The following is a 144,179-nucleotide window of genomic DNA, read 5'->3' on the forward strand; positions in this document are numbered from 1 at the left end:
ATAATTTAAATAACGTCACAACTAAATCCCTAACAACAGAACCAAATCGGAAACGTTACGGTATTTCCGTTTCTTTTTTTTTAAACAAATATTTAAGTTACAAAAAAAGTAATTCACACAGACTTCGTCCCCATTTACAGGTAATGCCTGCCTCATATTATTATTGTTGTTGTTGTTGTTGTTGTTGTTGTTGTTGTTGTTGTTGTTGTTGTTGTTGTTGTGTTTTTATGTTTTATACTCTTTTATTGTTTCTTTGTAGAATGTATCATCAAATTCATCTTGTAGTTTCAGATGAGAAGATTCTTGAAATAGTTTACGACGACGGATGACGACGGACGCCAAGAGCTCAGATGTGAGGCCCTTGAGGCTCCGGTTAGCTAAAAAAAAAACCAACCAATATGAACTACAAATAAAATGATTTATGACATTTACGGTAATTAGATATGAATCTCATCTTTTCCGAGAATCGACGAGATTTTGACGTCATAAATTTGAAATTCATCATGGCGGACGAGAAGTCCATTATTCGGTAGGTATACAAAATAAATGTCCCAAACATTGATATGCGCTTGCTTTCAAAGCGATGGATTACCAGTTTAATTTATACAGTAGTTGTCATTCTATAAAAAACAGTAAATGTCTATTCAGGATAATGCAGCAGGTCAAAATTTTGCAAAAACACCGGTAAAATAAAAAAAATACAAACAACAACAGCCACCTGCTGTCAATAAAAGGAATGACTCATTACAGTTCAGACATGTCAGCCTCCATGATGTGAATATAAATGTCAAAAGTATACTCACTATAGTGCACCTATCATAAACACATAGACAAGGTACTTGGTCTGTTGATTAAGTAAAAGTACCACCCCAATTTAGTGACAGCGATTCTGAAACTTGGGATTTTGGGTTTCCCTGTTTTACTAATTGCAACTTCAAATTTGACTTAAAAAACCAACAGTTAATGCTTTATAAAGTGCTCAAATACACCTTATAACTAATCCCGGCTGACCAGGCCTGAACTTTTGACGCATACAACAATCACTTTTCCTGTGGCTTCAGATATTTTGTTATATGACGTCAAAATTTTATGGGAACCTGTGGGATCTCCAGTAAACTGTAATGGCCAAAAAAAAGCGATAAGGTGTATGAGGTCAGTCATAGTAAAATCCTGGAACTTGGAATTGGAATTTCTTTAATGACTATGTTTTCTTTGCAACACACCTTTAAAAGTCCTTATCATCTGTACCACTTGAACTTTTGATTTCGTAAAAAAAAATGTACAGTAATCGCTTTTCCATTGTGGTGACAGATATTTTGATGTCAAGGCGGACAAATAGCGATAAGGTGTATACAACTTCAAATTCACATTTCTTCATGTAAACACCATAAATAAGAAATTTTGAAATGATTCAAACCTGTGGAGCATAATGACACAAGTACTAGGCATGCTATCATCAGTTATTGAGTGCTGAACAACGTGTTTCATTGGTCATATGTTGATGTGTTTATGCAGTGATTTTGCTAGCGCTCGTCATTTTCGTAATTAACGAAACAATTTTCGCATTGATTGACGAAAGTATTTCAAACCAATTTTGTCACTAAAATTTTTTAAAGTGTAAAATATTTTCGCATTAAAATACTATAACATGTATAAATTTACCAGTCCTTATGTTTTTGACAAGTTTATGACCCCCAGGTAGTTAACACTTACAACAGGTGTTACAAGTTGTGATTATAACTAATCCGCTTATCTCCTTCTGATGAGTCACTAATTCGTTAATTATTAATTAACCATCATAATTATTTTCCCCAGGAAATTCAGTCAGTCTGCATTTCAACACCAAGGAGTATAGTTTCATCAAATTTGTTTCTCCCAAACAGTTCGCATTTTGAGTTTCAATATTTTTTAAAAGATCACTTGTTGAAGTTTGTTTGTCGTAGATTCGTCATTCGAAAGAATTTTCGTCATCTTTTATATATATTTTTCATCAAAAACTTTATTCAAAACATTCAATTTTTTCATGAGTCAAACAGGTGCTTCCTGTACTGTGTTCTATGCAAGGAATGTGAAAGTTCCCCCTGATTATTTATAGACACCAAAAACATAAAATATGAAATCATTTAGTATCTTTTCAACTCGAGAGACAAATATTCATTTCTTACTAAAAGAATTTAAATAAGAAAAAAAAAAATATTTTCCTGATCGAAACCAGACTCAGTTGGAATTTATTATCCACGTGCCACTTCCCTTTTTAATTTCATTTTAAAACTGAAAGTAGAAAACGTCATTTATTGACTATTCTTGATTTGTATACAACCTCCATACAGGCATTAAAATCGTTCCTAAAAGGATTATAAACAGTTCAAACTTCATAGAAATGTAATCCAAATATCGACTTAAAACGTTTTATTAGGATAATGATTATGCAGTGAGATAATCAGTGCAGTTAATTTCTGCTGTGGTTCCTTGTTTTAAAAAAAATGGAATCTAACTTATGTTGATCAGGAATTTCCCTTGAAACAAACTGAAGAGAAATTGTGAACTAAATTTCCGGATCCCATGTCAGAATCTTTCATAATAAGGTCCATGTTCATATGATGAAATCATAATCTTTCAGTCAGTTTAGTTGAAGTCTGGAGCTGGCATGTCAGTTAACTGCTAGTAGTCTGTTGTTATTTATGTATTATTGTCATTTTGTTTATTTTCTTTGGTTACATCTTCTGATATCAGACTCGGATTTCTCTTGAACTGAATTTTAATGTGCGTATTGTTATGCGTTTACTTTACTACATTGGTTAGAGGTATAGGGGGAGGGTTGAGATCTCACAAACATGTTTAACCCCGCTGCATTTTTGCGCCTGTCCCAAGTCAGGAGCCTCTGGCCTTTGTTAGTCTTGTATTATTTTAATTTTAGTTTCTTGTGTACAATTTGGAAATTAGTATGGCGTTCATTATCACTGGACTAGTATATATTTGTTATGGGGCCAGCTGAAGGACGCCTCCGGGTGTGGGAATTTCTCGCTACATTGAAGACCTGTTGGTGACCCTCTGCTGTTGTTTTTTATTGGGGCGGGTTGTTATCTCTTTGACACATTCCCCATTTCCATTCTCAATTTTATCAATACAGTTAAATCATACAATAACATCAAATCATGTCTGAGTAGTATTGAAAGAAGAAGAGTAACAAACTTTTTTTGCTACCAAAAGTTAGATTGATATACATGTACCCTCTTGAGTAACAAGTTTCAGAAGTTGTCTTTTTATTAAATAACCTGCTATACATTGTAAAGACAATGCTAAAACCTCCTTTCTTAAGAAAATGAAATGTTTCTGTTTGAATTTCTTTAATTAGGCTTAAATTAAAATATTGTTTGTTTGCCCTTTACAGACTGACTCTATGAATTCGTTGCGACTGAAAATCTTTTATTTGTATTTACCAGCAATATAATATTTTAATTTTTTTTCGTTCCTACTGAAAATCTTATATTTGTATTTCCCGCTCAAAACTTTTTTACTGGAATCCTCGGGTTTTATCTTCTGTGTATAAGGTTAAGTCGGTTTTGTATCACATGAGCGTTTGGCATGAACACTTGCATTTAGAAATTCAAAGCATTTGATTGAAGTCGATGTTGCAAGTATGAACGTTGCCATTTATACTTGAAGGGCAGGGTTCATTCAAAAAAGTTTGTCCAATACAAAATTATCAACGTGTAAACAAAATATTTTACTAATGGGCGTTGTATCCTATACATGTAGGGATGGCCTTTGGTGATCCATAGATCAGGATGATTATGTTATTGCTGCCTTTGACCAGCTTTGGAATTTTATTTATATCTGACATCAGGGACTATACTAACAGGACTGGTCACTTATAACGATGTCTATACAAATTATTGTTAGTATAGAAAGTCCCTGCTGACATGAAGTCCTGTAAAATGTGATGTAAAATACGTGACAATTGAGTTTCAAGTCTTTTAGATTTTACAACGGGACGCACAAAATCTTAACTGGTTGCATGACAATGATGGTGGGAAATGGCTTTATATTGATTCTAGTCAAATATTCTTTTTATTTCACAGATATTACATGTATCTCTGAAAATTTAAGTTCAAATTTTGATAAAATTGGTAGAATGTCGGAATAAAACATGCCATAGATTGCTCATTGTACAGCTGTTTCACAAACTATGCCAGGGAGATATATGATATTAAAAAACCTTTCGGTCGAGTATTAAAGCGTACAAGGTACATGTACCTAGTACAGAATATCAGTGCAAATTAAAACTCTTTGAAGTTCCAGGCATATACACGTTGAAAATACGCTGCACAGCCCTATATTTTGATATTTGAAAACAAAATAATAGTGCATATGAATTAACTTCACATTCTACATGATAATTTTTTTTCATAACTTCCTGCGACTATAAGTGTAATAGTCCCAGAAACTTTTAGTAAAATCATACTTAAAACAAAAGCAAATACATGTACAGACAAAAATGATATCATGCAGATTTTATATCTATAAAATAAAATAGTATATATACCTACCTGCCTACCCATGACAAAAAATGTACCGAGCAAAGTTATTTTTGGGGAAAGAAAAATAAAATAGTTTACCTACCTACCTACCCTGTTTCAAAAAATAGGGTCAGAAAAGGGCAAACAGACAATATTTTAATTTAGGCCTTATCAATAAAAAATTAATGTTTTATCGACTTTGTAAAAATTAAAAATGTCCTATGATGAAAGCGACTAAACAACAGGGCGTCTAGCTTTCAGTTTTGAAGGGTGGGCAAAGAGAAGAGACAAAGGGGAAAGCGACTTTATCACCCAGTCGCCTGCTAGCGTGAGCCCTAATCACATGACTTGTGTAAAGTAAAATTGTAAAACAAAAACATTTTTAAATTTTACATGTACATACATGTATGCTACAAGTCCTGACAATTTCAAAACAATTCATTGCAATGCATGACATCTTGACTGGTTGAATTAAATAAGGCTTAGACTATCAACATGATCAAGATTCGAATTCCTAGAGCTGAGTGTAGAAGTAATAATTAAAAAAAAAATGTTATTTTGTATCTTCAATATTTTTTTTAACATTAAATATGAAACAGTTACATGTATGATATGTTTTAACAGTTCCCTCATCATTTTATATCTCACATATATAAGTATTCAAGCCACTTTTATAAAAGTGATTTTTTTTTATGTTCTGTGTGTCCTTAAAGTATTAGCATTTACAACTGACATTAATTACATTACCAATGATTATACATAATATGTAGTGGGTCTCAACTATTTCTGTTTAGTATGTATGGTAGGGAAGTACATTTGTTTGTTTAATTTCCATTGCAGGATCTTAAGATGATTTTGATAATGATACAAGACAATACATGTAAATTGCACTAGATAATCAGTGGATTTAATTTGTTTCTGTGAAAAATTGGTTTAAATTTTAAATTCTTGCAAAATGGCTACACTGGATGATTTTACCCTTGGAATAACAACATCTGATACAAGAAAGCGAGTGCAGACTCATTCAGACTTAGTGTCACATTTAAGAGATCCTTACAGTTCAATACATTGTATAGACATAGATGAATTAATCGGTGGCCTTGTAGCATGGGTTAACTGCAGTAACTATAAGGTAAGTTAGATAAAAAAAATATGTCTTGTTTTGTTCAGTTTCTAGCTAGCTACATTGTACATGTACATGTGCATACATGTATGTATGACCTTTTGATGCATTTTTGAAAGTCTGTACACATGTACATTTTAAAAAGACTATCCTCTATATTTGTACATATATATACACATGGACTACGTAGAACGATATTATAGTTTCTTGGAATGTCAATCTGACATATAAGTACATTTGAAATTTACAAATGAAAATAAGGAGATATCGTATGATTGCCAAATGAGACTACTATCCTCCAAAGTTAAAATGAAGTACATGTAGATGTATATATAGTTATTTCCAGTTATAGCTCATTGTTGAAGGCTGTACGGTGAACTATATTTGGTCTCTTGTGGAGAGTTGTCTCATTGGCAATCATTCTACATCTTCTTTTTTTATATATAACTATTAGTACATTTGTACATGTACCTGTTAATTTTGTCCGTAAAAAACATGAAAATTTCAGTTTGCAAATAATACATGTAGGTACATGTACATTTGTAGCTCTACATGTGCTTACAATATATGAGGTAAAATTTAAAGTGGACAATGAAGGCTACCCACAATGTGCAGGTTATAACATGTATAATGCAATAAGAACACATGAGCTGTAGTGGTTATTTACATGTATGCTTCTCTACATGTCCAGTGACCAAGTACAATATGTAGCTAAACATGTATGTATGTATTGTAAAAACATGTAAAGGTCTGCAGTATTTAATGGTTACAAATACTTAAATGAAGATTACAATTTGACTTTGTTCGTTAGTTCTATAAATTTAGCCAAGTATAACAGGGCAATGACAAGGGCTAATCATATTTTTTATCATGATTGCTCATGCAAAAAATTAAAACTGAAAAAGGACAAAACTTTTTGTCTTCATGGATATTTCTCAAATGATGTAGATTGCAATTTAAATACACTGCTTGTGATATATCAATAACATTGAATGAAAAAGGACAAAATATTTAAAGATCAAGACCTTGATGTAAAACATTCTTACACCCTTGGTTAATTCTGTAGATAATTTTTTATTCATTCAAAGATAAAAATACCTGAATAAGAAAGCAAACGAATTTTGGATTGGTCTACAAGGTACAAATTGTACATTAAACATACCTATATGTTCATTTTATGTATGTACATTAAACTGATTTCTTTTTGTTAATAAAACAAATATACATATATATACATTAAATCATTCTGAAAAGCAGAATACATCACTGAAAACAATTAAATATAAGAGGCTATATAGCTACATGTTGGTTCTAGCAAGATATTTACAAGATTTATTTTCAGTGTTTTCTCTTCTTTGGGTTTATGTGTAGTGGTCGTGGGACCCAGGCCTCCCTTCTATAAAATATAAAATTACCTTCAAACTTCACTTAAATATGGTGTGGTTTATTGTGAAGACTACATTTTGTACTTACATGTACATGACTTAATTGCTTTATATATATATTCAGTCAACATGTACATGTATCCACTATCAATATTTTGTGATGAAACACAGATTATGGAGAAAAATAAATGTATATATGCTATGTATTTTACAATAATGTATGCACACATACATTATAGAAAAGAAGATATGGTATTAACATGATTAGTGCCAATTAGACAAATGTCAATCCAAGTTACAATGTATAAAAAGTTAACAACTATTGGTCAAAGTACTAAAGCCTTCAACACAGAGCCTTGTATTGACTTACATAAGTTATGAAGGGCCCAAAATGACTTGTGTTAGTGTAAAACAATTCAAATATGAATGTATATATCATGTATATATAGATGTACTACTGTACAGTATATGCTGTACATATTTTTAATAACATGTAAATAATTCTGACTTCATTTTCATTGTGACTTGTTGGTTTTTTAATTACATGTAATGAACTTGTTAATTAATTAAAAAGTGTGATTTTCAACAATATTTATCATGATTTATGCATTCTCATGTACATGCACCTGTGTTTCTGCTAACAAAAACAGATCCCTCTTATATCAATCTTTTCAAGCATGTTCAGGGAAACTATTCAATTTTAACAGAAAAAAGCTGTATTGTATACATGTATGGTAAAATAAATTGATGGATATGAGTAAATTTATATATACAATTTCATAAATTCTTCTGCAATTGTAATTTATTACTCGGTCAGCTGTGCTATATCATTTTCTATAAATCAATACATGGAATTTTTCCAAAATACCTGGTACTGGTAATCCCATTTAGATTTTTTCTCTGATTCTGACATATATCATGTATATATTGGTAATACCAAAGAATTATAGTCTTCAAAGTGTTTGAAGCAAGCTGGTCAGATTAAAACCTACATTACTATGGATATAAGATGAAGTTATCAAATTTTCTTTGAGAAAAACAACACAGATAATAATCGATCAAAAATCATATTTCAAACGTTTTGGATAATACACTCATTTAGTACTTACTACATGTACAAAAATGACACCTTCAGGACAAATATAGAATTTAATTTTAGTTCTCATGCCAAAACTAAAATATGAATATGTGTTCATACCCTGATAATAAAATGCATCTTTCACAAATAATATTTTTTCACATTCTTGCAAGTACATGTAGTTTTCAATTTGTGACACATGTACATTGGTGAATAATAAATCAAATCTTTTCTGGTTATAGATTTGGCAAACAGAAATATACTTTAGCTCAACATGCAGACTTCTTATACGTTCAGATATTTCACATCCGATATTTTATGGAAATATTCTTTATAAAGCACAAAAAAGTCAGTATTCCCCTTAGAAGCTAACAAAACCTTTAAATAGACTTATAAGAAGGGATATAGTTACGATACTGTTGTCAGGTCATTAAAGATAGCATATTTTGGCGTTAATATTGATTCACTTATAGGGTCTTTGCATCGGAACTAAACACATTTATTTAAAAACCAGTTGTTGGCATGACACAGGTTATGATGTTCTTCTCATATATGTTATGATGATATGATACTAAACCCCTCACGGGAAGGATTGTGTCTGATATTCATATGATGAAGACATAATCTTTCAATTAGTTTAATTGAGGTCTGGAGCTGGCATGTCACTTACTGCTAGTAGTCTGATGTTATTTATGTGTTATATTATGTATTATTGTCATTTTGTTTATTTTCTTTGGTTACACCTTGTGACATCAGACTTGGACTTCTCTTGAACTGAATTTTAATGTGCGTATTGTTATGCGTTTACTTTTCTGCATTGGCTAGAGGTATAAGGGAGGGTTGAGATCTCATAAACATGTTTAACCCCGCAGCATTTTTGCACCTGTCCCAAGTCGGGAGCCTCTGGCCTGTGTTAAGTCTTGTATTATTTTTAATTTTAGTTTCTTGTGTATAATTTGGAGTTTAGTATGGGGTTCATTATCACTGAACTAGTATATATATTTGATTAGGGGCCAGCTGAAGGACGCCTCCGGGTGCGGGAATTTCTCGCTGCATTGAAGACCTGTTGGTGACCTTCAGCTGTTGTCTTCTCTATGGTCGGCTTGTTGTCTCTTTGACACATTCCCCATTTCCATTCTCAATTTTATTTAGTCTGTCTATTGGGACATTGTATTCATAAACATATATAGTAGAAAATTCTTTGTAACAAAATATTCATAATTTCAAAATCACTACTTTGGTTTCATTAAGAAAAAAATACCTTTTATTTTATAAGATCAGCAACAAAGTTTACATGGCTTTTTTCAATATAAATTATATACAATGTATACAGTTTTGTATACCAGACATGTACATGCATTTTTTAATGAATTTTCATTGAAAGTAAACACAAAAAGTAGCAACAGGTGGTTATGTATGAAATGGTCGAATATACAAGTATATATATCAATAAGCATTTCATTGACACACAAATGGATTGTCAAAATATTTAGTCTGATAAGATATGTCACAGGTACACAATTGTCAAATACCTGTATCTGTATGAAAGACCACCCGGGATTAAGTTAATCAGGTTAATCCTTTACTATCTTGATATACTTTTGTACAGTATTCTCATATATACTTTATGACTTTATTTTTGAAGTCAAAAGATAACTCTTGGTCATGTATATGTATTTAGCTTATTATATATCATCAAAAACAAACAATTAAATGCATATTGCAGAAGAATGGAATCAATTAAGAGGGTCACACTTAGTACAGTAGAAAAAATAACTAAGACTGTTAAGTTCTAATATATAATCACGTTTACCCATGGTAAATTATAATACTTCATGCTAGCCTGTAATTGAGAGCTTGTTGTTATTTGCTGTACATGTATCATATTTGTATTTTGTTCATTGTTTGTTACATATCATGCTGTTGGTTTTCTGGTTTGAATTGTTTTACTTTTGTCATTTGGGCCACACTAATTAATGTTTTTAACTGAAAGTAAAAAAAAATGAATAAAAGTACAGTATTGCTTTCCTTTTACAATGTTTAATTTGCATACAAAAATGTTCAAAAAAAAAGAAGATAAAAATCATACTTTTTGGGGATTTAAATATTTTTGGGACATCACTGATAAAGAAATGAGAACATGTGAAATAATGTTCCTTCAAGTTTACTTTTAATAACAATATATTGTGTCCTCTTTATGTTTGATTAGACATAAAGGGTACATGATTAACCTGTCAAGTATGTTTATTTTAGAACAATTTTACAATCAATAACTTGTGGAAAGGTGAAGAATAACAAATATATCTGCTAATTGAATATTCTTGTTCATCACATTTTGAGTAACGAAATTACAAGGAATCCAAGACCTTTGAAACTGAATGTGTACATTTACATGCATGCACAAAAATGACATCTATCTATCTATTCATTTTACTGAATTAGGCTTTATAAAGGAAATGAATATTTTCTTATCTTTATGTTGTACATATTTTATTTTGCAGAATATGTGCAGCAGCCTTGTAATAAATTTGCACATTTAATTTTACATGTTGCAGTAATAAGATTGATTTCAAAATCCTACGAAATTACCTAAATTGTAAACTAAACCTACAAATTTTTATTCTTCAAGTAAAAGGTGTTTTGTGTTAACCATTCTTCAAAAAACTTTGAATAAAAAACCTTGCAACATTTAACCTCACAGTGGCTGTTCCAGGAGGGGGGATTCTATGGGTTTGGAACATCCCCTATTTTTGGACAATCAATGCATTTGTCTTTTTGACTGGGGACATATAATTTGAACCCCCTTTTGAAAAAGGCTGGATCCGCTCTGCCTCCTTTTTACTTGCTACATTGTATATAACTAAAATGTACCAATGGTAGGTTCAATAGAAACTTCCTGGGACACCAACAATCTTAATAAGCTCAGGTCCTTGATGCTCAATCTGTATTTTTTTGTGTAAAATATATAATGGCTAACCTTTATAAACTGTGACTTGGATGGAGATTTGTCTCATTGACACTCATACCACATCTTCATATATATATATATATAGAGAGAGAGAGAGAGAGAGAGTATGTATTCATCTATACCTCATGTTTTCACTCTTTAATACACAATGTATGTTATGACTTTTTAAATGTCTTTTTGAAAAGAAGTATATATTTAACATTCACTATCTTATATAATTATATAAGTATTTTATAATTGTGTAGTTCATTACAGGGTTAGTTTATTGACCAAATTCTATTAATAGTGGCCCTTTGTAGTACATGTAGATATGATCATTATCTGTAGAATTATCATTTTAATAATTGTGGAAATGTCAATACAAATACGATTTGTTTACCCACAGACCATTTATATAGACAGATTGGAGGGATACATTTCAAGCTTATTAGATTAACTTGTGATAAGATGTAATTGAGCATTTGATTACTGTGTATTTAGATATAACTTCTGTCTGTTTTAAACTAAACATGCCAAAGTATAGAGTTCTCATAGTTCTCATGCTATAGGGTACAGGTTTTCTGTGTGTACTGGCACTCAATAATTTTGGCTGTTGTAAAAAAATTCAAATTTTTCTTAAAAAAGAGGGATTTTTGTTTTCCAATAAATTTACATCGAAAAAAAGTAATGTACACAGTGTTTTCTCTAAATTTGTTTATAAAGGAAACTAATTTTAGGACACATTGTTAGAAAAATATTGAATTCATGTAATTTCATTTGTCATTGACAGAAAAGTAGATGACCAAAATCATGAAGGAGAAGGCTATTTAGTCAACTACTGTTTCCTGGAGAATACTTTTAAAGCATTTAACCATTTCCCTGAGTTTTTCCAAGAACTACTTTTGAAGTTTATGCGTAACTTGAATAATCTTTTGACATTTATTAGGACTAGCACCTGTAGTATAATTGCTTTGAATATTAATCAGATAAATGTACACTTGTAGTTCATGCACTTGTCACTTATTTCATTGCTTACAAGTAGATCCATTTAATTTAGGTAATCATTACAAATTATTTCTGGGGTTTAAAAAATTACTATGAAATACCTCTGTTATGCAGTTGAAAATATTGAATAGACCTTAAATTGATAAAAAATGAGATGTGATATGATTGCCAATGAGACAACCATCCATAACCAATGAACAAAGATGTGAACAGTCACATGTTATGCATGTCTGGGTATAGGTAATATGTAATCAGGAAAACCTGCAGGACAGAGAGGGTAGATTGTCTGATGGAATGCAGATCAAGGTGTTAGATCCCTGTAATAATTACACTAGGTGTTATAACAAGCTATCTATCATAATACCTGTCAATACCTGTTACACTTCCTCATGATAGATAAACAAGTTGTTTGTATGGGCAATTATTATGTTTATTGATAATGTAATTTGTAGGTAATATTAATTTGATTATATAAAAGTCAACACTATATATGTATTTGGGACACCACTCATTTTTTGCAAAGATATTAAGGTTAATGCAAAAGGATATATGTATATAGATTTCTATAATTTGGGAGGAGTTCTAAAAGCATGACACATGCAGGATATCAAATTATATAAGTTAATTAAGATCACCTTGGTGTAAATAATGCATCTGCATGACAAAAGATGTATGTTATATGTAAAATGTGGTGACATGTGGTCCACTCATTCATTCAAAATTCAATATTATATATTAAAAAATTAGTATCTTTATAAAGATATTTTCAAATGTGTTGTGCCAAGGTTTTCAGACTTAAATAAGGGAATGGATAAATAAGGGGACAGACATCCATGAGATACATGTATTGGGGAACTGCTACAATAGTGTTGTACTGTCCATCCACCCCTTAATAACTCACCTGGTCCACAGGGCCAAGTGAGCTTTTCTCATCACTTGGCGTCAATCGTCATCCGTCATCAGTCGTCCGTCTTTGTTAACTTTTACAAAAATCTTCTCCTCTGAAACAACAGGGCCAAATTAAACCAAACTTGACCACAATCATCATTGGGCTATCAAAGATGGCCGTCATGGCTAAAGATAGAACATAGGGGTAAAATGTAGATTTTGGCTTATATCTCTGAAACCAAAGCATTTTGAGCAAATCTGATATGGGTAATTTGTTTATCAGGTCAAGATCTATCTGCCCTGAAATTTTGAGATGGATCAGAGAACCCGTTGTTGGGTTGCTGCCCCAAAATTGGTAATTTTAAGGAAATTTTGCCGTTTTTGGTTTATATCTGGAATATTATTATAGATTGAGATAAACTGTAAACAGCAATAATGTTCAGCAAAGTAAGATTTACAAATAAGTCAACATGACCAAAATGGTCAGTTGACCCCTTAAGGAGTAATTGCCCTTTATAGTAAATTTATTACAATTTTTTGCAAATTTTAGTTATCATTTACAAAAGATCTTCTCCTCTGAAACTACTAGGACAAATTTAACCAAACTTGACCACCATCATCATTAGGGTACATGTATCTAATTTTAAAAAATGTGTCTGATGACCCGTCTGGGGAAGGAGTTATTGCCCTTTATAGTAAATTTTTAACAATTTTTAACAATTTTCTAAATTTTAGGTTCAAATTTTTGGTCAAGGTAGTTTTTGGTGAAGTTGAAGTCCAATCAACTTGAAATTTAGTAACAATGTTTCCTATCATATAATCTTTCTAATTTGAATGCCAAATTAGATTTTTGACCCCAATTTAAAGATCCACTGAACATAGCAAATGAAAGTGCAGTGGGGCATCTGTGTACTATGGACACATTCTTGTTCTTTACATTTTTTTCTGGAATAGCCCTGAACAACAATACAATATTTATGAACATGTTGTTATTTTTAAGGTGTTTTATCAGTCAAGTATTTATTCTGTATTATTAACATGCACATGTCTTATTAGTTACATGTGCATGTTTTCCATGTCTTATTTACAGTTTGAGAAACTTGTCAGTGTTAATTGGGTATGCTAATAAATGAGAAATCAAACAGTCATACTTTCTCACAGGTGTTGACCATTTACTTAGCCATAGAGATACAAAGCCAGTAAATGAGAAATCAAACAGTCAAACTTTCACACAGGTGTTGACCATTTACCTAGCCATAGAGATACAAAGCCAGTAAATGAGAAATCAAACAGTCAAACTTTCTCACAGGTGTTGACCATTAACCTAGCCATAGAAATACAAAGCCAGTAAATGAGAAATCAAACAGTCAAACTTTCTCACAGGTGTTGACCATTAACCTAGCCATAGAAATACAAAGCCAGTAAATGAGAAATCAAACAGTCAAACTTTCTCACAGGTGTTGACCATTAACCTAGCCATAGAAATACAAAGCCAGTAAATGAGAAATCAAACAGTCAAACTTTCTCACAGGTGTTGACCATTAACCTAGCCATAGAAATACAAAGCCAGTAAATGAGAAATCAAACAGTCAAACTTTCTCACAGGTGTTGACCATTAACCTAGCCATAGAAATACAAAGCCAGTAAATGAGAAATCAAACAGTCAAACTTTCTCACAGGTGTTGACCATTAACCTAGCCATAGAAATACAAAGCCAGTAAATGAGAAATCAAACAGTCAAACTTTCTCACAGGTGTTGACCATTAACCTAGCCATAGAAATACAAAGCCAGTAAATGAGAAATCAAACAGTCAAACTTTCTCACAGGTGTTGACCATTAACCTAGCCATAGAAATACAAAGCCAGTAAATGAGAAATCAAACAGTCAAACTTTCTCACAGGTGTTGACCATTAACCTAGCCATAGAAATACAAAGCCAGTAAATGAGAAATCAAACAGTCAAACTTTCTCACAGGTGTTGACCATTTACCTAGCCATAGAAATACAAAGCCAGTAAATGAGAAATCAAACAGTCAAACTTTCACACAGGTGCACAGGGTGACCATTTTCCTAGCCATAGAAATACGAAACCTGTAAAAGAGAAATATATAAGTCAATTTCTCTCACAGGTGGTGACCACCATATAATAGGCAGGACACTACATGTGATACAGCTGTTATTCATGCCCCATTGACAATAAGGCTAAACATAGTGGTCAAGTCTTATGAAGAAAGTCAATTTCTCTCACAGGTGGTGACCACCATATATTAGGCAGTCCTACACTACATTGGATACTGTTGTTGTTCATGCCCCAGTGACAATAAGGCTAAACATAGTGGTCAAGTCTTATGAAGAAAGTCCTTTTTGTTGACAAACATTAGATAAGATATAATAATATGTTTAGTCTAAGTAAAAGTTCTCTGATAATAAAACTTTGGTATGTGGTCATTGATCTTACTTTAACCTATATATACAAAAACAGATAGTTTAATAATGTTGTGAAAACTTTGTATGTGGACAGATGAAACAATTTATTATTTTGTTTGTTGACTTATAAAGGAATGACTTTTTATGTACATATGTATGTTGTTAGTTTGTTCATTTAATTGTCTCCTAAAAAGTAGTCCCCTGATTTTCAGATGTGGTATATTACATTCATATACATACACAAAATGTAGAATACACTTTTTTATTATCATAGAAATGACTGCTGTTCAACTTTTTTTAAATGTTAAACAAAATGAAAGCAAGTTCCTTCACGTTTTACATGAATCGCCTTTTGCTGAAAATGTGATTGTCACTTGCATTCATTTTGTATCAGTTAAAAAAAGCACATCATTTAATTGATATACATGTATTTACAGATCTTTAAAATAAGAAATATCCTTATTTGTAATTATAATAGTATTTGAGTTTAAAGTCAAACTTTTAACACAAATCATTGACAGAAATTGTCTTGTGAGATGAAAGCAGTATCTTTCCACTCGAAATCAAATATACATGTACTGAAAACTACATAACTATGATGCCAATTTTCTAAGTAGATTTTCAAAACTATGCAAGTAATGCATGTCTTGTAAATAACCTTGCTTAATTTTAAACTGCTGTTAAAGTTGTCAGATGTCTAAGACTCTAAATGAGGATAAAATCTTACTGTGTTTTCATGCATGATTCTTTCTTTATACTTCTAAGTATTATAGTTAAGTTCTTTAGAATAGAGTTGATGAAATCATTTCAAAACTTGAAAAACAAGTAATTAATATAAGAAATAGGTATTCCTTCACCCAAAACACATAATTCTAAATTGCACCTGGTGACAAATAGTATACACCTAAAGCTATAGATGATTTTGACCCACCTGAGTCAGCTATATATTTGGTGTAAGAAGTAAATGATTCATGTTATTTTTGAAAAAAAAACCCAAATAAATATATAAGTTTAGCCTTTTGTTTTTCCATAATGTTTGTACCAGGGAACTAGTTGTTCAGGGTCCACCAAGTGATAAAAATAGTGAAATAATATACAATAAAATAACTTAACATGTATTTATTTTGTCGTAAGGTATTTTGTTACATAAATGTGAATTATATAGAAAAACAGTAAAGTTCAGTAGCCAAAGCCCAGGGCAGTTTTGATTATACAATTTTAAATACAGGGTAGAAAGTGGATGTGTACTATTAAGAATTTGTAGAATTGTATTTTAAAAAGAAAACAAGACTTACAATGTTTTCCCTACAAATTTATTATAACGTCTTGGTAAACATGAAAATTTGAAATACATGTTGAAAGTTCAATCTTGTGTTAAGAAATTATAGCAAAACAACCATAACACAATTTTAATTTCATGTATATAAGCATCACATCCAAGCAACATAGCATTGCATTTTGGATTACCATGATCCTAATAGGACACAGGTCTCAGATCAGAAGCAGATTTATCTTGGACTAACTTATTGTACTTATAGTTTTCTATTGTAAAACTTGACACTTAAACATCAAGTTTACATTGTGTTTACATGGTGGACATAATTTTTTTATGATATTAAACTGTCATTTTATTTGATTTACTTGTAGTACATGGCAGGAAAAACAATCCAACTGCTTTTACATGTTTTATTTTAAAACTCTTAACAATGTTTTTTTTATTATTATTATGTCAAATTAACCCAACAAGCATTAACAAATATTTATTAGGTTATAGGATGTTATTATTAAAGTGTAAATATTTTATATGTATTATATATTTCAATTTAATATTTGAATACAGTATCGAAAGTGTATACATTGTCATACCATAAATGTTCTAATAAATTAATATAACCCATGTCAAATTATCAATATTGTGATTGAATTTTAGATAGGTAAAAAATGAACTTGATTTAGTGGCGATTTAGCTGCCTAATTCATCTTATTTTCGTTGGAAGTGGACTTTAGGCTTGCACTGTTTCCATCTGTCTGTCTTTCTGTCCATCTTTCAGTTCATCAAATCAGTTTTCCACACTTTTTTGCTTTGTGCTTGAAGATGTTGATTTGATATTTGGTGTATTGTCTTATGACAAGTTATAGACCACGTTAGAATTTATATATAATGTAGCAGCCGGTATGGTTCTGTAAGTCCAAACATCTTGAAAGACAATAATTTCACCTCATTTGAGTGGGTAAAGTTTACCCTTTCAATTATTATAAGTCTGTTCAGCATAACTATAAAATGGTATATTTTTATATTTTCAGATATCCATCAATGGGTTAGAAGTATTATGTTTAATGGTAGACAGGATGGGAGAAGACTTCAAACCACATATCTCTTCAGGTTTTTATTTAAATTATTTTCAATGAGAAAAAAAAGGAAAAACAACACTTTGAAAATATCATGCTACCAAAGTGCTTTTCTGGAGGAACGTACTAAGCAGAATGTTAATAAGGGCCAAGGGTGTATAAGAATGTATCATGAGAAATGAAACAGATGACAAGGCTACATAACATAAAAAGACCTGGAACATGAAAATATCATATTTGAAACTAGGCTTCAACAATAATGTCAACTAAGAAAACAACTTTGAATAAAAACACTGAAAATATCGCCCCAATCGGAAATTAGAGTGTTATGTTAGCATTAGATATAAAAATAACCATGCTCAACAGCAACAAACACCTCAAGTTATACAAACACAGAAGATTCATATAAAATAAGATGAAAGTTTGAGTAGTCGGTCTCCACAAACACTTGACAACATACATGTAATAAACAAGATTACATGTTTTCTACTCCATGCGGAAACTGAATTATTGTTTGTATTCCAACTTACATGTTTTTAGTCATGAATATTTGGTAATTACTTAACTCCTAAGTTAACCAGGAATTTTATTACATAAATTTCCAAGGATTTGGTAATGTTAGTGATGTATATAGATATAAAACATTGATTAAACTGTAAATGAGATGTTTAATTACAGTAATGGTGGCAGTGGTGGACAGACTGGGAGATTCTAAAGATCAGGTAAGGATGTACACAAAATGTTTAATCACTTTGTACCAGGCTTGAAGCTTGATAACCATGGTTTTACAGTAATAATAAATTTTCATTGATTAAAAGAAGTTTGATGTCCATAACAAAATTCTTAATCCATATCATGCAGGTTCCCTCAGTTGACAGGTTCAACTTGTACAAGTTTTACTTTTAGTCTCCCAAAGTTTTTTACATTATCATGTTCTTTTTCATTTAAAAATGGTCTATATCTGATGGATTTCTGTTGAAGATTTGCCTAAAGTTTGAAAAAGTATAATGCAGGTTTTGCAAAATTGAATTAATTGATTACACAAATTGCTGCTAAATGTTCAGTGGCAAATAGTACATGATTATGACGACGAAGTTGATGTTGAGGGATGCATATATATATGGCTGTTTAAATTTTGATGTCAAATTAGGATGAATATTCAGGAAGAGAACATGTTGGTACAATATGACAGTGTATTGTATTAGATAAACCTGATGAGCTGGATTATAAGTGTGCTGGTTTACTTAAAAACCGAAAGATGTGTCATATTACCCGGACACATAATTTTGACTCTGGACTAAACAGTCTTTGTCCTGCAAGCTTAGTAGAGAAGCAACACATACCAATTCAGTCTTTTGTTTGATCCTGGGCTAGAAAAAAAATGTCAAAATTTAATGTTAAATGATTGATTGAAGAGGAAACTTGATGTAAGATGAGTAGGAAAATATATTTTTAAGTTGTTTTTAGATTATTTAAAAAGATATATCAGACAACTGGCTGATAAGGCAAATTGATTTTCTGTTTATCACAAAGATAAAGTTCTCTGAAAACTAGTTACAGTGTTTGAGGGCTCTGATTTAATTTGCAAATTTATATTACATAACATCAAGTGTTATCATTTAGATAACTAAAGGATAAACATATTTCATCAGGTGAAACATAATCACCTGTAAACAATGTTCTATATATAGATTTGTAGAGTCAGTTTGAAGCTATTTGTTTTCAGGGTACAGACATTGTACTTTTGACTCAGAACCTATATATCCAATAAAAATTCAGGATTTGAAAGGAAAAAAATTGCAGGGACTTTGTTCTTGTCAAGTTTTAACCAAACCCAGAAAACCTTCAGAGTAAAAATAGAAATAAGGAGATGTGGTATGTTAGCCTGTGAGACAATTTTCCAAGTGATATGGATATAAGAAAGCAACTATGTGTCACTGTACAGCCTTCAATAAAACCCTTATAGTATAGTCAACTATTGGTCACTGTACAGCCTTCAGTAAAACCCTTATAGTATAGTCAACTATGTGTCACTGTACAGCCTTCAGTTAAACCCATATAGTAAAGTCAACTATTGGTCACTGTACAGCCTTCAGCAAAACAAATATAATATAGTCCAATGTAAAAGGCCCTGACCTGACAGAATGTCCTCTTTTAACCCAACAAATATGTGTGAATACTAATTTCATTTCAGAAGGCAAATATTTATGGGTTCATCTCATTCCAACTTGTTTCAAAATTAACAAGTTTCATGTAGATTTTTTTCCTCCTTTTGTAACTTGTCAGGAATCTGAATTATGGTTTTTATGGTGTTTTTTTTTATATGTGACAATTGGTTAGTAAATGCCAATAGTATTGCAGTCAGGTCCTCTTTTTGTATTGGAGAATTGTTATTTTCCATATTTTAAGCAAGCAGGATTTCTGAATATGTAGTATCGATATTACACATGTGTTAAGTAGATTCTGTTATACAGCTTATAGTCTTAAAATAAAAGCATGTAATCACCTGAATAAGCAAAAATATAATTATTGACAGTCAATAAAAATATTTTTACAATTTGTAATAAATTGTAAATGAATTACATAAACTATAATATCTATGTAAACTCACATTGTTTTCTTAAAAGTCAAGATCACAATTTGCAGTCACAAGAAGCATTCTTTATTTTTTAATGTATTAAAGAGTAGTGCTTTGTATTTGTTTAGAAAATGGGAGATAACTATGTCTGTGCAAGTATAAGCAAAAAGGAGTTACCTCCCATGCTTTTAATACTTTGTGTTTTATTCATTTGGTTAAACTAGTTCAAGTAGGAAAAAAATATTGAAAGGAATCATCTATTTATATGTAACATTTTTTTTGAAAAAAAATAAAATAAAAAAAATTGTAAACAAAGAAATTGATTTTAAACATTTATGTTTTATAGGTCAGAGATCAAGCACAGCAATTATTGTTGAAATTGATGATGCCTGGATCATCACCTCAGGTACTGTTTCTTATTATGTTGAACTATTGCAAAGAAGATTTTACATATATATATTCTCCAAACTGATTAATATTATTGAATCGAATATTAAAAGCTAAGTTTTGCTTTTATTTGATTGAACCTATATTTTCCTTTCTATGCTGTGAAATGACCAATTGATTTGGATTGTCTTTTAAGGAACATTCTTCTCAGCTTTGGTTTACAATGATTTATGTTAGTGCTGATGTGCGTTCGATCATCTGTTCGTTTGTTCGTCTGTTCTGCTTCAGGTTAAAGTTTTTGATCAAGGTAGTTTTTGATGAAGTTAAGTCCAATCAACTTGAAACTTAGTATACATGTTCCTTATGATATGATCTTTTTAGTTTTAATACCAAATTAGAGTTTTTTACCCCATTTTCACAGGCCCACTGAACATAGAAAATGATTATGCGTATGGGGCATCTGTGTACTAGGGACACATTCTTGTTAAGTTTATATCAATGTTTTAATCCTATGTATTGTAAGATGCAAGATACTTGAATATTCCACATTAGGAAGTTTGTCTGCATCAGTGGAAAAGTAGACTTCTCACTTGCCACTGACATTGGTTTTAGTTTACATAAACAACTCAACCACCAGTCTATTTCCATTATTCAGGGATGTTTATTCAAGTTTAAATCCGAGTAAATACCGCTTGTTCTTTGAGTTTGAATTTATCCAAAGGGAGAGGCATGATTTCTAGTACATGTATTTCCATTCTTATCCCATTAACAAGCTAAGTATAAAAGTATTTATTATAATATGTTATCATACATTACCTACATGTAAGATTCATAGTTTGAAAAAAATCAAAATGAATTCATATGAAATATACATATTTTGTATTTCTTCTTGCAGTTTGTGTTTGAAAGATTGATGGGAGCCTTCAACCATAAGTTATGGCATGTGAGAGAAGGGGTACTCATATGTTTACAGAATACATTAAACTTGTAAGTCATCATTATTCCTCTCTTAATTTGAATGTAGCAAAAGGCTCACAGGACTTTTTAGTGAATACTGATAGCTACTTTTAACATTTTTGTCTCTTGAATGATATTGTAAACCCATATTGTTAAACTGAATAACTCTTAGTTTTAGAGGTGAATTTTTCACTTATATATGTTTAATAGTTTGAAATCCAGGTTTAACATGTACAATAAATGCTATGTTAATGTACCAGTTACATTTTATTTTTTAATTATTTTTAAATTTAAAGAATTAAATTTTATGTAATTTCATCCTCTAAGTGATTCAATAAACTGAAATTCTTGAGGTAAAGTAATGGTTAAATTTCACAGGTATTAATAGTAATAATTATTATATGAGCCCTTGTAGTAATGGAATCACAGAGTAATACTGGACATTAAGTTCACATAAGCAAAAAGTAAATAAACACATTTTGATTATTATCATGAACATAAAGTGTCAGTGACACGGTTTGTATATAATTGTTGAGGTACATAATGATGTTTATTGCAATTTTATTCAGCTTGTATTTTTTTCCTTATTTATCACCTTAATGAGATATTGTTATTCACACAGATATGGAGCTAGATGTTTATCTCTCAACAAAATTGTTCCTTCAATATGCAAATTGATAGAAGACCAGAATTCACAGGTAGTTGTTTACATTGGAATCTGTAATGTACTCAGGCCTAAAAATATATGCTTCTTTCTTGTCTTTTTGCATTAAAAAAATTAAGAAGTCAAGTAGTGTAAATAATTATAATTTTTTTTTTTTATAGAAATTTTATGGATATCGAAATACATGTTTCACCCAAAATGTCTTTTATGATGCTAAACAAAAAAAGTGTGAAAAAGTATGAAAATTTAGGGTTAGTTTGGAAACATGACAACGAACTATAATTTTTTAGGCCTAACTGTGTGTGGCCATACAACAATGCACTGGGAATCTAACGCCCAAAAATGCGCATTTTATGTTATTTTATGAAATAGTAAAGATATATGCGTTAAGATTAGATTTTATCATCAATTATATATATGACACCTACATGCAATTGAGATTTATACATTTTTGAGTTGCAATAACTTGAAGAATCTACATCCAGCTTTATTTCATCTGATTGAGTTGCTTATTGTATATTTACCTCATGTTACACATATACCACGGGCACTCCAGCTTCCTCCACCATTAAAAACCTGCCGCCATGAAAGAGCCCTATAGCAGTGCTTATAATTGGTGTTTAAACACCTAAATTCCCCAAAAATATGTGTCTGAGTGTTGCTTTACAATAAAATCTTTAATTTTAAAATCTTGAGTTTTATACAGATAAATTGAATGAAGAATTTTTTGTGTAGCTATATCTAATCCAGTATTTTCTATTTCAGATCATACATGTAAAGCATTGTATGTTAAAGCCTTTCTATAAATATTTGTGTATTATAGGTTAGAGATGAAGCTGTAAATACTCTCTGTGAGATTTATAGACATGTTGGTGAAAAAGTACGACAGGATATGGCTAAGAAAGGAATACCAGCACCAAAGTAGGCATCTCATCAAAATTTAATTACTTAATGTTACTGTGAATTCATTTATTTTTGTTTGTTTTGATTTTTTCGTAAATAGCAGAAAACTTGCCTTTTTTGTAGATACATGATTTCATGGTATTGCCAAAGTCCACATACAATCATTAGAAATTTGTATTTTGTTGAACATAAAAATTTGTGGTTCATCTGTATCAGCAAAACCACTAATATTTGTACCCAATGATTAATAATTAATCCACAATACTTTTTATGCCCCACCTACGATAGTAGCGGGGCATTATGTTTTCTGGTCTGTGCGTCTGTTCGTCTGTCCGTGCGTCCGTCCGTGCGTCCGTCCGTGCGTCCGTCTGTCCGTCCGTTCGTCCGTTCGTTCTTCCGTCTGTCCCGCTTCAGGTTAAAGTTTTTGGTCAAGGTAGTTTTTGATGAAGTTGAAGTCCAATCAACTTGAAACTTAGTATACATGTGCCCTATGATATGATCTTTCTAATTTAAATGCCAAATTAGAGTTTTGACCCCAATTTTACGGTTCACTGAACATAGAAAATGATAGTGCAAATTTCAGGTTAAAGTTTTTGGTCAAGGTAGTTTTTGATAAAGTAGAAGTCCAATCAACTTGAAACTAAGTATACATGTTCCCTTTGATAAGATCATTCTAATTTTAATGCCAAATTAGAGAATTTATTCCAATTTCACGGTCCACTAAACATAGAAAATGATAGTGTGAGTGGGGCATCCGTGTACTGTGGACACATTCTTGTTGGTTCCTGATCTATATCAACAGCATCTCAATTGAGTTGGATAACAAAAAAAGTGCTGATAAAAAAAAAATAGGGGGAGACATGCTCTTTGTAATATAATATATGTGATAAATACACTTAACCCTTTCCTCCATTGGAATTATTTTTTACATAATTGATTTGCATAGGATTTTTTTCAGTAAAAAAAAATCTTAAGGTTTAAAGTGTTAATGCATTGTGAAAATGAATATTTCATCAATGAAATTGAAGTCAGATATTCTCATGAATCTCCTTTTCATATTGGATAAAAAAAAAATTAAAGTCTGATGCAGACACTTTGGAGTCAAAGCGTTCCAACTGATGTACGACACAGGCGTCAAAAGGCTTCATTATGGAGTAAAGGGGGTGGCATCAAAAGGCGTCATTATGGAGGAAAGGGTTTAAAGGACTTCATAAATTTCTTGGTAAATTTTATGATGGAACTCAAATGAAAAATGAAGGTTCCAACAATATCTTGATCCAGTTAAAAAACTAATGCTGATCTTAAAAAAAACAAAACATTTTGTAACTTGAAAATACATAACGGGTATCAAAAAACTTATTTACTTTATCACCAATAATGAACAATGTATCAGTATAGTATAATTTTTGAAATGAATAAAATTTCTTGGAAGCATTTCATCCATTTTATGTTTGACTTTTTTGGGGAAAACACCTTATATGAAAGGTTTTCAAGTACCATATATTGACCATATATATACCATATAAGTCGAGCGCTTGTAATGATTAAAAATATTAATGACATTAAAATCTGTAGAAAAATATTTTGTGTGTGTTAAACATATATTTGTTTCTTTAAAAAATTGTAAAAAAATGTCATTTTATGAAGTTGATTTCATCATACATTAATAGTGTTTTACAAAAATAAATTTGTTATTTGCAGTTTTATTTTGAGAAAGAATGTTTATTTTCTTGTTGATGCATACTCTGCATGTCCTTTTATTCCTGTATTTTTTTTATCATCAGTAGCATGTTCATTCTTTTAACAAAACTTTGTTGTATTTTAGATTAACCCAGATATACCAAAGATTTGATGAAGTAAAAGCATCAGGAAACATGTTGGCTACAGCAGATTTTGGTTAGTTGATTTTGTATAGGAAAGAATATTTGTTATGGTTTTGTTTGAGACTAGTATTTCCCTTCTAACTATGACAATAATTAGTTTAAAGATCTATTTACAGGCAGTTTGCAACAGCACACTTCTTCATTTAAATTCTTAATTGGTAGTTAAAAAAAGGAAATGGTTTTGAATCCCTCACCCCCAAAAAGAGTGATCAATCATGTTTAAAGAAAAATTTCTTATCGAGTGTCAACATTTTAAATATATTTAAGAACTTTTTAGATATTTGTATATTTTATCAGATAAAAAATCCTCTTATATTGTATAATCTATATACACATGATTTTCAATGTAAATGGGGGGCTACTCTGTCATTTCTCAAAGTTATAATAAGGGAGATAATTCATTTGCTCTTAGAAATATTCTGTTGTATTTTTTGCTCACAGAGGGTTCATTGTATCCAGATGAAATGATGTCAGGTAGAAACAAGCTTCTTTATAAACCTGCTTTTATACCAATATCTTGTTTATATGTTTAGGGATTTGAAATTTTAAAATTATTTTGATTCACTCCATAAATATTTCTGTTTCTGGTCTGGTTTCAAATTTTACTGAGCTTTTTGTACCACAAAATTTCCCTGATTGGGTTTGGTTTTCTTTATGTGTATATTTTGGTTTAGAAATTTATTACCTCTTTACTTGCATGTTTATTATATTGAAGTGAAGATAGAAAATATACTTGGAAAGTGTACTTAAAGATTAATGTTCAGCTAGACTTTGGTCAGAACAGACAAACCACTGACTGAAGGAAATTAAAATGTGCAAAAGCACTTACTCTGCTGAAAAAGGAGTTTATTTCTAACCTTTTTCAATAACTGAAGACACCTTGTAAATGTTAACAGTTATTGATTACACCAGTTTTGAGTTCTATAAACATAACATTTGCCTCTCAAGTTCAAGGTCTCAAATAAAAAATCTTGTGACTAAAATTGATCATTAGATATACGGTAAATGTTAGACTTATTTTTTCATACAATATTTTTGTGAAATGAGTCACAGATGTGTTACAGCTGTAAAAAAGAAACTGAGAAAAAAGAAAAATCTTTGTTAGTAATGAATTAGTAGGTGCATGTAAGATTGTACTTTTGGCTTTGAGTTCCATGTAAAGTGATTGAAGCAATGGCAGCTGAAACAATGGAACTAGGAAAACAGTTGCTGGTATTTTTTTTTTTATACTTACATGTTTATTTGTATCTTATATTTACTACACTGTTAGTATTTATAATCAGCATTACAAACTCACATGCCTATCAACAGTTTTCATAAGTTGTATTGACAGTTGATTAGACGGCAATACCTGAGAAATACACCTGAAATGTTGATACTTTATAACCATTCCCAAAAAGGTGTATTGTTTTCTAATTTCTATGTAAATTTTGCAGTTTCAGTATATGTTAAATCGAATTTGATAGTTTGAATAAATTTGAAGGGCTCGATTTTGCACCTATTGTCTGTTTGAGTGTCTGATTATTTATTTATGCTAAATTTGAAATATTATCATGGATTGGTTATTGTTTCTCACATGAATATAGAAGAGTAAAAATAATTTGGCATTGTAATGTTTACTAACTTTAGGACTGTGATGTCAATACTATGTCAGAATCAATACTGTAATCAATAATTATCATTATCTACTAGTATACAAATACACATGTACAATGTAAATAGATTTACTGAGGAAAAGTTTAAACCTATGGATGATATTGGCAGCATTTTATGCACTATCAGCATATTTTCTAATCAACAGTTCACAATATTTCTTCCAATACAAATATTAATTTTTTGAAGTTAATAAACTTGAAAAATGATGCTTGTGAATTATCATTTTAACTAGAATATTTTTCAAAATTAAATTAGAATTGTTAATATTATTTTGAGGTTTGCTTTAATCAATTTTCGTTAATCTTCATTTGAAATGATTAATTATGAAGAGCATCAAAAATTTAAAGCAGTGTGAAAAAGTTTTACACACAGTGCTAAAGGATTAAGAACTATTCAATACTTCAAGTTCTAGCTTGCTTTTATTTAGACTTTTTGGTTTATTCCAGATTTGTGAACAGACAATAACATCAAAAGTTCATCCAACTTATCTTGGTATAATAAAAAGTAATATTTCAATTCAAAGATTGAAATAAATCTGTTCACCTGATTTCCCGTAAATCATTTTATTCCAAATGTTTATTGATTTGGGTGGAATTTATTTGTCAATATGTTTACTTATTAAAGTAAAGAGATCTATCGATAGCAGGTACAAATATTAATAGATATTTGGTACATTTTATTAGATAACATAAATAAACATTTTTATCATTCGTTTACCTAATATAACATCACCATTATTTGATAGGTATCATTTTCTTTCTAATAGAAGATCTAAAATTGAAAAATTATTGGAATGTTGGTTTTGTGGGTGAATATAAAAACGTGTAAACACAGAAAAGGAAAAATGATTTGAACTCATAGAAGTGTTTACATTTATTTATGTAATTCAGATGAAATTTGTTATAACTTCTTATGGTCTTTTTATGTAAATAAACTCTATTTAGAAATCCTTTACATTTTTTGTAAAGAATTAGGCTGTAGTCCTGCTTGAATACATATTATTTTATTATCAAAACTCATATCGGTGAATCTTAACCTTATTAATGAAACTTCTATCAAATTGTGAGAAGAGGTGGCACAAGTTAATTTAAGTTCAAAATCTTTTGATAAATATATGCAAGGACATGATTTTTTTTCTCTGTAGATTTGAATACTTAACTGACTATTTTTACTTTATATTCATAACATTTAATTACTCTTTAATCTTTTATATATGTACAATTTAGCTTCATTTTTCTGAAATGCTCAAAGGCGTTATTTAAAGGTTTGACTTTTGTGCCAATTTGTTTGATCTGATGCCAATGTTATGGAAATGGAATATTGGCAAGTTAAAAAAAATTTATATAAAAAAAATTCTCTGAAAATTATGTAAATTTCGTAATAAAAAAATTTGAACCAAATAGACCCAACAGTTTTGTTTTAATGTCAGGCTTACATTAGGGAGTTGTAACCCAAATATTTGCAGTCAAAATATATCATTTGCTGCAAATCACTTCCCTTCAAAACCATAGGGCTTGTTACTTGTCAGATGGGACCCTTAAGACTGACAGCAATAATGATATTTGGTGGGACAGTTTAAGTCAATATTTCAACAGTAGTATCAAGTTCTTAATTATTTGTACCAAAAATCCCAGTCCAGTATAAATTTTTGTCAGCCAGTAAAAGAACAACACGTATAAATTTAAAGAAAATTTTATGAAAGACTGATACTCTGACTTTTAAATCCAAAATTTTTCATGAAGACTATGAAATGTCATGCTGATGAGAGATATTCATTTGATGTTAAGATGAAGATAATTTTGGCCATATGTTAATCAGATATTCATCTGTATACCTGGGAGGTTTGATGTTGACATATAGTCTGTGTGCTGGGGTGTATGATCAGCTTATACCAATTATAACCTGGTTTTAAGCAGATGAAACAAAAACGATTGTCACAAATCTTTGTTGTCCTCTTTTACTTTTGTGGTTATTTAAAATTTAATTGAGAAATTATTTGATGGACCCATTAAGAGGTTAAAGTGGTTTTGTGGTTGGTACATCTAAAGAAGACCTTGTTTTTAAATTTCCTGAAGCTGAATTAGTTATGAGACCTGTTCCCTTTATATATCTTTCTCAGAATAATTATCGATCATAGATTGGAAATGTAGCTCTAGTACCATGCAGAACATATAATTAATATAATATTGTAACTTAGATTATTGTCAATTGTACAATTGTCTTACATGTCTTATTGTAACAATATATTTGTCTCTGAAGGGGAACAGGTCAGATAGGTTTTCCCCAAATTAGGTTCAGATTGATGCGTTATTTTTACAAATTAAGTGGACTGTTTATAACATATCACTGTTTTATGATAAGTAGTTCACAGGAGCAGGATTTGTTCTTTTTCTGGTGTTAGGTGTTTCATTTCCATCAAATTAAATGGACTATTGAAGGTCAGTGGTTCTCTCTGGGCACTTCAGCTTTCTCCAACAATAAAAATGCAGAAAGTGGCTTTAAACACCAATCAATCAAATCAAATGGATGATGTCTTATTTAATCCTACATTGATATTGTATATGAAAAAAAGCCATAAAAGATTATCTATGGTCTCTCAATCTCAAAGATGTTTCTTGGCTAAATATCATTTAAGGCCTTAGAAACTCATTCAGGTATTAACAAAAATTGTTCAAACAGCACCAATGTCACCAAGTTGAGTAAATATAAAGCTAGCTAGTGAGATAATAATACAGAGTTGAATAGTCAGCTAGCTATTTTGTAAATAAATTCATATAAAATTAAAAAATTAGTTAAATGATAATTGGTTGAAATATATAGGATAAAGGATGTAAGAAATAGATGATGGGTTGCTGTCTCATTGACGTATGTCCCACATCTCCTTTTGTGAGATCGGTGGAGTAGACAAGGATGAAAACATTACAAATGTAATACTGTTTGACAGAACTATTTTTCCTTGATGGATGATTTTATAAGGGGATAGGTGCTTTCATTTGTACAACATAAAACACTACATGAATTTATAAGAGGGTTGGATGTGTTGACACCCATGTTAAAACTACTGGTATGGCCTTTAAATTAATGACATAGTGAAATATTTGCACATCATTTTTAAAGAGGACACAATTTTATTTGCATAGTTCTTATATAGCAACTTCAAATAAAATTTAAAAGACATTAAATGCACATTTTATGTCTGAGAAGCCTGAAATACTGCACTGAGATTTATATCTTGTATCAGTGTCCTATTTCACTAAATCAGTGAATGGGTATGAAATATACCATAAATAGGTGATTTAAAGTAATTAAAATTTCAAATTTGTATTTTGATAAAATCTCTGTCAGTCATCATGTACCATTTAGACTTAAAATTTACATAGACTATTGCTATTTAAATCTTTGACAATGAGAAACTACTTTCCTTTACCCACTGTGCTAAAAAAACATATGGTAACAATTGATGCAAAATATGTCATTCATGAAGTTATTGGGTTGAACACATATGAAAATACATGAAATTTATATCATGGATAGAATTAGGTTTCAATTTGAGGACAGGATCTCAAATTTTTAAGCCTACAAAAGCTTTTTGGATGTCAGGTGTAAGCAATATTTTGTATATCCTAATTTCTGGAAAATTTATGACATGATGTACCCCATAATAAGGTTAAAGATTGTCCTTATATGAAAAGCTTGAATTTATTAACAAGCAGTTTGCAGGTCATTTCTTCATAAATCTTAGAAAAATACAAATAGGCCTGTGCTGACATGATCATAAATCATTAATCTTAAATTTCAGAAGAAAAAAACATGAATAAAACATTTTCTTTGTTAATTTACATAATTAAAAATAACTGTTCAAAGTTTAATAGCTATCTGATGGGATTTATCCAGGATGACATAGATAAGTTATAAAAATTTCTAACTGTTAAAAAATAGTCAATTTTACACCTATAATTAGGCCGATCCATATAATAATAGGCCTAAGGGGAAACAGGTTATGTTCAATGACTACCTGTTGGTGAGATAATACTGACAAGATTATTGGTCCTATGTCATTTATTTAAAAGGATCAAGCTCATCCAGGTACTAATTGTTTTGATTAATTAATGACATGGTTTAACGAGTCATTTCATGTGTTTCCAAAAATCTTCGATATTATCTTGCAATTCTGTTCAGAATGGGGAAAAAAATTGCCATAAGGACAATGCCGTGACACGACAGACATTTTTAGTCAGTACATGTATTTGTGGAGAATGGTGATTTTTTAATTCACATATGATGTTATGTTTACATTAAATGAACGGATTAATTGGAAAGGACAGAGTTGGAAATTAGCCTGAGATTTGAGATAAACTCTGCATGTATTATATAAACTTGTAGATTTTTGAAAGCAACAGACTCTTAGAAGTTGAAGGATTACATAAAACTTCACAGAAATTCAAAGTTATATAGAGAACATCTTTATTTTGACATTAAGGTGGCTTTATTTAGACATTAAGCTGACTTTATTTAGACATTAAGGTGACTATTTAATTGTTGTAAATGAATAGTGGACCGAATAAAAAAGCCATTAATCAGCAATGGACAATTAAATCTTAACTGACCAGTGTGGTTTTACAATGACTAAGGAGGTAGCTGCATGATCCTGGAAACTCAAGTGATATTTTAAATGAATGACGTGGATACTGGGTTACATTTTAAACTTATTGTTGTTTAACCAAAAGAGAAATAATAGTTGATTAAAAAAAGGATCGGTGAAATAGTGCCTTGAGACATATGTTCTAAAACAATTTTTTTATTTGTTAACTTTGATCATTGAATCTACATTGCATTTTACATCATCAATGGAGCAAGAATATTTGAGTGTACATTGTTGTATATAAGGAAGAGAACTCACTCACCTGAATAATTGTCAATAATTGGACAACATTCTGTTACAGTGCACTTTTACATAAGCTTAACAATACTTATGCATAACTTGACAAATGACATATATACATGTGCCTGGAGGAATTTAAAATTCAAGGACTGAAAGTCTGGAGTTATTTATGTTCAGTTGTGATGAATTAGGATCTTAATATAATATTTGTAAAAGCATCATTTTCAATTGAGCAGATGTTAGGTTTTTTATGGAATACTGAAAGTAGGAATGGAATTATCAATTAAATTAGCAAATTTAAAAAAAAAGGGATTAATTTAAAATACAGATGTTTTGACAAATAGAACCTAGTAGTTTTGTGTGTCTTCGAACTGTTGGATCGTAATATAAATAAGTGAAATACTATCCATAGTTTAAACAACTTGTAATATACAAATAGACGGTTTTGTGTATCATATATAAAGTTTACAATAGATTCATTCCAAGCTGGCCTATCTGAGCACTTGTTTAACAGGAGACTTTAATGCTTTAAGGACGAGATCACAAAGTGTTAAATACTTTGGGCACATCTCCAACAAATTGTCATTGAATGTGATCAGTTTTTGAGGTTGAATGAATGATGATCAAAATATCAACTTATTGATTTGATTTCTGCAATTTTTTTGTGTACATTAAGCAAATACTGGAATTGACCCAGTATGGAAATTGGCCTGAAGCTCCGGTGATAAAGTAAATGTTGAAACTAGCCGATACTTTAAGTTTAAATTACCAACGAGGCTAATAAATAATACAAGGTGAAAGTCATTTTGATATTGAAATTAAGAATTAAAACTGGACGTTAGGTGACTTTAATTCTTTAAAAGAAAGGTGAATACAATGCATACAAATGTGTGAATGGGAAAAATTCTATAAAGAAAATTATCAGCAAGATGTCATGTAGAGAAAAATGTGTCAACATAAAATTCATGTATTTGGGAAGGATTATGAAAATATTGAATTAACTGTAATTAGCATGTGACTTTCTGAAATCAGAACTGCTTTGTTTGTAAGCCAGTTAATCAGATTTAAATTAGAAAGTTTGTTTTATTTTGGAGCCTTAAGGATTAGTATGTGGCTAAAGTATTAAAGGAAAATCAGCTGGAAATTTTACTACCTCAGAAAATTTGTATTTGGTGCTAAAAATGTTAACATGTTCTGTCGATTTTGGGATCTTCGGTTCAGAATTTCATAACTTAAGTGGTATGGATATGTGAAACATGTAAATTAGTTGTTGTTTACCTCAGTGGATTACGTGATGAGCTCTAACTTTGATCAGGGATTACATCACTTAGACGTGCCAAATAAGGATGTAGAGGAGGAATTATGGTCCTCTCCGTTAATGCATTATACCTCACCGTTTGATGATTATAAGGAATTATTTGATGATATTGAAAATGACCAAGTTTTCAAATTCCCAGACGTCTCTAATGGGCCAATGGAGGACTTGAGTAAGTTTCTAGGTTTTAATGCTTTAATTTTGATTACAGTTAATGGTCTGATCAGTTTGGCAGTGAAATGAATATTTTCTTTAATCAGTGAATTGTAAAATGCATGAGGAATAATTTTGAAGCTGAGATCATTGTATAAGATATTTAATTATTTTGGGTTCCTTGATATACCAACTTTCACAATTAACATTATAAAAATTATTTTTCTATGAATATTGACAATTGATACTGGAATTAATTCTTCACGTTTTTAAATTTCACTGCTCTTTGCTCATGAAAATATGCAGAACGAGGAAATGTAATCTAATTTACATGTAAATATTTTGCATGATTTATTGATATCAGGTACATGTATTTATCTCAACCTTTCATACATGTAACATATGCATAACTTGTTGTTTGGTTTGGCTTCTGTATGCCATAATCATGATAATATTTTTATAACTAAGGTAATTAATTACTAGGTACATCAAGTATATGATAGGAGATAATTTTGACAGTCGGTCAGATTAACTTGCTGTTTGTGTGTAAAATTACAAAATCTAAGGCCACACAATTAGCTTATGTAAGATAGGAAATATTTAAGTATTTAGAATACTTCAACAATATGTTTACCAATAAGGGTGCATACTAAAAATATTTATCAATTTTAATTGCAATTATCAAGTCTCTTCAAATATTGCATTTATTTCATTGAAGAAAAAAACCATAGGAAGGATCTATGATAATTCTCATGGTTATTTGTTAATTGTCATCAAAATTGCTAGGAATTTTATAAGACTATTTAAAACATGTAAAGTTTTGTGTGATATTGGAAAAGATATTGAGGTAGGAAGAGATATAAAAGCCAAAAGTATATTTCTGAATGCTTAAATTTTATCAACCTTAGTCATTTAGTGATAGAAATAAGGAAAATTTCTGTAACAAATATTTTATGGATTTCAGTTAAAATGAATGATATTTGAAGTAGCAAAGTATCCACCCTAATATACAAAAGAGTTATTTTCTTTACTAGATAAGGTTACTGTGATCATCAGATAATTCTATTCTCTTCCTTCCTGGTCTTTGTTCAAAATTTTCAATTAGAAAAAAGTTTAGAAGAATTCATTTAGTTTTTAAATAGGGAAATGATGACTTGTAACCTTGCTATGTCCTTTCTTATTGTGGATCTAACATACTGTAAAGCAAAACTGCTGTAATAACTCTGTTAAAGAAAGGGATCGGGATTTGACACAACTAGACAACTTCAATTTTTATGCCACACTTAGGGACATTATGTTTTTAAGTCTGTGCATCCATTAATTCGTCTGTCCTTCTGTCTGTCTGTCACACTTTAGGTTAAAGTTTTGGGTCAAGGTAGTTTTTGATGAAGTTAAAGTCCAATAAATTTGAAACATAGTACACATGTTCCCTATATGTTTAATGCCAAATTAGAGTTTTGACACCAATTTCATCGACTACTGAACACAGAAAATGAAAATGTGAGTGGGGCTTCCATGCATATATGTACTATGGACACATTCTTGTTTTATAGGGAACTCATCTGCCCAATAGAGATGGGGAGACAAACCCACACACATTTTTCCAGATTATATTCATATACCGGTACTAAATGTTAAATCTAAAACAATTTTTCGGTGGATGGTATACATATATATTGATTCAAATTTATGACACCAGGGTTGAATGAGGTTAAACATTAAAAGACTGTAAACTTGTAAGTATTTTCAGTCATTTGTTCAGTATCTGTGAAATGACAGTAGGCAAGTTACGACAGTAAAACAGGTTTTAAATTTATGATAGGTTTAGGTCCTTCAGGGTGTGAAGCACATCTTAAGTATATATTTTTTGTTTTATTTGTATAACTCAAGGCCAAGTGATCTTCGTGTAGAACGTCAGGTTTCAGGACTTTGGTTACATAATTACACGTTTGTACAAAAACCGAGGTCCAATTATGAGATGACTGGCTTTGCTAGAATTACAGTGATTATTAGTGAAAAAGTATTGTATATCTAGGATACAATTTTCAGATTTTCTTGGTTTTGTTATCTCATTTTCTACCAATTTTCATACTGTTCAATTTGGTTTTATATGTCAATGTTTTTTCACATGATGTTTTAAATTTAAAGCCTAGTTTATAAGTGACAACTGATTGGGAGGAACTAATATTTCGATTCTTTAAAATCACTATTTTAGATGTAGTGGGCCTTGAAACTAGGAACAGCAGTGCACCAAGTTGAACCTTGTAAATGTTAATTTTGATCAACAAATATTGTTTTTTACACAAGTTCGTTTATTTCCAAAAATGATCATATAATGTCTGCATAAACACAAACTTGAACAACAATTCTGTCATGAAGTACTGGTATATGTACATGAGGTAGGACTGGAAATTATAAAATTTTACACAGGTTTAAGGGTCTTGAAAATGAATACAAGAACCTCCCCAAGAAGATAGTCGCTTTGCAGAAGGGTGGATAGATCCATGTAACAATTTAAGTTTGAATATTTCTATAAATGAGCATTTGTGTCATTTCAGTAAAAAAATAGATGTGTACTAAGTTGTAAAGCCTTTTAATTTCTAATGCTTGTACTCTGCCCCCAGTTCACAATGAAACTGTGCTGTACTCTGGCCAAGGAAAGTAACAAACCAATATGAAGACCTACAATGGACTGGCCTTTTATCATGTAGACTGCATCAGATTTCTTTTTCTTTTCCTGAATATACATGAAATATTTGCCACTTGAAGTTAAGAAAGCAACAACTTTGTATTAACAAATAGCATAAAATGTCGACAGTTTAAAAACTTAATAGGAAACCTTTTTTAAGATAAACACTTCAAAGATATAATGGTAATAAATGCATATTAGATTATGTAATAGTTGCCTTAAATTGCATTTACAAATGTTTATTTTACAATGGAAGTTTGTTATATTTTATTAAGGGGAGGAGTTACCTACCTTTTGGAGCCATAAGGGCTGTGGAACATAAGCATTTATTCAGTTTCAAGTTTAAATATGGCTTAGAGTAATAATAGATGGTTTGTTCACCTTAAAAGTTCAGTCTTGTTAACATACAAGCAAGCTAATTAAGCATGAGAAAATTGTTATGATAATGACAACATATTATTAATATGGTACATGTATAGTACTTGTTAAAACCATTACATAACTGGTTTGATAAATTGTAAAAAGATGTCTTCAAAAAGAGAAGTAGGAAATGTAGAGCAGGCTTATTAAATCTGTTGTGGTATTTAGGTTAATTCTTATAGGATATCTGTTAAAAATAAGAGGTTTTAGTAAGAAACACAAGAAAGAAAAGATGTGAGAAAAAAGTTGTATAATACCACTAGGTAAATAGAACACTTCAAGCTACATTCAAAATTTAAGTTACTTTTCTTTAACATTTACCAATGTTCTTATTGAGGTCACGATTTAAATTGGTCGTACCTTGTGCTGGATTTGATAAATTTCATTGTGTAAACCAATGTCTTGGAAAGTGATACTGGTAGTTAGATCTCAAAATTATTATTTTCTCTATCTGCTATACAATCTCTCTGGGAATAGGTGACACATACATACACTTTCAGATTAGGTTATATTGTAGGTCTTTGGATATTTTTTACAATTTGGTCCGAATCCCAAGGGTCTATTGATATATTTTTTCAATTTGGTCCCTCCACAAGGGTCTTTGGATATTATTTACAATTTGGTCCCTCCCAAAGGGTCTTTGGTTAACAAATTTCAATATTTTCACTTTTCAAACACATGAAGCTGAGTTGCCAATATTGTTTTAATTTTGGAAATTTTAAATGTCTATATATGATATAAAAAGAAGACTGAAAAAGTTGAGAATCAGTAGTATTATTTACATCAAGACTGCCAGTTAATTTATTTTCAAATATTAATGAAAGTGAATGGGACCCAATTTGAAGAATATGTAGGTTGGCTAGTTACTTCAAGCTGAAGTACAAAATATTCCGTTTTGAACAAGTTATCAGTCTTTTGTGGTTTTAAGTTGTTGAGAACTCAAGTTGCACTTGTAAAGAAAACAGTAGCTGATAAATAGGCCAGAATTTTAGTGAGGATTATGTGCATTCTTTTAATTTGGAGATGTGATCATTTAAACTATGTGGAGATTAAACATAGATCAGAGAAAGAGTTTTCATTTCATTGGGGGTATTATGATAAAAGCTTAAGTCAACACAGGTTATAATAACCTTATCATCATGTTTCAATACTAGATCGCTTGTAAATGACCCTTGGTGAATGGCCAAATTTTAAAAGTTTGTCAACATTAGGGATTAGAATAGCCCCAATTATTTGGTATTGACGTCTGAAATCCTGATAGTAGAAAGAAACACGTCAGAATTCAAATGTTTAGTACCAAAGTTGTGAAAATTGAGATTTCAGTATTGAAAAAAGTGGAAGGGTCCTATTTGTCTTATCAAATGGGTCTGACACTTTGTCAGAAAAATGTTTGGTTCTGTTCAGGAAAGAATTAAATAATTTTGAGCTCCGTTGAAATTGAGTTAAGTTGGTTTCCAAAGTTGTAAAATGGTATAGATAAGTGTGAATTAACAAATGATAAATGTCTGCATGAAAAAGATTAAGTAATAGTAAGTTTGATAAGTAACTCTATGCTAGACAGTGCCAAACAATCTATTTAAGGAACGAATTGGGCCAGAATGTCTACAGTATGAATATATTATTTTTTGGCTTTTTTTCCCCCCTTTGTTCTGCTTGGGATGATAATTAGAAACTACAGCAGCAGAGTGGTACACCAGATAAATACAATACCAAGTTTTGATTCAATTACAGGATCGGCACAGAGTTAAAACAGGTCCAGGCTTTTAAGGGTTAAGAGTCTGGGGTTGAGTTACATGTGTATTTCATGAAGTTTGTGATTAAAAAGGTCCTAATTTGCACAAGGGAAAATCTTAACTCTACAAATTTTAGGAAAATGTTTGTTGAAATATTTTAAGGATTTCACCATTTGTTAAAATTGAACTGATTCCTAAGAATCAAATCATAATCTTCACCATACACCCTGATTTGGTTGACATAACGTTCAGGTTCTCGCTAAAGATTTTTGTTCGTGAGTTGACATGCGCTTTCATGGCCTTCAGAGGGAAGAAAATAGATAGTAATCAAATATTTTTTTTCAAGAACACAGCTCATATTCCTATACTATATCAAAATAATACAAAAATATAATAATTTGCATGTAGTATATATTTAAATTATGTGTGTAAAACCATTGTCCTTTAGTTACCTTCAAACACAATTTTTTAGGTCTCAGTTTAAAAAACTAATAATAAGGCACCAAAAAACTTGGAATTCAAAGTACACCTATAGATAATTTCATAATATGATGAATGTGTGGTCTATATAAATTTTGTTAAAGTTCAATGGCTATTAATACTATGATCTTTAAATTATAATTACTATCATGATTAAGCCATTGTTTTTCAGATAAAGAAATTGACAAAATATATTAATCAAATGGCATTTAACAAGGGATTTTACAGATAGTCACCAAAATCTAGGTTACCGCTGAACGATACTTGGAACTAGATACCCAGGGTCTCAACATGGATCACAAAACTTTTGTTTGTACTCTGTTTATCGGCTTAATCGAAGCATGTACTCACAGAGAAGAAGTGTTTAATCAACTGGAAGGTATAAACTCCTTGTAGTAATATATATTGCTACACTGTCATAATTTCTGCAAAGGCGAATACACATTACAAACAAAGCAAGTTGTATGATAAGTTAGAATTAGGACACAAGCATAAAATTGTGCATTCAGTTGCAAGGTCACTGAACTGATTGCAGTAGATATATATGATATGCATTAAATGCTCTTTATAGGTAATTAGGTAAACACTGCATTGAGCAATGTTCATTGCATGTTTATTGACTTTAAATGTTTATATTATGATTCTTTACAATTAGCTGAATTGTACTTAAAGTTTTTTGGCCCAGAATAGCTAAAAGTAGAACTATCAAAAGAGAATTGGTATTATTTAATGGTTAGGTATTCTAAGCATAGCTTTGCATCCCATCTTGACACTGGTGGTGTTACTTGGTACTGATAACATTAAAAGTGATATGACTAGTATTTCCTGCTGATTTGAATGTTTAGTTCTGTAGTTTAGTGAAAATAACATGTAAGTATTATTGTTGGGTCCTGTAATTACATGAAATTCAGGTCGTTTTCTTCTAAAAATAAAACCTGTCATCACATTTTGTGAACCTCTCTTATAGTATTGTTTTTACAAAGGAATTAAGATTTTTCTGGTCTTTAAGAAGTTTGTCCATTGTATCGGATTGTGTGCTTCAAAGTTGTATCTGATTTTTCTTCCCTTGATATAGATATAAGAAGATGTGGTATGAGTGCCAATTTTTACAGTATATCCTGTCAAAGATTGTAAGCAAGAAGAACCCAAAAGAGTTCAAACCCTTTGTTAACTGGGCTTGATTATAATTTCTTTAGATTATGTTTGTAAATTTATGATCATTTGATTATTTTGCTCAGGTTTAAACACATAATACATGTACACAATATCATATTTTCAATGAGGTTTTGAATTTCATTCTCAATTGTGTTGATATATAAAACACAGTAGGTGACCTGAATTCTATGGCTTTCAGTTAAACATTGGAAGAGTATTGTACAATGTCTTCAAATGTACTTTTAACAGAATAAATGGTTGTAATCAATCTGAATTAATGGCAGCCTTGAAGCATTTTCTTGTAAATAGATTAATGGGCTATAAAATGCTTCATTGAGTAATGTTTCCAAATATAGCCAAGGTTACTTCATTTGTACAGAGCTGGTCTGTCTCTCAAGCCACAAATCATTGGACCGTATTCTAAAAATATGGGCTGATCTCTTTGTCTATTAATATAACCTGGTAAAAGTAAATTTTTAAAATTTTGAGCCTAATTGAATCTGTCATAGAGAATATTAGATAGTTCTAATTTTATGCCCCATCTACGATATTATGCCCCACCTACGATAGTAGAGGGGCATTATGTTTTCTGGTCTGTGGTTCCCTTCTTCCGTCCGTCTGTCCGTTCCTTCCTCCCACTTTAGGTTAAAGTTTTTGGTCAAGGTAGTTTTTGATGAAGTTGAAGTTCAATCAACTTGAAACTTAGTACACATGTTCGTCATGATATGATCTTTCTAATTTTGATTTCAAATTAGAGTTTTGACCCCAACTTCACGGTCCACTGAACATAGAAAATGATAGTACGAGTGGGGCATCCGTGTACTGGGGGCACATTCTTGTTATGTCTACATTTAATGTTTCCTTATAACACCCAGCATGGATGACATTGTAGATTTTTTTATACAAACCAATTTGTTTTATAGTAATTTAATCAATTAAATAAAAATTTAAAAACAGGTATTTTAGAGCTTTTACTATATCAATAAGGACTTAGATATTTAAATTCCAGCTTTCGGTTATGTAAACTGGTAATCAAAATTGAGCAATTTTATACATAACACAGTTTTCAGTATTTATTTGGACAAATAAGATAATCTTGGGTATTTTGGGTTGTGAATGGCAGCTATGGGTCATAGCGCTAGAAGTGGGTACTTTTTGTTGGGGTTTTAACCATGTACAATAAAAAAAACCACACAAATGGTGTTTAAACTATTTCTATATAAATTGTATGAACTAGGCCAAGTATGGATAATCTTTATGGTCCATTTTATCTGTTTTTTGGAAGGTTAAATGAGGTGTTTTGTAATAGTAATAGTTCTTTATTCTTGTCAACGAGAATAAACCAGATTTATTGATGTACTTATCTAGTTCAGGTCCTGATTTTTTTCATATCTATGATTGAAAAGGTTGTTAAATATTTTAATTAACATTGATTATAATTCCGTGGTTCAAAGCTTTTCACTTATGATATGTTATGGTTAGAATTCATTGAATATAAATAAACTTGATGTATCCTGAGAAATGTTGTTTGTAAATATTGTATAATTATTTATATACATAAGAATTTAATAAAAGGTAAATAATGTCAATGACCTATATGTCATCTTTTACAAATATATAAATTGATCACTAAGTTTATGGTAAGATTATGGATTTATGTATTTTTAATGTTAATGAAGCTCCCCTGTGTTGTATTCACTTAACTGTACCTATATTTCAATCTGGAAGATTTCCATGTTAGCCTAAATATTAGATTCTATGTTTTGACCAAACTTGCACATGAATTCAAGAGTGCTTTATACCTCTCTACTTATTCTCTATAGTTATGTTATCTCATAAAGCTGCTTCTACTGAAAATGGACCTCTGCTGTTATTCTGTTACCTCATCTGCACAAACATGACAAATAGTTGGGCCCTCTTTTACTTTAAGAGTCCCTATACTTTAGAGTTAAGGTTCATTCATGGTTATGGTTAGTTTAGCGTTATGTTTAAGGTTTAGAGCTAGTGTGGGTTAGGGTAAGGTTTTGGGGGTTAGTTTAGTATAGCTCTTAATGGGTTGGGACCCCTACAGTAAAATATGGTCAATATTTGTAGCAGACTGCCAATCAGCAAGTGTACTGTTTACTTATACTGGATAATGTTATAACAACTCCCATATATCCTCTCTATAAATAGATTAGTCTATAAAACAATATTTATTCCAACTCCCAGGACCATCTTCCTACAAACAGAATTTGTCTGCACTATCACTGAGGCAAACTCTTTGAATAGTTGTCTACTTACCAGAAAGTAACCTACATCAAGAGGAGCATCCCTAAATAAGACCTTTTAGGTACCAGTATAATTAGGTAGTATATTACATGTAATGCAGGATGTAACATTCCATGTTGTTTGACACATTATTACACTGGATAATGAACATCTGCTAGAAAATTTGGCAATTACCTTTCTTTCTCATCTATTGAAGATGAGTTTTGTATATCTGTTTGTTTCTATCACTCATTGAGGGTGTAGATGGATGGTTTTTGTCTGACGAGAGAGAATTCAGTAATTGTGTTGACAGAATTGATTAGGAGCATTCAAATCAATAAATGAATTCTGAAAACAAATATTGGTTGTTTACATTGTACATTTTATATCAGGCTGAATTTCTATATTGAAACTAAATAATTTGTACTATTCATGTATTAAAATTTTAAAATGTGTTCTTGTGATGCTGGTATTTTAAGCTAACGGTAATCAGCAACTCAGTGTAGTAAGGTTTTGATATTTCTACACAGTACATCAAATGATGAAAAAAAATTCATTTTAAACTCTTCCTGTGTCTTCCCTTCTAGATAAGTTGGTCCCAAAGGGAGCTATAACAATTCCTAATTCTTTGTCAATTGGCTAGCTATTAAGTTTTGTACTTTCATATTTCTGTTTTTGGAGGTCTGTTTTCAGAGTACTATTCGTTAAATGTAAATTAACCACTATTATTAGTGTAAAAATGATTGTTAATTAAGTGTAGATTGGATATCTTTCTAATACAGTTAATCTGACATTAACCTCAATTACATGGATGGACTTTTCCAATCTTGCAAGCTTTTTTGGGCTGTCACAATAAAACAGGTTTGCAGGGAGAAATCACATACATAAATTCAGGCTAACTAAGCCACCAAAATAAATAGATTGTTGTTAACTCTACTGGGATATCAACACTACCTGATGGAGCCTCATTCATCACTGCTGTATGCAATGAACATCTCCTGTGTAATCTATTTCATCCTTGTGTCTTCTTTGTCTGTACAAATAGATAGTTACTTGTCAGATATTTATAAAATTTATCAAGTTTAAACAAAAAATCATATTTTACAGTGGTTTTAATAATGATCAGATTCAAATATAAGTTGATAAATATAGCTGTCAAATTTATCTGCATTCATAGATGTGCTTGATGCATCTAAAGAATAAAAATCTTGTTTGATTTCTAAACTTTAGAGATTTTAGTTCCGATGAAAGAAAGAAAAGAGATTTTTTTTTAAAGTTTTGAAACATGTTAAAAAAATATCTTGCAAGTATAATTAATGTTATATCTTGATGAAATTTGAAATGTCTTCTCGTTAGTTTATTGAGTTATGAAAGATGATTTGATTGATTGGTGATATTAATTATTTCTTGTGTGTACACCTGGTGAAAGATAAGGAATCTGTAGACAAGCAGAAAAGCAGTGAAGTTATGAGAACTATTATTATGTCTAGTATTATTCTGCATTATAATCCTACAATTACTGCTTCATTACTGGGGAATTATTCTGTTAATAGCTGAATTGTTTCTTAAGCTGGGAATAAAAAACCAAAGAATGTTAAAGACTCAAAAGATGTTGAGAACATGGATTAATGCTTTACATCTCTAATATGTAACTGTTGGAAATTAATATCAAACTGGAAACATTTAATTCATGGTGTAAAACTAGTACACAGAATCATTGTGGATTTTAGTATTGGGTTTTTACAATTTATTCGGTGGATAGCTACAAAATAAGATTTCATTATTAATTCAGATTTTTTTATTATATAAGTGTTTCTGGTTTTGTGAAATCAGAAAAAGATCTTTGTTTTTTGTGTGTACCAATTCAGTTAAAACTTACATTTAATCTTGGCAGGAATAGTTTTTACATCAAGTGAAAAATTTCATTGATATACATATTACAGTTACAATCATGCTGTTGCATCGCTTAAAGCAGATTGGAATATTTCATCCAAAAATAAAACTTGCATTATAACATGTGCAGAAAATTTTCATTTGTACCAACATCAGCAGATTGAATTTGACGATTCTCACACTTAATCTACATGTACTGGAAAGTATTACTATAGAAATCTACATGTACTGGAAAGTATTACTATAGAAATCTACATGTACTGGAAAGTATTACTATAGGAATGTTGTTATTTCATACTTAACCTACATGTAGCGTAAAGTGTCGATGTGAAACATGTTAGCTGAAGGAATGATGATACCTGGGAGATATTTTTACATGTTGATTATAGAAACAGAATTTGAAAAGAAAGTGTGATTAACAGATGGTTTCTATCTAGTTATGTTTGGCAATTTGACGAAATAACAAATTGGATGTGGAATTAAAATGGAGATTGACGAATGACATATAATAATAAAGATGAGTTCTATAAAAGATAAATTAATACAGAAATATAAAAATTTAGTGTCAAAGAAAGGTAATTGGATCTACTTTAAGGGGAAGCTGTTAAAATTAGGGGGAAAATGGGTTGAAAAAACAATATCAAAAAGCAGCGGGCTGATCCAGCAATTTTGCATCTATAATTTGGCTTTCAAATGCATTGATCATCCAAAAGAATGGGGGTTCTACCCCCTGGAAACCTCCCTTGGATCCCCCACGGAAATTCTTTTTGTGACCACCAAGCATTGTTGATCTGACAATTTTTGTGACAGCTAGGGGGGAAAAAAAGACAGTTGAATCTATGTATCAAGTAGAATCTATCAATTTGCTGCAATGAATTCTAACAAAAATGAACAATGAACTTTACTATTAATGCTATAAGATTAAGAGTAATTAAACTTATACTCAGGGAATGATTTATATGAGGAATCTGTCAGATTAATTTATATTCATATCTGTTTAATTACCCAGAGTCATCTGGATATAATTATTGTTATGATGTTTTTTATAACATGATTGTACATTACAAAGGGAGGTAACTTAGAAATGTTTAGGAAGCATATGTTGATTCTGTAATAGAGATCACATACTTCCTAGCCACTTAATTACAAATTGAACATAGACTTGCTTAATTGCTAATTCCATTTTTTTTATGGCAATTTCTCTTGTAAAGAAATCTTTTTCAAAGATGCATGCTTTGTACTAGACTTGACATACATTCAGCAGTTCTTGTTTAGAAGTAATGATGGTTTGAACAGTGAAGTTTTTTTTGGTAGTAATGTCAATCCTTATATACACGAACATATTTTTTCCAATTTATGTTAAATTGTACTCGGGGAGTTGAATGAATCCACAGTATATGACAGTGTAAACTATTTACTGCTAAAAGAATACTGCAATACTTGGGTTTATTGCGTTAGGTCATCTGACTGCACATTCATTGTTAAGACACTGAACTTGTATATCTCATTTTCTTTGTCCTTCTATAACATTTAGAGGATCCATTTGAACCTAAAAATATAGGATATATACCAATACACATAATTAACAGCGCCTGGTGATGTTTTATAAAACATCACCAGGCGCTGTTAATTATGTGTATTGGTATATATCCTATATTTTTATGCTTTTACATTTTTCTCACTGATACACATAGTTAATATGGCTTCTACTAACGAAAGCTCCATTTGGAGCTAATGTGTTTAGAGACTACTTATGTCAGTACACCTTTCCTATATTGCCGATCCATTTGAACCTAGTTTATGTTGTCTGAACTCACACATTATTCAAAACAGCCCTGTGTAAAACAGGTCCAGACACAGAATTGGTCTTTATATATATGTTGATTTGAATTCTTTTCTTTCAGAGGTTTGACTTTGTCAGCTGTCCTTACTTGATCTCTGTAGTAAATATCAGTTAGATTTATACATAAGTTTGTTTTTTAGCTCCAAGTCGTGCAGGTGGTGACGATGACACTGATTTTGCTCGTCCGACTTCCACAAAAGTTCTCACGGCCAAAAGAGTACAGCCATCATCCAGTACTACATCAAAAAGAAGTGGTGTGCCATCAAAATCATCATCAGGTGAGTGCACACTCTATCATGTCTTCCTTTCTCAACCATCAATCTTCACTACATATATTCTAGAGAGTTCTTTGAATTCATAACATTAATGCTAATGTGCTATTGCATAGTTTACCATCTCATTTCTTTTAATTTATCAATCTACAGTACATTTATGCTAGAAAATCTGTTCTGTCAAATTATCCAACATGACATTACATGTACATGTATAGTGCACATGTGTTTAATTGCGTATAATTTATAATGTCATCTCTATTAAGATATCAATCTCCAGAACATCTATGCTAGAAAATCTATTCTAGTCAAATCATCAAATATTACATTATAGCGCTAATGTTATTGTCTCGCCTTGACGGAGTCAAAAAGCGAGACATAGGTATGCAGTTTCCGGCGGCGGCAAAGACGACGTCAACAATGTATTAGTTTGTGATTAGGTCTAGTTCATGGGGAACCACAAGTGGTAGGTCAATGATATTTGGTATGCAGTTGTATAAGCATTGGCATATCTCATTACCATGGAGATTATTTGTCCGCACCCCCTTAGTCAAGGTCTATTGACTTTGAAACTTTTCATAGTTTACATGTATTAGTTTGTGATTAGGTCAATTTATGGGGAACCACTAGTGGTAGGTCAATGATATTTGGTATGCAGTTGTATAAGCATTGGCATATATTATTTTCATGGAGATTTTTTGACTCTGCCCCATCAGTCATGGTCTATAGACTTTGAAAATTTTGCTAAGTTTACATGTATTAGTTTGTGATTAGATCAGTTTAAGGATGTCTGCTGCTCTAATTTAAAATAACAAGGATTTCATGTGGTTGCTCAAAATGAAAACAACTTTGATATTTAAACAAAATAAAGTAATAAAATCATTAGTCTCGTGTGTAGTTTTCAAAATACGAGACATTTAGAAAATGGCGGGAAAAGGGTTTTCTTCAGACTTTACAATTTGTTAACATTGGAATTGTTTTTTACCCTTTAAACCAAGAAAAAATAACAAGGATTTCATGCCGCCGGATCACTAAATCTGAAATGATCTATTGAACAGATTTATGAAGACAAAAGTGGGGTGTCGTGTAAAAAAAAATTTAATACATTTGGATGGATAAAACCTGAGAAAATCGAAAATATGACAAGAATTCAAAAACATGACCAGCAGACATCCTTAAGATGAACTGCTAATATTAAGTCAATGATATTTGGTATGCAAATGTATTGGCATTTGAAAGTATCGTTTCCATGGAGATTATATAGCCCCACCCCTCATCATGGTTCATTGACTTTGAAACTTTTACATAGTTTACAGTTAATGTTTGTGTTTAGGTTTGTTTAAAGGGAACGACTTATAATGAGTCAATGGTAATTGGTATGCAGTTGTATTAGCATTGGCACATCTCATTCCATGGAGATTGTTTAGCCATGTACCCTCAGTCATTGTTCATCGACTTTGAATATTTGCATAACTTACATGTTGAAGTATTGCTATTTTAATTTCAACATTTGCATTATCAAAATTACAAAAAGGCGAGACATATCTCTGTGATAACAGTTTATTGCTTACAATATTATATTACTCTCCTATAAAAGTTTATGTTTGAATATCAAAATAGAAATTTTTAGCATGTGACTATCAAACTATAATCAGCTTTAATTTCTTCAGTAAAAAACACCTCTCGCAAATTATTTTGATTTGATTTTATATACTATATATTTTCATTACAATACAGGTTATAACACATTTGTATCATTAGCAATGTGCTGTGCTGAGTTGTTTCATGGACATACAAATAATATTGCTTTTTCATTCATTTTACTAACTAATTGCTTTTCTTACTAAAGGGAGCTCACTCCAACGTCGTCGGTCTATTTCTGGGCCAGGTAACTATATTGTGCACCTCATGTCTCATTGTGTGGACACTGCACCCTTTCTAACATCCCCTTAATCATACCTGTTTAGTTGGAACATAATTTTAGCGATTGAAATTCAATTGAAGAATATTGTAGAGAACTTAGAAATCTAATTTTAAAAAGATAAACATATATTTAGTTTAAAGTACATGAAGTATAAGGCATTCATTTATGTTAAGAAGAAAAAACATCTGGAAATTAAGTAAACAGCTTCAAGAAGAAAACATTTGACTTTAAAATCAACTTTAAGTACTGTTCAGAGAAATAATTGAAATGAAAACTATTACAACAGAGGTAACTTTTACTTCACTTTTCCTCTTTTTTCTTTTTTTTTTCTTCACAGTAGTTGGTAGATTTTGTGTTGATCTTGCATGTTTAAGTGATAGGACCAGAAATTATCAATTCATTGTTGTACATGTATATATAGATATTGTTGTATACATGTATGTATTTTAGCTGGAGGAATAATTTATGAATAAATTTTGGAGTAGTTGTTTTGACAATTTTCAGTTTATAATAGTAAGAATGTTTTGTTCTATTTGAAAATATGACTAATTATCTATGGTTTAATTTAATTGTCTTTCACTTTGAGAGAATATAAAACAACAAGACAAAAAAGAAACCGCAAAGAAATTTAAGTAAAAGAAACAAAGATGATCAAAGATCAGTTACCTAATATGTCTACACCAGGGTTTTATACAGACCTAGCTGAATAATAAACGACAGATAATTGTTGGTTTCAAATTTACCTAAATAAAAATCTACATGTTGTAATGAATGGAAGGCCTAAAATATGCTTTTAAAAGTATGCAAACTTTGAATGACATTATTTCTAAACATTCTGATGTAAAATTTTACGAACAGCAATTTGATTAAAATTATTATTCTATCCATTGTAGTTTCATCAGCAGCCAGCACAGGAGCTGTGGATGAAGATTTTTTTACCAGGTCATTTGAAGATGTCCCTAAAGTACAGGTAAAGTCATCAGTTATTATATAACTATTTTTATAGGGGAGGTGGGTGTACAGTTGTATAGGGATCACCTTGACTGTCTTGCTGTATTCTTTAGATATTTGAATTAGGAGTGTATCATGTCAAGTATTACATACCAATATGGATTACGCTTGACCTTGCCCAAGTTCAAATAAATTTTAATTTGGGTTATAACTTTTTTATCCTTGGATATACATTGTATATAGTTTTAGGTGTATCACTTCATTATGATGTGTTGCATGACACTATATATTAACCTCTTTCCTTGTCCTCAACTGAAACAAGTGGAACTTCATTTCAACTTTGAAATCATAATTTATTTATCTAAGTAATGAAAATGAATAGAGATCCCACATTTAAGTATCTTGTCGTTTATATTTACCTCACAAAATTCTATGGAACTCATGCATATTTTTACATATTAAATGATAAGAAAAATTGCTTCCATAACTAAACATATGTAATCCTTTTATGTGTATTTCAGATATTTTCTGCACGAGACATGACAGATGTATTGAACAAAGCCAAAGACATACTGTCAGATGAGAAGAAAGATTGGGAGAAAAGAAATGAAGCTGTAAGCTCTGTTTTGATCCTAATTTTGTTTTTTGTCCATGAAAAATATCAGAATTTGTTGTCATTGATCTAATTTGCAATATCTTAAAGAAAAACCTGCTTTGCTGTTTTCAAGATGCCTATAAATCTAGGACAGATGCAACCAAAACTTGCAATTTAATATATATCAGAGACCTGGATACAATGCATTTTTAGGGGGGAATTTCAAATTAACTTGACATTACAATTAATAATAATTACATTAGATGTATGTTTCATTATAATACGTTATTTTGATTGGCTAACTGCACATCACGTGCTATTCCTGAAACAATTGCATTAGACAATAAAATTTATCATTCATGATGACACGAGGTCCCACAATAAAGTGCACAGGTTAATTAAATGAAAACTTGATAAAAATCGTGTTTTCATGATTCTAGCTAAAAAAAATGTAATTATAAGTATTGAATGCTTCTTTTTGTAACTTTATAGGGTTGTAAAAGCGTTGACTGTGCGCACATTTTAAGTATGAAGCGCTTCCGCGCTTCATACAAAATGTACTATGGTCAACGCTTTTACACCCCAATAAATTTACAAAAAGCAGCATTCAATTCTTAAATAAAAACAAACTCTTGTCTGCCTGATTTATCTTGTAAGGTTACCAAGGCAAAGTAAATATATATATCAGTTAACTTCTACACAATAAGATAGAATTCTGGAATTTTCCTTGGATACTTTAGGCCCAAATAGAGGCTGTAGTCTCAGTATGGTTACTTTGATGGTTATTGTAAACATAAATTATTTCATTACTATAAGAAAGAAAGTCTTAGTTTGTCAAAATACAGTAAATTATGTATGAAGAATGTTTTGTCATTGTAATCGCTCTTTAGGGAAAATAAGAATAAAAGAAGACAAAGGGTAAACATCAATTTGATAGCAATGCAAGGAAACAAACCAAAATTCATCTTAAAGATATGCACACAACACTAAATTCCCTAGAGAAAAAATTTATAGACTGTTTATGCACGATAGATTTCATAACAAGGAATATTTTCGTACATGGTGTGTAGAAGCTTTACCTAGGCTAAAATATTTATTTTGATTGTCCTTATTTCAGATTAAAACTGTTCGATCTGTGATAGTACAAGGAGGGCAGCAACAGGATGAGTTTTTCCAATTGTTGAGGGGTATGGAACCCTGTTTTACCATTTGTATCCGGGACCTTCGATCTCAGATTGTTAGAGAAGCCTGTATTACTATAGCGTAAGTTTACATAGTATAAGTCTGACATTGATTCACCACAGAAAAATTATAAACAAATAAAAAAGAAACCTATAAACAAAACAAGAAATAGTTAATAAGAGACAGTTACAAGAAGTGAATGGAGCCGTAACTATTAAAAATGAAATGCTGAAATGTAAATGAAAAAGTTTATAGATTTCTACACCCACACTTGCACTCAAAAAGAAAACAAAATTTCTAAATATTCAGTTTTAATCCAAGGGCTTCATTCCGACTGAGTCCCATTTTTAATTTCTAACAATTATTCAAGAAGCAGTCCTTATTTAAGAATTAAGCAGACACGACTTGATCTTAATCATTTGTAAAGTGAGCTTGTTTAAGAAGATACAAAAGCCAGATTTTAAAAATTCTTTGACCCATACATGGATAGAACACACTCAAATCAATCATGCTATCGTTAGACAACTTATGTTGTTGGTTTTCATAAAAGTTGTTTCATTTATTTTAAAATTAGTGAACATGCATATAGAAAACTTACATCTACATATTTTATTAATAAGCTTAAAGGAATTAGATATGTTATACCTCTAAACATGATTGAAATCATTTTCCATGAAACTTGATTACTATGACGATATATATACGAGTTAAGTAGATGAAAAATTTACAGTCCTGTACTGAAAAAACCTGTTTCAGACAACTCTCCACAAGAGACCAAATGACACAGAAATTAACAACTATAGGTCATCATACAGCCTTCAACAATGAGCAAAACCCATATTGAATAGTCAGCTTTATAGTTAATTAATATCAGTGATGATATAGTCAGATTATAAGTTCTAGTAAGATGTTTCTTTTTATTTTCAGATATATGTCTCAGCAATTAGGAAGCAAGTTTGATCATTTTGCCGAATCTCAGATGAGTCATCTCATCAACTTGATACCCAATAGTGCTAAAATCATGGCTACATCAGGAATAGTCTGTATACGATTCATTTTACAAGTTAGTATAACAAACAAGGGATACCACTTGAATATTTTTTGGTTCAATTACTTTTTTAACATGACCTTTTTGAAAAAAACAAATCTCAAATATTGGATAAGTTTGTTAAATATATTACATAACATGTCAAGTTTAATGAAAGTGAATGGTAAGGACTTTTCAAATGTACAAGGAACAATTACTGTAGATTCAACAAAATTTGTGAAGATTTTATTATTTAAGTACAAACATTGTGAATGTACACATTATAACAGTATATTTTTTTTCTTTGCAGTACACACATTCCCATAGGTTGTTGCCAATCATAACTTCAGTGTTAACATCAAAATCCGCTACAATAAGACGGTAAGTTACCCATCACTTCAGTGTTAACATCAAAATCCACTACAATAAGACGGTAAGTTACCCATCACTTCAGTGTTAACATCAAAATCAGCTACAATAAGACGGTAAATTACCCATCACTTCAGTGTTAACATCAAAATCAGCTACAATAAGACGGTAAGTTACCCATCACTAGAGTTTTAACATCAAAATTCAGTGCAATAAAATCTGAAATTACCCATTACTTCAGTGTTAGCATCAAAATCCAAGTCAATAAAACTGTAAATTACCAATCGCTAGAGAAGGTAAAACATCAGAATCTAGTACAATGAGACGATTAGCTACCCATCTCTGGCCAGAACCTTACTGAATACCTCATATGCTATCTATAATATTAACATCAGAATCTAGTACAATGAGACGATTAGCTACCCATCTCTACTTATCCAAACTTCTAGCCAGAACCTTACTGAATACCTCATATGCTATCTATAATATTCAGTAAAGAACTACTGTAAATGAATATTTGAATTTATCGCTATTTTTGTCCATTTTTCCTTTGATTTTTTTTTTTGTGATAATTTTCATATCATGCTACTTGCTTGAGATGGAAAATTATTGCTAGAAACTAAGGAGGCACCTGGCGTTGCTAACGAAATTGACATGAAATTGACAACGTCGTCATAGGTAAAATAGCGATAAATAGATTATCATTTGTCATCTCAACTCCAATGCATTTCTTCGCTTTCGCCGTCCCGGCTCAAGCAAGAAAATCAATCTTGTTGAGTTGATCAACAACAATCTATAAATATCTGAACAGAACCCTATTTCTACCAGGTTGCGATCATACATATTAAAAGGATATAAATACATTCAAAATGTTACAATTAAACAAAATAAAACAAAAAATGTTTTGTGTACAGACCAAATTTTTTTTGGGTACAACTTACATATCAAAACTGAATAGTTTAAAACGGCTTTTCACACACATTTTCAACATAAACCTTTATGACAGAAAGGCCAATGCAGAGCAGCTGCCCCTCCCACGGCTCCCAGTCCCCAAAACATAACAGAAACTACTGTGGTTACTAACACAGGTCTAATAATGAAACCAGTTGAAAATCAGAGTTTTTTAGATTGCTGAAACACTAAGAAGGAATTTGTTTATTCAGTTTAACATGAAAATACCTCCTGAGAAAAATGCCAGCTGAAAATATACTATAACAATTTTTTTATGATAACAACTTTCAAACTGTATTAAATGCAAATAACTGTTTATATTTTATGTTAGCAAATTGAAAGTTACAGGCACATTAATATATGTACTGTTTTTTACTTTTTTTCAGACAAGTTTGTGAATTCATAAATCAAATTTTACACACTTGGCCAACACATGTTTTAGAGAAACAGATAGCTAATCTACAGGATGCTTTAAAGAGAGGAATTAATGATGCAGACACTGATGCCAGGGCATTCTCTAGAAAGTAAGTACATCATTCAAGCTTTTTGTTCACAATGATATGTGTTTCCCACACCACACGCCCTCGACATGTGAATTTTTGGAAAATTATTTAATATTACGGTTTATGTCAGTGTCATCAAAAATATCATTGTATAAATGTGGAAGAAAAAGTAAAATCACAAAAATACTGAACTCCAAAGAAAATCCAAACGGAAAGTCCCTAATCAAAGACAAAACCTAAAGCTCTAACACATCATACGAATAGATAGCAACTGTCATATTCCAGATTTGGTACAGGCACTTTCTTAAGTAAAAAATTGTGAAACATACATGAAAATGTTACATTTCTTTTAATCACAGCCAATATAGTCACTAGGATTTGTTCCTGGAACACATTTCAAATGTATAAGTATAGTAAATAATACAAATATTCTACCTTCAGAGCATTTTGGGGATTTGCTGACCATTTCAAAGATCAGGCAGATGCCTTGTTGAATGCCTTAGAACCCTCCAAACAAAAACAGGTTAGAGGAGAACTGAGTGGATCATCTAGTAATAATTCATTAAATAGTGCTGAAGGGTTGACATCACGTCCACGATCAGCTAGTACAGATAGAGGCTTCGATTCCAGTACATTAGGGTGAGTAGAGTAAACTTTAAACAGAATTCAACTTTTGTATATATTTTTGATACCCTTAAATTATAATGATGTCTGCATTTTATATCTGCAACTCCTCTTCAACCAGTTACTGAATTTCAAAAATGTATGTTCATAAAGCCTAATCTTATTATTTGTCTTTAGCTAGAAATGTTTTAGATAAAATACAAGGCAGATAATAGCTCAAAAAATGTTGCATCTTTCTTTAATCCCCAAATATAAGATATTTCATTATTAGCCATAAACATGTATTTTTGTGACTTTTCAAAAACAAACCAGTCACAAATTTAAAACAATTCCAATTTGAATGATTGTCTATAGTTGTGATACCTATTGATTTTATGCATTAAAATAAATTTTACATAAATAGGACATATACTTGAATGTGATGTTCACATTTACTTTTACCAGATGAAAGCTTTCAATTCTGTGCAACATTGCTCTTACTGTGATTAAATTTTTAATTAGAAATATTATTTCTTATACAGAAGGATCGGAAAGAGGAAAAATAAGTTCAGTTCTGCAAGTAGTGATACAGGTGGTGCAGGTATGTTGTTGATGATGAATGTCATCATTTGTCTCAGTGTAATAAAAGATAATTTGAAAGAAAAGAAAAGCATTTGTTTAGAAATGGTCAAAACAGAAAGTTTAATTAAAATTTAGATTCAACTTAATAGTTTAATTATAAATGTATATAATTTCACTGATACAGCAACCAAATTCAGTTCCACTTTATATTTTAAGGAATATTTTTTACTATGATTGGGAAATAAAACTTAATTTAAAGTTTAGTAGTTTGTATTATCTATAATTTAAGAAAATTTACGAGGATAATCTATAAAGGCAAGATGCTTATTAACATATATATTAAGCAGAGCATGACTATTTTAAAGCAAAATTTTAAATTGTTTTTAAAAATCTTGTGCATGAAGTTCCCTATATTATTCTGGAGGCTTAATTAACTTAGCAGGAACCTAAAAATATCTAGTGTCAAAAGTCTTTTCGTCGATAGGACAATGTCCCTTAGTATACATGTAGATATAAAACAAAATTATTTTTTTAAAATTACACCAATAGCTTATAAATATGACTGTAGAATGCAGAAAATTGCAAGCAAATTAGGAATTTAAAACATTTATAGTTTATTTTGCAGTCTGATAAAGTTTGTTTCAAGAAAATGGCAGTGATTAACTAGCCTATTTATAGTGAATATTATAATGTCATACTGGCTTGGGTAGAATTTTGTCTCTTGTCTTTTTCCTTGGTAAGGGAGATAATCCACACCTCTTCCCTGTCTATTTTTCGTGTTTCAGGTGCTGGTTGTTATATACATTCTGCCTGCAAGTTTGCAGTTTATTTATATAATCTTACGATAGTTTTTTCTTTCATTTTCTCCTATGGTATTGAGGACATAAATACATATAGTTTGAAAGAAACTTGTAAAAAGTAGGAGAATGGGGTTATTCAAATTCGCAGTTTAAATTGGTCATGATGGTATGGTCTGATTACATTTGATACCTCATACCTATATTTGGAGAAAAGAAAGAACTGTACTATTTTGTTTTATGATAAATCATAGTTATGAGAATGAAAAGGTTGGATTTAAAAGATTTGTTACAAGAGAAAACTCTAGAAATGTTATTTGCAATTTCCGACAATTGAAATCAGTTGCTTGATCGCAAAGTGAGAAGTCAAATTCAAAATGGTTATATAAAATAGCATGGAATATGTTTTTTTCTGCAAATTATTCATTGCATTTTCAATTAGCATGATAACATGAAATGTTTTGATCTTCAGCCAATGTGAAAATTGACATGACCCCTTTCAATACCATTATTAGTACTTTTCCTTTGTGCTTGTTTTGCATGTATCCTTTTTTATTACTTTCTACTTTCACTTTCACGTCCAGATTTGGATGTTGAAGGCGACGCCCACAAGCAAGGTAAGACAATCACATGACCACCATGTGATAGAGTATAGCGTGCTAGATATCAGCTGTTGCTGTGGTTTGGCCTTTTAGTTATCACATCACTCAACCACTTTTATTTCTGCCATCTTTCTTAGTATCTTTATCTGCTTAATTAGAACAAAGACTGTTTATGTTTATATGTACAATATGAAAGTACCGTAGGCATGTCAACTTGAAGATTGAAGTTTTCAAAGATATGTCTGATCTCATTCAAAACTCAATTCAATCATAAACCATTATGGAAGTTTTTCATGTTTTATTAATTTCAATATAACTTTCATTTCTAAAAAAAACTAAAACTCTTTAAATTAGAAGTTTTGATTCAATTTTGTATTATTTCGGAATTAAGACAGTCTTTGTTTTAATACCGCTTCTTTATACCTCTGTACACTCATAATCTTTAATTTCTATATCTTGTACTTATCTTGTATCACTGATTTATATTTATAACATTTTAAAATTTAATTTCTATATTCTTTTAACATTTAACTTGTTTCTGTTTATATATTTATTTTCATGCCTGGTAATAACTTTCAGACTTAGACAAACCTCTTTACGATTTATATGGCCGTAGAATTGGACGTTCAAATAGTGCCGCAGACATAACCAATCCCTATGCAACAGCACCCAGAAACCGTCGAAATCAGACATCTGGGAGAACAACACCAGTGTCATTTTCTGGTCGTATGACACCAACTTCACAAATTTCTGGACGTATGACACCAACATCATCGATTTCCGGACGCATGACGCCAACATCGTCCGTAACTGGAAGGACAACTCCTGTACATTTTTCTCATAACTCAGGATCATCATATAATTCAACATATAACTCACTGCGTAAGGAGATTTATAAATATTGAGAATGATATGTTTCAGATTAGGGGCATGATAAGATCATGGATGGTTTTGTAGAATTATGTTTGACAATTGTTGGTTGAGGCTTGCTTGTTTGAAAGTGATATTAAAAGCTGTTCCCAGCATGTATTTTAAAGATTCCATTTTAATCTGGGAATGGATGTTTGAAACCTTTAGAGTGGAAGTTAGAATGGGATAAAAACCCACAGCATGCCATCCTCAAGTGTGACCTTTTGTAGAGTTGTGATCACTAACTAACAAGCATGTACTAGGTTGTGTAATGGATCCCATCTCTTTCCCTCCCCCAAATATGAATTGGAGTAAAGGGTTTGAAAATTAGGAATACGAATAGTGTGGAATGTATAGATCTGCAAGATAATTGAATGTTTTCACCAAGATTTCATGGTTCACTGAACCAAGGATTTGTATAGTAAGACACTTACTATACAAATCCTTGACTGAACTTGGAGTTGTGATCGTGCCGGTAGGATATGAAAGTTGTCATCAGGACACATTTTTTGGTTACATTTACTCTGTATGCAATATTGTTGTTGTATAAATTGTTAAAATGTATGAAAGTCATGTTGAGGAGATATGATTTTGAGACATTTCTGAATATAAACACAATATTCAGAATGACTTGGCATAACAGTTTATTAGATATTAAGAATATTGTTGATAAAAAAATATACTTTTAAAAATCATTGATTATTTAGTAAGATAGGTTAAAAAAAAGTTGTTTGAGTAAAAAGTAAAAAAATAAAAAAATAAAACATTCTGCAGTTTAGACTATATGTTTAATGGTAATACTAAGGGTTGTATTTTGATGATAAAGATAGGTGATAGATAACCAGTGGCTATTTTTGGTAACGATTAGTTTAAAAGTTGACAGTTTATACCTATATCCTGACATTTACCTACAATTAATGAGTGATCAGGTGTAAGTGTGTTATTGTATTTGTTTATAAGTCATTAATACACAAGTAAAAGAAAGATAATAGAGAGAGAGAAAAGTATGAAGGTTAAGTCACAAATAAATTATATTTAAATTTATCATTTGATCATGTACAAGTAATAATACAAAGTGCTAATTATATAACAAGTAATTCAATATGGTATAAGGAATAATAAACAAAAGTAACACTCTTATTAATATCCATACAAATGTTTATAATGCCTTGACACAGGTACTGCAATAACAAATTCCTCCTGCATTCTTTTTTATGAATTCAAAATACCTTGGACAATGTAGATCTAAAAATGAATTGTACTTAATAGGTATTACTATATTTATGATGCCTTTTATTGTAAGAGAATGTTCCTTTTATCGCTTATATGGCTTGACAGCTTAAATTCTATTTGGTTTTCATCTATATAAAATAAATAAAATTTGCATCCTCCATTTATGTGAATAAAAAAGAGTTAAACAGAGTTTAAGCTTCTTTTCGGAAAGAAAAATTAATTTCTATTCAAACTCTCATTTCTTGTATACAGCTTTGCTTCGATGGGACAAGGCTAATATGTAAATTATTATGTATTCTGGTCATTAATTTCGTATGTAATTAAAGCAGTGTTATAAAGGTTTTCATTTGTGAGATAAATGGAATATTATAGGTATGAGCTTCTTGTTGTGGTCTTTCATGTTGTATTGTTTACATTTTTCACTGATGTGTATGTTTGGTTTCTTAATTGATAAAATACAAAAACAGGATGTAGAAATTTGAACTGGAATCAGTATGATACAAACTCTTCAAGTAGTTTATTTTAAAAGAAAAGTCTTTTTGCTTACCATAGATGTAAAGTTGCCAACTCAAGCTGATTTGTCCCTAGTATTTTATGAAATTGTCCAAAGATTAAATTGTTGTGGATAAAAGCACAGTTGTTTGTTTTCTGTTAAGTACTGATTCTGAAATGATCCTAGCAAAGTTTTGTTTAGAATTATTTCTACTTTTAATTGACTGTTTTAAATTGTGTAATACAAGAAAACAAATGACAAAGGTGATTTTGTAAATATATATTTCTATAAGTGAAGATCTGACCTAACACATATCAGTAGTAATTATAATTGGATGAAAAAGCCATAAAAAAAATAGTTGGTATCACCCTAAGAAGGTGAAGTATTCTTCTCTTTTAAAAAAATAAAAAAGATTGCAGCTTCACCCTGCTGATTTTTTTCACTTTTCAATTAAAAAAGGATTACGTATCCCAAAATAATTTACAGTACAGTTTGAAAGATTTTTTACACTTTGAATAGTTTTAAATATCAATTATATTATTTATAAATCAAATAACTTAATAAGGCCAAAGACCCTTAGCACTGGCAAAAATTCATCTTTTCATATATATCCATTTAGAATGTGTGATGACGAGGCAAAATGTTTTCAAATTAGATTATAAAGTAATCAATAAAGTTTGAACAGTCTCCCTTTATTCATAATGTAAAGATCAAAGTAGCCGAATGGTGACATTCCTTAGTAATCTTTTGTTGCTAATCTAGGTAATAAAATAGTAAGTAAAAGGAAATTATTACATACTTAGTTGTATAATAACGACAGGTATATCTTGGTTTATTTATAACCATACAGTGTGATCAATTTCCCACCAGTTAACACATTGTTGTTACAATTCTACTGCACAATATTTTACAAGGCATTTTATAAAGAATATTTTTTTAATAAAGAATAAAAATAAGAATGTGAATTGAAAAAATCTACCATTTTCTTCATTTGAAAATGCCTGTAACAAGTCAGGAATATGACAGTTGTTGTCCATTCTTTTGATGGGTTTTATCATTTGATTTTGCCATTTGATTAGGGACTTTCCGTTTTGAATTTTCCTCAGAGTTCAATATTTTTGTGATTTTATTTTTTAATTTCATAAATGATGAAGAAGAAAAAAAACAGTTTTTTTAGGGGCGGAAGAGATCAGAATGGTTATACTGGAATCCATGACTAGGCAAAAGTGACCGCATGACTCTGTGCAAATGCAAACGCAATGTAAAATTATATGCTTCGAGATTCAACAAAGAATGCTGTCAGCTTTCATCCAAGCATTTAATGATTAGTGCATTAAAGATGCATCTTTTTCTGCACATTAAGTAACATATTACATTATTGATCAATTTTAGTGCCACTTTCTTTTAATGATAAATTTGGTCTTGATTATTTATCGATTTGAATTTAAAATGAAGAATCACCTTAAAAGATGACAGCACTTGTAGCTGTTATTAGTGCATTTTCACAAGACCTGTAAATTTTGTTCATCAATATTGGTCTGAGATATAAGTACAAATTATTGCCTATGGCTAGTTGAGTTGATAGCACCTGGCTTGGTGATAAGTTGTTTGTATGTAACGGTTTTACCTGGACATGAGTCATACCGTCCTTTGTATAGGGTTATACCTTACTATGTGGGATAAGTTAATCTGCTTCCGAACAAAAAACTGGTACATAAAGTTCTGTCAACCTGAAACTAATTTGATTACCTGAATGTAGATCAATTGTAATTATATATGGCATCCATTGTTTTTTGTGGAGATGATTAATTTTGATGAAGTGATGTGGGATATTTTAAAGCTGAGATAAAGATTGCTGTGAGAAAGAAAAAAGAAGTCAGGTGACTGTTGCATTGTGTCTTAACTATGAAGGATGTTTGAGAATTATTGGAATTTGTTATTGTGGAATTCTTTATGACCGGTTAGAAAATTAAAGCATTAAAAGATGAAACAGTTAATTAAAAAGAGTGATACTTGATGACTTTAACAAAATTCAAATATAGAACAATTATTAGTGATAAAAATGTCTTTCATTGTCCTTACTTGTTACTCATGTAGATAGAGAGGGTCAAGAAATTATTGACAAGTGACCAATAGACTATGATATGAGGATATTTTGTAATAGATATATTGTTTTGATTCAGTGATCCCTAACTGACCATCTGATATTGCCTTAATCTATTAATCACCTGTGTTATTGTAAAGGATTAGAAATTAGTGTTTTATTTGAACATTTATCCTTCAGGTGAAAATAGTTATTTTGACCAACGATCATCAGATTTACTTCTTTATAATGTTTAAATACAAATTCTATAACAGGTCTGCACTGTTAACTTTTAAATCGGCCGATCATTGACCATTATATATTGGAATATTTAATAAGACGTGATTTATAATAGGATCATAACGGAAATCAACAAATACAGGAATTTTAATTTAACAGATATACTCTGTTTGTATTGTGCTTCCGGTTTAGAGATTTGTTTGAACTGGTTCATCGAAAACTGCATTGCTTAATAATCTCTAGATGACTGTTTGTAGTTTTGGCTTATGAAATTTCATTGGGATAATGTTGCATAACCTAGCTGGATTTTTACTGAACTTTTTTCCCGTTCATCATTTCTCTGAAACTGATTCCTACAATGGATACTCTCTGAAAACAAAGAACTATGTATATTTAATATCGAAGGAATTTGTAGTATTGAAATTCAATAATAAAATTGAATTAAAATATTTATAAAGTTGAAAGGATTGGAAATCAATTGTGGATTATATTGTTTTGTAGTCCATCCATGTCATGGGTGTGGGTGACGATTTTACACTTTGTGATTAATACATAAACATAAAACCTTGATTAATTTGGATTTTAATTAAAACTAGAATGGAATGTTGTGTTATGTGAATTTTGCATGGAAAGAATCTCTCCTTAATACTAACAAATAGTCTACTATTGAATGAGGATTGAACTACTGATTAATAATTATTGGATGAATAAGTTATGGATGTTATATTGTATATGAACATTGATGACAATTTGTATGCTTCCTTTCACTGAAAGTTCATGGAATATACTTCTTACTGATAGTTATTGTGCAGAGCACTTTGTAATTTGGAATTGTAAAATTATGGATGTTGAAAAGTTTTATAATGTGACCTTCAGCCTTTAGCCTTTTCTCTAAGAATTCAATAAACTTAAAAAAATATTTTTTGAAAATGATTATGCCTGCTAATGAAAGCAGTGCATTGTGGAACCGACCTAAGAAAGTGCATTTTGCCTTATTCCCTTATGTTGTTGAAATACCTTCACGATCTCAGATTGAAAATGGTGAATATGAGGATGACATGGAATACCTTTCAGATGTTGAAACGGATGAAAATTTTGGTAATGATTGTTCAGTCTTGTCATTTTGAAAAAAAAATAATAGAGGTTTGCTGAAAGATCAAATACGATTTCCAGATTTTATATCAAGGAAATATTTTTCCTTGCCCTGTCAAATTGGGCATTCATTTTGTTTTATATTTTATTAAGAAAGTCGCTTATAAATACCATATTACAACGTTTTTACAGATTTAAAATAAAATGGTAACCCAAGAACAATGCAATTGCTATTTACTGTGTTCAAATAAAAGTTAAAAGTTTCTTGAGAACTATTGTGAATCGGTTATGTTGAAAAGATAAAAGTGAGATGGAATTCAGCTTTAAATATAATTATTTAACAGTAGGATTTGTAAAGGAACTTTCTGTAGTTTTCACAAAAAGGAAAGGGGATGGCTAGATAATTAGTTATGGAATAGAGGGCACATAATAGTGTAGTTTCCAATATACAAAGCTAAAGTATATCACTATAATATAATGTATTATATTTGTCTTGTATTGTTCAATTATACCTTTATATACATGTATATTTTGAATGAAAAGAAAAAAGGTTTTAGTTAGGCATATCAATACTAAGATTCTCGCTTCAAATACCACAATTCAAAAGAAAGAAAAAAAGGTTTTAAATAAAGGTAAGGGGAGGTGGAATAATTGCCAATGATACATCCAGAGACCAAACGATGAGAAATTAAGTCTATATATAAGAACTGAAGCCATCAAAAGCACAAATTTTGAGAGTTAATTGGTTAATTTCAGTAAAAGCTATTTTGAATAATTGATAAGTATTAAAATATTGAACAGAAATTCCAGTACATGTACATGTACAATCAAATTTTCAAGTATTGTTTGTGATTTAAATTGACAGAGTTTGGCTTTTGCAATAGCTCTCATGTAAATCAAAATAAAAGTGGTTCATTCCAAGAAGTTATGTTTAAGATTGCAGCATTACTTCTCTTACGATGTGGTGTAGCTCTTGATAACAGGCTGAGAAATATTGTCCATTTGTAGTTTAAATCATCTCAGGTATTTGTAGAGAATTGTAGAAAAATATGATTGAATGTTTTGTATTGGAATTGAACCTTTTACAGCGAGACAGAAAAGTAGTACCAGTCATTCATCCACCAGTCGACGACCGAGAACTTCAGGTGCATCACAGTCTCAACGTAAGTAATGGAACACACAGACTTGCAAGTTATATTGGATTTATAGATTTGAATGTTAGACATCTTGTATAATAACATGTGTTAACTGAGGACTTTGATCTGAGCTCTATCTGTTTGGTGTTGGATAACAATTTGATTGGTCCAGAACTAACAAGAAAATTAGTCCATAGTTTGTACTGTAAAACGCATGTCATTTCTGAAGTTTATGTTACTGGACACTAATAGTTATAGAGTGACTTTTAGAAAAATATGTAGACGATTAAATGCACAAAGCATGTAGCTCAGTTTATTTTTTTCCATCGATTTAATTTTATTATAAATTTCGGGTTTATATTAAAAAATGCACTAGGTTGTAATTGTGATGTTTATTGTGAAAATAACAATAGTTTTCATAATTGAAAATTAGTAGAGAATTGTATGTGGAAGATTTAGAAAAACTACGAAATACTTTGTTATTGAAATGTTTAGAAAGTTATTACTCTTTTTGTATTCTTCCTTTTCTTTCCTTTTGTTTTGGTTTTCCTGTTATGCTTATAACATATTTTTGTTTTTGTGCACTGCTTGGTGTGATTGTTTGCAACAAAATTTGTAGGTACTGAACACCAACTTTCTATAGACTTCAGCATAGATTTAGGCCATTTATTTTTTTACAAATATGCTTAATGTTTAGGATTTATCTATTTGGAGTTCACTACTTACAAGATTACTTAAGCCTCAAAATTTAAAATATTGAAGTTTTACTAGCACTTGTAATAGTGAAACATGACAAAACATTAGGAGGTCCCCATATACTGAAGACCAAAAACATTAAACAAAATAGAAGAAAAAAAATAGAATACCATAAACACACATTTGTTTTGGTGTAATTAATATTCAATTATTTGTGTGTAAATGATTTAAAGATATTTCATGTCTCTTAATTTGACCATTGTACAATATTCTGAAATGCATGAAGAAAAGTAAACATTAACCCATTGTAAGTTTGGAAACAGTTTTGTTTTTGCAAACTTTGTTTCAGTAATTTCTCATCAGCAAATATTAAATAAATATGTATGGTTTGTATGCTACAATGTACAGGTGAAAAAGATAACATAAACATAAATAGGTATTGATGGAGAGTTATAGCCCCTATTGGCCTATTTTATATTTTTCTTTTTATTTGCTTAAGTGAACAGTCATAGTACAATAGCTAATAATGGAAATCAAGGAATAAAATCAAATTGTTTGTAGAAAATATTTCAATCTGTAAATTGAAAAAATTTGTAATATTTATTATTTCAAAAATTGTGAAAGATAAGATTTCATAACAAAAAAAATCATACATTTTACATTTGTTAGCATTTCCTGAAAACTTGATAATACATCGGTAACTGCACACAACAGATTACTGAATTTAAAGTCATTCAAACAGACTTTTTTAGCTGTATATTATTTTTTCAGCCAACAGTAGATCAAATTCTCCCAATTCTCGACTTGGTTATGTCTCTCATACCAGAAAAGACAGAACTCCAGCCAAACCACGGCGATCTGGAGTGGTCAGAAGTCAAGGTGCTAGTCGGGAAGGTAGTCCCAATAGATATGGTCATTCTGGCAGGGAACGACGACTTAGTGGAAGTAAAATCCCCTCATCAGGTGGCAAGACCAAAGGTTAGAACAAAATTCTTTATTGTTTTGAAGTTTTAGTACACAGATTTGATATTGAAAAAATTAATCTTGCAGTTTAAAACTTTTACATACATATAGTTTAACATTTGGCTTTAACCTTCTCTTGTGAAAGGGTATTGCTTTGTCAAATTCAATCTGTTATAGGCTATGGTGTCTGTATAATATTAATATGTTATTTCTTAAGTAAAATCTACATTAAATTTCTTTACTGACAATCTTTTTTTCTATGAAGTAAAATTTCTTCTGAGTAAAAAAAAAACTACAGTTAATGCTATAAAAAGTTTAAGTTATAGTTAAATTCAATGATTTATATAAAAATAGCATATTATAGCTAAGATTTGAAAGGATGTATGTTTGTTTTACAGTGCAAGCACATCGTGTGTTACGTCCTGGCTCTGATGTGGAGGATGCATTGGCTGAAGCCTTAGTAAGTAAATGATGATATATTACTCATACCTGTCAACCTCTGAAAATGAAAAGTCAGGTCATGACCTGCATTGAGAAAAAAAATCTCAGGTCATAACGCGTACGACATTTTGCGGGCTCAATTGAAGAACAAAAATATGTTTACATATAATTTATATAGTCAATATGTATATGAAACAGTTAGAACATGTATACAAGTTTATTTCAGACTATTGTTATATTCCATAGTAGCAGACTTGGCATTCTTAAAAAGAACTGCACTTGGTTTCAGTTCATAGCAATGCAAATGTGTATTCATTTTACAAGAAAGAAGAGCACACAGTGTATCCTTATTAAGATCAGCCCTAAACTCTGTAGCTATTTTCTTTACTAAAGAAAATGCCCTCTCACTGTCTACATTGCTGTTTGGCAAAACCAGTAATGTTTTAGCAAGTTTTGACAAAACAAAAAATCTTGGCTTGTTAAGAAAAATGTCATGCAACTTGGACATTTCTCCCCAAAATGTACCAATGTCAGTTTCAGGGGAAGTGCAAAGTGGAAGTTCATCTAATAAAATATCGTTACGTAGCTCAGGTAAACAGTCCTACATTTTGACTTTTGGTTACATTGAAAAAGACCGATAAAACCGAAGGTCGTATTACTTCTAAAGACCGGAAACAATTCCGGTCAGAAATTCCCGGGACCCGCCGGGTAAAGAAAAACTCCCGGGTGAGAGGTGAAAATAACGGGTGTCACCCGTAAAAAACGGGTGAGTTGACAGGTATGATTACTTCAATGCTCATTGTTGAAGGCTGTACAGTGACCTATAGCTGTTAATGTCTGTCATTTCAACTAGTGGAGCATTGTCTCATTGGCAATCATACCACATTTTCTTAATTTAATTTCACCTAACTTACAGCTATTATCTTTAGGGATATTATAAAAAAAAAAGATGGTACTGATTTGGTATTACATTTTTCATCACCCAAATATTTTACTTGTTGTTAGTAGTGCTTCGCTGGTTAACATTATTATCATAGTTTCATTGTTTTAAGCTCCTATGGTGTTTTATATTTAATTGCATTTGAAAAAGTTAGCTTTCAATAGTGTAGCACAATATAGCATTCTGATAAATGTTTAAAAAGTGTATTATCAAAACTTTTGCAAACTCTTTATCTGTATTTGACGATATAGTGTGATTGCCAAACAGGAAAACTATTGGCCTGATTTATATACAAAACAAAGTATGAAAAACAATTATGATATGCAGTGTACATCAATAAACAACAAGCACTGAATTGCAGGTTCCTGACTTGGAACAGTCTTATACAGGCTGCAGGGTTAAACTAGTTTGCTGGCACCAAACATACCCCCTAACCTGATACAGCAGTGTTACTGTATAACATAAGAAGTGGTGTAACAGTATAGCATGATACAGTAGTGTTACTGTATAACATAAGAAGTGGTGTAACAGTATAGCATAAGAACAAACTAGGAAAATCAATTGAAAAGAATTAAACACATTCAACAGAAACACAGACTTGATGTAGTAGGGTACTTTTACCTCCCCATAATAACAAAAGACAGAAAGAACAAATCTGAGAATACTAGCAGTTACTGGCATCTAGATTAAAGCCAATAACAATTAAATAAAATCATCTATCTAAGACATAAAACTATGAAAGCTGACAGTAATAGTTGGATGGCTTGTACATCAAAGTCAATACTGTGACATCATGGATTTATGAATGTTATAGGGATACAAAATACTGTGGAAAGGGGTTAACCACAAACTTCAGAACTTCAGTGTCCAGTACAAATGTTTTGTTACTGTGTAAAGAAATTATTATGTTGAATGCAGAAATAAAGTACCTTTGCAACCTCGTCTTTTTTCTTATGCCTTTCAATAAAATAAAATTAATCTATACTATGTGTCAATGTGGCCACCAAACATATGTTTATTATTGAGTTGTATTGTAAGATTTCTGTTTCAGATACGTGGAGGTAGATCAAGATATGATACGTATGATTCAGATGACGCTGCCAGTGAAAATTCTAGTGTGTGTTCAGAAAGGTCTTTTGCTTCTCTTGGCAAAACTTCTGAGGTGAGTTCAACTAATTTTGCACAACAATAAATATATAATGATCCAAGATATGGCAAAGACTTTTGTAGGAATGTCTTCTGTAACCGAAAAAAGACCCAAATAATGTTTAGTCATTGTAAGTTACAAATGCCAGAAAACTTCTTGTAATTAAATTTTGTTTCTGTTAATATTGTTGACTTTAAAATTAATCCTGACTAAGACAATATATCACAGTATTTATTACTTCATATATATTTTATGCTCAGAAAATTGCAAGCATGTTGCTTTAAAATAGGGTTGCCTCCTTTAACACTTTCAGTACGGAATTGTTTTTTTTGGCGCGTTCGTATAGCCGGAGATTTATTAGCACGAGCAGTTTCGTGGCCGGGATTAATTTGACATGTGCTCATAAAAAAATCGCCTCGGAACTTCAAACAGCAATTACCGCTATTTGAGATCGATTTTCGTTAAAATATTTTAAGGTTAAGTCGTACCCTACTTGTTTTGAGTTGTGGTGTGGTTAGAGCGATATGAAACGGAAGAAATATCAACAGTTTAGCTCTATGACGAACGAGTTTTTTTTTTATAACTGAATGTTTACAGATACATGTCTGCGAAGGGGGAAGTTTCTTCTGACCGTTCCCTTTCTGAGATATTTACTTACGTTCTATGTTTCATTTTGTTTCAAAGAATAAGATAAAATGTCTATGACAACACCATAACTGATTGGGAAGACGATAAACGACCGACAACACGAGAATTACCAGCGATTGAAATCCGCCATTTGCAAAGCGTCGTTCATGTCAACAACAATTAAAGAGAGATAACTCAATTGTAATTTGGCGGACGACAACTCTTTTTAAATACGTCGCCGTATGTTTTTAAGTCACTTGGGTAAAACAGAATTTCTTGTTACGGTTCTATGACAAATAAAAATTTGTACTTGTTCAATGATTAAACAAATAATCTCTGTACTTGTCAAAGTAAATTACCTTCCTTGAAAATATTCATTTCAAACTAAGTAACAGGCATGCAACCTAATAGCAATTTAAGCAGATAAAAAAATACTTTAAAAAAAATCAAAATCAAATGAACAATTAGATATTTGACCAAAAAATAATATTATTTTGATTTAATTTTTAAACTGCTATAAGGTTATGTAACAAACAAAAATTACAGTTTTAAAATTTTTTGTTACTTGCCTCTTTTCAAGTCTTTAATTTTTTTTTCATTGTCCAGTTAACTACTATTTGTTGTCCTGATCTCTATATAAAATTCCTTCTTTATTTTAAAATGTTTCTTGATACCATCTTTTTAAATATATCCTTCATCAGTTATTCTTTAGTTTTGTTCATAGTTTATAAATAAATAAATTCGCAAATTGAAACGGTAAAGTCAATAAATTCAAAATTGTCTGGAACTAACAACACAGCTATAACACTAACAGTAATTTTTAACAGAATGGAACACCGTGAAACACTCTGGGAGACAGAGGTGCTTTCCACAATCTAGACAGCCAAATTTTGTTTGTCTACGCGTCTCTTGTTGATTGTTTTTTACTCTCATGTGACAGACATGGCACCAACTTTTATTTCCAAAGGAACCTGGCAAGTGTCTCTGTGTAAGACGGTCATCAACCGGGACAAGTGATGGGCGGCCTTTACGAACTGAACCACCTGTATATCCAGCTATCAGTCCTGCTGCTACTGCCTTGGAAAACTTCAAAAAGGTTGTTGGTCTCTTACCAGGGCCTGGTTGATGATGAGGAGAAGCCAGAAAAAGCCTAAAGGCATCAAATTTCAACATTTCTATCATTGTGAAGAAAATCCTTTTAGGCCATTTCAGTGTTTTGTGTTGGAAAACATAGTACTGGATGTACTGGTCAGCCCTATCAACCCCACCCATGTACTGTGTGTAATCAGAGATCATCTGTGGACATGGTATCTCTTGTCGTTGAAAAATACCATCTGCTTGTTGCACATTCCTCTGCACTGCACCTACTGAGAAATCGTGTATGCTTGAAATTAAGTTTACATTTTTTTTGTCCTTCCATACAACAGCAGCCACTGCATCTTTCTGTCTGAACTGCATGTCCCCACGATTAATTACACCTTCAGGGTTTTTCTTCATAATATCTTTAGGAAGCTCTCTCCTATTTATTCTTACAGTCCCACATGCAGCAGTGTTAAAATGTTGAAACAAGTCTGTAAATAAGGCGGGAGAAGTGAAGTAATTGTCCATATAAACATGGTACCCTTGCCCTATAATATTTGCCTTTTCAATACAATTTTTGACTACTCTGTTTGCAAGACCAGGAGCTGCACCATCTGTTTTCCCACAGTATACCTGACAGTAGGAAACATATCCTGTATTAGCTTCCGCTATCGCCCACATTTTTATTCCCCATTTGGTAGGCTTGGCTGGCATATACTGCTTAAAAGACAGTCGTCCTTTGAATGGAACCATCACCTCATCAACTGAAAGTTGTCGTTTAGGGATATACTGGCTAACCATAGAATCTGTGAACATATCCATTAACGATTCAATTTTGTATAATTTAGAATAATTTGGATCCCCTGGCTGTGGGGCTTGCTCACTATTTGAAAAATGGATGTACCGCATAATTTGCATATAGCGATCCCTTTTCATGACTTTACTGAAGTAGGGGGTTTCCAGCATAACATCTGTGCTCCAGTAGGATTTTATGTCTGGTTTTACATTGATACCCATTAAGAAACATAAACCTAGAAAAGCCTTCATTTCTTCAACAGTTGGTGTAATCCATGGAGACTTGTTTTCATCAGGATGATCACGAATTTGTTTATTAGCATACCTGTCTGTCTCCTGTATGATGTATTGCAAAATGGCATTGGTAAATAGCAATGAGAAAAAATCAACAGGCTCTTTATCTGGATCTAAAACTGTGGTAGGACCAGTATTTCCACGTGGTAAAAATATGTGTGGTAATCCCCTCTCATAATAATCAAAATTTGCATGCCACCCATCGGCTTCAGCAGGACGGTCACCAGCCTCATCAACAAGTGGGTCATTTTCATCAGAAAATTCATTATCACTATCAACAACATCTAAATCACCTATCCCAAGCTGTTCAAGCCTATCATTGTACCGCTGTGCAGCTAAATCAACTTCATTTGGCGAAAATCCGTCAAACTCCTCATCCGAAGATTCAGACATTTTTTGTTTGTTTTCCCAGACGACAATACTACGTTTTTCACTACAATTTTACTATAGAACCGCCTTTTAGCCTAGAAAAATTTGATTGGCTGCATAAAAATATGGATTTCCTTATTTGGGAGAACACCTGCAGGTCGTGTGAAATTTATTTGTCGGCAAAAACCGTAAACTTCCGATCGTCAACAGAGCGTAAATCAACAACATGCGAAGATGATACAGAAAGAGACAGCCATTACCGGCTTATCTTTTTTTTTATTAAACAGTCATAAGTAAATATTATTAATTTTTAAAACAGCGGTACACACATGGTTTAAATATTTTGTGTGTAAGGTAATGACCTTTCATTTTTTAAAGCGATCACGTTGACTACACATGTCAACAAAATAAAAAAAATGGCGGCATATTATTTTATCATGAACGCAAATCGAAAGTACGAAGAAATGACATACCAATGACTTTTATTGTCAAAATTTATACATAATATTAATAATTGAAACCTGTTCACACATTGTGGTAACGTACGCTTTACAGCTTTACGTATTTGATCTAATATTAAAACTGAAAGTAGGTCAGAGTATTTTTCGTTTTCCATGATGCATTATGGCATCACACGGCCGTAGCAAGGTGATGCATTAAGGCATCATACGGCGGTACCAAGGTGATGCCTTATGGCATCATACGCCTTGAATGGGTTAAAGCAGTGTTAAAATTTTGTTGCTTTTATCATTCTCAGAACAAACAGACTGTAACTTATGATTAACATTTCTGAAGCCTTTTCTATTCAAGAAGACATTCTAACAAAGTTATAAACAAATGATGAAGCATGTATTGACTAAAATAACTAATATGTAAAACCTTTCCTTTGTTATCACTTGTGTTATAAATGTAATGACATAGGCTGGTTAGTAATTAACATCTGTATATCAAGACCAATCTTAATTGCAATGGATTTCTGATGCATTATGGGATATAAAATGACATATTTTGTTGATAAAACAGACCATGGATTCAGAGCTATTTCATTTATTGCTGAAACAATTCATGTACAAAACTAGTTTTTTTTTTTTTGAATGATGAGTGTGTTAATTTTCAGAAATAGAAATGAATATTTTCAGGAGAAACAGCTGCCTTTAGGTAACTTTACACCTGAGGTTTAACTCACAAGTTTTGTTGTCATCAAGTTTTTTTTATATGTATATATATTTATAAAGCTCTGAATACAATTGAGAAAAATAGAATTGAGTTAGTAAATCTAGGTAATTCATCATTGGTTTATGTCTAGATATGTGTACCCTGTACCAGGGTAAAAAAAAACATGTTTCAAACATCAAAACTTTACAAGTCTTATGAATGCTTGAGACAATGTGTTAGGATCCATTGGAATACAATCTTTAGACCTAGATACATCAGTGATTGAATGAGATATGCCATTAGGACTCTGTATTTTGAAGTCAGTTAAGGTTTTTTTTAATGCAAAAATCTTTGAACTTCATCCATTTAAGTTGGTTTCATTGATATTCAGTTTATATATTACAGTAAAACCTTTATTTGAAAGCTCAAAACACATAATCATATTATAATTTTAAATTTTTTTAATGACAATTATCGTTGATGACAAACACATAAAGTAGATAAGTTGATGCAATTTCAGAAATGCTGCTGTGCAATTGAAATTTGAAGTTCAAGATATATTGAATGGGCTTCTGGTTTTTTTTCTCAATAATACAATATTTCAAAGTGACTGGTATTGAAAGTTTGAGCACAAGTAAACAATATTTTACTGTACATTCATTTTATAACATTGATAATATTTGCATTTTGATATTAAAATTACTTGTTTATTATGTATATGTTATGATTTTTTTAGAATTTCACTGTGTATGTGCATCATGTAATTTTAATATTCCACACGGCTTGGATTATATAACATGAAGTAATTGTTATATATCAGCATTCTATGAAGACAAGTTTTTTTTTACAAACAGTTAGCGGGATACCTTGTTTAAAATTGAAAGATTTCAGTACAAATGTAAATTAAAACATCCTTTTGTAAATTTGAAACCTTTCTTCTGTAAATTTAAAACTTTCCTTTTGTAATTCAAAACCTTTCTTTTGTAATTGTAAAACCTTTCTTTTGTAATTTAAAACCTTTCTTTTGTAATTGTAAAACCTTTCTTTTGTGAATTTGTGAATTGGAACCTTTCTTTTGTGAATTGAAACCTTTCTTTTGTGAATTGGAACCCTTTCTTTTGTGAATTGAAACCTTTCTTGGTTGTATCATTAAGGAATTTCTGCATATGTCTTAATTTTTTCTAGCTAGTCTCAGAAGTCATTCAACAAAGAAATTTACATGATACAAAAACAAACCTAAGAATTGCTAAAATCATCCAAAACTACATTTGTTTTTAAGATAACACAGGCTGAAAAAGTTAGAAAGTCTTGAGAAATGGAGAAATTCAATTTTAAATAGGCAGAAAATCTTGTGCAGACTATTTTTTTAAAGAAAAAAAAGCTAACATCCATCTCCATACAAGTTAATCTAGATCATTCTGCTTCAGGAAAATGCAAAACTGTTTGGAAAAAAATATTTAGCCTTCAAACATCATTTACAATTGATCATACTTCACAATCATTCATACTATTTGAATGTAGTTATAGCTACATGATCTGAGTTATATTTTTGTGGTCAAGTCAATGATTTTGTTGCTTATGCTTTTTTTCTGCTGCTTCCTAAAGGCATCATCGGAATTTGAAAAATGGTACTATCGACTCCCCACGCCTACGCAGGTATTCAGTTTTGTATATCTTGTGTTTCTGACAAACAACGTATTTCTGGTTTTGTGAAACTTTTTTTTATAGATTTTTGTAATTTGTTAGTTATGAGCTATTTGTTATTATTTTATCCATATATTGATTATTTTTGTAAGGGCTGTTTTATTTTAACATACAGGGTACCTGGGGGAAGGCAATTTGAAAATGGTGTAATCTATATAGGATATTTTAGAATTTCTCGTATCCTTAAACTAGAAAAAAAACCAAACTTGTAGATGAGATTTCCAAAGTGCCTTCCCTAGGACCAATGTATATTTTTATGGACCTGCCTTAATTATACATCAAACTTAGTGTTTCTCCTCTCCTATACTTAATAATTTCCTTTTTTATAAATTTTGTTGCATTTCTTTGTATACTGTATTTTCTTCTTGTACTTAGTTTGATGTAATTTTTTGGTTATTTCTATGTTGTAAACTTTTATCAGTTATATATGTGGTATAATCTCATATCATCTACAAACAACAATAAGGTAGACAACTCTTGTGGGGATTAACATTAGATTCTAACCTAGTGTATCAAACAGGACAATTTACTCAGGGTTGTTCATGTTTGACCCCAGAAACATTATCAGTAATCCTTAAAAGACACGAACATTAATTTAGTTAAAGATAACTTGATTGCTTCTTAGTCCAAGTCAGTATGTTCAACATTAAATATATTAAGTTTATTTTGCCTCTGTATCCCTATAAATTATCCCGCCCTCTTATTTTTATAACATAGGAAAATATCATTTTGTATGGTTTTTCCATGAAAATATATTATTAACGTATGCAGTCTGGCCATACAAATAATTGTTGTTTTTTTAAGAACAAGATTTGTCTATCTTATGACATCATTGGATTGTACATATATTTATTGAGAATGTTGAACTGATATTAGTTTTACACTATTTTACTGGCTCTCAGCACAAAGATATGGACTCATCATCGTCATCGCCCCCTACACTTAAATCTGATGAAATCAAGGTAACAGCTGTGTAATCATGTTTTTTTTTATGATTTAAATAATTTATGATTTTTGTCAATTGTTGTACATTTTGTATTTTTATTCCTATTTCTTTGGAATTTTCATTTTCCACCACTTTGTTAATTAATTATGTTTTAGGTAAAGATTGCATGAAATGCAATCTAAACCTTATGGGATTGACTTAATATCTAAATCTTCCAAGGCTTTCACATTCTTTTTGATACACAAAATATAGTTCATATGATCATAATATTCTATACATCCTATCCATGAAAATTTACAGAAATTTATTGATGTAATATATGCTCAGATATGCAAGGCACAAAATTATGTTACATTTGTCAAGAAAATTACTTAACTTTTGCAAGGTGCAGGAATCTAATATCTGTTCTGTTGTTATTGTTAAAGTCATCTTTAAGAATTGTAGTTATCTTCCTTTGTCTATTACTGCTGTTAAGATCAACTACAACCAATGCAATATTTAATTTTACTTCCCACTTAAAATTTGAAGCTATCTTTACCATGCAGTGCTTACAAGCACTTTGGGTGTCAATCATGATATGAGATTTTCTTGTTTTCTTGTTCTCTTCTGTGATATTGGCTGTTTATGGAGATCTGGGGTATATTTCAGATAGTTAAACAAAATGACGAAAGACACATATATTTAAAACAATCAGATTTTTATATGGATTGTATTTGTATGGCCCTGCAACGAAGTTGTCAGTGCCATATAGTTTTACCCTTGTCCGAAATTCCGAAATTCTGTCTTTCCCAAATTCCGTCATTCCGAAATTCTGTCATTCCACAAAAAAACATTATATGGAGTTTTTTTCAAAACTCCTTCAGATATTGGGCTGATTTTTGGTTTGTGAGTTTACCATGATGAGTTACAGATCAAGTTTACGTTTCATTCCGCTCTGCTAATTTTTGCTGAAATTACAGACTTTGGACTTTGATAAATTGTTGAAAATCACAGTTATACAGAGTTTTTTTTTCTAAACGCCTTCAGATATTGGGCTAATTTTTGGTTTGTGAGTTAACCATGATGAGTTACAGATCAAGTTTAAGTTTTGTTCCTCTCCATTAAATTTTGCCAAAATTAGGGTTTACAACTTTGAAAATTGTTGAAAATCACAGTTATACAGACTTTTTTTCTATGGGCCTCCACATTTTGAGCTGAGTTTTGTTAACAGTTAATTTATAATTATGAACATATCAATGTGAGACTACCATCATGTTTGTGTCCACACATGTTATTGAAATTGGACTGGGCCATTGGTGTCGCTTTGACACATCTAGTTTTTCAATGATTTCTTAGTGACATTTCATATTATTTATGTCAAATATCACACATGTATCAATATAGATAAATTTCATCTATAATAAATCTGTACAGGTAGAAAAATTGAGTTTAATAGTCCATATGTGAACTTTGCTAAAACAAATTGTCCAAATGATACCAAGGTCCTTCTTAAAGTTGAGAATAGATTGAAAACAAATCATTAAAGGTCTGTCATTACCAAGTTTTTCTCAAATTTGTGGCAACCTCCATCTATAAGAGTATTTGTAAATATATGGAAAGCTTTTGCTGTAGTTAACCAGAATGGTACCTTTTTTTTATTATTAATTTCCTTATACAAGGGCAAACACACATACTTAATTATAAAACAAAAGAAATGATGGTAATTTAAGTATTGTTGAAATATAATTTGTTTCTGTGCATTGAATGTTAGATTTTATAATGTATCTTTTTGATAAAAAAAAACAAAAAAAACGTTTATTTGATTTGGGGCTTAAAAATATGTAGAGTTTGCATGTTTCACTATTTTCATAACATAAATTCATATCAGATATTAAATGCAATATCTAAACTTTAATTTTTAAACAAATGCTTAGTTTTATTTTCAAAATCACTTGTTAAATAAGCAAAATTGTTTCCTTAATTTAAATGTTACCGTTACTTCAATATCTTGCCTCTTGTTTCAGGACACAGCAGAAATAATTTCTCTCTTAGGAAGCACTTCAACAGCTGACAGAAAAGAAGGACTTATAGCTCTACAAAATTTATTACGATTAAATCGGTATTTAACGTAAGTACCTAACAGTTTTCATCAGTTAACCAAAATTTTACAGAACTCGTGGAAGATTAATGCTGAATAAAAACTATTCTTTTCATTAATTTAGAAGATTTTTATGCCCCACCTACGATAGTAGAGGGGCATTATGTTTTCTGGTCTGTGTGTCTGTTCGTCCGTCCGTTCGTTCGTCCGTCTGTCCCGCTTCAGGTTAAAGTTTTTGGTCGAGGTAGTTTTTGATGAAGTTGAAGTCCAATCGACTTCAAACTTGGTACACATGTTCCCTATGATATGATCTTTCTAATTTTAATGCCAAATTAGAGATTTTACCCCAATTTCAAGGTCCACTGAACATAGAAAATGAAAGTGCGAGTGGGGCATTCGTGTACTGAGGACATATTCTTGTTTTTATATAAATACTCTTTACTGACGCATAGAAAATGTCATGTATCTAAAGAAAAAAAGTAAATTTTTGCAATTATTGAAAAAGATTATAATAGAAAAAGATGTGCAAAGCTACAAATGTGTCTTAAAATATAAATTATATGCAATGCACTTGTTTGTATGTGAAATTTTTCCTGGATTGTGCAAGTGAAATAGTTTGGATTGTATAGAGATTAAATTAGCTAAACTTCTTGTCATTTACAGGCGGGTAGAATTACGGAAAGTTATGGAAATTTTTACAAGAATGTTCCATGACCCAGCAAGTAAAGTGAGTAACAGATTTATCATTGGAAAGTTACATAAAAAAATACCTGACATATTGATATTTAGGCATTATATAAAATACATGGTGGCATAAAATAAAGTATAAAATACATGGTGGCATAAAATAAAGTAACTCCTCATTATTCACTAAGTTTTTGAATGGCCATAAAATCAGAGAATAAAAAAAGGAAGTCTCTAGGAACTTAACAAAGGGAAAAAAGTAATGTGTGCAGACAAAATATTGTAGTTTTGCTTTTTAATTAACAAGCATGATAAAGATTATATATGAAAAGGCACTAGTAGGCAAACATTGAACTGAACACCACTGATTAAAACATACAGAAGATCAAATTTTAAGATGTGTGTCAAGTAAAAAAGAATTTTGTTAATAAAATAAATGCTTTATTACTTACAGTAGTTTGCAAAACAATATTTAAGCAACCAAATAACTAACATCGTCTTATGAATTACTAGTAATATCAATCTATCTTTTAATCTGCTTGATTGAATGCAACATTTTTATAATCTTGCTTGTATGTCATGACATTAATTCCCAGATTGAAGCCCTCAAATGGTATTTACATAACTTTCTGATGAAGAATTATAAGAATTTGTCCATAAGTGTCACATTTGTATTAGAATAGAATACTATTGTGATTGAATGTACATACCTGTTTCTTTTGTTATATTTCAGGTTTTAAGTTTATTTTTTGATACGTTAGTTGACTTAGTGATTGTACATAATAGGGACTTACACGATCATTTGTATTTGGTATTAACTAAACTGATTGTGAAAACTGGTGCTGATATGTTGGGATCTCAGCAGGCTAAAGTACAGAAATGTTTAGACACTATTAGGTAAGCTTCAGTTCCTTTATTCGTTTTCCTTTGGGAAAGACATTCAACGCTTAGTACATGTTGATTATATGATTAAAGGTCTTAAAGGATACAAGAGGATGCAGAGTACACATCAATGAGACAGCATTGTAAATTTATATTGTAAAAAGATTGCTTCCGATTACGTTAAAGCTAAGTCTTAATTGAAAGATATCAATTGAATTTGAAAAAATATATTTCCCTAACAAAGATATACATTTATTGGAGACAGTAAATAGAAATTCTAAAAAAAACTGCATCAGTTCCTTCCAAATGATTAAAAATTGTCTGTTAAGGCTGGCTTTTTATTGAAAGAGAAGCAAAACATACCAGAGGGACATTCAAACTCATAAGTAAAAATAAAACTGACAACGACATGGCTAAAAAATAAGAAGACAAACAGGCAAACAAACAAACAATAGTACACAAAACACAAGATAAAAACTAAATACTGAGCAACAACTGGGGGTGATCTCTCATTTCTGTTTTCAATGCAAGAAAATTTGGAAAAATGAAGATTGCTTAATTTCTGACTTTCACATTAAAAAATGTTCACCCCAAAAAAGAAAAAAAATAGGATTTTGAAAAACTAATATTGTAGAAGCATAAGCCTTATTGACCTTTTCTATTTCCAGGGACAATTTTCCATATAATATGCAGTTTAATGTGGTAACAAAGTTTATAATAGACCAGACACAGTCACATAGTTTGAAGGTAAATTAGAAACATTTAGTGAACATGTGTTTATACCATCTATGATATTTAACCTCTTCTTGAAATGTTTACTTTTATACTTGGCAGGGATAAATCTTTTGAATAATAAGGAAAGAACAAATAAGAAGAAGATAACAGTCACTACATATTTATATTATTTGTATGTTATTTAGTTATGACAATTGTTTTCAAATATTGTGGATTGAGGAAAAGTTATACCTGCATGGATTATTTATTGATCATATTAACTTTTAAAAATATCTTATATATAAGCCGTAACAAAATTCATTTTGATGAATACCTAAAACCTGTGTCTTCTAATCCTTATAAAGCTCTCTGAAAACTAGTACCCCACATACAACAATGTCTCCACATTTCATGAATGTACAAATAACGATTACAAACCAATACTTTTTAGAGCTCCAACAGAAATGATTCTAAAGATATTTCTGAAAGTTTCATGTCGTCAAAAGTAGGTCTCAGCAAAATCCATTTTAATATTTTTTTTATCATTTTATTTTTGTTTGTTTTAGCTTTAGATCATATTTAATAGGAAATAGCTTTACAAATCCCATTTTGATCTTGGCTTTTTCAAACTTTGCTTGTTATATTTTGCTTACACCCTCTGAGATAAGTGTGGAACATAAAGATATAAAACAAAAATTACAAATACATTTACATGTACCGTAAACAAAATGAATGTATTAAATGAAATTTATCTGAAGAAAAACAAAAAGCTAGACTAAGAGGTTCAGAACCTTTACATACATTTTTTTTTATCTACAATTTATTGCTCTAAATGTTGAACTGACATTGTGAAATTTGCTTGCACTTCTTTTAAAATTTAGGAAATTGACCCTCCAACAAAGGTATTTCAGACTTTCAGGTTTTTCACACAAAAGTTAAAGCCACTGTTTTGTTAGTTTGAAAAATGAATTAATTTAGTTGTTTCAAATTAGTATGGAATTATTAGTGACTTGTTGGGAATGCTCTGTGTTCCAATGATGAGAAACATTTGTCTTGATGTTGACTGGTACCAGCATTTTAAAATTTCCTGTTGCTCATCATTTCCTGCAGTTACTACTGATAATACTATAAGGCCATGGGAAGTAAATGTGGTAGATCTTTTTCCTGTATTGTTTATCCTATTTAAAAGTTTGATAATGGTACCTTTTGTCCTAACAAAACTGACAACCACATTACTGAATTTTCCCATGGCTTCATCAGTTATTTTTATGACTAATTACTGTAAATTCAGAATTTATTGTAGCGTTTTAATAAATGCAATTAATGCGTCAGGGGGAGTTTCACAATAAGAACCCTAATTCTGATATCTGAATCATATTTCTGTATGCAACTTTTCCCGATATGCAATAATTTCTCTCATTTCGGCCATTGTTTGAAAATTGCAATAAAAACTGCTCACAATAATTACTGAATTTACAGTATGAAATCTGCCATTTTCTGAAAAGGTACATGAAAATAGTATGTTCAATAGACCATATCTTTGTAGTTTTGTGTTCCTTTGTTGTATTTCAGTGATACAATTAGTTATATTCGAATCATATATGAATTATTAAGGTTTACACAGTGTTCTCATGTATCTCTTTATATTTCATGCTTCCTTACACAGCCAAAGGTAAAATGTCATTTCTTTTCCTGCTCTATTTACTTTTCTTCATAATGGATGTTGTTAATTTTCTATCTTTTATGGCACTTGTCACATACTTTTAAGAGTAAAATCAAATTCTGTTGTTCAAATCTTTGGAACAGTATGGGGGGGGGGGGGGGGGGGAGGGTAGGTTGTTAATTATGATAATATTTCAATTTAAAGACATTCTCACTTTACATATACTTTTGTTTTTTGCTATATTGCCTTTTTCCCCCATTTGCAAGAGTTTTCTCCCCATGAAAAAAAGTGAAGAATATATAATAATTTTAATAATAGGGACAAACATTTCTACCTGTCAAATATTTTAATATAGTATCAAGAAAAACATATTTTTTCCCTTTTAATGCAATTTCTGAAAAGCACACAATACTTGAAATAGCTCTTGCAATTGTTAGATACCTACATATGATGCTAAGTTGTTGTAGTATTCTGTCTATGAAAAATTATCAGTTATGAAGAAAAGTTCAGCCTGTTTGGTGCCGGTGCCTGCCTGCTGCATTATTTTTAGAATCTAACGAAAAATTCAATCAGTTCATCGTAAAAGATATTGGTGTAGCAGTAAGACATCTTAAGCAAAAGCTTGAGAATAAAATTCATTTATGATCATTGGTGTATCATGTTTCATCACCATTGGTTATTAGTGCATGGTTTACGTTAATCAAAATGTCAGACGAGGAATATTCTGACCATATGTAATCAGAAAATACAGTTTGTCAAAAGAAAAATATGTTTTGTGAAATGTTTTTTTATTTAAAAACCTTCTTACCCTATTGAACAAAATATGCTCTTCACTTAAACAAGTTATACTTAAGCACATCCGATGGAAATTTTCCTAGCTTTTGAACACAAAATTTCCAATTTTCATATGCTTGTTTGGTTTGTCGCTTGCCATTCAGCAAACATATTTTTATCCATTTATGCCTCATTGTCAACCAAGTTTTCCACAAACACATCTGCAATATTATCAAGATAATATTTTTTTGATTAATTGATTGTTGGTTGCTTTACGCTGCATTAGCACAACAAGGCTATACACCATGTATCGCGGCGATTGAAAATTTCAGCTAAATGTAAAGGAAATAATTTGTTGAACGAGTAACTAATAGATTTTCATTTGTAGTGGGAAAGTATTGTCAGAATTAACTTTATTTGAGATAAGTTTATTTTTAAAATTCCTAGAATTCAGTAAATAATTTTACTTTTGAATAATTTAGGAGCAATTGTGACTGCTTTTAACATTCAGTGTATCATAAGAGAGGACATTTCTTAGAAAAGATAAATAGAAAACTTTTTTTATTACAACTTCCTACATTACAATAATGGGTTGATATTGCATGAAAATTGCTTCAAGATTTTTAGCCATGTTTGTTATGGAATAGCTATTTAAACTTGCAGAGTACAGAAACAAACTATTGGAATGAACAATATGTCTAACAATTTCAGATATGAGCTAATTATACAGAAGTCAATCCTATGAATTATAAAATGTTTGCATACTATGATATAACATGTTTTTTGTTTCATTGCTCACAGGTAAAGTCAAGTTTATTGAACTTTCTGCACAGTTTAGTTCAAGTTATGGATGTCTCTGATTTAATGAATTCCGCAGACTCTCGACTAGCAATCTCTCGGATAATTAATTGGACAACTGAGCCAAAAAGTGTGGATGTTAGAAAGGTAAATATTTGAAAAGTAGCATTATGGACTCTTTGATCTACATTTCTTGCAATTTTTTTTAAGCATGACTATAACCCACCTAGGTCATTATGTTTATTGGTATGTGCGTCCGTCTGTCCCGCTACAGGTTAAAGTTTTTGGTCAAGGTAGTTTTTGATGAAGTTGATTTCCAATTAACTTGAATTTTTGTACACATGTTCCCTATCATATGATCTCTATAATTTTGATGCCAAAATAAGAGTTTTGATTCCAATTTCAGGGTTTACTGAACATAGAAAATGATATTGCAAATGTGTCATCTTTTAGTATGGACATATTCTTGTTATTTATTCTCTAACCAACTTACTTTCTCCACCATAATAGATCATTTATGTTTGTTAGAAGACTTTTAGATTAGTTTTATTGATATACAAGAAATATCTTGGTTTTCCTTAATGGGAGATTATACATACAGAAGAAGTATACTTTAAAACAACAAAATTAATTTCATTTACCTATGTATACTATGACATACTTTTTTTCAAAGTTGATGTTTTTCTGAAATTGTTTAACATTTCACAGCTGTATAATACTTTTACTGTAATTATTCATCCCTTATTTTTATTAACTTTGTATTTACAGTGTATCATTGATGAAATTTATTTGTTTATTGAGTGTTAATTTGTGTTACTACAGGTTTTTTTTTAGTTAAGCCATTCCAATTGATATTTTATAGTGCATCTTTCTATATTGTTATGTTACACTATTGTTTCAGATAAAGGAGGTTTGGAACCATAAAACATGAATCTGATGTTCAGTATTTGTCGTTTGTTTATGTTGTTCAACAGTGTTTTAATTTCTTGTTTTTTATATAGATTAGACCGTTGGTTTTCCTGTTTGAATGGTTTTACACTTGAAATTATTGGGTGCCCTTTATAGCATGCTGTTCGGTGTGAGTCAAGGCCCAGTGTTGAAGACTGTACCTTGACCTATAATGGTTTACTATTTATAGATTGGGACTTGGATGGAGAGTGGTCTCATTGGCACTCATACCACATCTTCCTTTATCTATTTTAAATTCATCTGTGTAAACCTAGTTAGAATTTATTGGATTGCTTCACATGTCTTGTGCCATCTGTATTTAATGAAGATAGACGACCATGTTAAAGGTAGAAGCAAATACTAGTGCCAAATGACAGTAAAAATTTATGATGGTGTATAGAAAAATAATCCCTACCCCTTACATTTCCTCTAGGAATAGCCCTCAAATCATGTTAGGTTCTCTGTCCAGAAAATTATGCCGAACAGTGAGATTCGATATAGTAGTTTTACAAAATTGTAAGCTTTTAGCTATTTATTGGAAAGAAGAATACTTCTGCTACATAAATATTGGTTGTTTTTGACAATACAGTGCACATGTATTGGGTACTAGCATCAATAAGTCACGCTAAATTACTGAAACCTTCACAACTATAACATTTGAGTTAGATTTTAGATGGTTTCCATCTTATATGGAAGTGGCCACATTCCTGAAAATTCTATTAATATTTAAATGTAAGTTGTATTTGATGATAATACATAACATATATAAAGGTTGAGAGTGAACACGGATGCAGCCACTTATATTTTTGACAAAAACCATCTGAAAAGTGATATATTATGGCATATTTGAGAATTGTTACATATGAAAGCTTTAATTTGAGCGTCTTTAATGACTAAATCAGTTTAAATCTTTCACATAAACTAATTGAATCGACTGTAATAAACACTTAAGTGTTGTCTACTTCAGTGTTTAAAAAGTGTCCAAAATCTTTCATTAAATGAACCTGAAGGTTGAGGCCAAAATCTGCCTTTACCAGACCTAATCTTTTTTGGAAAGGATCTATCTTTAAAAACCTGGACAAAATGTATTTGAAAAGTTCAAAACAAATATTTGAAAATCTAAAAAACCAAAAAACACATGGTTTATTGCATTTATTATAAAATGCATAATGTATGTTATCTAATTCCATTTATTTTATAGATTGTTTCAATCGTTTCCTTTTCAGGGTGCTCAAATGGTATTAATAGCATTATTTAACTTAAATCCGCCAGAGTTTTCCATGATGTTATCATACCTTCCTAAAGCATTCCAAGTAAGTTCATCTTTGTCTTTTCTTCACTATTGATACTTGAAATTGTGTGAATTTTTATATACACAAGTATAAACTTTCAGAAAAGTTTGTCTGACATTAAAAATATATTTTTCTGTGATCATGCTAGCTTCCTATGTCTTAACTTCAGGAGATTTTTGGAAAATCATAAAAACTACAAACATCTGCTTTTGTAAATTATTATACTTTTCATATGATATGATAAAAGAAAACTTGAATTATATCAGTTTATGTGAAACAATGCAAACAAAAATGTGATTTTTTATGTAAAAAAATCCTAAAATACTTTTTTTTTTCTCTTAGGATGGTGCAACGAAAATTTTACATAATCACATTCGTAGCGCTAGTCATGAAAGTGATGTGTTGTCTCCAAGAAATGTGACCAGTCCCCCTCAAAACAGGAGTAGACCACCATCGCGGTAAGTTTGTCTTCCAATTATATGAAATGCCCATCTCTAAAATAGGAGTAGGTGACTTTTGATAAGTGTTTGCCTCCGTATAATGTGATCTTTCGATCTCAAAACATATTTTTATCTCACTCTAAGCATATGAGATAATTATAGATTATCATTGGTCATCTCAACGAGATTGTTTCTCGCTTGAGCCGGTATGGCAAAAGCGTGAAAAGCAATCGAGTTGAGATGACCAATTATAATCTGTTTATTGCTATTTTACCTATGATTTCACAATTTCATGTCAATTTCATTAGCAACGCACACGACTTGCCTCCTTAGTTTCTAGCGATAATTTTCCATCTCAAGCGAGTAGCATGATATAAAAAATTATCACAAAAAAAAATCAAAGGAAAAATGCACAAAATAGCGATAAATGAAAGTATTTAAATTTGAACAGTGTAGTTAGGAAATAAAGATCCTTGAAAATTTTACTACAGCATACTAAAACTAATGTTTCATATCTATAAAAAAAATTAGATATAATGAATAAAACATTATTGTTGTAGGACGGAGCATCATGATGAGCTGGAAACAGAAAATATGAACCCAGAAGATATATATAATTCTATCAAAAAGACTTCTGCCGATATTCAGAATTTAAGTATAAATAGTAAATTGGACAGTTATGAAAATGTTAAGAAAAAGATAGACTTTACTTCTCAAGATAGTGGTATTCAGGATTTACGGAATGACAGTCCTGATGCTGTGGACGGGAGGAAAACACATTATAATCCATCTCACTATCAAGATGAGGTATGTAACATTATAAACACATTACTGTGGATTCAGTTATTTTCGTGGGTACCAACTTTCGTGGTTTGAGGAAAACTTACATATTTGTGTATATTTAATTTAGTTGTTTCGGAAAAGTCTGCATATATTTCTTGAGGAAATTTGTAAATCGTTGAACATTTAAATTAGTGGTTCCCCTGTACCCACGAAATCTAAGAAAATTGGTATCCAATGAATATTAATGAATCCACAGTATAATCCATCTCACTATCAAGACGAGGTCTGTAACACATTGTATAGTATGTACAGTATTCTCTCATCAGGGACAAATTGTCTTGTAGAGAGGTTTAACTTTTCTAGAACCATTGTTGACAAAATTAAAAGAACTATAGAGGTTAAGTTTTCTGATCAGGTCACTTTTTTTATTGACAATGATATGTTATGTCCTAGTTCTGAAATCTGATACTAACTAATCTATTATCACATAACTTGATTTGCTGTGCTTATCAAGTACCTTTTGTGCTATTATAATACCTATTGCCTGACCATTTAAAAAAAAAAAAGGTAATATAATAGCACAAAGGTTACGGATAAGCACAGTAAGAATGAATATTTATTTAGCATCCCAGTTTTTTATTTTTAATTAGTATATATGTTCTGCTCAAGTAGCCATGAAATTAACGTTAGTAAATTAATACAAGTTCCTAATGAGATGTGTTTAGGAAGAAGGCAGATAATAATATCCACTTAATGCAGTAATATAGTTGTCCATCATATTGCCGTCCTCGATTTTGTCTTAGCAAACAAGGCATAGGTCCCTGTTTACAGTATCCATCTTATTATCCTTCAAAAATTTAAGTTGCTTGTAGGAGAAATTGAAAAGTAAACTGAACTTTGCCTTTAGAAGTTTCAAATTAAGTTGCAACTAAAATATTTGACAAAATCTCTTTGATGTTATACAGTATGCCAGTGTTGAAGCCTTGTCTTGACTTGTTCCCTTTGTTTTACAGGGAATATTAAATGGTTTGAATAGGTCAAGGTTAGCCGATCCAGATTTTGATGAAGGGGAATCATTTAATGAAGGTAAGTAAATAAAGTTTTCTCTGGTGATCAGTATTGCAGGGTTTTTTTTCTCAGCACAGCACTATATCTGTGGTTTTAGTTGGTTCACTTGCTTTCTTTCAACTCAATCTTTGAATCTTAATTCATCCCAGTTAAATTTGTGTAAGGTACAAAAAACAAATATACAGAAAAAAATGAATATATGGTTTACAGATAGGCATGGATTCTGGTACGTCTTAAAGAATTCAATTTTATCAAAGAAATCAATACCACAAAACATAACATAACATATGTAATACAGTTAGATTTAGAATTAAATTATTTTCTTTTCAAAACCATGATTTTGAAAAGTGTTTTCCATCTCATCTTATATTCTACTTGTTCAGTTGTATAAATTATTTCCAGAAATTGAACGCTTTAGTTTTCCGAAAGGTTTGTTATAAAATATACTGTATACATCAGTTTCTCACCTATATATCTGGTAGATGGTTTATTCTGATTTTATTATCATACACTTTTAATCTGGAATATAAATTTTAGTCATCTTAATCAATCTCCTAATATTATATTCACATCTTCAAATTTTATTCTGCAATCTTGATGAATTTGACCAATTTTCTTTGCCATTAGCTGATATATTGCAGGATGGAATTATAGCGATCATTTTTCATTATGTATAATTAGATATTTGATAGTAATATATAAAAAAAAAGATATGTATATGAATGTATTTCAATGTATCTTTCAACACACATTAGTCATTTTGCATATATCATTCATTTATTTGATGTTACTAATTTGCAGTTTTAATCTGTGCTTGTATTACACAGCTTCCTATTATTGTAGGTGTAGCTTTAATTATATGTTTCCTCATGAATTTTTGTAATTATTTGGTTGTGTTCCAATATGGTTCACCCTCAATATTGAATAGTCAGATTCTAAGGATTAGATTTCACGAATTGAAAGTAGCAATGAAGTCATCTATTTGATGAATAGCTATATACTGTGGATTCATGTATTTATGTGGGTATTGTTTTAAGTGGATCTAGGAAAATCATTTTTTCTTGGATTTATGATTTTGTGGTTTTAACAAAGTTTGCATAGAAGCATTTATGAAATTTTAGGTTCATTGAACATTTAAATTCTATACCCACTAAATAAAGTGAAAATGGTATCCCACAAATAATAATAATCCACAGTGCTAGACATGAAACTTTCCAAGCTACTGAAAATCAAATTAGGTGTAAAAATATATAATTCAATCATTTCTGATATGATCAAGTAGTGTTGAACAAAAATTGAGAATTGAATTAATTAGATGTACTATTTGTAAATTATTACATATCAAAACTGATATAAAAATTTTGCTGCGCTTCAGAACCATGGAAAGCATTGTTAGGGATATCTCAGTATGAAGACGGTAATATTTCATTGTGTGGTGGTGTGACCTTGCAGGATTGTGGTTATCTCCCTTTTAACATTATGTCTGGTTATCTCCCCTTAACATCATGTCTAACAGCTTTTAAAATTTTGACATTTAAAGACCAAAACAGTTTTATTGCTTGAATTTTGTGGTTTTGTATAATTTTGCATTTTGCTATGGATTTTTTTAAAAATAAAATAGGAACTTGAAATTCGACTAACATAAGATGCAATTAATTTTAATGTTGCCAAGAGATTAAAAGCTGTTAGATTAAAGAACAAAACAAGTATGAATTGTCATAGATGATGATATTGTTGATTTTTGTGACGCCTGTATAAATTATGTTAATTTCTTTAAATCAATTTGATAAAAAGAATTTAAGATCCTGTTTTTAACAAACTAAGTGTTTGTATCAATATATCCTATTTTAGGTTTTATTGAAATTAACATCATTGAAATTTTTGTTATATTATCACAACCCGCTGTCCAACACTATTTGTTGTTATAATAGCATGTTTAAACGTTTTACGTTTAAAGTTTAGTGTGTATGTTGAAAACATGTGTTGTATTCAATTTAATTAGAATTGAGGGATTTTTTTAACAACTGCTTGAGGGAATTCAATTATATTTTAAATGCTATTCTGAACACCAGTAAAGTGCAATAGAACATACTGTAGGACTCTCTTTTAATTCACATCTTTACACAAGTGAATTTCCCAACATTTTGTTTTTTGACTTTTTAAAGAACGTTAACAACAGATTTTGGGGTATTTGTTCTTGAGAACATATTAAACTGTATTTTGAAATTCTAAGATAAAAAGACTTATTTTATTCTTTAAATGGCATACCTGAAATGAAGAACCAAGCAGTCCACATTTAAACATTAGCAATGTCTTGTACTGTGAATAAAAGATTGATTGTTGGTTGTGAAAAAAATGATTGCTGGTTGTGAATAAAAGATTGATTGTTGTTGTGAATAAAAGATTGATTGCTGGTTGTGAATAAAAGATTGATTGTTGGTTGTGAATAAAAGATTGATTGTTGGTTGTGAATAAAAGACGCGATTTCTGGGTACAAGTAAACATCAATGGGACAGTAAACTCTCAATACAAATACACCAATATTATTGAGAGGTAATTTATGGCCTTTAATACACCCCTTAAACCAGTAAACAACTTTTTTTTAAGCAAGATATTCAATTCAAAGTGTAATGTTTGTTTTTTATTAGAAAAGCATGTTCTGAAATTAAATTTTAAAACCCATTTAAATGCATGGTATCAAACTACTAAAATTTAAGCTTGATATTTTTAACTTTCCCTGCTTGGCATGAAATAATTCAGACATTTTACATTTTTCACTCATGTTGTCTCTCAGTTTCATACTAAGCTGTTAACATAAAATCTTGTTGGGTTCATCAGTGTTTCATTTGTTGCCAAGGTTAAACTAATGTGCTTTAGTGCAATATTTATTTATATATGTGTTTTTGTTTTGTTCAAATCACTTTTCATGTACTAATTATTCATACATACATTCTATGTCAACTTGATCAAGGCTTTTTGTAAGTGATTTGTTTGGATTTAAAATTGAATTAAAGTGTATTGAACTGGATAAATTATTTAAGTAAAGAAAAAAATTGTGATCTAATTTGTTTATTAAACAACATCATTGTATTTTCAGATTTTTCAGAAAATGATATTATTTCTGAAATTCTTAAAGAATTATCTAACCATAATGAAAGGTAAGTAGATTAGACAAACATTTGATAAAAGTAAACATTTTATTGGGGATTTAATTTTGTAGTATATAATTTGATAAAAGTAAACATTTTATTGGGGATTTAATTTTGTAGTATATAATTTGATAAAAGTAAACATTTTATTGGGGATCTAATTTTGTGGTATCTAATTTGATAAAAGTAAACATTTTATTGGGGATTTAATTTTGTAGTATATAATTTGATAAAAGTAAACATTTTATTGGGGATTTAATTTTGTGGTATCTAATTTTTATGTCTTGATTTCCTGGTTTTATCAAGTTCTGCCTACAAACATAACAGAAATTTATATTTTATTGAAAGTTAAAATTTGTGATTAATTATCACTCTTGAAAACATATTCATTTACTAAATGAAAGAAGTTGATTTTGTTGTCAGATTTCCAATTCATTGACATAAATACCCTACATCCCCTTGTATTCATATAAAGGATGATAATAAGTGTTTTATAGATTAGTGTATTTTCTCATATATGTTTTTCAGAAATGAAGAGAGAGAAGAAGCAATGAAACAGTTAATTAAGTTAACCCGTGAAGGATCATTTGGACTGTGGGATGAACACTTTAAAACAATATTGTTGATATTACTAGAAACTTTGGGCGATAACGATGTAAGCTTATAATAAGAACCAAATAAAACTGTAAAAAAAACTTATACAGATTATATACAATTTTACTGAAGTTGATAAAAAATATGTTGTGCAAAATATATATAAACAACAGTGTAAGCATGACTAAGCATAAATATAAGATTAAGAATGCCATGCACAACTTTAATTAGTTGAGATTCATTTGATTGTTTACTTTTGACAAATTTGATTTAACTTGGACATGTTATTTTAAATAACACATTTACTGACAATGTAATTCAAGCTGATTCATGATAGAATGCATGCTGATGGGTCATTTAAATTAGTTCATTTCTCCTTAGGTACAATTGTTTATTTTCATTTTGATACTACAGGTACAAATTAGAGCATTGGCCTTAAAATGTCTGCGAGAAATATTGCGGCATCAACCAAGGCGATTCTGTGACTATGCTGAATTAACTACACTGAGGATATTAGAGGCACATAAAGATCCAGATTGGAGGGTATGTGATGAGTTTTATGCTATGTTAAATACATTGTCTTGCTCTAAGACAGGACTTCTAAACATTGGATGAGGAACAGAGAGACTGTATTACATTTTTGTGATTATATGATAACTTTGTGGGCATTGACCAATATTTTTTACATACTATATACTTCTGTTGTAGGAATAAGAAAATACATGAGATACTTTTTAAATTGCCTAAGTCAAACAGCACTGTGGCAATACAAAAATGACAAGCAACTAGTCCACAAGACATAAATATTCTCTGCTGTACCCCTAAATCATTACATAATACTAAGATCATCAGTTGAACAGTTGAGAATAACACATAGTCTCCTATTTTCCTATCAGACAAATCTAATCAATGAATACTATTGTTCCTTTGTTGTTTTAGGTACAAAAGGCAGCTGACGAGTGTGCTGAGACTCTCGCTAATTATATCCCACCTGATCAATGTATCAGAATTCTTACCCCTATCGTCCAGTCAGCATCACATCCTATCAATTTAGGGGCCATCAAAATGCAGACTAAAGCAGTAGAGAGAATGCCTAATGATGCCCTGGAAGGCAAACTTACCGACATCATTCCTGGTTTAGTTAAGGTATGTGACAATGAACCCAGATTGGAATGAGTTTCAATTATCATTTCTTAATAAATAAAGGCAACAGTAGTTATGGTAGTATACCCTTGTTCAAAATACATAAATTGGCTGAGAGAAAACAAATCAGGGTTACAGACTAAAACTGAACAAAACACTTCAACTGTAAGAGAAACAAAAACAAAGGAACAACAGAAACACTGAAGTATAACAAATACAAAAGCCAACATACATTGAAACAAACTATTTGATAGCAACTGCCTAAAAATGTAGGGTTGAACCTGGTTTTATGGCTAGCCAAATCACAGGCTTATATGGCAATATAAGCATGTATATCATGCCATATGATACAGTCAGAATAGTTTGTGAACATACATCACTTAAGGAATTTAAAAGATGAAGCCACAACCCTTCAAATAGAAAAATGACACAACATATGGAATTATCCACAGAACTTTAATAGCAACCTGTAAGAACCCTTCAAGCAATTTTTCACGTTTGAATTTTAAAAAAATTTCAAACATCTCATAAAGACATTATATGTTCCACTTGAAGAGATGAAGGAAACATTAACAAAGAATACAAATACAATATAACCTTTGTTGACTACAGATTGATAGAGTAACAAACTGTTACAACAAGCCAAGCAAATCATTGAGCTGGTAATAAAAGGATAACAGACATTCCAACATAGAATTTTGGAATAATTATAGGCACAATTACAATTTGGATCTCGTGTGTGATCTTGGTCTTGAAAATTGCCTTCCATGATCCCCTGCACCTGCTCCAACGTGTATTTTTGTAACAGCTGTTATCGAAAATACTGTTTCATCAGTTTGGTTTTATATCAACACAACTTTATGGTTCTCACATAATAAAACAAGGGAACTTGATTTATATGCATGAAAATCCATTCTCATATAGTTCAGTTGTAAAACCAATCAATCAATTATTTTTACAGGCCTATGATGATCAAGTTAGTACGGTCAGAAAGTCTGCTGTATTCTGTTTAGTAGCAATTCATACTAAAGTTGGAGATACAATATGGAACTACCTTACCAAACTCAATTATAGTAAAGTAAGTATTCTTCACATTTATTGCAACTTTTCCAGGTTCAGGTTAAGTTGTCATAATCTAAAATCTTATTCTTTCTTTTTGTTTTATAATTTTCCATTTTCTAATATATATATAAAGGATATAAATCTGAATTTGTGTTATGTTGATTGAGATTTATTGACACTGAAGTTACATGTACCTTACATTTATGTGTGTTTTTCTGAATCAACTAAATAAATTTAAAATAAGACTATAAAACTATGAAAAGTTACTTTACAGAAAAAATGTATATCATCATTAATTTATTCATTGCTTGTAAAGTGCTTCTAACTGTCTTTGAATAGATTAATGGCCAAATATAAAGTGATCTTTATTTTGTAGAATTTACTGTTTATTGATATTGACAGCCTGGTAGTCCCATGTTCAACCTAAAACTGTTTCACATGTAAAATTGTTAGTTATCATGCATGAATTAAAAATGACTTTTTCATAAATATTTAAATCAAAACTTAAATCTAAAGACATCTATGACCTTAGCAACTACTTTCCACATCAGTTATTTCACATTTTGTATACAAATGTTGTCATTTTTTTTTGTATTTGTTTTTGTAGGTAAAATTATTGAATTTATACATCAAGAGAAATCAACAGAAGGAAACTGAGAAGAAAGTGGGAGGGATCTGAAACTGATCAAATAACATTTTAGAAGAATACGTAAACAATTCCAATCAGTTTCATTATAATACAAATAATTGTGATCAAACTTCCAAGCCTTTTCATAACCTCAGATGTGTACTGCATTTTAATTGGACAGCTTAGCCATGTGATTTTGATGGATTTTGTTGCCATTTATAAAGCTATTTGATTGGATAGAAGTTGCTCACATGAATTGTCTGTGATTTTTGATTGGTTGATGGATCAGCTGTAAATTAGTGGTTTGATTGGTTAAAGTTGTATGTTTAACCACGAACAAATAAACAGATTATGTATTTATTTATATCTTTCACTTGTATCTGATGCTAGTCCAGTGTGTTTTTATTGAAATAATTTATGGGTTCTGTTAGATATTAGTGACAGATATTTTTTAATAACTTCACAATGACTTGTTTGAAAGAATATACTCTCAGTATTTATTATTATATATATTAAACATAGGTCAGTCACTTTATAATCATAGCAAAATTAAGTAAACTTATTCTTAAAACACAATATTATAAAATATATCAATTATGGTACTAGATGATGAAATATTATATGAGATTTTATGTCGATAATCTTCATCTTGCAAGAATTTTTGAATTTTCTATGAAAAAAGTATCTTGAAACAGAGTTTATTTATTTACAACCTTCTCAGTGCAGATCAACTTTCATTAGTAAAATTTGCATGTTAAACTCTTTAATTCCATCATTTGAATGCAGCATTTCTTATTTCTGAAATTGCTTTGATTAATCTCAAATTTTTGGTCATTGATCATTATAAAATATAGGAGTGCAACCATAATTTTGTGAATTCTCAGTCACTATAAAAAAAAGACCTGCTCAGTTGAGGAAGAACCTATTTTTTGTGTTTTTTTCAAGGAATTTACTTTGCAGTTAATTTATTAATAGTTTTCTTGTCTGGACCAATTGAAATACCATAGAAATATTTTTTTTTTTTTTTAAATATGAAGGTGTAATCTTTTATATGAATATGATGTTCACAAATTAAAAAAATATTCAAAACCCTTAATATTTTCAAAATCCACAACTAATTTGAAATAACAATGAAAGAAAAAAAATATGAAATATTATCTTCCATAGTGGAGACAGGAATCTGTTCTTCATAGAAATATTGATGTATCCAACCTTCAGCTATAAAGGTCAGAAGTGATAAAAACAGTTAGGTTGTATTACATTCTTTTTTATTCATATAATATAATCATAATATAATTGTCCAGTCAAACATAATGTTATTGCTTTGTCATTATGGAGAAAACCTAATATTCACAAAATGTTGGTTTTTTTTTCAAAAATTTTCTGTGAATATAATACAAGGTATTATAAACATTTAAGCAAAAGTTTACATTTCCTATTGTCTCACTTTCTTATCCTCAAGAAACCTGATATGATGTGCGGTTATTGTACTTATGATATTGTTAATTTTGTGTTGAATGATTAGAACGAAAGACGGTCTGGATTAGGGGAAAGATGAATGTATGCTGTGTACAGATTACATAAGAGGGGAACAATAAAATGTATAAATGGGAGGATGACAAGAATATAAAAAAATGTATCTTTTTATTTTTATTTTGTCGCAGATCTAATTTTTATCACATTGTGAATGACATAAGTGAACACTTTAGCATAAGAAAGGAATCAACAATTAACTTTAAGTTCTATGCTTCGAAATACTTTGAAATACTTGTACATTTGACAAAAATTGAAACCTCTACAGTTTGAACTGTCATATGGAATTTCAAATTTACAGCTTTTTCTCCTTTTTTTTAGTGCTTTAATATGCAAGCAATAAAATGTAAAGGCCATATTTTTTTTTATCACATATTTGTTACGAATATGTTGGGTTTTGCATATGCAATAACCTCAAAATTGCCGGGGCAAAAAAGAAGATATTGATATTGTGCCCTGATTCCAAATGACGACACGTCATTGCGTCCTTAACGACACTTTTGTGATACAAAATTTAAAATTTTACCTGTTATGTTTCATTAAATTGTAATAATTGAACTTTGTGTCTCTATTCTGCAGAACTTAAATATGTGATAAATAGATTATAACATGTCTTTTCCATATTGGCCCTGGTATCATCCCTCGACCCATATCGGCCCTCGGCTAAAGCCTCGAGGCCGATATGGGAGTCTCGGGATGATACCAGGGCCAATATGGAAAAGGCCATGTTATAATCTATACTTATAAAAGGAACATATTAATAGAATGTTTTCAATGAAATAGTGTTCAGGGTTAATTCATTTACAAGTGAATGTCTAAACAGATATAGTTTGGATATTCAGTATTAAAACAAGATAATGATTTATGATATGCATGTGCGTAGTGTGAGTGAATAAAAAAAAAATGAGTACTTAAGTACTGTATAGTACTAGAATTTGTACTATTTCAACTTGCCTGGTACATGAAATTGTTAAGTTCAAATGTACATATTCACTGGAGTATGTTGAATGCATGGTTCAGCTTGGCTTACATGAGGAAAAGTTTTAACTGTAATTGGTTTTTTTTTAAATTTTTATGCAAATTGAAGACATGTTTTAGAATTGCTGTACATTATTTAAAATTTCTTTTAAAGTCAATTTATTTATATAACTGTAATGTAATGTACAGTATAAAAAAAATTAAGCCTTACAAAATTTACATGGCTTTTAAAGTTCTAATTGCTGTAATTTCAGAAATTATTGCAAGCATTCATTATTGTGATTTTTTGTTAAAATGAAGTAAAATGAGAGATTAATTATTGTGACAAACAGATATTTGAACCAGATATCAGAAATGTCAGTTCTTATTTATGCAACCTTCATCCATTCACAATAATTTCTGAATTTACAGTATTCATTCTGCTAACAATGTATAAGTTAGTCAAGAACATTGGAGATTCTAAATATAATGACTACATTTTTAGAATTGGTGATTTTGGTTGTAAGTGAATGGAAGTGACAATAACTATAGTGTACTATGTTGAATGGAAGTTTCATTTTAAGTGTATGCATGTTTATGGTTTGGTGTAAAATGTGTGTATCAATGTGCTTTATATGTACAATCTTGTGTAATTTAGATATAAATTCACTTTGGTATGAAACAATACCAATAAAACAAATCTAACCTTATGTTGTCCTTGTTATATATTACAATAGTAAGGTCTGTAATTATCTTGAGAAAAAAAATTCACTTGATAATGGTAAAAATAAGTTAATATTGTCCATTTTTAGACATGACTGTATTGGTACAAAATGATGGTGCATTATTTCTTTGTTTAGGCTAGTGGTCATACTATTGGTAGCCAAACTGAAATGTGTGATATAAGGTCTATATACATGTATAGTTAAAGTTGGATGTTTGTTGTAAGGTTAAACTGGTTTTGCCCAACCACTTTTACCAAGTCAGGATATCTAGACATGTGTTGTAAGTCTATCTTTGTAATTCTTTTTGAGGAGAAGTTTGGTTGTTGGTTTGGCCTGTTATACTGGTCAATATTTTTGATGTTATCTCTTATGTAATATTCACAGGAAAGTAGTTATCAAAGGTACCAAGCGTATAATTTGTTACGCCCAACATGCATTTTGTCTACATTAGACTCATCAGTGACGCTCAGATCAAAATAGTTAAAAAACCAAACAAGTATAAAGTTGAGCATTGAGGACCCAAAACTCTAAAAAGTTGTATCAAATAGGGCTAAGGTAATCTATTCCTGGGATAGATTAAAAAAAAATTTATAGTTGTGCTAAATAGTTTTGGTGGCTGTTGATTCTATTTAGTTTGTTGTTGCAATCTACCTGATCCAGGCAGATTTTTTCTGCTATTAGATTTTATTAATACAAATCTTAATTGTTCTGATGAAGTAGCTTGTTTGAGAGGACATTAAGTTTTAAGTAGCTTTGTCCTATTTATACCTTAGATTTTATCAGCTTGGTTGAAAGATATGTTTTACTTTATATACTAGTATTCAAGCCAGAAAACCACTAATCATTATTCAAACTGTAGACAAAGTTTTTTTTATCATTTCAGAATATAATTTTGGGTTTTTTTTGAATATTTTTTTTTATCTTTGTGAAAACTTAACTAATATCTTATTTAAAAACAAAATTTAATTCCGTAATTTTTACATGTAAGCTGTATACCAATTAGTAATCCGTTTAAATGGTTCAAATACAGTCATTTGAGATAAATATAAAAAATTTAATCATCTTCATGTGAAACCATGTGCTCTTGTCAAGTGGATAAACATGCATCGCCTTAAAGCCAAGCCAATCATATATTGTGATAGATACATGCATTATCTTTGTGGTCAAAAAGGATGATAATGGACATGGTAGTTTTGTGTCAAGAATTAGGTGTCTCAAGTTCGATTAAAGATACAAGACATTGTACCGATGCGCCAATTCAGGGGAGAAGATGCCATATAGACAGCCAAAAAAATGTAAGTTAAAGAAAAGATAACTCTGTACAATCACCAAAAGTGAAAAGTCTTGCGATCACCTGACAGCTCTCAAAACACTGCAGCAAAATGAAGATTGAGTATTACAATAAAATTAACGGTACCAATTTTCTTGAACCAGATGTGCATTTCAACAATACATGTCTCGTCAGTGATGCTCGAGGCCAAAATATTTGAAATCCAAAGCTTATATACACTTCACCAAAAGATTTCCATGATGTCAAAGGGGTTATGAACTAATGCAGACTGGTAAATATCTCCTATCAATCCTTAAAGAGGCACTAGCTAAGAGATTAATTAAAATTAGAATTTGTTTTTGTTCAATCGTTAATGAAAGTGACATAGTGAAATAATATTCACTTTTAGCAGCCAGTATGGTACAATTTTGTAAAAATAAGATCAGAAACATTGATGATGGAAACATTGATGATGAATTTGCAAGTGAATAATTCGTATTCATCTAAACTTCAATTTAACCCCTTAGCTAGAGATAAATAACGCATGCATAGTGCGTGTACAGTTATTTAAAGGAAAAGAATGTCAACATTGAAAGTGAAATAAAGGTGAGTCATATGATTGAAATATTAGATCCACAAAATATCATTTGTATACAGGTTATAAACGATGATTAACATATATTTTAAATCGATAAAATGAAATTTAACAGACCTAGAAAAATCCAATTGCACGATTTTGATATCTATTTATATCTATATTTATGTTTGTATCGCTTTTGTGGTCTTCAGAGGTCGTCAGAGGTCAACTAATTAGTTAATTAGATGACTTCTAGACTAAAATACACACGAAACGGAGCTAAATATAATTGAGCCCATGTTCTGTAAATTGTTTATTTTATACTTTTTATAATTTGGATAAATGTTTCAACATTGTTATAAATCAAATATGAGAATTTGAGTAAAATCGGTGAACACGAATTTTAATAGCTAGTGACCCTTTAAGACATTGCTGTGTTAATAATTCATTGATACATTTGTGAATGCGTGTACCAAGTTAGGCATATGACGTGTTTTCTTTTCGTTTGATGTGTTTTAGGTTTGGAGTTTGACATTTGATAAAGGACTTTCTGTTTGAATTTTCCATGATGTTCGGTATATTCATTATTTAACTTTTTACAGATAAACTCTATCCCTAACACATGATTGTTAAAAGTTTGAAAATGAGAATGTATTTATATATATGAAAACAAGGAGATTTAGTACGACTGCCAATAAGACAATTAAGCACCAAAATTTTAAAGTCATAAGAAACCTCAAATTAAAAAAATCATGCATATGTTTTCTATAACTAAATGGATAGTTTTCATTATACAACTTATGTACATATACTTTTTTCTGAGGAAAATTCTTTAATTTGTCCACATTTAGAAGAAGTTTACTTATTTTTAATTGCTTGCTTCCAGGAAGCAATTCGCCGACATATTTTCCGTATGCATAATGACCTGAACGTAACCCTCCTCGTAAAAATCCGGTGATCGCAATACGCATGGATCTGTCATTAAAATAAACAATTATCTGATTGTACATGTTAAACACGTGCTCAATACCTATGCTTTTTGTTATGTGTTTACTATAAAGTGACAATCGGTTAACTCCTGCTTTAAAACACGGCATTTAATGAGCAGCCATATTTGTTAAATCATAACAGACGTAGAGAAAAAAAAATGACGATTATACGATATATTTGCGTAAAAAATGACAAAATCGTGCAGAGTTCTAAGTTTATGATATATACATGCATTGGTTCAAGAATTGGATAAACATTATTTCTCACCACTCACTGCTTTCATATGACTTTAAATGAAGTGAAAGTTGGCGGCCACTAAAGTCAACCATACGGCTTCAATAACAAAAAAACGCTGTGAAGTCATCTATAAAAGCCCCGACATGAAAATTGTGACATAATTCAATAAAAAAAACTGACAGCATATTTTAAAGCAAACAATCAACGAAACAACAACTGAACTACATGCTAATGAATCACATAAAGAATGTGGGATCTTAAAAAGATGTTTGTGAGACTAACCATCCCCTCAGCTCGGATAGTGGTGTTGCAGCACAACATAAGAACATACCAAAAATCCCAAGCAATTGGCCTTACTCAAAAGATCGATAAACTGGAAAACTCAACACAAAGCACCGATATAAGAATCCTCGCTGTTTTCGAAAGCTAACTGTTAGTCAATAAGAACTGATAAATTATTTGTCCTTTATACACTAAAGTAGCAATCAGTACACATTCAACGGATTTTAGGGTAAAAACGCCAGAAACATATTGAGAAATGCACAGTACGTCACAGCCGGTTACATATAAAAAAAGGATCAAAACAAATATTGCCTTGTATTGACAATTGTAGAAAATTAGTCCTACATTTCATTGCAGTAAAAATATTCTGAGTCATAAAAATATACCTTGGGTATTTGGTGCTTCTAAAGATAATTTTGGAAACTTGAGTACGTGGTTACTCAGTAAAGCTAACACACAGGAGGAACTGGGGTTGCGCATTTGATTGGTTATCTTGTCTGTAGTACTGGACAGGGCAATTCTCTACTCGTGCCTGGTTTTTCTGTGTTTGAAACAATGGTAGATAGACGGAAACAATCGGCGGTATTGCACCTTTTTAGGAATTTCGGTGACCACATAATGTATCTTCATACCTATTCCTTTTGCAATTTGGAGAGTCCATAATAGATAGATAATAATAATAATTAATGAACGCAAAGAAATTAAGGACAATTTGATCTACAAATAGATAAATCTGGGTGAAATCGTCAACTGGTCGCTTATATAAGTTATTGTCCTTTTGCCTATAACTGCATTTTTTGCCGAATCCATAATTTTGTACTTTTCTGAAACTATGATAATAGAGAAACATTCTCTTTTTGAACGAGCTTAACTTTTGTGCGTACATTAACATTGCAAAATAAGATCGGGAGAGATTGTATCCTATCTATATCACCATCAGTATAAACAATGTTAACATGACAACAGTAAGTAATGAATAGGAAATCCTAATAAACATTTTGTCCAGTATTTTAGAAATCTGTTTCCCTGGAAAGTACTCATTATTTGACATGTGTCGTCTACCAGCAAATTTTAGAACTAATTTATAACAATTAGATATTTTCACTTTCTCTTCATAGTAAAATGCAGCTGATATTATCAGAAGTATAATAGTGATTCCACTGACAAACATGATAGCGATCATTGCCACTAACAAGTAACAAATTGGATTTGATGTCGCTGGTATCGTCGATGACATTATGGTCAGGAAAATTGCATATGATAACAAAATTGAAATCGCTAGAGACATACGTTCACCTGATTCTGTTGGTAGTAAAAAGACAAGAGGATTTAGAATACAGAACAACATCATAGGCAATATAATCATTATAACATAGTAAAAAGAGTTTCGTTTGATTGTTAGCTTAACATTGTAGCTGCCTCCATCATAAGCGTATGCCTCAGTGTTTATCAACTTCCAATCAGGGTTGTCTACATAATATTTAGTTTCCGCAGAGTTGAACTGATTAGCCAAACTTAAAACGTTTTGTTCTATTCCCCATGTTGTAAAATACAAAACGCAAATTTGAATATCAAAGGGGAATTTCGAGACGTCAGTTTCACATTTGGTATTCATTACACCTCCAGGCGAATATACAACGGTTCCATCGTGAAGTATTAAAATAAAATACTCAATGTCCTCTCCAACAGATTTTATTTCGCCTGGTGTATATAGCAGATATATAAGCGGTCTCCATATTTGATCGGACGAAATAGATAGTTTATCTTTGCCTCCATACAAATCAGGATCCCATGACAACGACGGATCTTTCCATAGTATTTGTAGTGCCGCTGTTACAATTATTCTTCTTTCAACTTCGTTAAATGCATCAATTGAAAATAAAATAAAATTTATATCAAGATTCAAAGAATCAGTTTCATTTTTTATGGGAAAGATGTCCTTCACATATCCGTCTAATAGATGTGAACGCAATTTTTTAGCATCAGTTATTTGCCAAGCTTTATAATGAAAACCACACATGATAAACATAAAGTATATAAATTTGAAAACGTCTTTACACATTTTCGAAATAATTTCAACTGATAAATGGAAGTTCTGAATGCTTTTATTTCAAGAAGTTTAGTTTAGGATCCCGCTATATGTATAATCACCTTGATATATGATGTAATATGAACATTTATCTAGACAGGAGAACCAGTCTAGTTTAAGGTTAATTCATACACATCATTTGATTGGATTTTCTAAAGTTTTAATTGTTACATTTGTTAAATGCATTCACTGAATCATATAAATCTATAACTTCCTGTTGTAATAATTTGTATTCTATCACACGTGACATTTAAAAAGAACAGTTGTTACAATTAAACACAAAAACTAGAGAAAACAAATAAACGATTGAAGAGGAAATCAATGGGTTTTTTTTTAATTTTCTTTACACAATCTCTAAAAAAAACAACACATTAAGCAGGCATTTATAATATATATTTGTGCCGGTCGATTCTCCTCTACAAACACTTCTGTACCAAGTCAGAAGAATGGCTATTGTTATATAATAGTTCGTTACTGAGGGTGTTGCATTTTAGTGTTTCTGTTGTGTCGTTGTTCCCCTCTTATATTTGATGTGTTTCCCTCAGTTTTAGTTTGTAACCCGGATTTGTTTTTTCTTAATCGATTTATGAATTTCGAACAGCGGTATACTACTGTTGCCTTTATTTATATAAAACAGAAACGTAAAGATGTTATAGAGATTGGCGAGTTCTCTTTTTTTTTTGTGCTATGGCGGGAACAATAGTTTGAATAAGTCAAATTAAGTAGCAATCAAACGACTGACACGGAAACAAATTTGATTAACAAAATAATTGATAGATTGTTGATAAGTAAATTACGCCACTTTCAGTCCTTTTTAGCAATTTCGTGGCGGTAAGTTTTTATTAGTCCAGGAAGTCAAAAAACCCGGAGAGACGACATAAATTTTGCAGTAAAACTGACAATCCTAGTAAATCAGATTAGAGTTACGCACACTTGCCACATGGGGATTCCAAAAGTAAAATCCCCGAAATATTGAACTCAGAGGAATATTCAAAACGGAAAGTTCTTAATCAAATGGCAAAATCTAAAGCTCAAACACATTAAACGAATGGGTAACAACTCTCATATTCCTCACTTTGTACATGCATTTTCTGATGTATAAATGGTGGATTAAACCTGGTTTTATAGCGACCTAAGCCGCTCACTTGATTGACAGTCGCATAAAACTCCATTATATTGACATCCATGTGTGAAAGAAAAAAAACCGGACCTAATGGGTATAAATATCAAATTGAGGGATACAGCATTCAACATTGTGCCATTATCTCAACTACCATAAATCTAAACAAATATATACACAAACATTTACCACGGCACAACAACACAATGACGGTATATATAGGTGCAGAGCCACGTCATACGTAATAAAAATACAGACAAAGCATATTAGCAAAAATGAAAGATAAGAATACAAAAATTATCATAGAACAATGAAGGGATGTATAAGTACAAAACAACGTCATTGACATTGTAATAAAGAAACACTACAAGGTATATAGACAAAGCACAGTAGCAAAATGGTAGACAAGAATACAAAAAGTATATAAGAACTACACAATGACAGGATGTTTAAGTACAGAGCCACGTGTTACGGCCAGAAATCGCCTTTAAATTGTAGCCAACAAAAGACACAAATCAATTATAAAAATTAACAAGATTTATTATACAAATGTTTACAAAAGGTATTACACAAATATTACTGTTAACTTAACTGTCAAAATATGAGTCCAATCTGTTATCTTTATCTGTATCCGGAAATCTTTCGGAATCCAATTTGAATATTACGTTCACTACTAATGTCACAATCCAGTATGATGTTGTTTGTAGAATAAAAGTGTCAATCCAAATGCTGTGAATACTAATGTCTATCAATGTCTATGTCCAAGTTTAATTATGAGAGTTTAACTTTAGTGTCTGTATATATAGTGTTGTCATGGAAAATTCTAGAACACTCTATAATGGAACATTGTGGAAAATCCTGGAAAGTTTCAACGGAAGTTTCTGGAATAACGTAGAAGTTTAAATTACGCATCTTTTATAAGGATCATTCTAGAAAGTTCCAATCATTCTGTGATTGTTCCAGTGATTCCTAAACTGCACAGTTATAAGATTATTTGGTAAACAACTATCAGGCCATACAACACAAATTAGGCCAACATAAATAAACATAATAATTACAATATCATAACACCTCCCCCCTTAAAAGAAGTTTTAGTGTAACAAAACTTATCATGAATAATATGAACAAAAATACATAATATATACAAAGTGATTTAATAAGCTCTAGATAAAGCATCAGCTATTACATTATCTTTACCCTTAATATGTTTTACAATTACATCATATTCCTGTAACAATAACTCCACCTAGTCAACCTCTGATTCTTGTTTCTCATTTTATGCATGAAGGTGAGAGGATTATGATCAGTATAAACAAGAATAGGATATACAGTGGGATTCAAATATACATCAAAATGTTGAAGTGCTGACAACATTGCAAAACACTCTTTTTCAATAGTTGAATAATTTTTCTGATGTTTATCTAATTTCTTAGAAAAATATGATATAGGTTTTTCAACATTATCATCTGTCTCTTGATATAAAACAGCTCCTATTCCTACATCGCTTGCATCAACGGCAAGTTTAAATTGTTTTTCAAAGTCTGGAGTAATCAGAACTGGACTATTAATTAAAAGTGATCTGCTATTTTCAAAAGCTTTTTGACAATTTTCACTCCAGATAAATTTAGAATCTTTTCGTAAAAGATGAGTCAATGGTTGAACAACAGTAGCAAAATTTGAACAGAATTTCCTTTAAAATCCTATCATGCCTAAATATCTCATAAGTTGTTTTCTATTTGTAGGAGGTGGAAATTTGGAAATAGCTTCCACTTTAGCCATAATAGGTTTTACTTGACCTTGGCCAACTGTATGCCCTAAATAATCAACAGTGGCCTGACAAAATTCACTTTTACCAAGATTAACAGTCAAATTTGAATGTGACAATCTATCAAAAGTATCATACAAATGGGTTAAATGCTGTTCCCAGCTATCACTACATACAATAAGATCATCAATATAAGCATAACAACAGTCTAAATCTTTTATAACATTATTGATCATTCTTTGAAATGTAGCTGGAGCACTTTTCATGCCAAATGGCATTACAGTATATTGAAATAAGCCATCTGGTGTAACAAAAGCTGATATTTCACGAGCTCTCTGTGTCAATGGAACTTGCCAATAACCTTTCAATAAATCAAATTTGCTCACAAATTTTGCTTGACCAATATTGTCAATACAATCGTCTATCCTTGGAATCGGATAGGAATCAGATTTTGAGACTGAATTTACTTTTCTGAAATCAGTCACGAAACGAAAAGTTTTATCTGGTTTTGGCACAAGGAGACAAGGAGAGCTCCATTCACTGTTACTCGGCTCAATAATGTCATTGTCAAACATATATTTAATTTCTTTTCTCATAACTTCAAGTTTGAGTGGATTGAGCCTGTAAGGATGTTGCTTAATTGGACAAGCATCTCCGACATCAACATCATGACAAACAGCAGTGGTTTTGTTTGGCACATCTGGAAAAAGATTTTTAAAAGAAAATACCAAAGTTTTTATTTCTTCTCTACGATCAAAAGACAGATGTGCAAGTTTTGAATCTAAATTTGACAAAATTTCTGAATTTTTCAATCTAACTGTCTCTTCCATAGTTTTACAACTAAAAATTGGTTCAATTACATCTGGTTTGTCATGATTGTTCTCAAATTTAACCATGCCTAAAGTGGCAACTGGTTTACTCTCACATTCATTAGTACGCTCAAAACATGGTTTTAACATATTAATATGACACACTCTATTTTGTTTGCGCCGACCTGGAGTTTTTACAATATAATTCAAATCATTAATTTTACTCTCTATTGTATAAGGACCACAATATTTAGCCTGTAAAGGATGTCCAGGGACTGGCAGAAATACAAGTACCTTATCACCAGGCTCAAAACTTCTGTCCCTGGCATCTTTATCATACCATATTTTCATCTTGTTCTGTACATTTTTAAGTTTTTCTGAGCAATTTGACAAGCAGTAAACAATTTTTCTTTAAATCTAGATACATAGTCTAAAAGATTCAAGTCAGTATGTTCAGTAAGCCACTTTTCCTTAATCAATTTTAACGGTCCCCTTACAGTATGACCAAATACCAACTCAAAGGGACTAAATCCAAGGGATTCTTGAACAGCCTCTCGAACCGCAAAAAGTAGAAAGTGAACTCCATCATCCCAGTCTCTGTCAAATTGAAGACAAAAAGTTCTAATCATGTTCTTCAATGTTTGATGAAAACGTTCTAAGGCACCTTGAGATTCTGGATGATAAGCACTTGATCTGTACTGAGCAATCCCTAACTGGTATACGACTTGCTGAAATAAACCCGACCTGAAATTTGATCCCTTGTCGGATTGTATAGACTTAGGAAGTCCTACTAATGTGAAAAATTTGATCAAAGCTTTGACGATAGTAGGTGTCTTGATATTTCTGAGCGGAATAGCTTCAGGAAAGCGGGTAGATGTACACATGATCGTCAATAAATACGCATTTCCAGTCTTGGTCTTTGGTAAAGGTCCAACGCAGTCAATTAGAACTCTGCTGAAAGGTTCGTCAAAGGCTGGAATAGGCAGAAGAGGTGCTGGTGGTATTTTCTGGTTAGGCTTACCAATAACCTGGCATATATGGCATGATTTGCAGTATTCTGCAACATCGTTTCTAAGTCTGGGCCAGTAGAAATGTTGCAATATTTTTAGGCAAGTCTTCCTTATACATAAGTGTCCAGCCAAGGGGGTGTCATGGGCAAGACCAATAATTTCTTGCCTATAAACTTTAGGCACCACCACTTGGTACACCACTCTCCATTCCTCCTCTGGGGTAGCATCAGGAGGCCTCCACTTCCTCATTAAAATGCCGTCCTGATGGTAATAGCATTCGGCCACTTTGTCTGCTTCCTCCTGTGGTTGAGCTCTCTGGCTGAGCTGAAGAACCTCAGGGTCTTTATGTTGTTCTTCAAATAAATTCTTTCGGTCTAATGAATGGCTGGTAACGTCTGGCCATGGCATAATAACATTCTTGTTAACACTAGGTGGTTTTGTAATGGCCTTTTCTGAGCTACCAGGACCTTCAATGTCAGCTATAAAAGTGTCAGAAAGGTCCATGTAATCAAACTTGTCTTCTTGCAAAATCTCATTTTGTTGTTTTCTAGCCATCGCCCTAGTAACAACACAAGCTGGATACAATTCAGCATCATCTTCAGGTGATTTAAAATCCACCACCGGTTCACTGGTAACAATTGGTTCAGCAACCACTTTGTTCCTAGCTAGATCATTTCCTAGCAATAATGTAACACCCTCAACAGAGAGATTAGGACGAACACCCACAACAACTGGTCCAGTTATCAAATCTGACTTCAGATAAATTCGATGGAGAGGAACATCTATACAACCTAACTCTACACCTTGTAACAAAACGGAGGCACCAACAGAAGTCTTCTCGGACAAAGGCAACACACCTTCTAACAATAAAGACTGAGAAGCTCCCGTGTCCCGTAAAATCTTAATAGGCTGAAGAGTGGTATCATCAACAATAGAAATAAACCCATCAGACATAAAGGGTTTATATTCCTCCATGTAATCATAAAAACTGGACTTAAAAGCCTGACTCGCAGGACATTCCAACGTACTGGTAATATAAGGTGTCGTACAAGCACTGGATTTTGGCTTATTATCTCGTTCATTCTTCTTCTGGAGTCTAAAACAATCAGCCATCAGGTGACCATTCTTCTTACAATAAGCACAAATCAGTGACCTCTTCTCAAAAGTATCAAATTTTGGACTAGACATATTATAACTGGACTGACTCTTATTCTGTGGAACAGGCTTACTATCAGTATGCTCAGTGCTTTGATTTTTGTAATTTCCACTGGAAGTATTAACATTTTGACCCTTGAAACTTCTTTTATGTGAAAGAGTATAATTATCTGAAATAACAGCTGCATCATGTATTGACTCAACAGTTTTGTCGTCTAAATGAGTTTTTAAGTCTAAATGAACACATTGTTTGAACTCTTCTAATAACATCAATTGTCTTAGGTTATCAAAATTGTTATCTGTTTTCTTTGAAGTAAGCCATTTATCAAATAGATCTTCTTTTTCCCGAGCAAATTCCACATAGGTTTGCGAATCAAACTTTTTATAAGATCTAAATTTCTGTCTATATGCTTCTGGTACTAGCTCATAGGCTTTCAAAACTTCCTGTTTCACCGTGTCATAATTAGAACTTTTTTCTGATGGAAGTGCAGCGTATATTTCAGCGGCCTTACCCTCAAAAACACTTTGCAGCATGGTAGTCCAATACGGCATTGGCCATTTCAAATTATTAGCAATTTTCTCAAACTGTGGAAAATATTTATCGACTGTTTTTTCACAAAATTTTGGAACCAAACGTATATTTTTTGCTGCATCAAAATAATCTGATTTTGACTGGACTTTAGTGTTGCTTTCTTCTTTGACCATTTCAATTTTCAGTTTTTCCATCTCTAGCCTTTCCCTCATTTCAAGTTCTGCCTGTTTTAATTTAAGTTCATCTTGTTTTAATTTGAATTCATCTTCTTTTTCTTTTTCTTGTTTATCCATTTCCAATCTTTCCTTCATTTCCAGTTCTTTTAATCTAAGTTCATGTTCTAATTCAAGCTGTTTTAATTTAAAGGCGTCAACATTTTCGACCTTAAGTTCAAGAGGCTCTTCACCTAAAATTTCTGCGTCAACTAGTTTGTCTATAACCAAATTTTTTATAATTTGTTTTCTCATAGATACTTTAAAAACTAATTTCAGTTGTTTAGCAAGCAACACTAATTCCTCTTTCTTTAAATTATTAAAACTCTCCAGGTCTGGCGTTTTCAAAAATTTACCAGCATCAAATGCCATTTTGTAGAATTTTGTTGGCTAGTTATAATAAAAATATTAAACAAATTTTGAATAAAATATTTTTAAGACTCCCGGACGAGCCCCCAATTTCTGTTACGGCCAGAAATCGCCTTTAAATTGTAGCCAACAAAAGACACAAATCAATTATAAAAATTAACAAGATTTATTATACAAATGTTTACAAAAGGTATTACACAAATATTACTGTTAACTTAACTGTCAAAATATGAGTCCAATCTGTTATCTTTATCTGTATCCGGAAATCTTTCGGAATCCAATTTGAATATTACGTTCACTACTAATGTCACAATCCAGTATGATGTTGTTTGTAGAATAAAAGTGTCAATCCAAATGCTGTGAATACTAATGTCTATCAATGTCTATGTCCAAGTTTAATTATGAGAGTTTAACTTTAGTGTCTGTATATATAGTGTTGTCATGGAAAATTCTAGAACACTCTATAATGGAACATTGTGGAAAATCCTGGAAAGTTTCAACGGAAGTTTCTGGAATAACGTAGAAGTTTAAATTACGCATTTTTTATAAGGATCATTCTAGAAAGTTCCAATCATTCTGTGATTGTTCCAGTGATTCCTAAACTGCACAGTTATAAGATTATTTGGTAAACAACTATCAGGCCATACAACACAAATTAGGCCAACATAAATAAACATAATAATTACAATATCATAACACACGTCAAACGGATACTGCTGCAATGGATTGCTGTAAATTACAGACATTAAAAAAGGTATCTTAACTATATCCCTCACACTCAATACAAACACAGTTTTTTCTTCACAAATAATGTAACAACCTTCTAGAAGATGCGAGCGATAATGTGTAAGGGTTTATCACTGTTTTTTTTAGAGAAATATCTCAATTTCTCCAACGTTGCTCAAACTAATATCCAACGACATTGGAAAAAAGAACAAGTAAAGTTCTCTTTATATCTTAACTGATATTTAAAAATGGACAATGAGGGTAACTTTCTATGTAGCAACATTCCAGCAACGCCTGCTTACGGAGAATATACTTCCCAGTTGACACGATATCCCAGGGCTTGAATTTCCTATCATAATTTCCTTAAGGATGTACTTAAGTGAGGTTAAATCAAGAAATCAAAATTGATACTTTAAGCCGGTAGAGCATTCGTTAAGGATAAAAATAAGCTAAAAATATTGATAGGTCACGGACATTTTTTTTCGAGATATTTGAGATTTAAAATATGGCGGGAAAAGGCTGACTCGGACCTTTACATTATGTTTGCATTGGTAGTATTTGGGTCTCTAAACAAAAAAAAGAAAATCCAGAATCTTCTAAAATTCTGTTAAATGAACTTTCAAGAGCTATTTAAGTCATAAGAAACCTCAAATTAAAAAAAAATATGCACATGTTTTTTATAACTAAATGGATAGTTTTCATTATACAACTTATGTACATATACTTTTTTCTGAGGAAAATTCCTTAATTTGTCCACATTTAGAAGAAGTTTACTTATTTTTAATTGCTTGCTTCCAGGAAGCAATTCGCCGACATATTTTCCGTATGCATAGACCTGAGCGTAACCCTCCTCGTAAAACTCCGGTGATCGCAATACGCATGGATCTGTCATTAAAATAAAGAAGTTTACTTATTTTTAATTGGTTGCTTCCAGGAAGCAATTCGCCGACATATTTTCCGAATGCATAGTGACCCGAGCGTAACCTCCTCGTAAAAATCCGGTGATCGCAATACGCATGGATCTGTCATTGAAATAAACAAATATCTGATTATACATGTTAAACACGTGTTCAATACTCATGCTTTTTGTGATTTGTGTACTATAAGGTGACAATCGGTAAAATTCGGCTTTAAAACACGGCATTTAATGAGCAGCCATATTTGTTAAATCATAACAAACAGAGAGAAAAAAAAATGACGATTATATGATATATTTGCGAAAATAATGATAAAATCTTGCACAGAGGACTAAGTTTATGATATATACAGGCATTAGTTCAAGAATTGGATAAACATTATTTTTCACCACTCACTCGTTTCATATGACTTTAAGTCTTATAAAAAAAATGGGTGTTATGGGGCAAAATATTTTACCTTGTTTTGTAAGGAAAAACACTAAGGAGTCCGAACATTTGACACGAATTCCAAAACCTCATATCCTAAGTGCATCCTTAATAAAGGATTGCTGTTCACAAGGAAGCTTACAAACCAGAGTTCCAAGTAGTGAAGTTGAAATCCACCCTTAGTACATTTTTCTGTCCTCATCATGAGTTGTGTGAACGTTGTGTTAAGTTCGTTTCACAGATGACAATGATAAAATTGAGCATGGAAATGGAGAATGTGTCAAAGAGATAAAAAAAAACGACTATAGAGCCGAATATGTTCCAATTTTAGTAAATTGGACTTATCACTGGGTTTTCACTAACAGGAACAACAAGATAGGTTTCGCATCTGGAGCAGGATCTGCTTACCTTTTTGGGGCATCTGAGATAACCCCACTTTAAGTTGGGTTCTTTAGCCTTTAGAATCTATGTTGTGTTGTCTGTATTATTGTTGTCTGATTGTCGTTTTCAGTGTTAGTCATGGCGTTAACAGTTTATTTTCGATTTATCAGGTCGAATATCCGTTCGGTATCTTTCGTCTAATGATTTCATAAAAATTAAAATGAGAAAATTGAAATTAAGCCTATGAGAGTTTCTTAAAAAGGACAATTGCCTTTACAAGAGCATACTGAAAAAGGGGACGTCTAACTGGCTGTTAAATTTATTTTATGACATTTTGGGTTTTAGAAAAAAGGATTCGCATATTTCAACGTATATGCCTATATGGGTTAACCAATATTTCTTTAATTTAGATTTGAGTTCAAACACAATCCGGTCAATGAAGTCCGTTTATTATGAACATGAACTTTCTCATTTATTGAAATATGTTTACATGTGCACTGCACCATCTAATGAAACAGCTGGTTTGTTTCTGCTGTCTAAAGGAAAATCAATATTGGAAAGATTTCTTCTCGATAGTCATAGGTTCAAGTCCTGAGTCGTCCATTTTAGTCAATTTTGAGTACTAGATCAAAATATGTATCAGACCTTCTAGTTTGCAATATCCCCAATGTTAATGTAAAATAAACATATCTGGTATGATTACTAATGAGACAACTCTTAACCAGAGACCAAATGATGTTTAGATTAGCAAATATAGGTCAACGTTCTGCTTTCAACAATTATCAATACACATTCCGCATAGCAAGCGATAAAAAACACAAATTATGAAAAATCAAACAAGAAAACGCCATGGTTAAAAAATAAAAAGACAAACAGACAAAAAACAGTACGGAAGACACAACAAAGAAAACAAAAAACTAAGCAACACGAACCCAACCTAAAACTAGTGGCGATATCAGGTGCTCCAGAAGGGTAAGCAGAGTCTGCTCCACATGTAACATGTATTCTTTTGCAATGTTTCAATCATGTCAATGAAGAAGAAAAAATAAAGTATAATAAATGGCTCTCGGTGAATGTGTTTCACAGACAGAGAGTGTTTATCTATATAACTATCAGTACACACATTGTTGACATTACAATAGCAATCATAGCAAATGATATAACAATAAACATTTTGTCCAATATTTTAGACATTTGTTTACCAGAAATGTCATCTTTATATACAAAAGGTCGCCTACCAACTTCTGTTAAAACTAATTTATAACAATTAGATATTTTCACTTTCTCTTCATAGTAAAATGCAGCTGATATTATCAGAAGTATAATGATGATACCACTGACAAATATGATAGCGATCATTGCAACTAACAAGTAACAAATTGGATTTGATGTCGCTGGTATCGTCGATGACATTATGGTCAGGAAAATTGCATAAGATAACAAAATTGAAATAGCAAGAGACATACGTTCACCTGATTCTGTTGGTAGTAAAAATACAAGAGGATTTAGAATACAGAACAACATCATAGGCAATATAATCATTATAACATAGTAAAATGAATTTCGTTTGATAGTTATCGTAACACGGTAGCCGACTCCATCGTAAGCGTATGTCTCAGTGTTTATCAACTTCCAATCAGGATTGTCTATATAATATTCAGTTCCAGCAGAATTAAAATGATTTAACAAAATCAAAATGTCAGGTGCTATTCCCCAATTTACAAAATTTAGACTACATGTTTGAACATCAAAGGGGAACCGAGAGACATCTGTATCACATTTTGTATTCATTACACCTCCAGGCGAGTAAGAAACGGTTCCATCGTGAAATATTAAAACAACATACTCAATGTCCTCTCCAACAGATTTCATTTCACCTGGTGTATATAGCAGATATAATAATGGCGTCCATATTTGATCGGACGAAATGTATAGTCTATCTTTGCCGCCATATAAATCAGGATCCCATGACAACGACGGATCTTTCCATATTTTTTGTAGTGCCGCTGTTACAATTATTCTTCATTCAACCTCATTAAATGAATCAATTGAAAATAAATGAAAAAAAATATGAAGATTCAAAGAATCAGTTTCATTTTGTATGAGAAAGATGTCCTTCACATATCCGTCTAAAAGATGTGAACGCAATTTTTTAGCATCAGTTATTTGCCAAGCTTTATAATGAAAACCACACAAGATAAACATAAAGCATAAAAATTTGAACGTGTCTTTACACATTTTCGAAATAATATCAATGATAACTGGAAGTTTCAAATATTTCTATTTAAAAAGTGTAAATGTTTATTAACTAGCACCATTTGATTGGACATTTCAAAATTCAATTGTTTCTTTCTACGTCATATCATTTGGTTAAAAGTATGGTTTCCTGTTTACATGGTTGTATTGTTTTACTCTTTGGTCAATTGTCGTTTCCATTCAAGGTGAAAAAATTTGCAGTTGGTGAAGAAATTAATCATTTTCAGTCTGTTTTAGGAGATATCTAAACATGCAACATTTAGTAGGCATTTACTTTTTTTTATTAATTGTTATTTGGATGAAGAGTTGTCTCATTGGCACTCACACCACATCTTCCTATATCTGTTTATAATAAATATTTATTTTTTTTAAATTGTAAGAACAAAGTCGTACATTGTCATTAAACTTTGCTTTAAAATCTTTTTATAAGCTTGCTCTTAGATATATCTACGGTCCACAATCGTAAAATCTTATTTTAGTTATTTTAATACTTGTAGGATACAATGAACACTAAACAGAACATTATTTATTCTACCCACTTTTTTTAGTGAATTCCACCGACGACGACAAGTGGCTTGTAAATAAATTTACTATGAATGAAGTGAGATGTAGTCTTTGCGTGAATGATGCACATCAATACGACATCTCAAATAAACATTTGTTTAAGGGCCAGCTGAAGGACGCCTCCAGGTGCGGGAATTTCTAGCTGCATTGAAGAACTGTTGGTGACCTTCTGCTGTTGTCTTTTCTATGGTTGGGTTGTTGTCTCTTTGGCACATTCCACATTTCCATTCCCAATTTGATTTGTACACACAAAGTGACGAGTTCTAATTCAATCTAATTCAGTCCGACAAAAGGGTTCTGGCCAAATAAAATAAAGTAAATCACAGATCTAGCATTAAAACTAAAAATAAAACATATTTTGTTAAAGTGAGAATGGAACATGAACATTTCATTTCCTTAACCTGTTTCTTTTTGAGTAGGATTAGTTAAAGAAAATCTTACGAAGCAACATACAATAAAAATCAGTAAAGCAAAAGTAAAGCAAAAGTAGATAAATAAATAGAGTTAAGTTTAGAAGGGAAATGGGGAATGTGCAATAGACAACAACACGACCAAAAATTAGAAAGCAGTCGAAAGCCAACAATGGGTCTTCAACACAGCAAACAAATTTCATACCTTCGGCTGGCCCTTAATCAAAAATGTTAACTAGTCCTAATTAATTACGTGTTACAGTGTTGGATATTGAATAAGCGTTGTACCCCTTTTTTACAATTTGACCTATTATGTTTGTTTGTTTTATTCGCATATCGTTGTCCATATAATCGAAATGTATCTGACTACCACACGAGTGCATAGTTTGACTTGCTATCAAATCAGGTTTGGTTAAAGGGAAAATTCGCAAAAAAATAAAAATTTGATATTATGTTCATCCTAAATAAATAAGCATATTCTCAAAATATTAAAGCTTTATTTGTCTAGATAAGTGAGTTATTAGATTTTTAAAATCGACTCTAGAGTCTCGGCAAGACGCCATCTTGAAAACTAATGACCACGGATATCTAATTACCACAAAGTCCTAGTACACGGCATGACATGTCCGTTAATCAGTGTTAATATGACTTGTCAAGCTGATGGATTTTCTACCCGACCAAGTAATGGAAGCTGAAGAAGTCTACATAGTTTTCAAGATCATCAAATCAAGTAATGCATGCTTCACTAAGATTGATAAGAATAATTTAAAAAATACTTTAAAAAACATCATACTTTTTAAGAGGGTTTTAAAATTTTCAACGTACAATGCTGAGGTCAGGTTAAAAAGCTGTAAATGACATAATATCGTACAATGGTTTTAGCTAGTCAATAAATTTACATTTTTGGCACCCAGATACAGTATCAAGTATTGTATGAATTATGCTATAATAATGTTAAAGTAGTCTCAATAAAAGTGAAAAAAAGTCCGGCGATACTTTTATAAACTGAGATTTATCTCCTATGTAAAAGTTTTTTTAAATGCTTTTTTTTTTCTAACGTATATTTTTAGCTTATTTTGGGTTTTTACCTAACTTGACCCACGTTCAAAAACTTGTCTTCTTGTAATTAGCATGGCTTAATTCAGGTAATTACCGGGGTATTGTTAATGTGACATATTCGGGTATTCTAACGGTCGACTTCCTGGCAGGCTTGTTTAATTTAATACACAATGAACAAAGTCAATGAATCACATGCGTGATCGCGAGTGAACCAGGTGTGCACAGGTAAAATTTATAAAATATACCATAGCAATATAAAACTGTCCGTGATATACGGCCTGTGTACAAAATCTAACAAATTTTTTAAGAGTGATTGTAAAAATACGTATAGATTATCCCAATGTTATCTAATTTCAATTTTACTTTTATTTATATTTCAGCACCTATTCTTCCGTTTTTATATATAATTTTTGGTCTCGTTATTTTAAGTTATTCGTCTAGTTTTTATCCTCACATATATGACTTCATTTTCACTCTAGAAAACAGTGGTATATTTTGAAATGAATGCCGTTTTATTTTAATAACTGTTCATTCATTTTACATGTGAAATAAGAATATCAATTTTTAAAATTCGGACTATACAAATGCAGAATATAATGTGCATGTTTGCTTTCGTCTAACGAGATAAGAGAGCTGAAAAAAACTGTCATATAAAACAAGCACGCTCAAATCAAAATATAAAAATATGTGAGTAAAAGTTAACTTGAACAGCATGAACAACCTTTGATCTCGAGTGTATTGGAAATAAATGTATGTATTTTTATAGTATAGCTCCTTTCATAATCCAAATGATATCAGATAATTATTTTTCATAAGATTAACCCTTCCGACCTCACTTAAATCTGAGACTGTGTTATAGTAGTCTCAGCTAAAATCTAATGCCAAATGCTAGAAGTAAAAATGTAATACAGGTACACCTTTCTTTGATCATGGCTTTCAAATGTCTAAATTTAAGTGTTCCCGTACATTTTTTGCCTTTATAAAACAATTAAAATGTTTTTGTATAACTAGTTCTATTTTCCCTTTTTAAAAAACATAAATAAATCATAAGAGTGTATATAATTTAATTCCATACTTTAACCGGTTCCTTTTTTTTTTTTTAGTTTAGTTACTTATTTGAATTCAAATCAAATAATAGCATCAAATATAATTAAATAATTCCACGGCGATTCACTTGTATTTGTCAACACCTTGAAAATGTATTTTAAATTTGTGTATTAAACGCGACCTCCAGTCTTATAATCCACTGATCCGAATAGACAGTCGCACCTGGCACGGAGTGCCCTAGAGGCCAAGCTAATTACCAATCTGCAAATAGCATTTTGCCTTCACAAGTATTGTCGGAGAATAATACACACATCGCATCAACCTAGATAATTACGTAGATAGTAAAAGGTCAATAAGCGTAACCTATATATTGGCTTAACAGTTTAAAGTTATATACTTCAATTTATTCTTTTTATGAGTATGAAAAAGCATATATTAAAGCAAAATAATAATAATAAAAATTGCTTGTGCTGTCTACAAAAATAAATCGAAATATTTAGGGAAATATAGAAAAATTATCTCATTAACGTGTACAACTGCACGTCTGTGCGTTTTATTTTCTTATTATCGGATGGTTATTAGATATAGCATAAGTCATCGGCGCGCTTACGATTACGTTAAAATATAGTTAAACACCAAGACTTTTAATGATTGTATTTTAAATCCCGGCATGCAAAAACCAGGAGAAAACGTCACGACCTACAGGAAGTAGTTAATATTTTTTCATTAATTATTGAATTTCTCCTTAATTACTGCACATATAGCGATAAAACTTTGTGAATATATATATTATGTCATAATGAACATATTTAAACCATAAGTAAAAAATGGTGAATTTCCCCTTTAATCATTTTCTAAACTAGAAAAATCCTGTACCAAATCAGGAATATGAAAGTTGTTTTATATAGGATAAGCCACTATTATATCTGCTTTCACGGATTTGGCTATACTTTTTGGACCTTTTGGATTATAGCTCTTCATCTTTTATATAAGCTTTGGATTTCAAATATTTTGGCCACGAGCATCACTGAAGAGACATGTATTGTCGAAATGCGCATCTGGTGCAAGAAAATTGGTACCGTTAATTTTATTCCATTCGTTTGATGATGTGTTTCAGCTTTTGATTCTGACTTTTAATATGAGACTTTCCAATTTAATTTTCCTTTGAGTGCGGTATTTTTGTTGGTTTACTGTTTATAGATATAGAAAGATGTGATGTGAGTGCCAATGACAACAACTTTCCATCCAAGTTAGAATTTGTAATAAGTAGGGCCTTCAACAATGAGCCGGGGCTCAAGCAGAATCCCTAATAATATCCTCTTTATGGGATATATGAGAAAAACAGAAATAAAGGCAATAGTAGTATACCGCTGATCAAGCAATAGTCGATTTAATTGAAACAAATCCGGATCACAAACCAAAACTGAGGGAAACACCTCAACTATAAAAGGAAACAAAACATAACAACATAAACACTGGACTGTTACGAAAACAAACGCCAACATGTATAAGAAATGAACAATGTGATAACAACTGCCATATTCCTGACTTGGTGCAGATATGCTATGAGTGCCACTGCGACAACTATCCACAAGTGACAAAAGGAAATTATCAGCTGTAGGTCATGGAACGTCCTTCAACTATGAGCGGAGTCCATACTGCATAATCAGCTATACAAGGCCCTGAAAGTCAAACGAGAGAACCTGGTTTTGTGCTCGTATCATGCCAACAACTTAGTTTTATAATAAATGCGATTATTTCTAATGAAGAGACCATATAAGCTCATCAGTTTTAATACCTAATTATGCCATCTTCAATGACATGGGAACAGTATCGTAAATATAAGCCTTCTGAATATGTTTGTTTGTATAGAATATTATCATAAAACATTGGATGTGAAATACCTGAACGATTTTGTTCAAATTGTTCATTCATTTGATCTCTTGAGATTGTAGTCAAAATCATTGTGAACCAAACAATAAGTAACACCCAACATATATGCAGTTGAGAAGTAATATTTTTGGTTTGATGTAGTTGGTATCGACTATATCATAGAGATTAGCAAAATGAGTTTGAAAATTGAAAGAATGAGTATCATTTCGTGTGGGGAAAACTTCTTTCACGTATTCATTTAAAAAGTGTGAATGCTATATTATTTTTGCGTTTATCATTTTATAATTAAAACCATATACGATAAACATATTAATGAATCCCAATGTCAAAACTTGTACACATTTTTGAAATTTAGTATCAACTGTCTACTTGAAGTTCTAAGTAAACAGTTTGATTTTTTTTTAAGTGGTCAAGTAATACTTCTAACTTTTAAATTGACAATTCTATTATATGGCATTGTGTTGGATAAAATATTTAAATCCTGTTTAAATGGATGTATTGTAATAGTAGTTAAATTTACGAACTTGTCGTTGTTATTCAAAACACAGAATCTATTAAAATATGTATTAGCAATTCCTTAAAATCAATGTTTTTCATTTCCAAAACACAGATTATACCTAACCCAAACCTTAAGCAAGCTATAATTCAAATAATAGGCAGTTTGAACGACTATCCGATAGTGAAGCTTTTAAATCTATTTACTTACTCTTAGACTAGTCAATACATTATATCATCAAATAACATAACCTTAATGACAATTACTATTGTAATTTTAATACTGATACATTGTACAATTGTTATCTCCCTTTAATGAATTTTAATATGGGTTAATAGAGTGCTGAATTGACATAAATGATACAAACAGCACAAGCACAGTACAGCCAACAAACTAAAGTATGTCGGGGGTTAAATTTATCATCTTTTAATAAATCAAACATAAGATTTTTTCAGAAGTAACTTCATATTGTTATTCACGTTGCAGTGAAAAAATCAAAACCATCAACACTATTGTCAGCTATAAATAAATCTAAATGCATTATAGTATGGATGTATAACCACGGGAAAAAAATTACATTTTTGTAAGTTTTGAAATCCGCTGAATCATATCTTATTAATTGTTCAAATGAACATAACAGTTAAAGTATGTTCACTTTTTTGTGTCAATGCGAATTCAAATAAGAAATCGCTCTGAGGTTTCTCTGTCTTTTTTGGTCGCCTCATTGTCAGATCAATAAATTTGGTATAAAACAAGTAATTTTAATGGTCGTATGGACAATTTGTTTACACATATATGTGTTGTAACTAAGTTAAAGCATTAATAATATGCTCTATATACTTATTAGAGGTATGATAACATGGTTGAAGCTCCAAAGTTTTTCTTGGTAACATTTGTGTACGTTTCGACAATACAGTTTATCGACAGGTTGTAGGTATTGATTCCTATGGGCACCACTTTCGTCCATTTGATAGCAGACTTGTTATTGTTCTGTTATGAAGTGTGAAGTTAAAATATGAAGAACAGTCTAAATAGCATTTAGTTTATACATTCATCACTTATCGATATTTTTTCGTTGAATTATTAAGAATATTTTGAATTATCTGCTGAATTTACACAAAGAAAAAATAACGGGATAAACTGTGATTTCCTATATTTGCGATATTTCATTAAACGGGAAACTATACACAAAAATATAGGACAAAGGGAACAATTTTTCATTCCTTTGTATTCATTTTTCTTTTTTGAACGGAGATGTTCCTTTGGAACCATTTTACAGTGTTTATATAACACTACTCGTTCGGTATGTCTGTGTCTGTAGCCGCTTTTTGTTTGTTTGTTTGTTTTTTTGGGGGGGATTCAGTTAACGTTATCTATACATTACTGCTAAATTATAAAGTCAGGGATTTTGGTACAAATTACTTAAAACATTCACTGACAGTTACAAAGATTTGGTTTAGAAGTTTGGTTGAAACTGTGAAAACCAATTTTAAACAAGATTAGACATCCTAATGTTAACGTAGATATTTTGTTTACCGGTCCCGGATATTCAAATACGAACGAATAAACGTATCGTTCTTTCAAATAAATCCATGGTAAGAGGTTGCCATTTCCACACTGTAACTGGATCATTGAATATTGTAAATTATTGGTATAAATATTGACTTTTTCCCTCATTAAATTAATATCAAACTTTATATCATTGTTTTATATACATATGTAAAGACACGGTTCTACAATTTGTCGATACATCCGTCTTACCTGTCATTTTGAGGTGTTTTATAGCTTACTATAGGTATGGGTTCATTCACATCAAACAGTGGTAATAACGCCATTTGTCTTTTTATATCTCTATTCACATTATGTTCTTGTACTTATGATATTGTTAATTGTGTGTTTAATGATTGGAATGAAACACAGTCCATATTAGGGGGAAAGATAAACAGAAAGTGTTGAATGCTGTGCACAAATAACAAAAGGGGGAACAATAAAATGTATAAATGGGAGGATGACAAGAATATAAAAAATGTATCTCTTTATTTTTATTTTGTTGCAGATCTAATTTTATCACAATGACATAAGTGAACATTATATGAAAGGAATCAACAATTAAGTTTAAGATCTATGCTTCCAAATACTTGAACATTTGACACACATTTAAACCTCTACAGTTTATACTGTAATGGAATATCAAATTTACAGCTTTTTTTCTTTTCTTTTGTGCTTAATATATGCAAGCAGTTAAATGTAAAGGCCATATTTTTTTTAAATGATAAAAAGGAACATTTTATTAGAATGTTTTCTATGAAATAGGTTTCAGGGTGAAATAATTTACATGTGAATGTCTAAACAGATATAGTTTGGATATTCAGTATCAAAACAAGATGGTGATTTATGATATGCATGTGTGTAGTGTGAGTGATTTGAAAAATATGAGTACTTAAGTACTATAATAGTACTAGAATTTGTACTATTTCAACTTGCCTGGTACATGAAATTAATTGTTTAGTTCGAATGTACATATTCACTGGAGTATAGAGAATGCATGGTTCAGCTTGGCTAATATGAGGAAAAGTTTTTAATTGTAATTTTTTTTTTTAATTTTATGCAAATTGAAGACATGTTTTAGAATTGCTGTACATTATTATTTTTTTTTTAAAGTCAATTTATTTATATAACTGTAATGTATAGTATAAAATACAAATAAAGCCTAACAAAATTTACATGGCTAATTTCTTATTACTGTATTTTCAGAAATTATTGCAAGCATGCGTTATTGTGATTTTTTTTTTTAAATTGAACTAAAATGCAAGATTAATTATTACGATTTCTGCAAAAAATTTGTACCAGATATCAGAAATGGGAGTTCTTATTTATGCAACCTTCATTCATTCACAATAATTTCTGAATTTACAGTATTCATTCTGCTAACAATGTATGAGTTAGTAAAGAACATAAGATATTCTAAATAAAATGACTACATTTTTAGAAATGTTGATTTTGGTTGTAAGTGAATGGAAGTGACATTAACTATAGTGTACTTTGTTGGATGGAAGTTTCATTTTTAAGTGTATGCATGTTTATGGTTTGGTGTAAAATGTGTGTATCAATGTGCTTTATATGTACAATCTTGTGTAATTTAGATATAAATTCACTTTGGTATAAAACCATACCAATGAAACAAATCTAACCTTATGTTGTCCTTGTTATATATTACAAAAGTAAGGTCTGTAATTATCTTGAAAAATCCCATCTCATTTGACAGTAGTAAAAATAAGATAATATTGTCCAGTTTTAGACATGACTGTATTGGTACAAAATGATGTGGCATTATTTCTTTGTTTAGGCTAGTGTTCATACTATTGGTAACTGAAATGTTTGATATCAGGTCTATATACATGTAGAGACAAAGTTGGATGTTTGTTTTAAGGTTAAACTGAAATGTGTGATATAAGGTCTATATACATGTAAAGACAAAGTTGGATGTTTGTTGCAAGGTTAAACTGGTTTTTCCCAACCACTTTTACCAAGTCAGGAAATCTAGACATGTGTTGTAAGTCTATCTTTGTAATTCTTTTTGAGGAGAAGTTTGGTGGTTGGTTTGGCCTGTTATACTGGTCAATATTTTTGATGTTATCTCTTATGTAATATTCACAGGAAAGTAGTTATCAAAGGTACCAAGCGTATAATTTGTTACGCCCAACATGCATTTTGTCTACATAAGACTCATCAGTGACGCTCAGATCAAAATAGTTAAAAAACCAAACAAGTATAAAGTTGAGCATTGAGGACCCAAAACTCTAAAAAGTTGTATCAAATAGGGCGACGGTAATATATTCCTGGGATAGATTTAAAAAAAAATTATAGTTGTGCTAAATAGTTTTGGTGGCTGTTGATTCTATTTAGATTGTTGTTGCAATTTACCTGAACCAGGCAGATTTTTTTCTGCTATTAGATTTTATTAATACAAATCTTCATTGTTCTGATGAAGTAGCTTGTGTGAGAGGACATTAAGTTTTAAGTAGCTTTGTCCTATTTATACCTTAGATTTTATCAGCTTGGTTGAAAGATATGTTTTACTTTATATACTAGTATTCAAGCCAGAAAACCACTGATCATTATTCAAACTGTAGACAAATAATTTTTTTTTTATCATTTCAGAATATAATTTTTTTTTTTTTTTTGGATATTTTTTTATATCTTTGTGAAAACTTAAGCTAGTATAACTAACATCTTATTTAAAAACAAAATTTAATTCCGTAATTTTTACATGTAAGCTGTATACCAATTAGAAATCCGTTTAAATGGTTCAAATACAGTCATTTGAGATAAATATCAAAAATTTAATCATCTACATGTGAAACCATGTGCTCTTATCAAGTGGATAAACATGCATCGCCTTAAAGCCAAGCCAATCATTGTAACGAAGTAAGTTCTTTGGGAATTGTCAGGTGGCCAATGTCATACAAAACCAAATTAAAATATAAATTTAATTAACAAAACAAAATAAAGTAAATTCAACAAAAAATGTAATATGAAATGAGAACACAAATGTAACTAAATAAACACACACGGAACAAAACAAAATGTCATGAAATAAACATAAATCAAACAAATTTCGGCCTGCACACTTTCCGCACACTGCCCGGATACGTTCCTCGTTGTACGTACTGTAGATGTAAATGATGAACTGGGTTGTTCCCCTTTAATTTCTCTTTATAATTAAACGGACGAATTAACTAATTTTCACATATATCTGGTTGCTTCTAAATTGATTGAAGAGAACACTAAATTTGTATGAATAAATATAATGCTGAATAACAAACTATAACTTTAAACTGCATAAATACTGCACGGACTTCTCGATTTCTCAACTAAAAATGTATATAATTTTACGGACTTTTTGCTCCAAATAAATAGAAACGGACTATAAATTTATCACCGCCTCCATGCGTTGTAACTCCAACCAATATATCACCGAGTTGTTACCATTTTTAACCCCGACACCATTAATTCATCGACACCATTATCTCCGACCAGTCGACAATTAGCAACGTGCCAACGCACACTAAAACCGGGCCTAAAAACCCCTGAGTGTTGTTTCAATTAGCCTTTGGACATCCATGTCCTGTCCTGACAATTATAATGTCCAAATTGCTATCTAAACCACAAACCCAACTGCACAAACGTGTGCTACTCTCAATGATCATGTGCCGACTGATTTGAGACTCACCTGTTAAATTTCAATAGGTGCGTAATCACGTGATAAACAAGGTCTGCTTGACTAGATTACCGGTGTTAGTGAAAATAAGAGATAACATAAAATATAGTCCTAGGTGTAAAATAAATCATATAAATAATTAACTGAAGTTTGTTACATGTGAAATCCGTTTAAATGGTTCAAATACAGTCATTTGAGATAAATATCAAAAATTTAATCATCTACATGTGAAACCATGTGCTCTTATCAAGTGGATAAACATGCATCGCCTTAAAGCCAAGCCAATCATATATTGTGATAGATACATGCATTATCTTTGTGGTCAAAAAGGATGATAATGGACATGGTAGTTTTGTGTCAAGAATTAGGTGTCTCAAGTTCAATTAAAGATACAAGGCATTGTACCGATGCGCCAATTCAGGGGAGAAGATGCCATATAAGCAGCCAAAAAAAAATGTAAGTTAAAGAAAAGATAACTCTGTACCATCACCAAAAGAGAAAAGTCTTGCGATCACCTGACAGCTCTCAAAACTCTACAGCAAAATGAAGATTGAGTATTACAAACCACCAAAAGATTTCCATGATGTCAAAGTGGGGTTATGAACTAATGCAGACTGGTAAATATCTCCTATCAATCCTTAAAGAGGCACTAGCTAAGAGATTAATTAAAATTAGAATTTGTTTTTGTTCAATCGTTAATGAAAGTGACATAGTGAAATAATATTCACTTTTAGCAGCCAGTATGGTTCAATTTTGTAAAAATAAGATCAGAAACATTGATGATGGAAACATTGATGATGAATTTGCAAGTGAATAATTCGTATTCATCTAAACTTCAATTTAACCCCTTAGCTAGAGATAAATAACGCATGCATAGTGCGTGTACAGTTATTTAAAGGAAAAGAATCTCAACATTGAAAGTGAAATAAAGGTGAGTCATATGATTGAAATATTAGATCCACAAAATATCATTTGTATACAGGTTATAAACGATGATTTACATATATTTTAAATCTATAAAATGAAATTTAACAGACCTAGAAAAATCCAATTGCACGATTTCGATATCTATTTATATCTATATTTATGTTTGTATCGCTTGTGTGGTCATCAGAGGTCGTCAGAGGTCAACTAATTAGTTAATTAGATGGCTTCTAGACTAAAATACACACGAAACGAAGCTAAATATAACTGAGCCCATGTTCTGTAAATTGTTTATTTTATACTTTTATAATTTGGATAAATGTTTCAACATTGTTATAAATCAAATATAAGAATTTGAGTAAAATCGGTGAACACGAATTTGATAGCTAGTGACCCTTTAAGACATTGCTGTGTTAATTATTCATTGATACATTTGTGAATGCGTGTACCAAGTTAGGAATATGACGTGTTTTCTTTTCGTTTGATGTGTTTCAGGTTTGGAGTTTGACATTTGATAAAAGACTTTTCGTTTGACTTTTCCTTGATGTTCGGTATATTTATTATTTAACTTTTTACAGATAAACTCGATCCCTAACACATGATTGTGAAAAGTTTGAAAATGAAAACAAAATTTGGGAATGTATCTATATATATGAAAACAAGGAGATTTAGTACGACTGCCAATAAGACAATTAAGCACCAAAATTTTACAGTCATAAGAAACTTCAAATTAAAAAAAATCATGCATATGTTTTTTATAACTAAATGGATAGTTTTCATTATACAACTTATGTACATATACTTGTTTCCGAAGAAAATTCTTTAATTTGTCCACATTTAGAAGAAGTTTACTTATTTTTAATTGCTTGCTTCCAGGAAGCAATTCGCCGACATATTTTCCGTATGCATAGTGACCTGAGCGTAACCCTCCTCGTAAAAATCCGGTGATCGCAATACGCATGGATCTGTCATTAAAATAAACAATTATCTGATTGTACCTGTTAAACACGTGCTCAATACACATGATTTTTGTTATGTGTTTACTTTAACTATGTGAGTTCGTGGTCTAGTGGTTAAGACCGATGGCTACAGTGCTGAACGTCCCGAGTTCGATTCTCACTGGGGTGCTAAATATATCAGTACATCAGAAGGGCAATTTTCACCCTCTCACACACATCACTGGTACCCAGACCGGAGTTTAAACTAGAATGGGTACTTTGGGGGCCTCGGTTGGTCAAAGTTGTCCCTTACTTTGACCTGGAGATCAATCTTCTGATATCTCTCTGGTTTGTCTGTTTCCACCGAGTGGCCCGGTGGTTCTCTCCGAGTACTTCGGCTTCCTCCACCATAATAACAGACTTCCCGGTGTCCTACACGCTCCCTTGGGCGGTGTTGGGTGGGGATTGTTCTGGTGGTGGGAAAATATTGTAAAGGACACATCTCCATTAATCCTTAGGGAGTGTACATGGATCCGCTGTACCCTTGCAGTCAGTCAGGGGGTGCGTCTATATTGGCGGAATCTCGAAGTACATACATATAAGGTGACAATCGGTAAATTCGGCTTTAAAACACGGCATTTAATGAGCAGCCATATTTGTTAAATCATAACAAACAGAGAGAAAAAAAAATTGACGATTATACTATATATTTGCGTAAAAAATGACAAATTCGTGCACAGAGTTCTAAGTTTATGATATATACATGAATTGGTTCAAGAATTGGATAAACATTATTTCTCACCACTCACTAGTTTCATATGACTTTAAATGAAGTGGAAGTTGGCGGCCACTAAAGTCAACCATACGGCTTCAATAACAAAAAACGCTGTGAAGTCATCTATAAAAGCCCCGACATGAAAATTGTGACATAATTCAATAAAAAAAAAAAACCTAACAGCATATTTTAAAGCAAACAACCAACGAAACAACAACTGAACTACATGCTCATGAATCACATAAAAAATGTGGGATCTTAAAAAGATGTTTGTGAGACTTACCATCCCCTCAGCTCGGATAGTGGTGTTGCAGCACAACATAAGAACATACCAAACATCCCAAGCAATTGTCCTTACTCAAAAGATCGATAAACTGGAAAACTCAACTCAAAGCACCGATGTAAGAGTCCTCGCTGTTTTCGAAAGCTAACTGTTATTCAATTAGAACTGATAAATTATTTGTCCTTTATACACTAAAGTAGCAATCAGTATGCATTCAACGGATTTTAGGGTAAAAACGCCAGAAACATATTGAGAAATGCACAGTACGTATATATAAAAAAAAAAGGATCAAAACAAATATTGCCTTGTCATTGACAGTTGTAGAAAATTAATCCTACATTTCATTGCAATACAAATATTCTGAGTCATAAAAATATACCTTGGGTATTTCAAATCACCATGTTTTATTTTTTGGTGCTTCTGTAGATAATTTTGGAAACAGGAGTACGTGGTTACTCAGTAAAGCTTACACACAGGAGGAAATAGGGCTGCACATTTGATTGGTTATCTTGTAATGTAGTACTGGACAGGGCAATTCTCTACTCGTGCCTGGTTTTTCTGTGTTTGAAACAATGGTAGAAAGACGGAAACAATCGGCGGTATTGCACCTTTTTAGGAATTTCGGTGACCACATAATGTATCTTCATACCTATTCCTTTTACAATTTGGAGAGTCCATAATAGATAGATAATAATAATAATTAATGAACGCAAAGATATTACGGACAATTTGATATACAGATCGATAAATCTGGCTGAAATCGTCAACTGGTCGCTTATATAAGTTATTGTCCTTTTGCCTATAACTGCATTTTTTGCCGAATCCATAATTTTGTACTTTTCCGAAATTATGATAATAGAGAAACATTCTCTTTTTGAACGAGCTTAACTTTTGTTCGTACATTAACATTGCAAAATCAGGTTGCAAAATCAGATCGGGAGAGATTGTACCTTATCTATATTACTATCAGTATAAACAATGTTAACATGACAACAGTAAGTAATGAATAGGAAATCCTAATAAATATTTTGTCCAGTATTTTAGAAATCTGTTTCCCTGGCAAGTACTCATTATTTGACATGTGTCGTCTACCAGCATATTTTAGAACTAATTTATAGCAATTAGATATTTTTACTTTCTCTTCATAGTAAAATGCAGCTGATATAATGAGAAGTATAATTATGATACCGCTGACAAATATGATAGCGATCATTGCAACTAACAAGTAACATATTGGATTTGATGTCGCTGGTATCGTCGATGACATTATGGTCAGGAAAATTGCATATGATAACAAAATTGAAATCGCTAGCGACATACGTTCACCTGATTCTGTTGGTAGTAAAAAGACAAGAGGATTTAGAATACAGAACAACATCATAGGCAATATAATCATTATAACATAGTAAAAAGAATTTCGTTTGATGGTTATCGTAACACGGTAGCGGCCTCCATTATTAGCGTATGTTTCAGTGTTTATCAACTTCCAATCAGGATTGTCTATATAATATTCAGTTCCCGCAGAATTAAACTGACTAGACAAACTCAAAACGTTTTGTTCTATTCCCCATGTTGTAAAATACAAAACGCAATTTTGAATATCAAAGGGGAATTTCGAGACGTCAGTTTCACATTTTGTATTCATTACACCGCCAGGCGAATATACAACGGTCCCATCGTGAAGTATTAAAATAACATACTCAATGTCCTCTCCAACAGATTTTATTTCACCTGGTGTATATAGCAGATATATAAGCGGTCTCCATATTTGATCGGACGAAATGGATAGTTTATCTTTGCCTCCATACAAATCAGGATCCCATGACAACGACGGATCTTTCCATATTATTTGTAGTGCCGTTGTTACAATTATTCTTCTTTCAACTTCGTTAAATGAATCAATTGAAAATAAAATAAAATTAATATCAAGATTCAAAGAATCAGTTTCATTTTTTATGGGAAAGATGTCCTTCACATATCCTTCTAATAGATGTGAACGCAATTTTTTAGCATCAGTTATTTGCCAAGCTTTATAATGAAAACCACACACGATAAACATAAAGTATATAAATTTGAAAACGTCTCTACACATTTTCGAAATAATTTCAACTGATAACTGGAAGTTCCGAATGCTTTTATTTCAAGAAGTTTAGTTTAGGATCCCTCTATGTATAATCACCTTGATATATGATGTAATATGAACATTCATCTAGACAGAAGAACCAGTCTAGTTTAAGGTTAATTCATTCACATCATTTGATTGGATTTTCTAAAGTTTTAATTGTTACATTTGTTAAATGCATTCACTGAATCATGTAAATCTATAACTTCCTGTTGTAATAATTTGTATTCTATCACACGTGACATTTGAAGAACTGTCGTTACGATTAAACAGAAAAACTATCTAGAGAAAACAAATTAACGATTGAAGAGGAAATCAATGGGTTTTTTTATTTGCATAATCTCTAAAAAAAAAAAACATTAAGCAGGCATTTATAATGTATATTTGTGCCGGTCGATTCTCCTCTACAAACATTCCTGTACCAAGTCAGAAAAATGGCTATTGTTATATAATAGTTCGTTAATGAGGGTGTTGCATTTAAGTGTTTCTATTGTGTCGTTGTTCTCCTCTTATATTGATGTGTTTCCCTCAGTTTTAGTTTGTAACCCGGATTTGTTTTTCTCAATCGATTTATGAATTTCGAACATCGGTATACTACTGTTGCCTTTATTTAAATAAAACAGAAACGTAAAGATATTATAGAGATTGGCGAGTTCTCTTTTTATGCTATGACGGTAACAATAGTTTGAACAAGTCAAATTAAGTAGCAAACAAACGACTGACACGGAAACAAATTTGTTAACAAAATAATTGATAGATTGTTGATTAGTAAATTACGCCACTTTCAGTCCTTTTTAGCAATTTCGTGGCGGTAAGTTTTTATTAGTCCAGGAAGTCAAAAAACCCGGAGAGACGACATAAATTTTGCAGTAAAACTGACAATCCTAGTAAATCAGATTAGAGTTACGCACACTTTTCACATGGGGATTCCAAAAGTAAAATCCCCGAAATATTGAAATCAGAGGAATATTCAAAACGGAAAGTGGCAAAATCAAATGGCAAAATCTAAAGCTCAAAAACATTAAACGAATGGGTAACAACTGGTATATTCCTGACTTTGTACATGCATTTTCTGATGTATAAATGGTGGATTAAACCTGGTTTTATAGCGACCTAAGCCGCTCACTTGATTGACAGTCGCATAAAACTCCATTATATTGACATCCATGTGTGAAAGAAAAAAACCCAGACCTAATGGGTATAAATATCAAATAGAGGGATACAGCATTCAACATTGTGTCATTATCTCAACTACCATAAATCTAAACAAATATATACACAAACATTTACCACGGCACAACAACACAATGACGGGATATATAAGTGCAGAGCCACGTCATACGTAACTAAAAACCAGACAAAGCACATTAGCAAAAATGAAAGATAAGAATACAAAAATTATCATAGAACAATGAAGGGATGTATAAGTACAAAACAACGTCATTGTAATAAAGAAACACTACAAGGCATATAGACAAAGCACAGTAGCAAAATGGTAGACAAGAATACAAAAACTATATTAAAACTACACAATGACAGGATGTTTAAGTACAGAGCCACGTCAAACGGATACTGCTGCAATGGATTGCTGTAAATTACAGACATTTAAAAAGGTATCTTAACTATATCCCTCACACTCAATACAAACACAGTTTTTTCTTCACAAAATAATGTAACAACCTTCTAGAAGATGCGAGCGATAATGTGTAAGGGTTTATCACTGGTTTTTTTTAGAGAGATATCTCAATTTCTCCAACGTTGCTCAAACTAATATCCAGCGACATTGGAATAAAGAACAAGTAAAGTTCTCTTTATATCTTAATTGATATTTAAAAATGGACAATGAGGGTAACTTTCTATGTAGCAATATTCCAACAACGCCTGCTTACGGAGAATATACTTCCCAGTTGACACGATATCCCAGGGCTTGAATTTCCTATCATAATTTCTTTAAGGATGTACTTAGGTGAGGTTAGGTGAACATTTATAAATCAAGAAATTAAAATTGATACTTTAAGCCGGTAGAGCATTCGTTAAGGATAAAAATAAGCTAAAAATATTGATAGGTCATGGATATTTTTTTTCGAGATATTTGAGATTTAAAATATGGCGGGAAAAGGCTGACTCGGACTTTTACCTTATGTTTGCATTGGTATTATTTGGGTCTCTTAACAAAACAAAGAAAATCCAGAATCTTCTAAAATTCTGTTAAATGACCTTTCATGAGCTATTAAGTCTTATATGAAAAAATAAATGGGTGTTATGGGGCAAAATAATTTTCCTTGTTTTGTAAGGAAAAACACTAAGGAGTCCGAACATTTGACTCGAATTCCAAAACCTCACATCCTAAGTACATCCTTAATAAAGGATTGCTGTTCACAAGGAAGCTTACAAACCAAGAGTTCCAAGTAGTGAAGTTGAAATCCACTCTTAGTACATTTTTCGGTCCTCATCATGAGTTGTGTGAACGTTGTGTTAAATTCGTTTCACAGATGACAATGATAAAATTGTGCATTGGAAATGGAGAATGTGTCAAAGAGATAAAAAAAAAAACATAGAGCAGAATATGTTCCAATTTTCGTAAATTGGAATTATCACTGGGTTTTCACTAACAGGAACAACAAGATAGGTTTCGCATCTGGAGCAGGATCTGCTTACCTTTTTGGGGCATCTGAGATAACCCCACTTTAAGTTGGGTTCTTTAACCTTTAGAATCTATGTTGTGTTATCTGTATTATTGTTGTCTGATTGTCGTTTTCAGTGTTAGCCATGGCGTTGTCAGTTTATTTTCGATTTATCAGGTCGAATATCCGTTCGTTATCTTTCGTCTAATGATTTCATAAAAATTAAAATGAGAAAATTGAAATTAAGCCTATGAGAGTTTCTTAAAAAGGACAATTGCCTTTACAAGAGCATACTGAAAAAGGAGACGTCTAACTGGCTGTTAAATTTGTTTTATGACATTTTGGGATTTAGAAAAAAGGATTCGCATATTTCAACGTATATATATGCCTATATATGGGTTAACCAATATTTCTTTAATTTAGATTTGAGTTCAAACACAATCCGGTCAATGAAGTCCGTTTATTATGAACATGAACTTTCTCATTTATTGAAATATGTTTACATGTGCACCATTTAATAAAAAAGCTGGTTTGTTTCTGCTGCCTAAAGGAAAGTCAATATTGGAAAGATGTATTCTCGATAGTCATAGGTTCAAGTCCTGAGTCGTCCATTTTAGTCAATTTTGAGTACTAGATCAAAATATGTATCAGACCTTCTAGTTTGCAATATCCCCGATGTCAATGTAAAATAAACATATCTGGTATGATTACTAACGAGACAACTCCTAACCTGACACCAAATGATGTTTAGATTAGCAAATATAGTTCAACGTTCTGCTTTCAACAATTATCAATACACATTCCGCATAGCAAGCGATAAAAAACACAAATTATGAAAAAATCAAACAAGAAAACGCCATGGTTAAAAAATGAAAAAAACCCACTGAACAGACAAATAACAGTACGGAAGACACAACAAAGAAAACAAAAAACTAAGCAACACGAACCCCACCTAAAACTGGTGGCGATATCAGGTGCTCTAGAAGGGTAAGCAGAGTCTGCTCCACATATAACATTTATTCTTTTGCAATGTTTCAATCATGTTCAATGAAGTAGAAAAAGTCAAGTATAATAATGTGTTTCACAAACAGAGAGTGTTTATTTATCTATATAACTATCAGTACACACATTGTTAACATTGCAATAGCAATCATAGCAAATGATATAACAATAAACATTTTGTCCAATATTTTAGACATTTGTTTACCAGAAATGTCCTCTTTATATACAAAAGGTCGCCTACCAGCTACTGTTAAAACTAATTTATAACAATTAGATATTTTCACTTTCTCTTCATAGTAAAATGCAGCTGATATTATAAGAAGTATAATAATGATTCCACTGACAAATATGATAGCGATAATTGCAACTAACAAGTAACAAATTGGATTTGATGTCGCTGGTATCGTCGATGACATTATGGTCAGGAAAATTGCATATGATAATAAAATTGAAATCGCTAGAGACATACGTTCACCTGATTCTGTTGGTAGTAAAAAGACAAGAGGATTTAGAATACAGAACAACATCATAGGCAATATAATCATTATAACATAGTAAAAAGAATTTCGTTTGATGGTTATCTCAACACGGTAGCCGACTCCATCGTAAGCGTATGTCTCAGTGTTTATCAACTTCCAATCAGGATTGTCTATATAATATTCAGTTCCAGCAGAATTAAAATGATTTAACAAAATCAAAATGTCAGGTGCTATTCCCCAAGTTACAAAATTTAGACTACATCTTTGAACATCAAAGGGGAACCGAGAGACATCTGTGTCACATTTTGTATTCATTACACCTCCAGGCGAGTAAGAAACGGTTCCATCGTGAAGTATTAAAACAACATACTCAATGTCCTCTCCAACAGATTTCATTTCACCTGGTGTATATAGCAGATATAATAGTGGCGTCCATATTTGATCGGACGAAATGTATAGTCTATCTTTGCCGCCATATAAATCAGGATCCCATGACAACGACGGATCTTTCCATATTATTTGTAGTGCCGCTGTTACAATTATTCTTCCTTCAACGTCATTAAATGAATCAATTGAAAGTAAATGAAAAAAAATATGAAGATTCAAAGAATCAGTTTCATTTTGTATGGGAAAGATGTCCTTCACATATCCGTCTAAAAGATGTGAACGCAATTTTTTAGCATCAGTTATTTGCCAAGCTTTATAATGAAAACAACACAAGATAAACATAAAGCATAAAAATTTGAACGCGTCTTTACACATTTTCGAAATAATATCAATGATAACTGGAAGTTTCAAATATTTCTATTTAAAAAGTGTAAATGTTTATAAACTAGCACCATTTGAATGGACATTTCAAAATTCAATTGTTTCTTTCTGCGTCATAACATTTGGTTAAAAGTATGGTTTCCTGTTTAAATGGTTGTATTGTTTTACTCTTTGGTCAATTGTCGTTTCCATTCAAGGTGAAAAAATTTGCAGTTGGTGAAGAAATTAATCATTTTCAGTTTGTTTTAGGAGATATCTAAACATGAAACATTTAGTAGGCATTTACTTTTTTTATAAATTGTTATTTGGATGAAGAGTTGTCTCATTGGCACTCACACCATATCTTTCTATATCTGTTTATAATAAATATTTTTTTATTTTAAATTGTAAGAACAAAGTCATACATTGTCATTAAACTTTGCTTTAAAATCCTTTTATCCTATAAGCTTGCTCTTAGATATATCTACGGTCCACAATCGTAAAGACTTATTTTAGTTATTTTAATACCTGTAGGATACAATGAACACTTAACAGAACATTATTTATTCTACCCACTTTTTTTTAGTGAATTCCACCGACGACGACAAGTGGCTTGCAAATAAATTTGATATGAATGAAGTGAGATGTAGTCTTTGCGTGAATGATGCACATCAATACGACATCTCAAATAAACATTTGTTTAAGGGCCAGCTGAAGGACGCCTCCAGGTGCGGGAATTTCTAGCTACATTGAAGACCGGTTGGTGACCTTCTGCTGTTGTCTTTTCTATGGTTGGGTTGTTGTCTCTTTGGCACATTCCACATTTCCATTCCCAATTTGATTTGTACACACAAAGTGACGAGTTCTAATTCAATCTAATTCAATCCGACAAAAGGGTTCTGGCCAAATAAAATAAAGTAAATCACAGATCTAGCATTAAAACTAAAAATAAAACATATTTTGTTAAAGAGATAAAAGACAACCACTTGAGAATGGAACATGCACATTTAATTTCCTTAACCTGTTTCCTTTGAAGTAGGATTAGTTAAAGAAAATCTTACAAAGCAACATACAATAAAAATCAGTAAAGCAAAAGTAAAGCAAAAGTAGATAAATAAATAGAGTTAAGTTTAGAAAGGAAATGGGGAATGTGCAAAAGAGACAACAACACGACCAAAAATTAGAAAGCAGTCGAAAGCAAACAATGGGTCTTCAACACAGCAAACAAATTTCATACCTTCGGCTGGCCCTTAATCAAAAATGTTGACTAGTCCTAATTAATTACGTGTAAAAGTGTTGGATATTGAATAAGCGTTGTACCCCTTTTTTACAATTTGACCTATTATGTTTGTTTGTTTTATTCGCATATCGTTGTCCATATAATGGAAATGTATGTGACTACCACACGAGTGCATAGTTTGACTTGCTATCAAACCAGGTTTGGTTAAATATTTTCTGAACTAGAAAATTCCTGTACCAAATCAGGAATATGAAAGTTGTTTTCCATTCGTTTGATTATGTGTTTCAGCTTTTGATTTTGACTTTTAATATGAGACTTTCCAATTTAATTTTCCTTTGAGTGCGGTATTTTTGTTGGTTTACTGTTTATAGATATAGAAAGATGTGATATGAGTGCCAATGACAACAACTTTCCATCCAAGTTAGAATTTGTAATAAGTAAGGCCTTTAACAATGAGCCTGGGCTCAAGCACAATTCCTAATAGTATCCTCTTTATGGGATATATGAGAAAAACAGAAATAAAGGCAATAGTAGTATACCGCTGATCAATCAATAGTCGATTTAACTGGAACAAATCCAGATCACAGAACAACATAAACACTGGACTGTTACGAAAACAAACGCCAACATGTATAAGAAATGAACAATGTGATAACAACTGCCATATTCCTGTGGTTCAGATCATTTAAAGAAAATTGGGGGATTGAATGTAAAAAACAAGAAGATATGCTATGATTGCCACTGCGACAACCATCCACAAGTGACAAAAGGACACAGAAATTTTCAGATATAGGTCACTGTACGTCCTTCAACTATGAGCGGAGTCCATACCGCATTATCAGCTATACAAGGCCCTGGAAGTCAAACGAGAGAACCTGGTTTTGTGCTCGTATCACGCCAACAACTTAGTTTTATAATAAATGTGATTATTTCTGATGTAGAGACCATATAAGTTCATCAGTTTTAATACCTAATTATGCCATCTTCAATGACATGGAAACAGTATCGTAAATATAAGCCTTCTGAATATCTTTGTTTGTATAGAATATTACCATAAAACATTGGATGTGAAATACCTGAACGATTTTGTTCAAATTGTTCATTCATTTGATCTCTTGAGATTGTAGTCAAAATCATTGTGAACCAAACAATAAGTAACACCCAACATATATGACTGCAATAGTTGCAGTTGAGAAGTAATATTTTCGGTTTGATGTAGTTGGTATCGACTATGACATAGAGATTAGCAAAATGAGTTTGAAAATTGAAAGAATGAGTATCATTTCGTGTGGGGAAAACTTCTTTCACGTATTCATTTAAAAAGTGTGAATGCTATTATTTTTGCGTTTATCATTTTATAATTAAAACCATATACGATAAACATATTAATGAAACCCAATGTCAAAACTTGTACACATTTTTGAAATTTAGTATCAACTGTCTACTTGAAGTTCTAAGTAAATAGTTTGATTTTGTTTAAGTGGTCAAGTAATACTTCTAACTTTTAAATTGACAATTCTGTTATTTGGTATTGTGTTGGATAAAATATTTAAATCCTGTTTAAATGGATGTATTGTAATAGTAGTTAAATTTACGAACTTGTCGTTGTTATTCAAATTACAGAATCTATTAAAATATGTATTAGCAATTCCTTAAGGAGGTAGACCTAGGTTAAGGGAAATAACTCTTAAAATCATCAATACGTTTGTGTCAACCATTTTCAAAAATATATTCTAAGCTTCTAGGTTACATAGATTATTTTCAATCTGTTTCAGGTAAATGCTTAAATTACATTGATGAACTTGACTTTTACAAACGCTTAACTGATTTAAAGAGTTATCTCCCTGAACCAAGGTATGCCCCCTTAAATTCAATGTTTTTTTATTTGCAACACAGATTATATCTAACCAAAACCTTAAGCAAGCTATAATTGTATATTTTCTTGAAATAATAGGCAGTTTGAAAGACTATCCGATAGTGAAGCTTTTAAATCTATTTACTTACTCTTAGCCTAGTCAATACATTATATCATCAAATAACATAACCTTAATGACAATTACTATTGTCATTTTAATACTGATACATTGTACAATTGTTATCTCCCTTTAATGAATTTTAATATGGGTTAATAGAGTGCTGATTTGACATAAATGATACAAACAACACAAGCACAGTACAGCCAACAAACCAAAGTATGTCTGGGGTTAAATTTATCATCTTTTAATAAATCAAACATAAGATTTATCAGAAATAACTTCATATTGTAATTCACATTGCAGTGAAAAAATCAAAACCATCAACACAGCTATTGTCAACTATAAATAAATCTAAATGCATTATACTATGGATGTATAACCACGGGAATAGATAACAACAACATTATTTGTCTAAACCTTCGAATGCTTTAACTTAGCTACAACAAATATATTTGTAGGCAATTGTTTTACATGACCACGTATGTTACTTGTTTTTATAACAAATCTATCGATCTAACAATGAAACCTTTGGTAAATTGGATCCTAAATGAACTTGAATTTCGTTGAATCATATCTTATTAATTGTTCAAATGAACATAACAGTTAAAGTATGTTCACTTTTTTGTGTCAATACGAAATAGGTGTAATAAATATTTTAAATATAAAAAAAATCTGTTACTGGTGAAACTAGTTTTGTAGTCAACTTTATGATTCTGCGGATGACATTCAAGGTAGATCCAGGTGTATCATTCAACCAAGTAGAACGGAAGTGTAGTGCAAATACTGATCTACAGGAGACGTTATGGTGACTTGAGAAACACCGGTATCACTCAGATTACAATTCTACCTTGACAGGTAAGTTTGTATTTAGCCTATAAAATACTTATTTAGCCTTGAGAATTGAAAGGTCAGTTTATCCCATTCATACAATAGAAGTTTACCTATGAGGGTCAGAATGGGGTTTACAGAATAGAGAATACATGTAATAGCAACAAAAAATAGAGAATAGAGAAAATAAACAACAAAATAAAGAATAGAGAATAATTTAAAGCGGTGCAAAAGTATAAAGAATAACTGTGCAAAATAAAAAGGTAACTTAGGTAACTGTAATGCAATACTGATAATATACTGATCAATGTACAGAATGGATAAATAATCTTGTAACAGAAAGACTAAATAGTAAAATCATTTACATGAGAATTTTACAGAATGAGAGTTATTTTTAAGGCTATTAAAAGAAAAATGCCCTAAAATTTAAAGAATACAGATATTAAAAGACCTTGCAGGTCCTCATGTCATTTAAATTGTCAAAATTTGGGACACATCTAGTCAAACTGGTTTTAAACTAGACATCTAGTCAAACTGGTTTGGTATAACTGACTGTTTCTTGCCCTAGATGTCTATTTCACAGTGACCTTATGTGTGTGTGCTAAGAGTACATTGTACTGTCATATTTATTGATTTTCTGTTGGGACATGACCAACATTGTTTACATGCAAAACAGCGGCTTGAGATTTCAACTGATATTAGTATAATAAATTAATATTTTGAATTAAATATCCTGGTTGATGATGGTTATTTTGGGACCAAGATGTTTCCTTCATTCTTGTTCACATCATGATTATTTTAACCTTCAATGCACATAAAAAGATAGAAAAATTTCAGATCTCATTTAAAATATTTTGCAACTAAATAATAATCTGTCAGATTTGGTGTAAACACAAAACAAGACAGTGTTATAAGATAACCTGCAAGCATTGTCTATTTCTATAACAGTCAAGCAGATAGTTTTTTTTATAACTGAAAAAAAACGACCTTGTAAATAAATATTCAATAAAAAGGCCGAAAATAACCCCAACATTCAACATTAACAGATTTTTAACAATTAAATCAAGATGCACAAAGTTTTAAGTATTGGTCAGAATATAGGGTTCTTTTGTACTTTAACAATATCACAATAGCAATAAAGTGAACTAAATTTTGGACAAGGTAAATGGCATGAAGCCAAATCTACCAACTTCTATTGTATGAATGGGATAAACTGACCTTTCAATTCTCAAGGCTAAATAAGTATTTTATAGGCTAAATACAAACTAACCTGTGAAGGTAGAATTGTAATCTGAGTGATACTGGTGTTTCTCAAGTCACCATAAGACGTTAGAGTACAGTAAATAAAAAGTAGATAAGTGTTCGATTTGTTTGAATTCAAATAAGAAATCGCTCTGAGGTTTCTCGGTCTTTTTCGGTCGCCTCATTGTCAGATCAATAAATTTGGTATAAAACAAGTAATTTCAGTGGTCGTATGGACAATTTGTTTACACATATATGTGTTGTAACTAAGTTAAAGCATTAATAATATGCTATATATACTTATTAGAGGTATGATAACATGGTTGAAGCTCCAAAGTTTTCCTTGGTAACATTTGTGTACGTTTCGACAATACAGTTTATCGACAGGTTGTAGGTATTGATTCCTATGGGCACCACTTTCGTCCATTTGATAGCAGACTTGTTATTGTTCTGTTATGAAGTGTGAAGTTAAAATATGAAGAACAGTCTAAATAGCATTTAGTTTATACATTCATCACTTATTATTAATTATTAATTATTAAGAATATTTTGAATTATCTGCTGAATTTACACAAAGAAAAAATAACGGGATAAACTGTGATTTCCTATATTTGCGATATTTCATTAAACGGGAAACTATACACAAAAATATAGGACAAAGGGGACATTTTTTCATTCCTTTGTATTAATTTTTCTTTTTTGAACGGAGATGTTCCTTTGGAACCATTTTACAGTGTTTATATAACACTACTCGTTCGGTATGTCTGTGTCTGTAGCCGCTTTTTGTTTGTTTGTTTGTTTTTTTTGGGAGGGATTCAGTTACCGTTATCTATACATTACTGCTAAATTATAAAGTCAGGGATTTTGGTACAAATTACTTAAAACATTCACTGACAGTTATAAAGATTTGGTTAAGAACTTTGGTTTAAACTGTGAAAACCAATTTCAAACAAGATTAGACATCCTAATGTTAACGTAAATATTTTGTTTACCGGTCCCGGATATTCAAATACAAACGAATAAACGTATCGTTCTTTCAAATAAATCCATGGTAAGAGGTTGCCATTTCAACACTGTAACTGGATCATTGAATATTGTAAATTATTGGTATAAATATTGACTTTTTTCCCTCATTAAATTAATATCAAACTTTATATTATTGTTTTATATACATATGTACAGTCACGGTTCTACAATTTGTCGATACATCCGTCTTACCTGTCATTTTGGGGTGTTTTATAGCTTACTATAGGTATGGGTTCATTCAAATCAAAAAATGGTAATTACGCCATTTGTCTTTTTATATCTCTATCCACATTATGTTCTTGTACTTATGATATTGTTAATTGTGTACTTATGATATTGTTAATTGTGTACTTATGATATTGTTAATTGTGTGTTGAATGATTGGAATGAAAGACAGTCCAGATTGGGGGGAAAGATAAACAGAGAGTGTTGAATGCTGTGCACAGATTACAAAAGGGGGAACAATAAAATGTATAAATGGGAGGATGACAAGAATATAAAAAATGTATCTCTATATTTTTATTTTGTCGCAGATCTTATTTTATCACAATGACATAAGTGAACATTATATGAAAGGAATCAACAATTAAGTTTAAGATCTATGCTTCCAAATACTTGAACATTTGACACACATTTAAACCTCTACAGTTTATACTGTAATGGAATATCAAATTTACAGCTTTTTTTCTTTTCTTTTGTGCTTAATATATGCAAGCAGTTAAATGTAAAGGCCATATTTTTTTTAAATGATAAAAAGGAACATTTTAATAGTATGTTTTCTATGAAAAAGGTTTCAGGGTGAAATAATTTACATGTGAATGTCTAAACAGATATAGTTTGGATATTCAGTATCAAAACAAGATGGTGATTTATGATATGCATGTGTGTAGTGTGAGTGATTTGAAAAATATGAGTACTTTAGTACTATATAGTACTAGAATTTGTACTATTTCAACTTGCCTGGTACATGAAATTAATTGTTTAGTTCGAATGTACATATTCACTGGAGTATGTTGAATGCATGGTTCAGCTTGGCTAATATGAGGAAAAGTTTTTAACTGTAATTTTTTTTTTGATTTTATGCAAATTGAAGACATGTTTTAGAATTGCTGTACATTATTAATTTTTTTTTTAAGTCAATTTATTTATATAACTGTAATGTATAGTATAAAATACAAATTAAGCCTTACAAAATTTACATGGCTAATTTCTAATTACTGTAATTTCAGAAATTATTGCAAGCATGCGTTATTGTGATTTTTTTTTTAAATTGAACTGAAATGCAAGATTAATTATTGCGATTTCTGCAAAAAATATTGTACCAGATATCAGAAATGTGAGTTCTTTATGCAACCTTCATTCATTCACAAGAATTTCTGAATTTACAGTATTCATTCTGCTAACAATGTATGAGTTAGTAAAGAACATTATATATTCTAAATATAATGACTACATTTTCAGAAATGGTGATTTTGGTTGTAAGTGAATGGAAGTGACATTAACTATAGTGTACTGGATGGAAGTTTCATTTTTAAGTGTATGCATATTTATGGTTTGGTGTAACATGTGTGTATCAATGTGCTTTATATGTACAATCTTGTGTAATTTAGATATAGATTCACTTTGGTATGAAACCATACCAATAAAACAAATCTAACCTTATGTTGTCCTTGTTATATATTACAAAAGTAAGGTCTGTAATTATCTTGAAAAAACCCATCTCATTTGACAGTAGTAAAAATAAGATAATATTGTCCAGTTTTAGACATGACTGTATTGGTACAAAATGATGTGGCATTATTTCTTTGTTTAGGCTAGTGTTCATACTATTGGTAACTGAAATGTTTGATATCAGGTCTATATACATGTATACACAAAGTTGGATGTTTGTTGTAAGATTAAACTGAAATGTGTGATATAAGGTCTATATACATGTATAGACAAAGTTGGATGTTTGTTGCAAGGTTAAACTGGTTTTGCCAAACCACTTTTACCAAGTCAGGATATCTAGACATGTGTTGTAAGTCTATCTTTGTAATTCTTTTTGAGGAGAAGTTTGGTGGTTGGTTTGGCCTGTTATACTGGTCAATATTTTTGATGTTATCTATCATGTAATATTCACAGGAAAGTAGTTATCAAAGGTACCAAGTGTATAATTTGTTACGCCAACATGCATTTTGTCTACATAAGACTCATCAGTGACGCTCAGATCAAAATAGTTAAAAACCAAACAAGTATAAAGTTGAGCATTGAGGACCCAAAACTCTAAAAAGTTGTATCAAATAGGGCTACGGTAATCTATTCCTGGGATAGATTAAAAAAAAATTATAGTTGTGCTAAATAGTTTTGGTGGCTGTTGATTCTATTTAGATTGTTGTTGCAATTTACCTGAACCAGGCAGATTTTTTTCTGCTATTAGATTTTATTAATACAAATCTTAATTGTTCTGATGAAGTAGCTTGTGTGAGAGGACATTAAGTTTTAAGTAGCTTTGTCCTATTTATACCTTAGATTTTATCAGCTTGGTTGAAAGATATGTTTTACTTTATATACTAGTATTCAAGCCAGAAAACCACTGATCATTATTCAAACTGTAGACAAATAAAGTTTTTTTTATCATTTCAGAATATAATTTTTTTTTTTTTTGATATTTTTTTATATCTTTGTGAAAACTTAAGCTATTATAACTAAATAAAGGCAACAGTAGTATACCGCTGTTCAAAACTCATAAATCCATGGACAAAAAACAAAATCGGGATAACAAACTAAAACCGAGGGAAACGCATTAAATATAAGAGGAGAACAACGACATAACACTAAAATGTAACATCTTATTTAAAAACAAAATTTAATTCCGTAATTTTTACATGTAAGCTGTATACCAATTAGAAATCCGTTTAAATGGTTCAAATAGTCATTTGAGATAAATATCAAAAATTTAATCATCTACATGTGAAACCATGTGCTCTTATCAAGTGGATAAACATGCATCGCCTTAAAGCCAAGCCAATCATATATTGTGATAGATACATGCATTATCTTTGTGGTCAAAAAGGATGATAATGGACATGGTAGTTTGTCAAGAATTAGGTGTCTCAAGTTCAATTAAAGATACAAGGCATTGTACCGATGCGCCAATTATGGGGAGAAGATGCCATATAAGCAGCCAAAAAAAATGTAAGTTAAAGAAAAGATAACTCTGTACCATCACCAAAAGAGAAAAGTCTTGCGATCACCTGACAGCTCTCAAAACACTGCAGCAAAATGAAGATTGAGTATTACAAACCACCAAAAGATTTCCATGATGTCAAAGTGGGGTTATGAACTAATGCAGACTGGTAAATATCTCCTATCAATCCTTAAAGAGGCACTAGCTAAGAGATTAATTAAAATTAGAATTTGTTTTTGTTCAATCGTTAATGAAAGTGACATAGTGAAATAATATTCACTTTTAGCAGCCAGTATGGTTCAATTTTGTAAAAATAAGATCAGAAACATTGATGATGGAAACATTGATGATGAATTTGCAAGTGAATAATTCGTATTCATCTGAACTTCAATTTAACCCCTTAGCTAGAGATAAATAACGCATGCATAGTGCGTGTACAGTTATTTAAAGGAAAAGAATCTCAACATTGAAAGTGAAATAAAGGTGAGTCAAATGATTGAAATATTAGATCCACAAAATATCATTTGTATACAGGTTATAAACGATGATTTACATATATTTTAAATCTATAAAATGAAATTTAACAGACCTAGAAAAATCCAATTGCACGATTTCGATATCTATTTATATCTATATTTATGTTTGTATCGCTTGTGTGGTCATCAGAGGTCGTCAGAGGTCAACTAATTAGTTAATTAGATGGCTTCTAGACTAAAATACACACGAAACGAAGCTAAATATAACTGAGCCCATGTTCTGTAAATTGTTTATTTTATACTTTGGATAAATGTTTCAACATTGTTATAAATCAAT

General features: G+C 31.0%; 2 protein-coding genes across 29 annotated transcripts; one reads left to right on the top strand and one right to left on the bottom strand.

Annotated features, from left to right (window-relative positions):
- The first annotated feature begins 408 nt into the window (after positions 1-408).
- LOC139511425 (CLIP-associating protein 1-A-like) lies at positions 409-93,812 on the top strand. Of its 28 annotated transcripts, XM_071298143.1 has the most exons (44): positions 409-529; positions 5,361-5,652; positions 17,678-17,756; positions 18,401-18,444; positions 20,647-20,706; positions 21,583-21,674; positions 22,267-22,342; positions 23,132-23,229; positions 25,037-25,107; positions 45,704-45,841; positions 47,685-47,723; positions 48,653-48,729; positions 49,232-49,324; positions 50,423-50,568; positions 51,415-51,550; positions 51,825-51,895; positions 53,221-53,358; positions 53,779-53,976; positions 54,483-54,541; positions 55,904-55,936; positions 56,501-56,803; positions 63,060-63,134; positions 64,575-64,781; positions 65,165-65,226; positions 67,199-67,309; positions 73,220-73,270; positions 74,221-74,280; positions 76,268-76,371; positions 77,005-77,068; positions 77,759-77,922; positions 78,576-78,654; positions 79,503-79,523; positions 81,860-82,003; positions 84,031-84,117; positions 84,439-84,554; positions 85,097-85,343; positions 86,333-86,405; positions 87,763-87,804; positions 89,485-89,545; positions 90,065-90,191; positions 90,545-90,673; positions 91,070-91,276; positions 92,235-92,351; positions 92,943-93,812. In XM_071298143.1, the coding sequence occupies exons 2-44, from the start codon at positions 5,476-5,478 to the stop codon at positions 93,012-93,014; spliced, it is 4,548 nt and encodes a 1,515-aa protein (XP_071154244.1). In that variant the 5' UTR covers positions 409-529; positions 5,361-5,475; the 3' UTR covers positions 93,015-93,812. The 28 variants fall into 28 exon arrangements, with proteins under 28 accessions (XP_071154244.1, XP_071154248.1, XP_071154245.1 ...); XM_071298147.1 differs by lacking the exon at positions 87,763-87,804; XM_071298144.1 differs by lacking the exon at positions 79,503-79,523.
- Positions 68,670-71,174, bottom strand: LOC139511428 (piggyBac transposable element-derived protein 4-like). Its single transcript, XM_071298173.1, has one exon. It carries the CDS (start codon positions 70,481-70,483, stop codon positions 68,729-68,731), a length of 1,755 nt encoding a protein of 584 aa, XP_071154274.1. The 5' UTR covers positions 70,484-71,174; the 3' UTR covers positions 68,670-68,728.
- Positions 93,813-144,179: the final 50,367 nt, after the last annotated feature.

Source organism: Mytilus edulis, chromosome 2 (assembly GCF_963676685.1).
Source record: "Mytilus edulis chromosome 2, xbMytEdul2.2, whole genome shotgun sequence".
Lineage (NCBI taxonomy): Eukaryota > Metazoa > Mollusca > Bivalvia > Mytilida > Mytilidae > Mytilus > Mytilus edulis.

Coding starts and splice junctions, on each gene's coding strand:
- LOC139511425 (XM_071298143.1), top strand. CDS start 5,476: ATGGCTACACTGGATGATTTTACCCTTGGAATAACAACATCTGATACA. Junction 22,343..23,131: donor TAGAAGACCAGAATTCACAG/GTAGTTGTTTAC, acceptor TGTGTATTATAG/GTTAGAGATGAAGCTGTAAA. Junction 77,069..77,758: donor TCCATGACCCAGCAAGTAAA/GTGAGTAACAGA, acceptor GTTATATTTCAG/GTTTTAAGTTTATTTTTTGA.
- LOC139511428 (XM_071298173.1), bottom strand. CDS start 70,483: ATGTCTGAATCTTCGGATGAGGAGTTTGACGGATTTTCGCCAAATGAA.